The 111,731-nt window shown below is 46.3% G+C and overlaps 4 protein-coding genes across 10 annotated transcripts; 1 reads left to right on the top strand and 3 right to left on the bottom strand.

Moving 5' to 3' along the window:
* Positions 1–909: 909 nt before the first annotated feature.
* IGFBP6 (insulin like growth factor binding protein 6) lies at positions 910–5,070 on the bottom strand. The gene is made up of 4 exons (XM_049883237.1): positions 4,504–5,070; positions 2,221–2,360; positions 1,876–1,995; positions 910–1,268 (listed from the first exon to the last, which is right to left on the bottom strand). The coding sequence occupies exons 1-4, from the start codon at positions 4,823–4,825 to the stop codon at positions 1,146–1,148; spliced, it is 705 nt and encodes a 234-aa protein (XP_049739194.1). The 5' UTR covers positions 4,826–5,070; the 3' UTR covers positions 910–1,145.
* A 12,803-nt stretch (positions 5,071–17,873) lies between these two features.
* Positions 17,874–34,115, top strand: SPRYD3 (SPRY domain containing 3). The gene is made up of 11 exons (XM_049883236.1): positions 17,874–17,977; positions 19,673–19,819; positions 20,840–20,915; positions 21,427–21,551; positions 21,872–22,007; positions 22,840–23,025; positions 30,636–30,785; positions 31,236–31,293; positions 31,985–32,104; positions 32,199–32,371; positions 32,730–34,115. The coding sequence occupies exons 1-11, from the start codon at positions 17,955–17,957 to the stop codon at positions 32,862–32,864; spliced, it is 1,329 nt and encodes a 442-aa protein (XP_049739193.1). The 5' UTR covers positions 17,874–17,954; the 3' UTR covers positions 32,865–34,115.
* A 253-nt stretch (positions 34,116–34,368) lies between these two features.
* Positions 34,369–53,922, bottom strand: TNS2 (tensin 2). 4 transcript variants are annotated; one of them, XM_049883228.1, is made up of 30 exons: positions 51,054–51,119; positions 48,079–48,525; positions 46,341–46,449; positions 45,792–45,829; positions 44,857–44,895; positions 44,508–44,546; positions 44,314–44,363; positions 43,916–44,087; positions 42,945–42,995; positions 42,502–42,624; positions 42,350–42,414; positions 41,859–41,942; positions 41,205–41,317; positions 41,052–41,112; positions 40,700–40,775; positions 40,285–40,414; positions 40,103–40,168; positions 39,912–40,025; positions 38,492–39,703; positions 38,211–38,361; positions 37,494–38,083; positions 37,286–37,375; positions 36,801–36,926; positions 36,533–36,625; positions 36,325–36,402; positions 36,102–36,179; positions 35,512–35,680; positions 35,350–35,418; positions 35,177–35,206; positions 34,370–35,007 (listed from the first exon to the last, which is right to left on the bottom strand). In XM_049883228.1, exons 2-30 carry the CDS (start codon positions 48,151–48,153, stop codon positions 34,869–34,871), a joined length of 4,230 nt encoding a protein of 1,409 aa, XP_049739185.1. In that variant the 5' UTR covers positions 48,154–48,525; positions 51,054–51,119; the 3' UTR covers positions 34,370–34,868. The 4 variants fall into 4 exon arrangements, with proteins under 4 accessions (XP_049739184.1, XP_049739185.1, XP_049739187.1 ...); XM_049883227.1 differs by lacking the exon at positions 51,054–51,119 and having other exon boundaries at positions 34,369–35,007; positions 39,912–39,974; positions 48,079–48,287; XM_049883230.1 differs by lacking the exons at positions 48,079–48,525; positions 51,054–51,119 and adding an exon at positions 53,710–53,922.
* Positions 53,923–55,723: 1,801 nt separating this feature from the next.
* On the bottom strand, positions 55,724–88,969 carry EIF4B (eukaryotic translation initiation factor 4B). Of its 4 annotated transcripts, none has more exons than XM_049883231.1 (15): positions 88,875–88,969; positions 79,348–79,485; positions 76,968–77,176; positions 74,669–74,785; positions 72,980–73,034; positions 71,981–72,115; positions 66,831–66,968; positions 66,553–66,726; positions 63,114–63,342; positions 61,463–61,575; positions 60,048–60,261; positions 59,410–59,465; positions 58,713–58,821; positions 58,360–58,432; positions 55,724–57,778 (listed from the first exon to the last, which is right to left on the bottom strand). In XM_049883231.1, exons 1-15 carry the CDS (start codon positions 88,885–88,887, stop codon positions 57,698–57,700), a joined length of 1,854 nt encoding a protein of 617 aa, XP_049739188.1. In that variant the 5' UTR covers positions 88,888–88,969; the 3' UTR covers positions 55,724–57,697. The 4 variants fall into 4 exon arrangements, with proteins under 4 accessions (XP_049739188.1, XP_049739190.1, XP_049739191.1 ...); XM_049883233.1 differs by having other exon boundaries at positions 58,713–58,818; XM_049883234.1 differs by having other exon boundaries at positions 61,478–61,575.
* Positions 88,970–111,731: the final 22,762 nt, after the last annotated feature.

Here is a 111,731-nt window from a genome sequence, read left to right as displayed (position 1 = left end):
GCACAGCTCTCCTTCCACTTCCGGCCTTTCTGGATGCAGGCTGAAGGTTGGGGAGGAGTCAGGACCATCTTCAGGTATCAGTGCACTTGGCTCCCTTAGCCCTTGAGATAAAGTGTGTGGAAGAACCTTGCCAACTCACAGGCATTAGATATATGTGATTAGTGTTCTGATGGAGTTGCCACCCAGGACACCTGTGGTGCTCCGGCCCCTCCAGGAATTATTGGGTGTCAGGGCCTCTGAATGTTAGTTCTTTCCTACACCTGCTTGGGTTAGCATGTAGGCAGAAAGGAGACAAAACAAACGCTTATTCAGCACCTTGGGAATGCTAAGTATTGTCGTGTATGGAAAAACCAGATTCAAATTCAAATCCTCCCTCTACCATTTACTGGCTGTGTCATTTTGGGAAGCAGTCCAAACTTTCTGAGCCACAGTTTACTCCTCTGAAAAATGGGTGCAAGAATTCCTACCTCAAAAGGTTACTGTGAGCACAGGTAAAAGCACATGGTCCAGGGCCTGGTCCAAGGGAGGAGTTCAATAAATAATTTCTCCCTTTTTAGTAGGAAATAGCAGAAGGGTAAGGGATTTCAGAGTTCCTCTTTGCTGGGTTTGTGCTGGAGATTAACTATTAATCCTTCCCCTCCCTCTGTGTTCAAAGATCAGTGTTAGAGACCAGGTCACAACATTAAGCTCGAGGCCACGACCTCAGGGTCTCCCCTCCCTCCACCTACTGCCCCCCACTCCCTAGTGGATAAGTGAGGTTTGATGGCTTGAAGCCTCTACCAATGGCTGTCTCCTGGGTTCAAGCTCAGCAGTAAGGAATGAAGGTGGTCCACAGGAAAGGAGAGATGCTGTGGGTGGAAGCAGTTGGAATGGGGTTAAAGAGAAGGCCAGAGACTCCAGAAATATGAGAGGTGAACACAGAGACATAGGCCAGAGACTCCCAACACAGCTTTATTAACACCCAAGCCAATACCAACAATCTTTCCACCAGTGACTGTGTGAGGTCCCGGGGTGACAGGGACAATGGGACAGGGCCTAAGGTGGGATGTGGGGCTCAGGGCCCCTGAGTTACTCATCACTCAATAAATAACCCAAGATGACACCTCCATGATTCTGCCCATGGCCCTGCAGCCCTCCACCCTGCCTCAGCCGCTGCTCCCGTTGGGACAGGGGGTGCTTCCGTTGCTGTCCTTTGGCCCCGGCAGGGGTTGGCCCATCCGATCCACACACCAGCAGGGACCTCTGCGCTGGCCCTGGGAGGAGCGGCACTGGGGAGAGAAGCACACAGATCAGATGAGGCCTGAAGCTTCCAGCAGAAGAGGTAAAATGGGACCCCTGAGTTGGGCACAAGCCATGGGCCCTTGGGTCTGAGGAACTTCTGAGAGTTCCCTCAGGACAGTGAAGCCCATTGGATTCTCATCCCTTGGTTCCCCTCTTCTCCACTCGCTAAATTATACCCATTCTTCTAGGCCAGAACAGTAGTTCTTCAAGTGTGGTCCCCAAACCAATAGCCTCAGCATCCTCAGGGAACTTGCTAGAAATGCAGATTCTCAGCTCCACTCCAGACTGATACAATCAGAAACTCTGCAACGGGGTCCAGCAATCTGGCATGAACAAGCTCTCCAGGTGATTCCGATGCATCTCAAACTGGAGAACCAGTGAGTCAGGCCAGTCCTTATGCAGTTTAACTCCTCTACTGCACTGTATAGTTGGTTATTCTTTACAGTTTCTATGGGTCTTAAAGTTGTCAGATCCTTAAGGCAGGGGCAGTGTCTTATTTAGGCAACTTTGTAACCACGTCCCCTCTGCCAGCTCCCCCCCTCCCCGCAGAAGCCTTGCACTGGTGGAGCAAGGGCAGCAGAAGAGTGGCCTCACCTGCCGCTTCCGATAGAAGCCTCGATGGTCACAATTAGGCACATAGAGGGTGTGAGACCCTCGGAAGACCTCAGTCTGGAGTTGCTGCAGCACTGAGTCCAGATGTCTTCGGCACGGGCCCTTAGAAAGGGAGGGCAGGCAGCTTAGACCCACCCCAGCCTAACACCACTGCACAGCCCATTGGCCCCACCGGCCAGGCTACCAGGACAGACAATGGACAGAAAGGACAGACAGCTGTGCTTCTGGGCAATGCACACCAGCATTGCCTCTGCCCAAGGGAACAGTCTCAGATGGGAGTCCCCAGGGCCCCCCACCTCTCCTGCTCCCTGGCCGCCTCCAACGCACCATCTCTGTATCTTGTACACCCCCAGGATTAGGCCGAGACGGAGTGGTAGAAGTCCCCAGATTCCTCTCTTGGTCTCTGCGGTTCACGTCCTGTGAGCGGGTGGCCCCTGCTTGGGGTTTGCTGTCCTTATGATTCTCCCCTACAGCCACATGAGGAATGGGGAAAGAAGAGGCTAGAAATGAGGCCAGATGCTGAGAACAGAGCCAAGTGGAGAAGAGCCTTACCCACCCCTGCCTGCTGAAGTGGGATAAAGAGAGTGCCTTGTGGAGTAGTAGAAAAAGTGAGGGGTTAGCACTTGGCTCCGCTGCTAGCTTATCCTGGCCTCGGTTTCATTTTCTCACAAATGGTGATGTTACGCTTCTTGGAAATATCCAAAGAGTAGTTTTAAGGTGTATAAGGAAGACACATTTTGGAAAGCAAAAATTGAAGAACAAATAACAAAACATTTTGCGAAGCAAAAATTGAAGAACCAATAACAAATATTGGTTATTGGGAGGCCTTGGGTTTCTGGTGAGAAGACCTAGCTGTTCCAACAGGGACCAGCAGGGGGTGCGCCAAGCCAGGGAGATGGGGCAGAAGAGCAACAGATGTGGGAGGGGGTCAGCAGGGACCTAAGTGGAATGTGTGTCCCCGATGTGACCCTGTTATGACTCAGCTCACCCCTCCCAGGCCTGAGATGTGGTTACTTCTGGGGCATTGTAGTGGGGCCTCTCCCTTCAGGTCCCCTGTGGCTCAGCCCACTTCAAGCCCAGTAGTCCCAGGAACATGTGGGATTCAGCCCTTAACCAGGGTGGGCTGAAGGGGTAGGTTGCAAAGATGCAAGGAGTGAGGCGCTTCCAACCTACAGGCTGTTCCTGGCTTTGGAGAAAGTTTCAGACCCGGGGTTGAGGGGGCCTGAGAGAACTCAGGGCTGGGTGTGGGGTAAGGAAGTGAGGGCTTGGAATGGCAGTGAGGGGAGCAGGTACATGCTTGAAATTTGCCTCAGCTGTAAAATTAGATCCTTATGACTCCTGGAGAGATCTTCTCTCCTTCTCTGTGCCCAAACACAAGCTCTGCTCAGGTCCGCAGCCCTCAAATCTAGACAGTTGCTCCCATTTGAAGAGCCATTTCCTCTGCAATCCTGGCACCCCACACTCCTCAGACCTTGCCTCTCATTCTGTCCTTTCAGCACCCAACCATGCCTCCCTTCTCTGTCCCACCCAGACCATGCCTTCTAGGAGGACCCCCAGCAGCCTGTACCCAGGCATTTGGGATTGAAAGAAACTCCAAGCGAATTTCCCGTTCCTTCCATTGAATGGAAACCCTGGTGGCATAGTGGTTAAATGCTACGGCTGCTAACCAAAAGGTCGGCAGTTTCAATCCGACAGGCGCTCCTTGGAGGCTCTATGGGGCAGTTCTACTCTGTTCTATAGGGTCGCTATGAGTCGGAATTGACTCCACGCCAGTGGGTTTTTGGTCCACTGAATAGCCAGGAGCTCAAGTGCCTTTAGGGTGGGTGCAGTTTGCATTCCTACCCTCCCCATCTCCCTGACGCCCCCCATCTTTTGGGTGCTGACTCACTTCTGTCCCACCCACCCAGTGACTCAGCCTTCTATTCTCCTCCCTGGGGTAGGGTGAGATGGATGGGGTGGGTGGAGTAGAGGGTTCTGATCAGGTTAAACTCATAACCCTGAGGGGGCAGATGCCCTCTTTCCCCACCTCTAGTCCCCTCCCCCAGGGTTTCCAGGACCTGCCCTCTGTCTCTAGTCCAGTTTGGAACAACTCTGGGCTTGGGGCATCTTCTGTTCTAGACCAGACCGATGTCCAGGTGCTTTGGACACTCTGGTATTGAGAGGAGAAGACATTTCCCAATTGTGCTGGATTTGGGTTCTGGGGCCCCCTTCATTCCCTTTTCAAGAAGATGGGAACAACATCTGGGTCTTTTCCAAAGTGGGGGTCTAGAGCTGAAGGAGCTGGGCCTGCTGGGGCATCTGGGCTGGTCCTGAAACCCTCCATCCCATCTGCCCTTTACGTAAGGGGCATAAAAGAACCGGAGCGCTTAGACATCTTCCTGCTTTATCCCCAGCTTTCTCGGCTGTACCCCAGCCTCCTAGCTGCTCTCTGCACTTGGCGCCCTTGCCAAGTGCTCTCCTATCCCCAAAGGCTCTCCTATCCCGGGGTCGGGAAGGAGGTGTCAACGCCCAGGACCCAGACGTCTGCAGCGCTATTCGCCTCCATCTCTCTCCGGTACCCGGCCGGAAGAGATGCGGGTCTTACGTGGGCGGGGCAGGACGCGGACTCACCCGAGGGCGCGCGGGCCCGGCGGCAGCGGCCCCGGCCCAACAGCAGCGCCCGCAGAGGTGCTTCTTCTTCCTCGGGCGGCTGGCATTGCAGTCCTGGGGCGCAGTTAGGAGTATAGACCCCGCACTGCTCCCCCTCCCTCCGAAGGCAGCCCCCAGCTTCCGCACACTCTTCCGCTGGCAGCTCCCCATCCTCCTCCATGCAGCCCCCTGGACAGCCCGCCTGCGCCCCCTGCCCGCAGCCTGGGCACCGTGCCAAGGCGCCTCCTGGGCGGGCAGCAAGCAGCAGAGTTAGCAGTAGTGGCAGCAGCCTATGGGGGGTCATGGCCAGGTTTTTTGCCCAGTCCACTCCTCCCAGAGCAGGCGAAGCGCAGCTGCTGCCCGCCGCCGCCCCTCTGCCTTAAGTAGCAGCCGGTCAGGGGCCGGGCCCTTTAAGAGCCAGGTGAAGGGGGAGGGGGAATCAGGGGCATTCGCTAAACTGGGTGGGACTGGAGAGGCCCCCCCTCCACCTGGGTCCTCCCAGCTCTTTTCTCCCCCCTCGCTTCTCAGTTTCTGTTTACTTTCCAAATGGCTCTGATTTTTCTTGCTTTGTTCCTGGGAATCTCTCCCGGAATTTGGGAGCTGGACAGCTGGCTGGAGAGACTGTGGGTGGGGAGGGGTGTAGGAAGGGGAGGCCGGGAGTTGGATGAAGAGGAAAACCTGGAATCCAGTCAGCGTGTTTGTGAAGGAAGGTGAAAGGATTGCAGCACTCCGGTGGGGAGGGCGGAGATGGGGGCTAAAAGTGAATTGAGAAGGGATGGTGTGTGGGAATCATGAGAGGGAGTGGGCCAATAGGAAGGCAGAGAGAAAAGACCGGATGAGGGGTAATGGGGCTGGGGGTCTTGGGAGAAACTACTTCTGATGGGAGAAAGTATACCAAGGAGAGGAGGGGCAAAACTGGGGAAGGGGCAAGAGAAAGGATCCCTGAGAAGGGAGTCTGCGGAAAACGGCATGAGTCTCGGATAAGATAATAGAAGGGGCTGGGGAAGTAAGCGATGAAAGGGGAAGAGGCTGGGGAGGAATACACCTTGGATGAACTGTAGGAAACCCTGGCATTTTGAGTCTGCAAGGATTGGGGAGGGTGACCATGCAACGTGAGAGCTGGCTGAGCACCTGGGAGCTGAGGAAAGGGGGGAGTTGACCAGCTGAAATTATGCGGGAGGCGCAAAAGTTTAGTTAGAGGAGCCCGTACTCGGAGGGCTCTTGGGAATAGTGGCTGAGAACAGACCTCACCGGGCCCTCCATCCAGGTCAGCCCTCCCCTCCATTCCTCTCCTCCACATGTCGTCTCCCATCCTCAATTATCATCTATTGGGTTTTCTGGATTCATCAGTCTGTGCTGCCTTTAAAGCGACCACTTTCCTCCTCCAGCCCCAGGGGCAGGGGCAGGGGCAGGGGCAGGGGCAGGGGCAGGGGACAGCTGGGGGGAGCCTCCTCCAGAAGGAGAGCTGGTCCGGGCGTTTCTGTCTGCTGGCTCGCCTGCCTTGGCGTCACTGGTCTGCCTCCCCCGCTCCAGATGGCCCTTCCCCAGGCAGTGCCCCGCCCATCCCCAGCACTCCTAATGGAGCCTCCTCGGAAGAGGACCATTTTCTTCAGCAACCCACACCCTCCCAGCTCTGGGTTATGCAACGGCCATCTCATTCTTTCCTAAAACAAGGGCTCTGGACAGTGACTAAGTTTAAATTCTGGGCCCCCAAGCAAGAATGTCAGCAAGGGCTCCCTGAACTTTTAGATAAATACAAAATAAAAAGAACCTCACTTCCAGCACCTTCCCTGCCCCCAGGGGGAGTATCCTGGGACCCTAGGACCAGTGTTTGGGAAGCTGTGTCTTCCCATAGCCCTGAAATACTGCTGAAGATTGGACCAGGCAGGAGGAGGCAAGTCGCCGGGGCAGGCTCTCCTGTGCCAAGGCTCTTCGACCTCCTGCCCCAAGCTCTGACTCCATGATGGAGAGTCCAGTTCCCGTCCCCAATCCCTTATCACTGTTTGTTTTGCCCTGAGCATGGTTCTGACTAGGACCTTTCTCAGTGTTTCAGTTTGTTGCTCCAATGAGATGGAAAGGTCTGTGGGAAGTTGAAGTTAAGATGGGGAGGAGATGGGAGAGTTCCCTGCAGGATGCCAGTTTGGCTTTTTTAATTTATTTGTCCTCTTCCTTTGTGGGCTACACTGCAGAGAAAGCTCAGAACTCCGCTTGCCTCAAACACCCACCACTGCTTCCTCTCCCCCTATCAACACATCACCAGAAATCATACAAATTCCCTCTCCTCACTGCTCCCACCTGCCCAGTCCCACCCCTCCCTGCAGTCTAAGCTGGGCTGCACAGCCCAGTACCACCCACCACCCAGCATTGCGCTTCCCTTTTTCCCACCCCCCCCCACCCAGCATAGATGTCCAGAGTTAGGTGTCCATCAGTGCTGAACATCACTCTCCTTACAGACTGAGACTCTTGAACTCTGTTTTTCCTCCCTTTGGGATGCCCTCCGTGTCAGTATCCAGGACAGGGAACTGAAGCACATAGTAAGTACTCAGGACAGAGTGTGGGCCGTGGTCCACATGCCTCTAAGACTGTCTGGCCTCTTCCTGAGAGCAGAATTGGCTGAGAAGCTTCTGCCAGGGCTGAGAACAGGCCTCTGCCAGGACTTCCTCCTCCTCTCGCAAGTTACACTCTGTTCTACCGATCCCTTGTGCTCTGCATCCCTCACCCCCAGCCCACCCCTCCAAATCCGTGGCACCCCAGGTGCTGATTTTCTTTTGAGAGCCAGCAGTGGAGGAGAGGGCCTTAGTTGGCCCATTTGAGCTCTGAGTCTCAGAAGAGACAAGTTGGTAGTGCAGCCCACAAACAGAAAGACCAAGAGTGGAGGATCAATGATCACATCGTAAAGCATTTTAGTCTGCTGTGGACTCTGTGGGAACTGTTGTGATAATCTCAGCTGGTCTCTCCAGCCTTTGGTTTCTGTAATCTGATAATAATAACAGCTTACATTATTGAATACTTTCTATATGTCAAGAACTGGGCTAAATACATTTAATCTTCACTATCAGTTTTGCAAAAGAGCCCTGGTAGAGCAGTGGTTAAGAACTCAGCTGCTAACTGAAAGGTTAGGGGTTTGAACCCACCAGCTGCTCCGCAAAGCTGCTCTACTTTCTTAAAGATTAAATCTTGGACAAGGTCATGCAAGCTCCGTAGACACATCCAAACTCCACTCCCTGAGGGACCAAGTTACTGGGCTGAGGGCTGTGAGGACCATGGTCTTAGGAAACATCTAGCTCAACTGGCACATGGTTTATAAAGAAAATGTTCTACATTCTACTCTGGTGAGTAGTGTATGGGGTCTTAAAAGCCTGTGAGCGGCTATCTAGGATACTCCATTGGTCTCATCAGCCCATTTGGAATAAGGGAGGATGAAGAAAAGCAAAGACACAAGGGAAAGATTAGTCCAAAAGACAAATGGACCACAATTATCACAGCCGCCACCAGACTGAGTCCAGCACAACTAGGTGGTGGCTGGTTAACACCACCAGCTGCTCTGACAGGGATCACAATAGCAGGTCCCAGGCAGAGCTTGGGGAAAATGTAGAACAAAATTCTAAATCACATACACACAAAAAGACCAGACTTGCTGATCTGACAGAGACTGGAGAAACCCTGAGAGTACGGCCCCTGGACCCCCTTATAGCTCAGTAAAGAAGTCATTCCTGAGGTTTACCCTTAAGCCAAAGATTAGACAGGCCAATAAAACAAAATGAGACTAAATGGACACACCAGCCCAGAGGCAAGGACTAGAAGGCAGGAGGGGATAGGAAAGCTGGTAATGGGGAACCCAAGGTCGAGAAGGGGAGAGTGTTAACATGTTGTGGGGTTGGTAACCAATGTCAAAAAAACAATATGTGTATTAATAGTTTAATGAGAAACTAGTTTGCTCTGTAAACCTTCATCTAAAGTACAATAAGTGAAGATTAAAAAAACCAAAACCAAACCCAGTGCCGTCGAGTCGATTCCGACTCATAGTGACCCTATAGGTCAGAGTAGAACTGCCCCATAGAGTTTCCGAGGAGCACCTGGCTGATTTAAACCGCTGACCCTTTGGTTAGCAGCCCTAGCACTTAACCACTACGCCCCCAGGGTTTCCAAATAAAGATTACAGCCTTGGAAACCCAATAGGGAAGTTCTGCTTTGTCCTGTAGGGTCACTATGAGGCAGAATCAACTAGGCGGCAATGGGTTTTTTTTTGGGCTATCAGTTTACAAGGTGGGTGCTATTTTTATTTCCATTTCTATATATCAGAGCACTGAGGCTTCAAAAGAGATCATATAGCTAGTAAGTTGTGGAGCAGGGATGTAAACTCAGGTCTAACTTGAGCCCTCTGTGTCCCTCTCTCCTGCCTCTCTGTCATCTTCTTTACTTCACAGCCTCCTAATCATCTTTGGAAATGTTGTTGGAGGTCTCTGTTTAGAAGCATCTGCTTGAATATCTAGGCAAATCCATCTCCAAAAGGTCTGTATCTGCCTCTTCCTGGGTGTGGGTTGTCACTCTCAAGGGATTTTAAACGTGTTTACTCAGACTTGGAAAAGGGCCATTCCACGTGGAATCTATGGTTAAATTCTGAGCCCGTAATGTATGGTCATGGCCAAAATGGCTATTGGAATACTGGGCTTCAGAAAGACAAATATGGGAAATAAACCAGAACACCTTTCTTAAGGTCCTAGTTGAGCCTGCCATTATGTCAAATTCAACACATCTAAAGCAGTGGCATCACTGGAGGGGTGCTGGGGGTGGGGACTGCACTGGGTGACGCTGTCAGATAGAGTGACACCAAAATGACTATTAAAAATCCCTGTAGTTAGTTACAATACAACAAAAACATTTTTCATAAACCCAGCTTACGTGTATCAATATACCTACAAGACTAAAACTCTATGCTAATTTACTCTTTGAATCTTCTAATGCACTCCAGTCAGAGCTGTCATTATTACCCAATTACAATGAGGCTTCCAACCATGTAGTTTCGTCTTTCGGGAGCTACAAGCACACACTGTTGTTTTCATTGCTGCCTGTGTTTTTATAGTCACTGATTCTGTCAAATTTTCTGGTATTTTAGCTACAATATTGTGGTAATTAGCATCTGTGAACCTATATGAATAACATTTTTGAGAATGAGGTAGTAATTAAAGGCAAAGAAGGAGTGATATACGGGAATTACAATTTATGAGTAACACTAGTACAAAAAACATTTAAAAGGATTCTGTATGGTCTGGTATGGGGAGGAGAACCATGAGGGGTGGTGATACCATGAGTTACCACACTGGGTGACACACACCCCAGTATTGCCACTGATCTAAAACCGTACTCATCATCTTCCCCACAAACCATTCCTCTGCTTCCCTGTTTTGGCCAGTGGTCTCATCAGTTTCCCAGTCATCCTTAACTCTTTCTTCTTTCCTCACAAAATCACCTATTCCTGTTGGTCAATCCCTCTTAAAGGTTTCCCCACCTGGCCTTTCAGTTTTTCATTTCTAAATCTATCCTGATGGTCCCAGTTCTCACTGTTTTTCATCTGGACCATAATGATAGCTTCCTACGTACTGCCTGCCCAGTTTTCAGACACTGCTCCTTACTTAAGGAGCCCTGGCAGTGCAGTGGTTAAGCACTCAGCTGCTAACTGGAAGGTTGACCATTTGAATCCATCAGTCACTCCGAGGGAGAAAGATGTGGCAGTCTGCTCCCGTAAAGATTTACAGCCTTGGAAACCCTATGGGGCAGTTCTACTCTGTCCTATAGGGTTGCTATGAGTCGGAAATGACTCGACAGCAACAGGTTTGGTTTTGATTTTTACTCTGTACTTAGACTATTCTTTCTGAAATGAAAATAAAGCATATATCTCCCCTGCTCAGAAACCTTCAATGACTCCCTGTTATCTTCAGTATCAAGTCCAAATCCTTAGATTTTAACTTGCTAGTTTTATAACCCCTATTATTACCTTATAAAAACTACCCTCCCTTGATCAAATATGCTCTTTGAATTCACAACTCTAAACTTTTACTCATGACCACACACTTAGTCTTCCCCTTCTTCTCCAACCATTTATTCTGTAATATTTATTCAAAATTTTAAGCTGTGGTTGAAACTGAGTGAGACTATTTATCCTGATTCCAAGAAGCTCACAGTCTATGGGGAAAACAGGCAGGCATACAGACAATGACACTATATAAGGATAAGAGGGATAAAGAGCCAAATGAACACAGAGGAAGGAGAACTTAAGTTTGCCTGGAAGAATCAGAGAAGGTTTCACAGAGGTGATACTTTGGTTGATTCTTGGAGGAGTAGGTGTTTGTGAGGGAGCAGAATGATGGAAAGAGTTCCAGGTAGTGTCTAATAATCATGTAATGCTGCTCATCATACATCTTTTCTTAACATTGCATGTTTGTCTTTTCCTAGCAGCTTTTCATATGCTGTGTCTTATCTACTTTTAACTGGTTTATGACCTTGTTTAGGACAGGGGCCATGTCCTCTATGTTCCCTCTGCAAAGTGGGGGTAGCAATACCTGCTTTGCAGGACTTTTATGAGTGTTAGGGATAATTCAGCTGATGTATATGGTAGGCACTCAATGTTTCTCTAATGAATGAATGAAGTGCCTAGCAAAGTTCCTGGCTCACAGTGAGGTGTTAACATCATTCTCATTACCTTCTATCTCAATATTTATCAAATGAATTATCCTATTCTGGTTCAAGGCTGTTGTATTTACAGTAGGAACTCTGTGCTTTGGAAGGCCTCATTGTACTGGAAAAGATCCAGCGAAAGTCAATGTTTCAGTGTGGTGGAAGTACCAGCCTGTGAGAGCTAACCAAACAGATGAAGGTGCTCTAATCTGAACAGCAGGCAGAGACATTCAGATTCAACTCCAGTTCACTGAATGCTTATTTATTTTTCTCACAATGTTCCAATATAATCCCTAACTTACAGAGTAGATAAGTAGATAAGAAGGCATATTCAGAGATGCTAAATAACTTGCCAAAGGCCACAGAGCTAGATGGTGAGATCTGCTGAATTCCAAGTTCCATGCTTTTTTTTTTACTGTAACACAGAAACTTTCATGGAGTAGAAAAATATTAAGGGTTTAAATAAGTTAAATACACACTTGTTTACTAAATTTCCTAGCTGTTCGAACTGGCCGTAATTTCTAGAGCCCAAGAGAGGTTGTTTTAAGGCAAGTAAAAGGAAGTGTTGCTTTATGTTGGGGGCAGGGTAAGGAACAAACACAAGAAATATATTATTATGATAAATAGTACAAAATGTAAAAGGAAAGAAATTACAAAAGAGTTAATGAAATTACAGATAAAAGATCCCTTGCAAGTCATGGAAAGACTAGACTTTCACTTCTTCCTGAGCTATGAAAATACCCTAAGCCTTAAAGCCTGAGCTCTTCCCACAGGCAACCTGGCGCTGGGTTCCTACACTTCTGGACAGGCCAGCTGTGCCCTTCCATAGTCTATCCCTGATACAGCTGTTAAGGACAGCATCCTGGGCTGTGGATAAAACATCAGTTGATACAGTAAGTATTACTTTTTTCTCCATAAGTTATAGCCTGAAAGCCTAGAATTTAATGTCAAACAACCAGAGGAAGTTTAGGGAGATAGCAATGAAATTTAACACATCAAAATCAAATATATTCACAATCAATATACAAAAATCAATTGTATTTCTATACACCAGCCACAAACAATTGGAAATTGAAATTAAAAAATAATGTTTACAATAACATTAAAAAATGCATTTCTGGGGGATAAATCTGACAAAAGATTTGCACACTGAAAACTACAAGATGTTCCTGAGAAATTAAAGAAGACCTTTATAAATGGAGTGATATACCATGTTAATGGATCAGAAAAACTCCGTATTGTTAAAAGATCAATTCCCCCTTAAATTAATCAATAGATTCAGTATAATCCCAGCTAAAATCTCAGCAGGCTTTTTTGTAGAAATTGTCAAATTGATTTTCTCATATGGAAATGCAAAGAACCTGGAATAGCCCAAGCCAAGTGGGAGGACTTACACTACCTGATCTCAAAACTTATTATAAAGTACAGTAATCAAACTACTGTAATCAAAACATAAAGATGGATGAATAGATAAATAGAACAGATTGGAGTCCAGAAATAGACCTACACATATGTTGTCAACTGATTTTTGACAAATGTGCAAAGGAAATTCAGTGAGAAAGGATAATCTTTTCAACAAATGCTGATGGAACAATTGGATATCCATATGTTAAAAAAAAAAAAAAAGGACTTTGACCCATACCTAACACCATATTAAAAAATTAAATCAAAATGAACTATAGATCTCAATAAAGATTTTTTTCATTGCATAATCTCAATCTAATCATGAGCACACATCACATAAACCAAAATTGAGGGACATTATACAAAACAACTGGCCTATATTCTCAAAAAAAAAAAAAACAAAAAACTGTCCCAGATTGAAGATTAAGAAGCTATGGCTAGTAAATGTAATGTGTTATCCTGGATTGAATCCTGGACAAGAAAAAGAACATTAGCAGAACAATTGGCGAAATTTTAATAAGGTCTGTAGACTACTTAACAGTATTGTGCCAATGTTAATCTCCTATTTTCAATAATTGTACTGACTGTGTAAGATGTTAAGATTAGGAGAAACTGGGTGGAGGGCATATAGAACTTGTCTTAGGCTGGGTTGTCTAGAGAAGTAAAACCAGTAAAGAGTATAAATATATAGAGAGGGATTTATACCAAGGAAATGGCTCATGCAATTGTAGAGGCTAGAATGTCCCAAGTCTATGGGTCAGGATAGAGGATTCTCCTGATTCACATAGCTGCAGGGGCTGGCAAACCCAAGATCGGCTGGTCAAACAGCAGGGCTCTTGATCACAGGCTATGAAGATCCAAGAATCCCAAGATCAGCAGGCAAGACAGCAGGTAAGCTGCTAGTTCAAGTCCTAAGAACTGGAGGTCAGATGAGCAAGCAAGAGCCAGCTGTAGGATCCAGAGCAAGCAAAAGCCCACAAGTCTTGCCAGAAAGTCTATTATATATTCAATGCAGGCCACATCCCCAAGGAAATTCCATTTCAACTGATTGGCTACTTATAGCAGATCCCATCATGGAGGTAATCAGATTATATGAAATCTCATCATGGAAGTGATCACATCATCATATGACTGCCAAACTACATCATAACTGCCAAACCACTGAGAATCATGGCCCAGACACATAAGCTTAATGATCACAGAACTCATGTACTATTATTGCAAGTCAAAAATTATTTAAAAATAAAAGCTAAAAAGAAAAAAAAGGAATCACAGACCTAAATGTAAAACCATAAAACTTCTAGAAGAGAACACAGCAGAAAATCTTTGAGATCACAGGTGAGGCAAAGATTTCTTAAATACATTACCAAATAATGATACAATATCAAAAATCAACAAATCAAACATCTTCACGATTAAGAACTTTCTTTGAAAGACACTTAAGAAAATGCAAAGACAAGCCACAGACTGGAAGAAAACATTTGTAAATCACATATCTGATAAAGGACTTGAATCTAGAAAACATAAAGAAGTCTCAAAATTCAATATTAAGAAACAACCCAATTCTAAATGGGCAAACAATTTGGACAGACACTGTCTTGGATTATGTCCCCCCAAAAATGTGTGTATCAACTTGGTTAGGTCATGATTCCCAGTACTCTGTGGTTGTCCTCCATTTTGTGACTGTAATTTTATGTTAAAGAGGATTAGGGTGGGATTGTAACACCACCTTTACCCAGGTCACATCCCTGATCCAATGTAAAGAGAGTTTCCCTGGGGTGTGGCCTGCACCACCTTTTATCTCTCAAGAGATAATAAGGAGAAAGAAGCAAGCAGAGTTTGTGACTTCATACCACCAAGAAAACAGCACCGGGAGCACAGCGCATCCTTTGGACCTGAGGTTCCTGTGCTGAGATGCTCCCAGACCAAGGGAAGACTGATGACAAGGACCTAACTCCAGAGCAGACAGAAAGGGAGAAAAAGCCTTCCTCTGGAGCCTGTGCCCTGAATTCGGACTTCTAGCCTACTGGACTGTGAGAGCATAAACTTGTCTTTGTTAAAGCCATTCACTTGTGGTATTTCTGTTACAGCAGCACTAGATGACTAAGACAGACACTTCACCAAAGAAGATAGATGGATGGCAAACGAGCATGTGAAAAGATGCTCAACATCATTAGTCACCAGGGAAGGACAAATTAAAACCTCAATGAAACACCACTACATGACTATTAAAAATGGCTAAAATTAAAAAGAGTGACCATACCAAGTGTTGGTTAGGATGTAAAACAACTGCAACTTTCATACACTGCTGATGGGAATGCAAAATGATATACCACTTCAGATACACCACTTCAGAGAACAGTGTCTTAGGCTGGATTCTCTAGGGAATCAAAACCAGTGAAGCATATATGTATGTGTATATGTATATATGCATATATACATATACACATATATATATTGGCATCCTGGTGGCACAGTGGTTAAGAGCATGGTTGCCAACCAAAATGTTGGCAGTTTGAATCCACTAGCTGCTCCTTGGAAACCCTATGGGGCAATTCTACTCTGTCCTATAGTGTTGCTAGGAGTCGGAACGGACTCAACGGCACATAACAACAACATAGAGAGAGAGAAAAAGAGATTTTTCTCAAGAAAATGGCTGACATAGTTGCAGAAGCTGGCAAGTCCCAAGTCTGTGGATCAGGTATCAGGCTGGAGGCTTCTGACTCACATAGCTGCAGGGGCTGACAAACCCAAGATCAGCAGTTCAGGTGGCAGGCTGCTGGCTCACAGGCTGTAAATCTCAAGATCAGTAGGCATTACAGCAGGCCACTGGCTCAAGTCCCAAGAACCAGAGATCAGATGATAATAAACTGGTTACAGGATCCAAAGCAAGGAAAAGCTGGCGAGCCTTGCCGGAATGTCCATATATATTGGATGCAGGCCACACCCCTGCGGAAACTCCCCCTACAACTGATTGGCTGATCACATCAGAGCACATCCTAGAGGTGATTACATTATATCACAGAATGGAGGATAACTACATCATTACATAACTCCCAGATGCATCATTACATAACTGCCAAGGTACATCATTACACAACTGCCAAACTGCATTATTACATAATTGCTAAATGAAAATCATGGCCCAGCCAAATTGATACTCGATCTTAACTCTTACAGGCATAAGGCGTAACCAAAGTAGGCGTATATTTACCATGTGACCCAGCCATTTCACTCCTAGGTACGTACCCAAGAGAAAATGAAATATATGTCTATGCAAAGACTTGTACATTAATATTCATAGCCAAAAATTGGAAACAGCCAACTGTCCATTGACAGGTGAATAGATGAACTGTGGTATATTCAAACAGTGGCATACTATTGTTTCAATGAACTATTGAAACAAACAACAACATGGATGAATTTCAAAATAATTATGCAAGTAACAGAAGCCAGAAGACTCCCCCCACCAAAAAACACTAAGTACATACTACTTGAGTCCATTTATATAAGATCATAGAAAATACAAACTGCACTAGAGGGAGAAAGCAAATTAGTGGTTTCCTGAGGGTGGGAGGGTACGAGGAAAATGAGGAAACTTTTGGGAGCGATGGTATATTCACTATCTTGATTGTGGAGACGTTTTCATGGGTGCGTACATAACATTAAATTTTATACCTTAAATATGTACAGTCTATTTTATGTCAATTATATTTCAACAAAGCTGTTTAATCAAATACATGTAGATGCTAAGTACAAATTACAGTTACGGTCCTGAGAATGCCAATGGATCAAGGGTTCACCAGAAGGCCTGCCCTAATACACCTGGAACTTGAGGATGAGGAAATCTCAAGTGGAATCACCAGCTATCAATAACACTTTGGTGTCTCTCTCTGTCTCAGCTGGTAGCCAGCTCACTAGCTTCTGGAAGGACTCAGAAGATCCGTTGTAGAATGGACATAACTCTGGGAGCCACCCTGGTCAGTTCCTCTCCGGCTGCGATTGGGAGGAGCCAGGTTGAGGCTCAGTGTATTTTCATAGCTCAGGAAGAAGAGGTGGAAGAGAGAAACAATAAAGGAATGGAACCAGAAGAAGCTGGAGATGAGTTGAAAAGGGTAACTATTCAGAACTATGTAATCGAAGGGCTGGAAAGGAGTCAAAAGAACACATACTTCAATAATTCTTTATAGATGAGAACACCAAGACCGTGAACTTTCTGTCACACAGAATTGGGGCTCTAATCCAGGTTTCCCTATTTCCTCTACACTCACTTCCATTAGGCCAAGCAGTTCATGTACAGGAGATGATGGCTTCCCTTTCATTCAACGTTTTTACAGTACTAGGTATAGAACAGGCCCCGGAGTCTGAAGGAGTTCATAGCCCAGCAGAGAAACAGGTCTACATACACAGGTGACTTTAGTAATAAAAGACTGTAATAAGTGCTATAAATGAAGTGCATATGACATGGTATGGGACTACAGAGGAAGGGATATTCTTTCTACCCAGAAAAGAGATTCAGTGATCAGGAAAATCAGGGACCTCCTCATTCCAGGAGTCCAAACTCCCCAGAATGGCAATAAATACACTTTAGTAGGTGCTCAATAAATGCTAGCATCCTTCCTCCTGCAGCCTGACTCAGTCTAGCTTTCCTTTAGCCTCACCTAAACCCCTGTTCCTGAACGCGGTACTTCATGCCACTGTGCTTTTGCTTGAGATGTTCCCTCCTCTTGGAATACAATGTCCTTCCCGGAGTGAACTGTTGACCTGTGACATGAAATGGACTTCAGAGAGCTAGGAAGAATATAAAACATATGGTAATATCTAAAGGCACAGGCTGTGGAAACTTAATTCCTCTGAGCCTCAGGCTCCTCATCTTAAAAACGAGATAATAATAAAGTTTATTTCATAAGGTTTCTGAGTGGATTAAAAGGACACTCCTATGGCTTTTAGCATCACGCCTGGCACGGAATGAGCACTTAAGAAACATTCGCAATATTTTTACGTGCGTAGCGACCTTCTCCACCTGCCCCGCCCAGTGCAGGAGCCGCCCCTTGGCCGCCCCCTTGGCCCCAGGGCACCCAGCGCAGCATCCACACTGCCACGTCGCCACCTACTACCCTCTCTACACCCGGCTTTACTAGACCCTACCCGGCGAAGTACCCGGGTTCACCGGGCCGCGCCCCAGACCTGCCTGGGTGCTCCGATTGGTTTCTTCAGATGCTTGTCGTCATAGGCCGCTTACGATTGGCGCGGGTGGGAGGGGGCGGGTCTCGGAAGCTCAGGAAGGGCGGGAACCCGGATGTGTGTGGTGGCGGCGGCCGAAGAGCTAGTGTGCGGAGCTGAGAGGCCTATGGATGAGGAGGACGCGGAGGCCCCGGTAGGCGGGGATCGGGGGGGCGGGGTCCCGGCGGCCTCGGGTCTCCCAGGAGCCCCAAGCAGGAGGAGGGGGTCCTGGGCGGGGGCTCCGGGGGCAGGGGCGGGGTGTTGCGATCTGGTTTCTGGGCTTCCTCCCTCCGGCACTCCCGGCCCCATGCAGGGCCTGGGGAGACTGGGCGTAGTCACATTGACGAATCGGAGCCCCGTGGCCCCCGAGTCTTGTGTGAATGACCAAGCTGTTTCGGGGTGGAGGCAGGGCCCAGTGCGGCCGTCACTCGCTGGTGCCAAGACTGTGGGGTTCTGGGCAACCATATGCTTCTAGGTCTGGGGCGCCAGCGTCTACCAGAGGTCAAGCCCTGGCCGAGCGCCCTGGAGGGGAGTCCTGGGGCTGCCTCACTGGTGCCCGCCCTTCAGGGCTACGTGGTGGGTGTGGGTTGTAGCTGCAACAGAAGGATGGTAACGTCCACACTGGGATTCAGTTCAGCTCACCCGATGCTTACCAAGCACCTTCTGTGTGGATGGCACTGTCAAACCTTGATGGGACCCTCGCTCCAGGAGTTTTGGGATGGGAAGAAAAAAATTACCTCATCTTTCTCTAACTTTTGACTCCCGGAGAAGATTTATTCATTCACTCACGTGTTGGCACTGCTGGTTGTTTAATACCCCATTTAAATACCACTTCTCTCTGTCTTCATTGCCGACATCTTAGTGGATGCCATCCCTCCTCTGAGCTGCCGCAAGGACCTCCTAATTGCTCACCCACTTCTGCTCTTGTTCCCCTTATGGTCAGCTCTCCAAGCACTGGCATGAATGAGCTTTTTAAAAACATGAACAAGATTATATTATGTCATCACTCAAAACCCTCCGAAGGTTTTCCCATCACACTTGGAGTAAAATCCAAACTCCTTATGGATCTGTAGGGCAATGATATGCCCCCAGTCTTCCTCTTAGACCTCTTGTCCCATATTCCCTGTGCACCAGCGACTCTGGACTTCTGTTTTTCTAACATGCCCTCCCACCCCAACATCAGTGCTCTGGCTGTCTCTCTGCCTGGAATACTCTTGCTCAGGCTTGTTACATGCCTGGTTCTTTTTTATCTCAACTCCAGTGTCACCTCTCAAAGAGGCTTTCTGTCTCTACGCTATCCAAAGTAGCTCCCTGTTATTCTCGATCACATCACCTTGGTTTTTTCTCCACTGTTTAAAATTGTCATGTCTGTTTACTGTCTGTCATACTTCCCTCCTCACTCCCTACCCCCTAGAACGGAAGCCCTGAGAGTACAGGATTCCATCCATCTTGTTCGGAGCTGTAGCCTCAGTACCTACACGGATTGCTGTTGAGTCGATTCTGATTCATAGTGACCCTGTAGGACAGAGTAGAGCTGCCCCACAGGGTTTCCAAGGCTGTAGTCTTTACAGAAGCAGACTGCCACATCATTCTCCCGAGGTGTGGCTGGTGAGTTCGAACCCCTGCAGCCAAGCACTTAAGCACTGTGCTGCCAGTACCTAGAGCAGTGCATAGAGTAAGAACTTAGTAAATGTTTGTTGAATGAAAGGATGAGGGTGGGGATTGTTGAGGTGCTCAGTCTGTGGAACTGGCTCCAAGCCCAGTGCTCTCCCCACATTCTGGGTTGAGCAGGCTGAGGTGCTTAGCTCAGAGCCCTGCTTCCTCCTCAATCCGCTTACCCCTCTGGCAGGTTTGTTCTCATGAACAAGATGGATGACCTCAACCTGCACTACCGGTTTCTGAATTGGCGCCGCCGGATCCGGGAGATTCGGGAGGTCCGGGCTTTCCGGTATCAGGAGAGGTTCAAGCACATCCTTGTAGATGGAGACACTTTGAGGTGAGTTTAGGGGAATGTGTCCACGTTTTTCTTTCTGTGCCACATCTGAGAGATGCTAAGGCTCTTTCAGAGGGAGGGGACTGTCTACACTACACTGGGAGAGAGAATGCTGTTGACTCCAGAGGCCTTTCTGAGTGGAGCAGCGTGTTCTGCTTTACCCTGAACTTTCCTCTACCTGGGTCCACCTCTGTCCTGGTTTGGCAAAGGTCTGTCATTGTGCAGTGGAAGCTATCCTGTCAGAATTAGGAGGCTGTTGGGGTCTGAGGTAGGAGTTCCCCCAAGTGCCTTGTTGAGTGGACTCCATGGGTCTGTGAGGTGTTTCAGTCTCCTTTTGCCTATGTCTTGGGTTAGATTTGGTGAAGAGTGGCCATTGTGAAGGCAGTGGGTTTCCTGTTTTGGGATGGACAGTGCTGTGATGCATTCTACCCACTGCCTGCCATGTTTCCCAGCCCTTTCGTTTGTGTTTGTTTCATCTCTCTTTCTGGCTCAAACCTCTCCCCTGATGCTTTCTGAGCCTTAGTTCTCCCACAAAATTGCCACTGAGAGGGGAAGAAAGTAGTGTTACTTAGCCTGGAGACAAGAAAGCTGAGGAGTGGGGAGTGAATAACTGTCTTCCAATCTATGAAGGGCTTTGGTACAGAGGATAGAGACCAGCCGTTCTCCAGCTCCACTGAGGACAGAGCCAGAGGAAAAGGGCCGAAGCTGCAGCGTGAGGGATTGAGGTTAGACAGGGTTGTGAGACCCCTAATAGGTACCTAAGGGAAGCTCTGCGTACTTTTCCCTCTGGAAATGAAGGAGAAACCAGGCTTGCATTGATTTGGTGTGGGCTGGACTCTGGCTGGAGGCAGCGGGAGGGGTGGGGTGACCTCTGAAGCATCTTGTTATGGTGTCTGCTGAACCGAGGCCTTCTGGATTCTCCTCTGTGCTGCTTCTCACAGGGTGGGGCTTGGGGATGCTGAGGCCCTCCCCCTAGGTCCTGGGCTAGGCTGCTAATGAAACTCCTCCCTATTCCTCCTGCAGTTACCATGGAAACTCAGGTGAAGTTGGCTGCTATGTGGCTTCTCGACCCTTGACCAAGGACAGCAATTATTTTGAGGTGATCAAGGCAGTGGGTGGGTAGAGCAGAGAGGGAAATTATTTGGCTCCAGGGAGCTCCTTTACTAGATCCATAACCTTGTCCTTTTAATTTTCCATCAGGGCTGTTCTCTTGGCTGGGAAAAGGGTACAGGAAAGCATGGTCCCTAATCTGAGAGATAGGTGCTCTGCAGTCCTGTCCCCTTGTCTCTTCTGCTCCCCTGCCCCTCACCTGGGTAGATTTTGACCCATATCCCAGACTTTGACCCATATCCTTCCCAACCCCCTAACCCAAGTCCAGCATTTACCCTATCTCCTATCTTTTTCCAGAGCTTGGAAATAATTTTGTAAGTAATTATGGGAAGGTAGGCCCCCACTCTCCCCCGTTCTTCCCCTGAATTTTCTCTGATTCCAGTGTTTATCTCTGAGCCTCAACCCCCTTTGGTCTCTAATTCCCCTGCCTGCCAGAAGCCATTCATTGCTTTTCAATTCCTTCCATCCCTGCTAACTGTGCCCTTCTCTCCTCATTCCAGGTGTCTATAGTGGACAGTGGCGTTCGGGGCACCATTGCTGTGGGGCTGGTCCCTCAGTACTATAGCCTAGATCACCAGCCTGGCTGGTTGCCTGACTCTGTAGCCTACCACGCTGATGATGGCAAGTGAGTTGCATCCTTGTGGAACCTGACCCCTTTCCTATGGATTTGGTAATCTTATTTATGAAGGATGGCTTTTCCCATTCCTTCACCTGTCTCGGACTTTTTTCATAAACTTTTTTGACTAGACTAGGGCAGGGAGGTGGCCTGATGGCTACCCTTAGAAGTTTGCAGACTTAGAAGGGAGAGTGAAGCTGACACCCAGGACCTAGGTAGATACCATCCCAGGGTGATTAGGAGCAGCAAGAAAAGCGTTCAGCTTTCAGTGCCTGAGAGAGGCTAGGAAGCCAGGCTTGGGCCCTGTGTCTGTGCTCCTCTGCCCACAGGCTGTACAATGGCCGAGCCAAGGGCCGTCAATTCGGGTCGAAGTGTAACTCCGGAGACCGGATTGGCTGTGGCATTGAGCCTGTGTCCTTTGATGTGCAGACTGCCCAGATCTTCTTTACCAAAAACGGAAAGCGGGTGAGTGGGGAATACTGGGTGGGATTTAAGAAGCCCGAAGCCCCCCAGGGATTTGTGGGCAGTGATTAGAAAGAGTCTGGTCGCTGGGGCTTACCCAGGGTCCCACAGTTCCCTATCTTCTTCAGTCCATCCTCAGTTTCTCCTGAAGTCCCCTGCCTAGGGGAGCTGGGGCATTCCCCAGATGATAGATGTACAGAGACAAGGATGGGCAGAGGATGAATAAAAATTGTGGAGAACAGAATTGAGTGATTTGGGGGAAGGTTTTGAGTAGACAAAAAGGGAGAGATTATGGCCTGGCTGTGTACACTGGAGGTCCTCTTTGGGCTTTGACTTGAATACTTTTGGGAATATGTCCTTTCTGTGTTTATTTCCCTTGTTTCACTTCTCCTTCCTGCCCTCTTCAGAGGTGAAAAAATGGGACAAGAGCAAACAGAAGAGAGAGACATCAGCTTTTTTCCTTCTCCTGCCCAGCTCCATCTCTCACCCTGGGAAAATTGCTTTCTCAGGCCTTGGGTGAGAGGTCCTCTTCTCTTAGCATCCATTCCTCAGCACTTTTCTGCTCCAGCACACATTTACACGTACCAGAAGTATTTGGCAGGAAGTCAAGAGACTTGAGTTTGCTTTCTAGCTCTCTGGATATCTTGCTTGACCAGGAGTACTTAGCAAACTTTTAAACTTTCCTATACTTCTGCTTTGATATTTTTTAATCTGTCAGTGTGGGTGGTAATTATTTGTTGCATCATCTCAAAGGTACCCTTGTGAGAATTAGGTGAGCTCTGGAAAAAATGAGCCAGGCCACAGCTCCCTCCCTTCCTTCCTCCCTCCACTGCAGGTGGGCTCCACCATCATGCCCATGTCCCCGGATGGGCTGTTTCCAGCAGTGGGCATGCACTCCCTGGGTGAGGAGGTGCGGCTGCACCTCAATGCTGAGCTGGGCCGTGAGGATGACAGTGTCATGATGGTGGACAGTTACGAGGATGAGTGGGGCCGGCTGCATGATGTCAGAGTCTGCGGGACTGTAAGTAAGGGCAGTGGGACAGTAGGGGGCTCGGCTGGGAGGGCAGGGCAGAGTACCTGCGGGCCTCATAAATGTGTCTGATTTGTAAGAATGGAAAGTGGGGTTAGTGTATTTGGTGGGGTTTTGGGAAACGGGAGTTTTGGCAGGATAGCCTGAGGTCTTGACACGAGTCTTAGAAACTAGGTCTGTGCTCTCTTTAGTGCTGGTTCCCCTTTCTTCCTTCCCCTTCATTTGAGAGCGGCAGTTCTCCTTGGCTTTTTGGTTCCTTCAGCACCTGATGCCCTCTACTGCCCTGCACACCATCCTTTGAGGGACTGGGGCCTGATTTGGAGGCAGAAGGCCTGCATCCCCTCTTGGCTTGATCCCAGGTCCCTTGGCCCAGGCTTTTCCTGCACAGTGCTGTGGGGCAGGTGTGGTCACAGTCCCACAAATATGCAGGAAGGTTCTCTGAGATCTTTTGGCGGTAAGCTTCAATTCAGCCTCTTTTACCTTCCCATAGATGATGAGAACCGAGGCAGACAAGGATTCAGTGAGAATCCTTGACCCTCTAAGGCTTGTTTTATACATCTTCTCATCATATCTGCTTTAATCTGTTCCTAGATTCTAAACATTCTTGGGAAACACATGGCCCTTGAAAGAGGGAATTTCTTCATACCTACCCTCAGAGCCTCCTGCTGGGTTGGGAGTGAACGGACACTGAGTCAGGAGTCTGGCGCTGACCTCTAGTAGACTGCTCAGGCCTCCCACTTTGAGTTGTCCCTCTGTCACCCCTTGCTCCCGGCCCCCCAGGTGGATGGCCTTTTTCTCCACCCTCTATCTTTCTCACCCCAACCAAGGCTATTTTCAAGTCAGCCTTTGATAGCAAAACAGAAGCAGTGGGAGGTGGGGGTAGGTTATGAGCAAGAGCAAGGCCCCCCTTCTGGAGTTCAAGGTGAGTCGAACTCAGGGAAAATAGAAAGCGTGCCCTCCTGCTGCTTTGGACACCCTGCACACCGTCCCAGTGCTAAGGACCAAATACTGCAGCAGCTATGAGCCAGGAGGCCTCAGATGCCCACTCCTTGACCCTCATCTCTTTTCTTTCTTTTCTCCTTCTACCATCATTTTGACAACATCTGCAAAGTTGAACTTGGGACTGAGCCAGGGCAATGTTCCAGCTCTCACCCCTGACCTCTCCTCAAGAGTTTTTTCCTGGCATCCTTTCCCTGCCTGGACCTGTCCCCACTTTGCTCCCAGCTCCTCCAAGGCAGTCTTTTCTAATCGATGCACAATCCTGTAGACGTTTATAAATAGCCTTCCTTCCTCCTCACTCTTCCCCCGATACCTTCGGGGCCCTTACTTAAGAACCTTTTCTCAGACATATCTGTGGAGTTTGGCTCTTGTCGCAGGCTCCCACCCCAGCCTGGGATGGCTGGCAGAGTGGGGCACTGCCTTCTGAGCACTTGCTCCTCTGGGCAGACTTGGGCATGAGCCTCTTGAGGGACATGTGCCTCTCTAGTCTTGCCAACCATTCCATCTTTCAAACAAGGATGACTTGGCCAGTTTCTTCCATCCCCTTGGGCCTCCCATCCCCACTTGTCTCCTGGCCTCCTCCTTCCTGTCCCTTCTCACTATCCACTGTATTTCTGACCCATCGATTGTAGTTGTGTCAGCCTGGAAGAGTCTGAAAGAGATCATTTGGGCCATGCCCTTGCCTCTTGTTTCTAAAGACCTCTAGCACAGCTGTTTTTCCTGTTAGCCCATTCCTGCCATTTACATCCCCCTCTGTTAGAGAGCTCTTTCTTGGGACCTGAAGCCCTTGCTTTCATTTCTCCTGCCCTGGGTGATGGGAGTAATTGGTCTGTGCTCTCAGTAGAGTGCCTTTTAGAACCACAGGGTTTGGAAAAGCCTTGGATATCATCTAGACCAAGGTTTCTCAGTTGGGAGACTGTTGGCATTTTAGGTGGAACAGTTCTTTGATGTGCAGGACATTAGTGTTCCTGGCAGCCGGATACAAAATGCTGGTAACCCCCTCCCCTAGTCATTGTGACAGCCCAAAATATGCCCCCACAGTTCCTGACAGCCCCTGGTTTTGCTGTTGATGACAACAGTTTCAGAGAAAAGTGAAGAGACTTGTTCAAGTGTCAAACAGCAAATTAGTATCAAAACTAGGCCCAGAAATTCATTCTTTGATCCCTACCTTGTCTGTCTTCCACTGTCTAATACATGTTATTACCTTCTTCCCAAGCCTGCTGTTCCATAGCCAGTCACCTCCTCTCCCTCTGCGCCTTTTCCTGATGAGATGAATCAGAGTTCCTGGGTTTAAGTCCCCTCTTCCCCTGGGAACCCTTGTCTAGTTTCTTCAGCCAAGGCCCTTCTAGCTGGGTTTACTTGGCTGCCTGGGAATGTCTTTACTTCTAGCCCTTCCTCTCAGTTGTGGGATCAGTTATCCTGTCTTCTCCTTTCTCATTAGTTCTTCCCATAAAGAAGAGGGAATTCGTTTCCTGGTTCTCTTTTTCTCCCTCCAACATTTCATTATGAAAAATTTCAAACATACCTAAAAGTTGAAAAAATGGTACAGCGAAGACCCGTATAGCCACTACCTAGATTCCATAATTGTTAATGTTTAGTTGTATTTGTTTTATCTAAGTATCTGCATATAGACAGACCCAGCTCTTTCTTGAGTAGCATTATTCCCTTGCTTCCTGTGGCCTCAGTTTTCCCTCCTAAAGAGTGCCCCCTCCCCAGAGCACATGAGTGTTGAAGAGTGGCTGCTGCATTTGCTGAGGGCTGGGGGTGTTGCCCCTCTGCCTCATCCCTGCCCCCGGGCCTCACAAAGTGAGGTAATGTGTGGAGGGTGGGGGATTAGACTCATTCTTTGTTTCCTCTCCATAGCTCCTTCTGACAACTCCTTAGCGACGGGGCAACAGCTTTGGTACACAAAGGGGGTGAATGAGGAGGCCCCACCCTCCCAGGGGTCCTCTCCAGACCCAACCCAGGAGGAGACCGTGTTGGGGCCTGAGCTGGCCAGTGGGGAGCATGTTCATGGTTCCTGTTTCAGCTGCTGCTGGGCCCTCGGGGCACTGAGCCCTCCCTTGCTCCTGTCAAGAGGGATTAGGGTCTCTGCTGGCAAGGCGAGGAGGGCAGGTACCAGCAGGGGAGAAGAGGCTGAGAAGGTCCTGCTGGTTTGAGGGAGGGTGTGGGGTGCTGGAGGCTCTCTACACTCTGATCTGCAGCCTAGACTCTGTGGCATCAAGTCCACCTGTCTGGTGGTGAAGAGGAGGGAGCGGAGGGAGGAGGATTTGAGAGCCCCTGAGGAGGTTCTGGAGGCCCAAGGAGAGGGTTTCCTCTACACCAGTGATGTAGAAGAATATCCCTGTTGATTGGGCATTGTTTGAAGAGAAACACTGGGGGAGGACAATTGGTCATTTGGGATAAAGTAACCTGTTGAGTGGTCGTCTGTTCTAGAGACACAGTAACCAGTGCAGGGAGCCTAAGGGGCCATTCTAGTTGGAGGTAAGGGCCAAGATAAAGGATCATTCCCTTCTTTGTAATTGGCAGTACCAGTTGATTCTAGCTCTGGGGCGGTGGTTAACATTTAGGGAGCATTAATATATTGTCAGGGAGTCCTGGAAACGCAGTGGTTAAGCACTCGGCTGCTAACCCAAAGGTCTGCAGTTCAAACCCATTAGCTGCTCTGCTCCCATAAAGATTACAGCCTAGGAAACCCTGTAGGGCAGTTCTCTTGTGTCCTATAGTGTCACTGTGAGTTGGAATTAACTTGATGGCACACAACAACAACAGCAACAATACATCATCGTGTTCCAGTATAACCCCAAATCCTGGTTTAGGGAGAAGCAGAAGTGTGTATCAGTCACCTACGGGGTGCCAGGCTCCATGCTTGACATTCGACAATGTCTTCATTTAGTCTTCACATATGTTTTTGGAGAGGCAGGTCCTCTTATGTCTGTTTTACTGGCGAAGACACAGGCTTATTGTTTTTGTTAGTTGCTGTTGAGTTGGCTTTGACTCATGGTGACCTTATATATAACAGAGGAGACGTTGCCCAGTCTGTGCCATCTTCATATTTGAGTCCATTGCTGTGGCTATTGTGTCAGTTAGAGACAGAAGTAACTTTTCCAAGGTTAGGTAGGGCTAGTAAGTAGCAGGAGCTAGGATTTGAACCCAAGTCTTTTTGAGTCTCTTTCAAACTAAGAGGCATCTGAGGCACAGACTGAGGGGCCAACATCAAGAATCTAGGAATGCAGACTTTAGGGGCTAAACCGCCTACGCCTTCCATCTCCTCTACGTTCCCAGCAGCTGTGGTCTGAGGAGGGAGGAGTGAACTCGAGAAGATCTGTCAGGGAGACTGAACTTTCCTTCCCTCTTCCAGCCCATCTCCTCCACCCCAAAGATGGCCCCTGAGGCCTTGGGAGGACTTTGCCCAGAAGCAGGATAGTGGATCAGATGAATTCCAATCGCTTCCACCCTGTGGAGTGGGGGGTTCCTTTCTCGGAAGGGGGCACATTGTACAGGGACCTAGTCATCGAGGGTGTCAACAGCCTCTGTACTGCTCTGTGGGGCGGAAGAGTGGAGAGTACCACGTTAGTGCATTGCTTCCTCCTGGCCTTTAAGTTTAGGGAAGCATCCCTACCCTGTCCACAGACAAAACTGCAGCAGCTTCCCCCCGCCCCCCACAACACACACACAGCTGAGGCAGTGGGAATGGCTGGGCGGGTTTTTCCCAAGGAATGGGATCTGGATAGGCTGTCTTTTGGCTCTGGAACTGGAGAACACTGTGTTTCCTACTCCGAGGCCAGTTGGATGGAATGGATCAAGGGCAGCTGTGGGGTCCCCCACCCGGTTCTACAATTATGGGAGGAGAGGGTGGGCTGGGGGCTGCGCTGAGTGGGTGGAGTGTAAACTAGTTAATGTGGATCAGACCACACCCCTCCTAGCCTGCTGGGGAGAGATGCAGAGGAGAAACCCAGACTGAGCAAAGAACACACAGAGGACTGGGATGAAGAAAAGAATAGAGTTGAAACAGCATGGACCTTAATTACTGTTTTTAGTTGGAGTTGAGTCAATTCTGACCATGTGTGCAGAGTACAACGGTTATGTAGGGTTTTCTTGGCTGTAAGCTTAATGGAAGCAGATTGCCAGGACTTTCTTTTGTGGTGCCACTGGGGGGGTTCAAACCGCCATCCTTTAGATTAGCAGTTGAGCACAAACCACTTGTGCCACTCAGGAACCTATGAGCTGTAATTGTTTTTGTTGCGTGCCGTCGAGTTGATTCCAACTCATAGTGACCCCATATGACAGTAGGATTGCCCCAGATGGTTTCTTAGGCAGTAATTTTTTTTTTTTTTTGCTGATTATATTTATTTATTTTTAATAATTTTTATTGTGCTTTAAGTGAAAGTTTACAAATCAAGTCATTCTGTCACATATAAGCTTATATACACCTTACTACATACTCCCATTTACTCTCCCCCTAAAAATTTTTTAATGAGTTAGCCCGCTCCCTTCTTCCAGTCTCTCCTTTCGTGACCCTTTTGCCAGTTTCTAACCCTCTCTACCCTCCCGTCTCCCCTCCAGACGGGAGATGCCAATACATTCTCAAGTGCCCACCTGATACAAGTAGCTCATTCTTCATCAGCATCTCTCTCCAGCCCATTGTCCAGCCCCTTCCATGTCTGATGAGTAGTCTTCGGGAATGGTTCCTGTCCTGGGCCAACAGAAGGTTTGGGGAGCATGACCGCCGGGATTCTTCTAGTCTCAGTCAGACCATTAATTAGGCAGTAATTTTTATGGAAGCAGATCGCTAGGTCTTTTCTCTCACAGAGCTGCTGACCTTTCAGTTAGCAGCTGTGTGCTTAACCATTGCACCACCAGGGCTCCTTATGTGCCCTTAATTAAAAAAAAAAAACAAAACCATTGCTGTCGAGTCGATTCTGACTCATAGCGACCCTATATGACAGAGTAGAACTGCCCCATAGGGTTTCCAAGTAGCCGCTGGTGGATTCGAACTGCCAACCCTTTGGTTAGCAGCCAAATGCTTAATGGCTGCGCCACCAGGGCCCCAGGCCTTAATTACCAAAACCGAAAACCAAACCCATTGCTGTCAAGTCGACTCATAGCGACCTTAATTAGTACCCAATAAGTCAGACGACCTGCGATATAATAGAGAAATACTTGGGCTAGGGTACAAATACAAAAGATAGAATATAACCAAAATGTGTAGGAATTGGAGAAAGAAAGCCTGAGTGTGGATTTAAGTGACCTTTCATACATCCCTGGCCCCACTCCTAACCCCCACCCTGCCCCCAGTTCTCTTTGGAGAGGAGGGGAGGATAGACTTGAGGTAGCAGGTCCTTGGGGATCAAGGTTGAGAGGGACACCAAGGCCCCTTATTCCACACTTTGGAAGGGGTGGTGGATGCAGGAACAGCCTGTGCTAGAGACACATACGGCTTCCTCGCTGGTGCAAGCGAGCACAGCTCTTTTCCTGTTGAGGCAGGAATCCTTGGGGGTGAGAGGCCAGCATCCCCGGGCTTGCCAGGGATAAGTGGAGGAGGTCCCCAGGGAGTGTATTTTCTTCAGGGCTGGAGGGGTGGGAGGGTAGGAGAAAGTCTTGAGGGACAGTTTGGCTAATTAAAAGGGGATTAAGGAATCCCAGGTGATGCTGAGGGTGGGGGAGAGGGGATGGGCTTGCGTTATAACCCCACTGCTTCCATGACAACTGATAAATAAATCCTCCCAGATTGGGGGTTGCCGCCCCATCATGCCCAGGCAGGACTGTTGTGGAACTAAAGAGCCCCAAGAACCCATCCATCTATCATCTCCCCTTTCCTCCCACCCCACACCCCTCCTCCAGCCTGAAATAGAAATGAGGAGCAGGGAACAGGAACGCCTGACTTCCTATCTTCATTTTGACCTCTCCCCTCCCTCACATTAAATGAAGTAGAGCCGGTCATTCTGGGTTCCTTGGCTCCCCTCAGCACCTCTCTTCCCAGCTATGAACACCTCTTTTCAAAGCCAGATAGAGCGAGGGTCTTGAGAAATTGTCCCATCCCAGATAGAATTGGCTTCTGAGCTCGTCTCCCCCAAACCAAACATCTGGGGCTAGCACCTAAGCCTAAGCTCTGCATCCTCCCCAGCCCCACGCAGGCTCCTAAGAAAGTCCTCCACTGTCCTCAGCCTAGTCTGCCCTTCTTTTCCCTGTATTGTGGACCCCTGGGGCAGACCTTTCTCAACAGAAAAAGACAGCAGGCTTTTTCAGGGAAAGTGATGACTTAGCCTTGAGATCCCCCCCACCCACCCCCATGTGCTGTTCTTCCCATCTCCCAAAAGCAAGGGGAGGGTCTTTGGTTCTGGTTGGGATTGAGTCCGGAGGAAGGCAGGTGTATCATTTGACACAGCCTTCCTCTTGCCTACCTGTGTCACCTTCACTGCCCCTTCCTTCTTCTCCCCTGCCTGTCTAGAACATCAAGGGCTGCATTGTGCCTCTAGATCCTTTCTCTTTCACTCTGGTTTTTGTCCAACCTGGCAAACTGGTACCCAGACAGCCTTGGGACCAGGTTTTTGGGGTGGGTGTCAGCCTGCCCCCTGTCCCCACCTGACTCTTCCCCACAGCTGCTGGAGTACTTGGGCAAAGGCAAGAGCATCGTTGATGTGGGGCTGGCCCAGGCCCGGCACCCACTGAGCACCCGCAGCCACTACTTCGAGGTGGAGATTGTGGACCCTGGAGAGAAATGCTACATTGCCTTGGGGCTGGCCCGGAAGGTGGGGACTAGTGCTGGGCTTTTTGCCTATGGAACTGCTCATTCTGGGGCTGTTGGGATGTGGCTGGGAAGGTCTGGGGAGCTGGGGGGCCCAGGCTGTAGGGAGAGGATTTCAACCTGAGACAGAGCACAGTTGTACATGTCTGCTGTAAGAGTACAGACCCACGTGACCTAGGACCTGAGAGTGTGTTGTGACTGCACCACACACACTGAGGCCTGGCTGGGGTGGGGGCAGCCTGCACCCCGGCCTTGGAAGCCAGGTGCCTTTCTCACCTTCCCTGCAACCCCACGTACCTGCAGGATATGAGGGGCTGCAGGGGTCCCAGAGGTAGTGTGAACAGCCTTCCTGGGTTGCGGTCTACTCCAGAGGCTGGAGATTCAGATGCCACTCCCCCATGTCCTCTTTTTTGGTATGTGTACCATAGACTTTATTTCTTCTTTCTTGGTGCAGGATTATCCCAAGAACAGACACCCTGGATGGAGCAGAGGGTCTGTGGCTTATCACGCTGGTGAGTAGAGGGCATCTTTCCTTCACAGGCTGCCCTGGGGAAGCTGGGCTGGTGGGGGAGGTGGAAGCATAAGGATATCCATTTTCCTGATCCCCTTATATATGGCCTCTCTCCTGCAGCATCTGGCAGGAGAGACTTTCCCCTGCTGCTGTCTGATTTCCCCTGCCCAGGCTACTGTTGCTTTCTCCTCTTCTGTGTTTTTCCTCCCAGCCCTGAAGGCCAGGGGAGCAGGACAGGGCAGGAGGCTGGGCCCACACATGGACATTCCAGGCTCTGAGTTAGTTCCCCCTGCGCCTTTCCTGCAGATCCTGCAGAGTCTTCATTTTCTGTTTTTGGTTTGCATAGTTTCCTTAGGGCTCTCCTTAGAAAAGAACTGAGCCTCGAGCTCCTGATGCCCTCTTCCGCCCCCCTCCCATGCTCACTGTGTCTCCCCACCTTCTTCTTTCTTCAGGCCAGTTCCCCGAGGGAGTTTCCTCTCAGTCCCTTGAGCTGGCAGACATTATAGCTGTATTTTCTTTCTGGTGTCCTCTGCCCACTCCTGTCTCTCCATCTTTGGTTGGCTTGTCCCCTCACCTCCTCTGGGCCAGAGGGGGAGGTAGGGAGGTGTTCAGCTTCAAGCAGGGGCCACTCTTGGGGTTGTAGGATGTCAGTCCCCCCTTCAAGTGTGTGTCCTCTCCCCTCCCTCCAATAGATGACGGCAAGATCTTCCATGGCAGTGGTGTGGGGGACCCCTTTGGGCCCCGCTGTTACAAAGGGGACATTATGGGCTGTGGAATCATGTTTCCCCGGGACTACATTCTGGACAGTGAGGGTGAGTGGGGTGGGAGTGGCCAGCCAGGGTGGTCAGGGTAGGGGTGCTGGGTTGGGGGAAGTACCACAGGAGCTTAGGTTTCCTGGTCTCCTAGGTGACAGTGATGACAGTTGTGACACAGTGATCCTGTCCCCAACTGCTCGGGCTGTCCGGAATGTCCGGAATGTCATGTACCTGCACCAGGAGGGAGAAGAGGAAGAGGAGGAGGAGGAAGAAGAAGAAGATGGGGAAGAGATAGAGCAGGAGCACCAGGGCAAGAAGGTGGTGGTGAGTAGGGAGAGTTTGGGGTTGGACTGGGGTTCTTGGGCCTGGGTCAGGGCTGGGTGTTAGTGGGAATAGAAATCTGAGCAGGGGTAGGACAGAGAGGGAGGTCTGGCACAGCTTAGGGGGCTGTTCTGCGGTAACCAGAGCTGCTGACGCAGGGAGACTGTTAGGCTGGAAGGAGGCCTTTTTCCAGCCTCAGGATTCCCTCTTGTGGTCACTTCGTGTATCACCCTAAGTCTGTCCTCCCAAGTCCTTGATAGGAGTTGGGAGTGGTTGGCGTTCAGGCCTCTGTAGTTCCAGGATCACCAGAGAAGAGGCCAGAGCCTGCCTGCTCTATTCTTCTCCCCACCTCTACCTCCAGGTTTTCTTTACCCGCAATGGCAAGATCATTGGGAAGAAGGATGCTGTTGTACCTTCCGGCGGCTTCTTCCCAACTATTGGAATGCTGAGCTGTGGAGAGAAAGTCAAAGTAGACCTACACCCCTTGAGTGGCTAGGGGCTTCTCCCCTGGACCTGCCCCTTCTCCCTGTACTCACTCTTTGCAGGACCAGGTGCCCAGTTCCTGACATGCCCAAGGATTTGCTTACCTAGCAGGCCCCAGGGGGTGCATAGACACTCCGACCCCTGCAAGGTCAGGCCCCTGCCAAGCTCTTCTGTGCCCACATCTCTGACCTGGTGCTGCCCCTATATTTGGTCCCTAGGCCTGAGTCCTAGGTGGACAGGAACAGACCCAAGGGGAATGGTATTGATATATTGGTGGGCCAGTGAGCTCCCAGACCCCCATTCCTCACTGGACCCCTGTGAGTGGAGAGGAGTGAGCACCCCATTTTTAGCTGCTATTTGGGCATGAAGCTTTGCAAAGCCCCAGGGTAAAGTAGAGACATCGCTCTCCCCTACTTCCCATAGTATTTCTCCCTGCATTCTTCTCTTTTTTTAAACCTCCCCGACCTCGCCATGTAAACCAGTTGCTGCTGTCTTCCCCCACTGGCTGGGCTAGGGGGGCTCTCTTGGGCCCATCTCTCTCCTTTCACTGGCTGCTGTCCTGAGAAGACTCCTCTGGGATCTCCATTCTCTCCTGAGAGCTGGCTTTCTCCCTGTTACCTGCTCAGGCACTGTACTCCCACAGAGAAGCCTAAGTCTCCTGCCCCCCAACCTCTACACAAGTAGATGGGTTCCCAGTGAATGTTAAAACAGGGGCTGTGGATGTGAGGGGACTGGGACCTTTGGTCCTATCACCCCCTTCCCATACTCTGCTCACCCGTGGCACCCTTGTCCCTAGCTCCCTGGGATGCAGGCTGAGGCCCTGGAGCATGTCTCTCCTGCCGTGGTGAAGGCAAGACGCCAGAGCCTTAGCCAAGTGAGCCCAGAGGGACAGGTTGGTCCCTTTAGTCCCTTACCTGCCACCCCCCGCCCCCTCCCCAGCTTGCTGCTTGTGCCAGTTGCCCGTGTTGCTTCAGTGTTTGATTCTAGCACTTACATGTATCCTCCCCCACCGAGCCCTCATATTTCTTCCTACCCCCTTGACCCCTGGCCCCCACCCCATACAATGACTTCTGTGGGAGGAAGAGGGAGCAGGAGCTGTTGGCCTTGGTTTGCACAGAGTGGGTAGGGCTTTGGGGCAAGTAGGTGAGCTGTTGTCCTGCTGGGGCCACCCCTTGGCCCTCCCTTCAGGCCCTGCACTATGATGTATGAAATGTATGTACAGACCAGAGATGTTTATACAGCCAATAAAGATGGAGTTTCCGTATTTATCAGAACTGCTGTGAGAGGGCACTCCTTTCCAGGACGGAGGGTGAGGGACAGGGCTGGAGGGTAGGGGCAGCCAAGGGTACTTGCTCACAGGGGAGAGATGTAGACAAATGTTAGGCTAGGGATGGGGATCACATATGTACCATGGGCCTGGCTGTGGGCCTGGGCCCTGGGGTGCCCCCAAGAAGCACAGGCATGCTCCCAGGAGACCTGAGTCTTTGACCTTCCCATGAACACCAAGGCATGACTCCAATTCTGACTAAAATTGATAGAAATTCTTTATTATTAGACAAAAATAGACTCTTTTTTCCCCCCTCTTCATGTGATCCCACTCTGGTCTCTCTGCTCAGAGGGGGAGGCCAAGGAGGGAGCGACTTCTCCCTACCCCTCTCCCCTATCCCTGCCATGCTGGGACCTGCAGCTGTGTGGAGCTAGCAGGGTCTGTTTCCCCTCCAAGGCTGATGTTCTTGGCTGTCCTGATCTCCGCCAGCGGTCAACTTCTGATGCTTCCTCACCCTCACACGCACACCTCTGCCATCTGCTCACGTGCAAGGTCATCTCATGGGCCCGTCACTTAGCTTAGCAGGCTGGGGTTGGGAAGGAGAGCAGTGTGCCAGGCTGATGCCCACTCCCCATTCCTAAGGGAGGGGGCTGGCTGTTGGGTCTCCTGGGGACCCAGGAGGAAGTGAGGGCTGTGGGGTGCCAGAAGGGGATGTAGTGTTGATGTGGGCTCTGAGCTTGTGGCCTCCCTTCACTTTCTCTGGCCAAGTAGAACTTTGGTGATGAAGGTGACAATGGCGCCTGCAGGCTGATCTGGGTCAAGCTCTGTGAAGAGGTGACACACATTCTCCCAGGGGCTCCCCGGCTTCTTGGCCACGAAACCAAAGATCCTAGGGGAACAAGGAGTCAGAGTGGGGAGTGGCCTCAGCACTTTCACAAGGGAATGCAGCTGGCTTTGGGTGGGCTGCCTCAGGAAGAGTTTGAAATGCCAGGGTTGGGCAGGATGGGGATGTCTGGATCCCTAAGAGAGAAGAGACTGGATTCATGGAGGAGGCTTACCTGGAGGTGGTCCCATCTGGGTTGGTCCATCTGCAGAAGGAGAAGAACTATGAAGGAGTATACCCTGACTAGCAGCTACTGAAAGGAGGACCTGGGGCTGGGGACTAATCGGTCTGTGGAGCCTGATGGAACCGCGGGGGCTGTGAGAGGAAAGGGCTTGGAGGGAGGTTCACCTCCGGTCCTGAGGGTCAGTGCTGGAGAAGGTGATGCTGTTCACTGGATAATGACGGCGAAAGAAGAGCCTGCAAGCAGGAGGGTGGAGGAGGTCACGCTCAGAAATCAGGGCCCTTAGGGGGCTAAACTTTGGGCTCTATGGGTCTAGCCCACCGACTCACTTCCTTTGGTTGTCTGTCAGCGTAATGCCCTGGGCTGAGACCTTGAAGTGGACAACGGCTGGCGTAGGGCGGGGGCTGCAGCTCAGAGCTGCAGAGCTGGCCCGGGCCACGGCTTGGGGGCCTGTCAGTGACTCCGTCTCCACTGAAGTCAGGTAAAGCACACTGCAGGCTGCAGGGGCAGGAAGTGGGGTGGGGGTGGGGGGAAACAGATTCATATCTCTCTACTTCCCAAACCCACCAGCTTTTGTACTTTCCCCAGCTAGTCCTGCTCAAAGTGCATTAGAATCACACAGGTAACCTGTAAAAAGGGGACTTCATGACTCTACCAGTCTAGAGCAAGAAACACTGGAGGGGGCCTGAATACCTGCATTTCAACAAGCTCTCCATGATTCTCATGTTCTAACACTTTGAGAACTTGACTGAGGATCCCCTTCAACAGCCCGCTGCTCCACATACCGGCTCCCCTGTCTTAATGGCTCAAATACTTCCTTTAGGGCCCACCCACCTCGAGGCCTTTCACTGCCCCATGCCCTGTATCTGCAGTGTCTCCCTTGATACCCAAGGGGAAAGAGGGAGAGAGAGGTCCCTACCAGCGCCCTGACGTAGGAGGTCTGCTGCCGTGCTCATATTGGTGGGCACTGGAGCCTCAGTTGTCTCTTCCAGAGGATCTGGGGGAAGTGAGAGCCAGGGAAGGTCAGAAGGAAGTACCATTCCCTAGAAGCTGAAGCACTCCTTTTGCTATCTCCAGGGAAGGCTGGGAGCCAGGACCCCCTAATTCTGCCTTTGGCTGGAGTACAGATTATAAGCACCCACCTTTACTGGGAATGCGCAGGCAGCAGGGCAGGGAGATGGGGGAGATGGAGTGTTGGGAGACCAGGGCGGACAGGCTACCTGCAGGGGAAGTGAGAAAAGTTCTCAGATGTCCATAGATCCCCTAGTTTTCTCACCCATCATCTTGAGATTCCTTGGCCTCTCCCGAAACCAACCCAATTGTAGCCTTCCCCCAGCCCCTTCTCCTCACCAAAGTGGGGTTCACTGGGACAGCCCTTGATCTTCACCCCTTTAGGCCCAGTCTCAATGAGGAAATGGCGGACCAGCTGTTCCAAGGGGTCCCCTGAGAGGAGGGGAGAGAAGAGTAAGCTTTATTAGATTCCAAGTTCCCTACCTTCTCCCCGACAGGTTTCTTTCCCGAGTGAGGGAGGCCATTTCCTGCCTCTCCCCACCCCATCGTGGAGTGGCATCCGCTCGCCTCCTCCCTGCTGTTCTTCAGGCTTTGGGGTATTCTGTACCTTTCCAAGGCTGTGCACTGGGTGGAGGTGTAGCCACCTTGAGGGCCAGTCCATAAGCCCCTTGGAATGAATGACTGTCCCTGATCAGAAAGGCCCCAGGCTCCTTGTCCTTCAGCAGGGTGATGGCTGCAGATGGAGGGGAGGACAAGTTTTCGCAGTGGCTGAATAAGCCCCATCCCAACTCACATCCACCATGCCCCACTTTTCTGTTAACCAATCTCCTCAGGTCTCTCTTGCCCTGACAGCTGTGGTGATATTGGGAATTTGGGGATGGAACCTTAGAGTTAACAAGGCCTTTGGAGGTATCGAGTCTAACCTCCTCAGGCCCAAAACCCAGAATCACCTGTTAGTGTGAGGCTCAGCCAAGGCTAAACTTGGAGGAGGCAGGCAGGAGAGCCAAGGGCTTCAACTCAAAGGATGAGACTCAAAAGCCAAGACAGAAGCCCTGGAGGGTGGGGAGGGATAGGGGAAGGCTGGGTTCTCACCTTGGTCGCGGGAGAGGTGTGGTTTGTACCAGAACTTGGATGTATCCTGGACAAACTTGACATTGCTTTGGTTCTCTTGTGCAGAGGACTCTAGGACAGGGAGGGACTGAACTCAGGCCCAGAGTACCTCAGTCCCCATGCCTTACCCCTCCCTGGGAGAAAGAGGGTTCTCCCAAAGTGGCCCTACCCCCTCTCAAGTCCTTTATACCTGTGAGGTGGGGGGTGTTATCCGGGAGCAGAGGTGCGAAGGTGACATGGTGACTGGTGCCTCTGGCTGGTGGTGAGGCCCGCTCTGGGCCCCAGGGCCCTGGCTGCTGCCCAGGCCCCAGCAGGTGGCGTTTCTCAGGAAGTGGGGGCTGGGCAGGGCCATTGGTGTCATAGGATGCAGCCAAGGGGAAGGCAGGTGTGGGTGAACTCTGAGGCGGTTCTGGGCTGGCCATAAGCCAGGGCATCTGGGCAGGCACAGGGGTGAGGGGGGACCCATCTGGGCTGTCTGGGGGGCCTCGAGGACCCTGCCAGGGTGCGTGGCGGAGGCCGGGCAGTGTGGTGGGCACCGGGCCCCGTGGACTGGCACTGTCTGTACGGACCCCTGGGCTCCTTTCCTGAGGCCAGTCACTGGGTGAGCTGGGAGGAGAGGTTGGGGAGAAGGGGCCAGGGGCTGGAGGCTCAGGCCCACTTCTTGCTGGCAGGTCAGGAGGCTTTTCAGTGCCTTCCTGGGATGCAGGGGGTAAGGCCTCACCAGGACTCAGTCTCTGAGTGGGCGCCAAAGTGGGGGACCTGGTGTCCTGGCATTGAGTGCTGCAGGGTGAGAGGACACATGGTCAGCAGGACTGTAGAGCCCCTGTTGTGAGCTGGCCACCCACCCCTAGGCCTTCGGTGCCTGATTGGACAAGCAAGTACTTGAGCACTGCCACCCTCTGCATACCTTTCCTTGCCCTGGACTGGGCTGCTGGTGTGCAGCGGCGTGGAGGGAGCAGACAACTCTGAGGGGGCACTGCACTGGGCATCTCGGGGAGACCGAGGTAGCATGCTCTGCCCACTCGGGCTGTCTCTCCAGGAGACTGGCTCAGGGGACTCTGCAGTGGGGACACAGGCTGTGAGCCAGGAGCAGACCCTCAACTTTCCTATGCCCTATGTCCCCTGGACTCCCCACCATCTCCCAGAGCCCTCCCCTGCCCCGAGGCCCCCCCACCCAGAGCCCCTCACCTGCAGATGCCAAAGGGCCAGCTGGGGCCAGGTGTCCGGGCAGGGGATACCTGTCCCCTCCCTCCTCTGCAGGGATCTCGTAGCTCAGCTTCCTGGACTGTGGGTAGGATGGGCTTCCCGGGGAAATGGAGCCAGCCCGTGGGGAGTGGGCACCAGGGGTGGGATACCCTCTGCCCTCATCTGGAGACCCACAGCTGCGAGGCACCCGGCCATATGCTGGGCAGTAACTGGGAACTGCTCCTCCATAGCCATATGCCACCAGCGCAGGGAACCCTGGATGCGCATACCTGCCTTCTGGGCACAGGGTGTAGGAGCAGCTCTCATGCCCCTCTTCGCCTGCCTTGGGAGGCTTCAGGCAGCTGTAGTCGGGCATTGGGGCATGGTGATGCCCACAGGCAGGCACTAGCAGGGGCAGGGGGTGCCCTGGCCGCACTGGGTGCATGAGAGGCTTGCCAGCCTCACTCGCCCACCCCTCTCCAGCTTCCCTCTCCAGCCGCAGCCCATACAGTGCTGTTGTGGGCAATGCCAGCTTCTCCTCACAGGCTGGGCATGGGCATAAGACAGGCAGTCCAGGGTCCTCCAGGATCACCACCTCCCGGTAGCCTGGGGTACGGTAGCCAAAGTCCGAATTGGCTGGTTTGCTCAGCTCAGGCTGGTACGGGTATGGACCCTCAGACAGCGACCGGCAGAGGCGCCTCTTCTCCACAGAGGCCTCGGCATAGCCCTGGGGGGGCCCCTCATAGCCCCCATAGGCCAGTCGCCGCCTCTCCAGGGTTCCCTCCGGCCGGTAGTAGCCCCCATTGGAGGTCCCACAGGGTTCCCGGTACCCCTGGCGGCAGGAGCAGTGGCGGCTGAGGCCAGGCCTGTGGCCTGAAAACATCCCGAGATGGGGGCCTCCGCCCGAGGGGGCCTGCTCCTCGTCGTCTAGGATGGCTGTCTCACGCCCAGCTCCCCGGCCTCCACTAGCCAATCCACAGCCTCCCAAAAGACGATCCAGCTCCTGCCGCTCAGCAGCCGTTGGGGGTGGCCGGCCTGGGGACTCAGCAGCAGGTTCTGTGGTCAGTGTGGATGAATGGCCAGAGTCACTGCTGACAGAGAGCATGGGGGGTGGAGGTGGCTCTGGAGAGGGTGCAGGTGGGGTCTGCCGGGGGGCCCGCTGCACCTGAGCATAGGGGCTGCCATCCAGGGGACCCCGGGTGTGGGTCAGGGAGCCTGAGTGAGGAACAGGGTTGGGGAGGGAGGACAAGCAGGGAAGAGGAAGAAAGAGATGGTTAATGTGAGGAGACGGCTCTGGGGACTCCAGTTAAGAGGGGCTCGGGGGGACTCCTGGGAGGGGGATTTGCCTGGGGAAGAAGGCGTGTGCTCCCTTCCCCTCCATCAAACTGGCACCTCCTCCCACCCTAGGGCCTGCCCCACACACCGTCCACACTGTCCTCGTGGTGCTGGTTGAAGTTCTCGTAAGAGTCCCAACGGACGGCGGGCTCTGCAGTGTTGTAGTCAACAGAGACAGAGGGGTCATTCCGTGGGGTGCTGCCTGTGGAAGGGCCACCCAGGTGATGAGGAGCAAGGGATATACAACTTTCAGCTACTGACCCAAGGCCCTGTTCTTACCTTTGATCTTCTCGGGGCTAGAGGAGAAGACAAACTCCACTGAGGCTTGGAAGGGGAACCTCTCGTCTGTGGAGAGTGGACAGTGAGGAGCCAGGCACCTGGCCTCCCCTATCCTCTCCTGCCTGCCTCCACCTGCCTGCCCCTCGCTGGTCTCCAGCCTCCTCCACTCATCACTGACTCACCAGTCCAGGCCTCATCCAGTTGGTCCTTACTGAAGGTGAGAAGTGGTCCATGGATGGTGCATGTGTGGAACTGGACTCGGAACACAAGGGTTCGGTCAGTGCCCCGGCCACTCTTGTGGTAGCATGTCACCTGGTTGAGGGGAGGGAGGCCAGAAGTCAGGCTCTCATGCTTACTAATGCCTCCTCTGTACCTCTACCCTGGGGACAACCTGACCACAGCTTCTGCCCCACCTCAACCTCAAGGTGACTCCCTATTCCATCTAGGGTACTCCCTTTGCTCTCTCTAATCTGCCTTGAATTGATAACTCACCAGAAGTCTGTGCAGCTGGGAGGACAACCCCCCCTCAACCTCATCCCATTCCCTGGGCCCTCCTTGTTGCTAGGACCACCCCCCCCCCCCGCCCGACACACACACCATGACGTCGCCTTTGAGGAGGAGGGCTGGCTCCAGGCTGATGCAAAGCTGCTGGGGACCAGGGCCTGCGATGCAGCTGTGGGGAGAAAGAAGGCACGGCTGAATCGGAGGCACCTGGGCTCAGGGGTGGGCCTATGCACAGTCAGGATATCTGAGTCAGAGTCTCAAGTGAGAGGCTTTGGCTGAGCCTCAGCTTCCCCATCGGTAAAATGGGTTCCATTTTCAGGTGCAGTGGCTGGAGCTAGAGGCCCAGGTGTCTAGGGAGGCTGGAGAAGCAGGAATCTAGGAAGTGGTGGCACAGGGGAGCTGGCCTGGCCATGAAAGTGTAGGGGCCTGGGAACAGGGCACTCACTAGACTCCAGATGTGTAGACAAGCTGCATAGACTGGTAAATCTTGAGGAAGGGCTGGAAGCCTGGAGGGTAGGGAAGAGAAGGTGCATGAGGGGTGCTGAGTGGAGTAGGGTGGGGTTATCCCTCCCCAGGAGCACATCTCAGGTAGATTCACCTATGCTGGGTTCAAAGGCTGGCAGCATGGGCACAAGCACATAGTGTAGGAAGAGAGGGCTGCTGTTCATTCTGATGGAGCCAGACAGCAGACCACTGAAGTAGCTGATGTATCTGGGGGTTGGGAAGAAGTGTCAACGAGAGAACATAAGCCCTTTTTCCTGAAAGTCCACTTGTATCATTTCAGTTATGCACAACCTCCACTCATCATGGGAAGATCTGCCCTTCTCAGAACTTCCCTTCCATGTTCCAGCTTGCCAGAAAGTTCTTCCTTGCACCTAACTCGAATCCCTCTTGCTGCCTCAAGGTTTTGTACTTGCCGCTCCCTCTGCCTAGAATGCTCTTGCCCCAGATCTCTGCCTGACTGTCTCATGAACCCCACTGTATCACACGGTTTGGCTTTATTTTCTTCATTGTACTTATTGTCCAAAATGATCTTCTCTATTTATTCACAGGTTTATCGCCTTTTACTCCACTAGAACGTAAGCTCCATGAGTGCAGGGAACTTGTTCGTTCTATATTCTTAGCAGTTGGCACAGTGCCTGGCACACAGGAAGTGCTCAGTGAAAGCATGTTGCATGAATGGGAGAATCGTGGCTTTGGTAGTCGTGGAGTGAGCTGCTTCTCCCACCCATCTCAACCCCAGGCTGCTCACCTGCGCTGGGAGGGCTGCAGTTCCGCAGCCACCTTGTCCTCACAGAACTTCCGCATGGTAAGTGTAGCTAGCGCCTGGTCTGCCCTGGGGAAACCAGGGTGGTTGTGGGGGGGTTAGGGGCTGGTCTCCATTCTGGCCTCCCATCCCTAAGCCCCAGAGGAGGAAGGAGAGGTGTGATGCCCCCAAGTCTTAGAAAACGCTCAGAGTGGTGGTAAAGAGAACTAAAAGCCCCACATATAATCACTTTACTAGTTGTTGGACCTCCAGCAATTGTTCCCTGAGCTTTAGTTGCCTCATCTACAAGAAGGGGCAATAAGACCATCTGCTCAGGACTGGGGTAAAATGCAAGTGAGAAAATGGAGATGGAAATGTCAAGTTTACATTCAAGGGCTCAGAACAAAAAGGGGGCTTCTGGGGAGATGGTCTCCTAGGGGCCAGCTGGAGGAAGGACCCTGGAGGAAGGGGCCACTCAGGTGGTAGTGGAGCCTCACCCCGCGGAGATCTTGCTGTAGTGCATGTATGCAGAGACGATGACCCCAAGCTTGCCCTTGCTCCCCTGAGGGACAGAGAGACAGGGTGGAGGGCCTGCTGGGGTACAGGCTGAAGCCACCCCAGCCCTTTGCACCCCGAGGACCCAGCCTACCTTGCAGTACAGTACTACCACATGCTGCGGGTCAGCACTGAGCCATGTCTCCATGGCCTTGCAAATTGAGCACAGCTTGTCCAGGGGCGGGGCGTGCAGCTCTGGCCAGCCGAAGTCCTGGACCTGGGGTAAGAGGATGGATGAGGGTGGGGGCCACGGAAGAAAAGAGATGGGTGGGGATGGAAAAGGGATGGGGTGCAAGAGCCTGATGCTTCTCTTTACCATAGCTGTCCTTGTCAGCCTCAGCACTTCCCTTACCCAAAAAATAAGCTGACACCTGCTGCACCATGAACGTTTTGGGGTGTCTCAAGTAATAGGTTGTATGGGAAAGTGCTTAACAGTGAAGTAAATGCGACTTGCAATTATTAATAATGGTGAGGCTGGGAGGTTTTGGGGGCAGGCGTGGTTGGGCTTAATGGCTAGGCAGGCCATTGCCCTCCTACCTTGGGATTTAGGCGGGTTAGGTCATGTCTTTTCTCTGAAAGGTTGAAGAGCTGCAAATAAAGGGGGGCTTTAGAGGGAAACCTACTGCCGTCGAGTCGATTCCGACTCATAGCCACCCTATAGGACAGAGTAGAGCTGCCCCATAGAGTTTCCAAGGAGCGCCTGGCGGATTCGAACGGCCGACCCTTTAGTTAGCAGCCGTAGCACTTAACCACTACGCCACCAGGGTTTCCCCTAAAACTACAAGGACAAGTAGAAAGATTCCATACCATAATATTGCTCAAAGTTGGAGAGATCTTCAGAAAATTGCTCTTAGATCCCTGGTGGCGTAGTGGTTAAGTGCTACTCCTGATAACCAAGAGGTCGGCTGTTCGAATCCGCCCGGTGCGCCTTGGAAACTATCGGGCAGTTCCACTCTGTCCTATAGGGTCGCTATGAGTCGGAATCGACTCGACTGCACCGGGATTTTGGTTTTAGATGGAAGGGAGCCCTGGTGGAGCAGTGGTTAAGCGCCTGGCTGCTAACTAAAAGGCCAGCAGTTCGAATCCACCAGCCGGTCCTTGGAAACCCTATGGGACAGTTCTACCCTGTGCTATAGGGTCACTATGAGTTGACTCCATGGCAACGGGTTTGGTTTTAGACGAAAGAGACCTCAGGCAGCGAGGCACACTGGCGGGTGGAAGTGGTATCACTGGCTGTGACCCTAAGTAAGAGTGAGCCTCTAAAATGCGGAGATTGCTAAGACCTGATCTAACTCCGGCGGCCCAGCAGCCTGCGTTCCAGGACTCTCTGGTCTACAGCGGCTCTGGCGCCCCGCCCCGGCCCCGGCCCCGGCCCCGGCCCCGCCCCTACCACTCGGGCTCCGCCCCTGGGGGCCTCGCCTCCACAGGTTTGACGTCAGTGAGTAGCCTCACCCATCTGGAAATCTCAGCTCTCTCATTGGTTGATTCTGGTAGGCCCCACCCCTCACCAGGTACTTGTCGCGGTGCTTGGATTGCAGCACGTGGGCTAGCTCGCGCAGGTGGCCCCGGTGTCGCTGCTCGTCTGGCCGCGCCGGGAAGGCGGCGGCCAGGATCCGCTCCGTCACGTAGGTGAGGTCCAAGTCCCAGCGCCGCTCCATAAGCGGGTCCAGACTGAAGCTCCTGGGGAGGGGGCAGAGCCTAGGTAAAGGGACGGAGGGGGTGGGCACCCGAAGGTGGCTAGTGTGATGGAGGGGTGTCAGGCAGACTCCAGGTGAGGCCCGAGAGGTCCTGAGGGTGGGTGGGGCCAGAGGGAGAATTCCGCTTGGGAGGGGGGCCGTCCCGGGGAGCTCTGTTGGGAGGCTGGCGGAAGGGATCCTGTGGCACTACCCCAGGTGTCCCTACTTACCTGGGCAGAGTGCTGCGCTGCCTTGAGTGGTTCAGAGACTTGGTGGATCCCTGGTGGATGAGAAACCCTGCCTGGACATCTCTTCGGGTGCACTCCACTTCAGAATCCCATGCCCTTTTGTCCCCAGAAGAAACCTAGGTCCTTACTCCCAGAGCTATCTGCTTCCGCCCCCGCCCACTCCTACATCACCTTACCAGGTGCTCTATGCGCCTGACTGGGGCCGTGTTCCGCCGCTAGAGGGAGACATGGGAGGAAATGGAGTGGTTAGGGCAAGGCCCTGGGGATAGTAGGGTGGGGCGGGGGGGGGCATGTCAGCATCCCTGTAAGGGCTAAGTTGAGGGGGGGGAGGAGCGTCCTAAGCCCCACCAGACCCCAGAGAACAGGAAGAGGAGAGGACACCTTTTTTCCTCCCTTTCAGGATGCGCAATACCTACTGCAGTCAGTTCAAGGTGACCTCCTGGGGGCCCTCTCCAGGGCCACCAGACCTCTGAACACCTCAGCCAGGTCCCTTGCCTCCCTCACCCCATCCCAGAGCACACTCACCAGCTCTGCCGGAGGCAAGGCCTGACAGGATGAAGTCACCTGGAGGGAGACCTGAGTGAGGGGCTGAGCTCCTGGTGAAATGGGCTCTCTTGGGCTTGAGGATTGTGCCACCCTTCAGCTTCAGCAAGAAGGTGGAGGGGCTGCCAGCAGATGGGCTCCAACTGAGGTTCTTCTTTTTAAGGGAGCCTCCCCTCTGGCCTCTCGGTCCCCCACCCCCAGACCCCCCACTTGTTGCTCTTGGCTCCCAGCCCCCTGCCCACACAGACCCCCATTCATCCAGGGGCAGGGCGGAAGTTATATATAGAGCCATGCATGCAGGCCGTGGCCAGGGAGGGACACTAGCCTCTTTCACCGGGAGGCGCCGCCCCTGGGCATAGCACTCCCTCAAGCCAGTTCCAAGGCCCTGGGACCACTCATACTACAGAAGGACCAGGGAACCTCCTCAGAGAGGGCCTGTCTCGGGTTCCCCATGGGCAGGGGTGCTTTCCACGGCTTGTACCTTCTGCCCAGCCTTTGCAGGGCACAGGACAAGACCCACCCAGGCATCCTTAGGACCCTTCCCCAGAGGGAAGGCACAGCCCATCCGGCTGCCCAGTCTCTGAAATGCTGCTCCCCCACCCCAGCCACCCCACCCTTCCTCCTACTCCTACTCCTCCTCCTCCCCGCCCCCCATCCTTTCACCAGCTGCAGCCTGGGCACAGCACCAAGACAAACGCTGTCTCGCTGTCCACCCGTGCCAGGGGCCAGCCCGCCAGGGGGTGGAATAGGGTGATTCTTAAAGGGCCCATTACAGCATCCCCTCCCATCCAGCAGGGGTTCCCCACTGATGAGAGAGGTGGAGGTGGAGGGTCAATGCCAGTGTGACTGGAGAAGCCCCTTGGGAGGAAGGAAGGGATCTCGTCCCCCTCCCCCATCAGGTAGAACCAGGTACCCACCTTTGCTTCACATTTTCTGTGTGTCGCCACCTTGCAGACTGGAGTGGGATGGGAGAAGAAAGAGGTGTTACTAGGAGCTTGTCGGGGCAGTAGGAGGGCTGGGCCTCCCCCATCTCCCCAGGCCCCAGAACAGCCCCTGAAACTTCAGGACTCCAGCCGTACTGAGCTGGCTGGGTGGGCAGCAGAGGCAGAGTCTGAGGGAAGAGGGTGGCAGTGGGGTACCTGCCAGGCTAGGGAGGGAGGGAGCCAGGAGTAATGTTCTGTAATTAGTTGGGTTGGGGTAAGGAGGAAGAGAGGGAGGAAAGCCCCCCAGTCATAGGTTAGGGTGGGAAGGTGAAGAGTGTTGAGTCTCCTGGCTTGCTGGGGTGTTCGTCATGGGGAGCAAGGGCCATCTGAAAGGGGATACAGCTGTTTCCTGGCTACCTTGTTGCCTGATCCAGAGGCGTCAATTCACCGTACATTTTATGTGGTGTGAATCTGCCCCCTGGAGTTGTGCAGTACAGTGGCACTGGGTAGAGGGTCTCAGAGTCACGGGACAGGGCCCCTCACCTCTGCACGAGACACCTGTCCCATCGATGGTCACCTTACACACTGCACAGACTGGTGGTTTCTTCCGGAAAACCTTCTCCCGGAAGCTATGTGGCTCAGCTTTCCTAGGCTGGGGTGGAGGGACAGACAGAAGTGTTGGTTCCCAGGGGGCTCATCTCCAGGACCAGGCAGGGGCCTTAACACCACACTGGTTTCTTCCTTCCTCCATCCCAATAAAGCCCCAGAGACTCATGGTCTACCTCCCCCATTCCACGGAAGACTCACTTGGCCACAGCTGCTCCAGGGGAGGGATGGAGCCTGTCCTACACAGTGCATGGAATCTGACCCCTTGCATCACCCTAAGCTGGGTCAAGTCCTCCCCAAGGGGTCGGTCACTTAGGCCCCATATGTGGCTTTGGTGTGTGATGCCCTTAGTGGTATGCTCTCTGACTTTCCTCAATGAGGGCTCCCTATTTCTCCACTATATTGCCATCTCCAGATGGCGGCCTGTGTGGAGAATGGGCGGGGAGGGGGTCCAGACATGTCATGTGTAACATGTCACAAAACAGCCAGACTGACCCAGCAGGAGTCAGCTCCCGTTGTCCCCACGCTCCTGGCAGCTGACATGCCCCCCACCACTTCCCTATCAGAACAACATGTTTACTCTCTGTGCGTTGAGGCGGCAAGCAGGCAAGCAGCAATTGTGTAAGTGGGGTAATGCTGGGAGGAGAGGCTGATAGAAGCCTGACATAGGGGAGAAGTGTTTCACTGCTTTGCTGCCAATGGATACAGCCTCTTGAGGAGGTTCAAGTGGGATTCAGGCAGCCAGTGGGGGAGAGGGTAGACCAGCTGTCCTTTTCAGCCCTTCCTCACCCAGAAAGGCAGTGGACAGGAGGCTGGGATGCCCCCCCACCCATTGCCCAGGTCTATCTCAGTCCCATCCTTTTCCATTAATGGGTTCATTCTTCCCATCCTCTGGGGACAATTTACTTCCTCTTTCTTCCACCCATTTTTCTCTTCTGGAGTTCAAGCTCCCACCCCTCTTTCCCTCTGCCCTCTACTCCAGTTGTCTCATGCTGCCCTGAGGTTCTTTTGGGGTAAGGCTGAGAAGTGGAGAAAGGGAGTGAAGGGGTCTCCAGGCCCCCCAGCCCGGGGACCCAGGCAGCATCTTTGGTCTCTTGGCATTCCCTGGAGCAACTGGATTAAACCCAACCTGGAACCCTTCTGGGCTGGACCAATCTTGCTGGACTCAGTAGGAAACATGGGTGCATTTTTGAATTCACAGTATGCAGACAATGTCAGTGGAAAGCAAGCCTCCAGTTTCTAAAGCACCCCTAAGACCTGGCCTCTTTCTTCTCGGCCATCACCCCACCGCATTTCCCCTAAACATTCCAGGTCAGGAAAGGGGCCTGATCTCTTGGCCTTGCATTAGGGCTCCAGGATGGCACCAGGCAAGGTCCTGCAATGAAGTACCTGGGGTGCAAATTTGGTGGGTCAGGACCCCCAGAGTTGGCCCAGGCTAGGGCAGGGAGGTGACAGAGGAGACAAATCGGACATCAGGATCTGCTCTAACCCTGCTGGTCATGCTGTGGCCCCAGGACCCCAAAAGGGCAGAGTAAGGAGGGAGGGAATGCAGGCCAAGCAGAGAGGCCTGAGGAAACTGAAATTGGAAGAGGGTCTGGCCTGAGCCCTGTCCCCCTCCCCCACTGCCCACACCTCCATCCCTGCCCCTCCTCTGCCCAGCTGGGGGCACTCCTACCCTGCTGGCTGCCCGGCTGCTGTCCCTCCTCCCCAGGGCTCTGAGCAGCCTCTCCACGGGGCCGCTGGACTTCATGGTGTCTGGCTGGCCTGGGTGCTGGCCGAGAGGCCTGAACAATGCTGGGGCTTCCTGGAAGCGGCCTGGCTGAGGCAGCTGCTTCCCCTGGGCGGAGGGGAGGCTGTCTGGCTGGTGAGAGGAGAAGCCTGGCCCTGGAAGTGGAGGGGAGTGCAGGCGGGAAGGGGGCAGGTCGCTGCTCCAGGAAGTGGGGGGGGGGGAGGATGTGGGGGAGGCCACGAGATCAGATTCCCAGGATCTACCCTGCTGGGAGTGTCAGCCCAGGATGCTTTGGTCCCCCTGGCTTTGGAGCTACTGGTCTTCGCGTAAGGTGTTGCAGGGATCCACCCTGTCCAGGGATCTGCAGGGATCCCGAGTCCTGAGATCCAGCCCCTGTGGGGTGGGACGGGTGCAGGGTGGGAATTTAGGTCTCAGGGCAGGGCTCAAGGGCCAGTGGGGAACACTGTGTCCCCGCCAGCCTCCCAGCCTGAACTCTCAGGCCCTCTCAGGACTTCCGGTGGGGAGGAGGGGCTGGGAACCACTGTCCCCGCCCGCCCAGGATCTAGAGTGCATCCTGAGGCTTCTTAGGGTCAGGGAAAATGTAGTTGCAGGCCAGCTTCCTGCCTCAGTTTCCCTGGTTGTGAAGTAGGAAAAGGAAGACATGCACCATCCACCCGCCATACACACTGCCAGGCCAAGTTCCAGCCTAAAGACCACTTTGCCCACAGTAATGATCCATTTTCCTGTCACAATCCCAGGCATTTGAGCCCCTTCTCCTGACAGCCCCTAGCTGCTCTGCTTGGGACACCATCCCCCACTCACCTATGGCTCTGTTTCAGGCCTACCTCACAGAACTCTAACCTGTCCTTCGAACCCTGCATCTTAGGCCTTCCACCCCAGGTTCCAGGCCCTCAGTGCTGGGCTCTCTCTCCACCATGCCCCCAAAACCTGAGTACTACCTTCGTGGCTCTCCTAGCTCTGTTCTCTTTCCTTAGCTGCTGTTCCAGGGCCTGAGGATGACAGGCGGCCCCCCTCCCAACACATACTCATCCCCCTCAATGGGCCTCCCGCCTCCCTCCTGGGAACAAGGCCAACTTCCTGTCCTGGGAGTCAGGGCAGGGGGTGGATAAGGCCTTGGGAAGGAGGGAGTAATCTCCAAATACACAAGGGGTTAATGGCCTGGGAGTCAACAGCCCCAAGCCTTGGACAGCAGCCTCTCAAACTGGCAGGAGCTGTCATTTGCAAGAATGTGCAAATATGCCCCCTCCCTCATTTGCATGGTATTTACTGAATGTCCCAGCTCAGGCAACTCCCAACTCCCCCAGCTCTGGCTTCTCCCACTGGGTCCCTTCTGACTAACCTCCCCCTCCCTCATGCCCATCTGGACTGGTCCAATCCTGTGGTCTCTGGAATGAGCCCCTGGCTGGGAGCCCACCCAGGACATTTCCCTGGGTCTGCCTGGGCTGGGCCTAGCCTGAGGCCTTTCCCTCGAAGCTCCAGTTTTCCAGGCCAGGAAGTCTGTCCCCGGGGTACCTTGGCCAGTGGGTGGCATCTGTGTAGCAAGGCATGGACCCCCAGCCTGTAACTGAAGATGGGCACTGGCTCTGCAACCCACTCCCAACCTCCCAGCCCTGGCTGCATGCGTCCCAGGACATTCCAGGCCCCTGGCCAGTGTGGGCAACTGGGCCTGGCTGGGTCCAGCACCCAGCCCTGCTTCAGGGAGGAGGAGCACTGTGGTGGGGGGTGTTCCTCTGCCTAGTTCCCTCCTGACTAGGACCCCTTTAGCATATTTCTTTCTATTCCTACTGCCTCCAGATGGGCTGGACAGTTCCCTCGTGGCAGGCCCCCTCACCTGGGACAGGTCCCCAAATATCCTCTGACCCTCACTGGTCTCAGACACTCCCCACCCAGGCACAGCAAGGTGTCCAAGCAGTGACTGAGGCTCACTAACCCCTGTGTTGGTTGGCCAGGGCCAGGGCCAGGGCCAGGACTGGCATGGCTTTGAGTGCCTCCCCACCCTGTGGAGCATCTGAGGGAAGAAGATGGGGACAGAAAAGTGCTGGTCTCTTAATGTTTGTCTGCGGGGAAAGTAAGGTCACTGGGAGAGGATTGGGAAGGTAGGGCCAGACCCCTAGGACCCTCACTTTCCTCCAGCCTGGAACATTCCAGAGCCTGTCAGCAGCTCCCCCAGCCTGGCCCCCTCTCACTCAGAAGTCTTGGATTTGTTTGGAGAAACCCCCTCCACCCACACACCCCACTTCCTGGAAATAGCTGTGGTTGGATGAGAGGCTGGGAGCCCAGGCCCAGCCGAGGAGGAGGGGTGAGGCCCAGGAGAGGGTGAGGGAAGGCAGGGTATATGGGTGTGCCCAGAGGGAGCTGGAGAATTGAAGGGAGAAGCAGAAGCGGGCACATTAGTGAAGTGGGTCTGGAAAGTCGGACCGGCTCCATTTGTGCCTTTTTGCCCCAGTTTCCCAAAATGTAAAGTAGAAGAGGAAAAGACTCATACACTCTCTCCTAGGCCCCGGCCCGACTGCTGCTTCCAGCTCGAGCCCATGTTCCGGGCCTGTGAGTGTAGAGGCAACATGCGCCAGCGCGCTGGAGAAGCCGCGCCTCGTGAGGAGGGCGCGCGCGCACGAATGGTGGCGGGAGAATGCTGCGCCGGCCCGGGCAGTGTGTGCTCCCGGGACGAGAAGGCTTGACGGCCCGACGGCTCGGACAGAGTGCGACCGCGGGCCGTGTCCTGCACCCTGGTCACCTTCCTGGCCTCTAACTACCCCCGGGTCACCAAGGCCCGCCCGGACCCCCAAACATGGGGAGCCCACCCCACTCCGCGCGCCCCCTGGCGCCCGCCCCCGGCACTGCCCGCTCAGCCGTGACGCAGAGGCCACCGCCCTCCGGCCTAGCGCGGCTCGGCCACTCACCTGCGGGGGGCGCCCGGCGGGGCGGGGGCGCACCGGGGCGGGGCAGCAGCAGGGGTTGCCCCCGGGCCAGCCCATCCCGCCGGGGCCCTTGCCGAGCGGGACCAGCAGGAGGAGGGGAGCGGGCGCGCCGCGCTCGGCCGGCCGGGCTCCCTCCCACCCCGCCGCTCCCCGCGGCCACGGCCGCCCTCTCCCTCGCCCCTTTCCTCCCTCCCTCCTTCGCCCCGGCTCCAATCCCCACGTTCCGCCCGCTCCCCGCCCCCTCGGCCTCTCTCCTTTCTCCGTCTTCTCTCCACCTTCTCCCGCGAACGCAGACTCACAAAGAGACAAGAAGCAAGAGGAACGCAGAGACGGTCAGAGGAAGAGTCAGGGAGAGACTCTGACAGGAAGAGACTAAGAGATCGGGAAAAAGATTTTGAGAAAGGCATGGAGAACACAGGGACAGGAAAATTTCAGAGACAGGGAGAAACCCAGAGATGGCAACAGACAGTCGAGGAGAGGCTGACCTGGAGGGACACAGGCAAAAAGAAACACCCGAGCCAGACAGACGCCGAAGGAAAGGTGGACATTGGCCCCGTAGGGAGTAGAATCAAAAGTGCCGAGAACTGCCCGGTCTCTCGCAGCCTGCCCCCTTCACAGGAGCTTGTTTGGCACTGGGCTTGACCCCAAAGCCCCAGCCGGGACCCACCCGCGGCCTGGCCTGGTGAGGCCAGGCCCATCTGCCCACGGGGCGCCAGAATCAGGTGAAGACACCTGGTGTTACTTGTGTGCCAAGTTGCCTGACACCCTTTCCTGGTCCTCTGCCTCACGGGAGACTTTGATGTCACCTATGCCTGCAAAAGGACTCACACCAGAGGACCCCATATTGTGCTCAACCAGTGCCTCCCCACATGCAGCTCCAGTCATCCCAACCATTGCCCTACTTCGGAGCTGGATGGTCATTCCCACTCCTTAGGAGACATCTGTTCAAGAAAGTCTTGCTTATATTTAACTCAAGTCCCAGGCTTCCCCAATGATGATTAAAGTTCCTTCTATAATCTAACCTCATTCCCTTCTTTTGCAGTTTCTGGATCTAGTATTGAATAGGAGCTTCCTGAAATGGAGCTAAATGGGTGCTGAGGGTGGTTTGAATTGTGCCACCCTGGAGGGGAAGTGGGAGGGGAGGGATGAAAGAGGGGATGTCTTCCTAAAAGCTCTGAGCCTACTGCCATGCCCAGATTCCCTAACGTTCTTTAACAGTGAGCACTTCCTGAAACTTCCTCTCTCCCTCACCCTCCCCACTAGAATTTCCATGATGAAAACTGGTAAGGGGGGGCTCAGGGAGGGGGGAAGGTGGATTCTGGATTCTGAGAATTCAGTGCCCAGGGCTCAATGCCCAGTGCCTGCTCAAAGCAGCCAGTGCCCCCAGCGCTAAGACCCTCTTTCCCTCCCTGTCCCATCTTTCAGCTGGGTCTCTTTCTGTCCTCATCTTGCCTCTGGCAGAGGCTGGGAAATATGGTTCCTATTAGAAGGGGGTGGAGCACCTGAGTCCAAGTTGGCGGCAGGGAGGAGACTGAAGCAGAGCATGGTGACAATGTGGGTCCCTCTGAAACCAGCCTTTGGCGGGGGCTGGTGTGGCTGGGATGGAGCCCTGGTGGTGGAGTGGCTCAGCTGTTAACCAAAAAGTCAGCAGTGTGAATCCACCAGCCACTCCTTGGAAACCCTACGGGACAGTTCTACTTTGTCCTGTAGGGTCGCTATGAGTCAGAATCGACTTGACAGCAGTGTTTTTTTTTGGGTGGGGTGGGGTTGGTATGGCTGGGACTGGGAAGCTTTTATTTTACCACTCTTGGCTGAGTTGGTGTCCAGTAAGCAGTTTCAGAGGTTAGATCAGTGAGAGTCACCAGGGTCTGGAGGAAGGGCTGGGGGCTAGGGGTGGTGATGTGGTGGGGTCTTGGAGGGAAGGGGTAGAGACACAGGGAGGAGGCGAGAGGCAGAGTTAAGACAGAGAAGAGTGGCAGAGATTGGAGGCTACTGGGGAAAGGGCAGGACTGAAGGTCATGCTGTGTATTTTGCCAAGATTTGATTACATAAGCAAGATACAGATGATATGATTTCCTTATGTCTTTGGAGCCTACAGCTGGCTCTTAACATCTTGCCCTTCCCAATGTTCATTAGGGTCTTTGGCTGGAGACTAGGATGCATTTCATGTGGGTATTGAGGGAGAGATTGGGACTCGGAGAAGAGGATTGGATCCCAGAGAGGTGGGTAGAGCTAGGACCTCACACATGCCGGTATTGCTGCCTTGACTGATGGGCCCACAAGAGGAACTTCTGAGGTCCTGAGAAGTTGGGGGAGGGCCACAAGACAGGTAGCTGAACTCCCAACTCAAACTTGAATCCTACTCTCAACATGGAGACTAAGGGTTGGGGGAAGGAGGCTGCAGGAAAGAAGCTGATGAGAAGGTTGGGAGTGAAAAATCTTATAGAAGGTGGCTTGGTGGGAGTGAAATAAAAATGGGTGGTAAATGAAGCCCAGCCAGGCACTCTGATTAGCAGCTCAGAACAGTGGGAACTTCAGAAGGGAGGGGGAGAGGAAAGGGAAAGCCAGGAGAATGTTAATGAGGGTGAAACAATTTTAGGGATACCCTCTGACCCTCCCTCCATGTAGGTTTTCTTACCTTGACTATGCAGAAGGCAGCCCATCTTGGCACCAAAGGCTGAACCCCTTCTTCCATAGTCTGGGGTGATCCCATGCCTGTGACTGCGTGTGCTCAGATCCTTGCAGTGGTAGGGGTGCTACAGAAGAGGGACATTGAGGGTGTGGGGGTGTCCTGGCTGGAAAAGCACTGGGTCAGGGGAACTTCGGTGGAGGATTTAGGCGCTGGAAACCAGGAAGAGCGGGGGAAGGGGATGAACTGACTCCAGAGGCGGATCTCCTGGCCCTGAGGACAGAGGGTGTATTGTCCAACCGGGAGGTTGCTGCAGCTGGGCGGGGAGCAGCACAGCCCGACCCTTCCAAACTCCTTTTTGAGGAGTGGGGTGGGTGATGAAAGGCAAGTTCCCCCTTCTTCACTTGTGGCCCTAGGGGCTACAGTGGTTGCTGAGAAACAAGGATATGTGACAAATACAGCTTCCCAGGAGCAGCAGTGCAGCTCTTCCATTTCCTGAGAAACCAGATGCTGTGAGCCTGAGTAGCACTTGAGGCGACGCCCTCAGCACTCACCCAGACCCTCATTGCCTTGTAACGCAGAACACAGTTGTTAGCGTTGGATTGTTTAGGGGACTGGAATACACAGGGAACTCGCCCAGCCTACAGCTGAGATGCTGCACCCATATACCCTTCACCCACCTTCCTGTTTGCTCATGATTTACAGTAAACTGAGAGTGCAAGCTGGCCAGTCCTGGGATCCATTTCTGCTGCTGGGCTTCTAAGAGGACCCACACACCCTGATATAACTGAGGATGTGGGGCACAGCAAAGCCTATAGCTTTTCCTGGAACTTAGGAGTCCCTGGGTAGCACAAATGGTTACCTGAAAGGCTTGTGGTTTACACCCACCCAGAGGCACCTCGGAAGGCCTGATGGTCTGCTTCAGAAGGATCACAGCCATCAAAACCATGGAGCAAAGCTCTACCCTGAACCATACGGGCTGCCATGAATTGACTCAACGGCAACTGGTGGTCCTAGTTCTGGAGTGCCTCGTTCCGTACCTTTTCTGTGCACAACCCACATAAGCCTCTTTAAGTCAGCCTTTCTGCTTTTGTCTGCCTTTTCATCATTATTTACCCAGACCTCACTATTTCACAGGAGGGGAGGGACTTAAACTGGAGGCTTGGAGAATGAAGGTGACCAAGGCCACTTCCTGTGCCGCAGCTGGGCAAACAAGCACTGTTTTATAGGCACCACAGGCAGCCTGAGCAGGGGCACCTTTTCCTCCCTACCTACACCCACACTGAATGGCTTCTGTATCATCACAGCACACTGAGCCTTATCCCTCAACTTGCTGACTTTGGAGAACCAAGATCAGCGCATGAAGAGCAGCTGCTCCAGCTGGCCCTGTGAGGCAGTTTAACTGTGTGCCCCTTCTTCACATCCCTTGGCTCCAAGTCCCCCAAATTGACTGAAGCTTCCTGGGTCTTCTATGCTCCACCCCTCGTGACCTTAAGGACTCTCTGCCACTGTCCTAACTCCTTTTCTACTTTGCAACAATGACCAGTCTGTTCTTCTGTTTGGAAAATTCCTGCTAGGTCTGAGGGATGATCTCAAGCGGCCTCAGTTGTGGTAGCCCAGGCCAGCCTGTCACCCAGAACTTCATCCCACCAGAGCGGGGTAACCCAGCAAAGTAACACCTCTGGACTGAAGTAAGGGCAAGCGTTTGCAGAGGAACTGACCCATGCATGTGAAGATTTACCCTCGGGACATCTCATGCCTGAAAGGTATACTACAGGCAAGCTCAGCTGATACAGTAAAGGTTAACCTGGAGGGGAGCTGGTGTGAGAGTTGTCTTAGGGCTTCAGTAAGCATCAAAATAGATTTCTCTTGTAAATCTACCCTCTGGTTTTGCACAAAACAGATCTAGTGCTGAAGGAGAACTTTAGAGATGGTGGGGATGGAGCAGGCTGGGGTGTCAATGTGAGTTCAGTAAAAAGCAGTGGGAGTGGGGAGCATATGTCAAAGAATTTCTGCATTAAAATGAACTTTAAAGATCAGATTTATTTGGAGAAAACAAAAAAACCCACAACCCAAAGGATGGGGATTTTACATCTCCCAGGTATTAAGTCTACAGATTACAAATCATTTTCATAGAAGATATTTTTGTACAAATTTTACATGTATTCAGGAGCTGGACATAAATCAATCAGTTTCTGCTTTAACAGGAGGGCAGAGCAAGGGAACGGGAAAGAACAGCTCTTTTGGACACAACTATTTGGAAGGAGAGTAGGCATGAAGAGGGTAAACCCTACTTCTCATTATCTACAGCAAATGGTTTTAAAAATAAAAAATTTCAACCTTGTGTCTCTCTCTCTAAAAGCCCATTTCCTAGTTTCTGACCAATCCATGCTCATTACTTAAAGTTAATTTACTTGGTAGAGCTTTCCTGCCCACTGGGTAGATGATTCATTATGCTTAGTGCCACGGCGAACCAACCAACACCCCTGCGTGGCCAACCTAGGGCCCGATGGCAGAAGGGCTTGCAAACAAGAGACCAAGGTGTCATTTCTCTGCAGGTACCACTGGAAGGACACCATCTACCAAGGTGACCCGTACAAAGGCGCATATAAAAGCAGGCAAGTTAAGCTACTGTGTTGTAAGAGAAACCAGGACCTTGTTACAGTTCTGTCATTTATTCTCTCAAGTGAAGCTAAACACGCAGGCATACATGCACACGCACACACACACACACGTCTAGGCCACATTATAAAACACTCGTGTGGGATTATCAGTGGAGAGAAGGAAATGTGTTAAAAAAAAAAAAAATCAAGGTTGTTAAGGCTCTCAATTTAACTGTCCCTATTTATCTACTCTCATTCACCACCAAAGACCATTAATTCTGAGTTTTCTGATCTGTAAAAGGGGTCAAAGTAACAGGAGCAGGCCCGGCTGATGAGAAGGAGTGAGAGAATAAAGACATCAAGGAGCCCATTCGCTTGAGAAAAACAGTGATTCCTCACCTGACAGCTTCCAGAGGCTGAGATACAAAATGCCTAAAATCAGGTATGTGACTTACATAGAAGCTGATTTTCTGGGATGTAACAATAAAGAACAGTGTAAGGAACACTAAGATAATGACAAGTCTAGACCTTTATAAGCTTCAAGGCTGACAGAACGTGGATATACTTGAAGTTTCAGAAAAGAGTGTTTAGAAAGGGCAAAACCAGGACACATATGACCCAGGAATTCCCACAACACCTAAGTGCTTCCTACTCCAGGAAAAAAAACCATTCATGTATTTATCGGAGGTCATACCATTTCCCTATTACCTGGTGCAAAAGAAATACTTGCCAAAGCTTCTTGATTTTCCCATATTTTTGGTCACCAAGCAGTCCTATTCTTTCACAAAGGCCTGTAGACTCACTCCCTACTACCCCCCTGGGGGGTAAAAATGGAAGAATTCCCCCTAGGCTGGCCCCAGGGACTAGCAGCCTCCCAGAGACTAAAACAACCTCAGAGACTATTTAACCTACCTTCCAAGGATGGACAATTTATTGAGATAATGTTTCAGAATTCATATATGCCACAATAGAATAATAAGAATTAAAAGGTAGAACTCTCGCGCTCTCCCTTATACCTGCCCTACCACGGCACTGGGTTTGGGTACTGCCCAGCCAGCTTCCAGACACTGAATCACTGTCATTACCACTTCTGCTAAATGGAGGCCTCTAGACACTAATCACACAGACAACTGCATGGTGTCATAAAATGCACAGCTTTTCCTCTGGAAGCTGCGTCTTTTTCTCTCTGGCGACATTGGTGATTCTCCAGTTAGTTCAATACTTTAAAGGCTGCAGCAGCATGCAAAAGAATTTCATTAAAAAAAAAAAAAAAAGTTAAGAAAGGTCTCCAGGAGATGGTGAGTTTTATTTTGTCGTGTCTGGACAGAGGTTTGATTTGCTCTTGAATGTTCCAGGGTGGAGAGAGACTAGGAGAAAGCACAGGACATAGAGGTCTATTCGGCGTAATCTTCTCCCTCGTTTTCATCTTCACCATCAACTGAGAGAGCAGCATACTTGCTTGCAGAACTGAATTTCTGTAACAGATTAGAGTGAAAATAACAAAGGCCTTGAACTCCCACATCAAAACTCAAGAAAAAGAACACAGATACTTTGGCAAAAGGAGAATGAATGCCCAGATTACAGCCACTTGCTCATTGGCATAACTGTAGTCACACAGCATCTTTTACCTTCATTCCGTGAAGGAGCGAGTGCAGTCAAAGGTACAAAAGGGGAAAACCAATTTATCTACCATCAGTCGCCACCCAAGACCATTCATTCTAGAGTTTTCTGACCTATAAAAGGGGTCAAAGAAACAGCAACAGGCATGGCTGTTTGGAAGGAGTCAGAGTAAAGACATCAAGGAGCCCATCTGCTCTAGAAGAACAGCAATTCCTCATTTGACAGCTCCCAGTGGCCGAGATACGAAATGCCTAAAATCAGGTATGTGGCTTCATGTACTATTTCAAACAAACACCAAAGTCTCATTTCCAACCACTCTACTTGTAGTCCCAAATGTTAAGGAGTCCAATGGCAAAAGTGAAAATATCAAGATCCTTTAAAAGTGGCATTTCAGAATAAGTGTGACCTGAGAGAAATTGAAGCCTTTAACACGTACAGAGGCTGGATTTTCTTCAGGTTTCTTTGGCTCAGGTGCAGATCTAGAGTCTTGATCCTTTTTGCCATCTTTCCTGCAGAGATTAAGCACAAAACCCCATCTTTAGGAGAGGACCCCCCTGACCCCGCAACTCTGAGGCACTGAACAGATACCTCCAATCACCAGTCCTTGCTATCTGGACATTTTACTATTTCTAGATTCTCAGAATTGTACCTATCTTTATTGGCTGACTTTAGTTTGTCCACAGTGAGAGATCTGGCAGTTAATTAGAGAACCAAGAACTTCTTAATTACAAAGACACTTGTATCTAGCACGGGATGAAAGATTCACGAATGACAAGAAAGAGAACATACCTATCAGACTCCTTCCAGTGGTCTCTGTTCCCTCCATCTCCTGGACCACGGCTGGAGTTCCCACTTTGGCCTTTTGGGACACTTAACCCATCTACTTTATTTTCATCTGCTTGAGAGAGAAAACATAAATTGAGGGCAGGTAGAAGACATACTCTCCCTTCTCCTAGGTTTCCCTTAAGCTGAAGAAATGTGTGTCCCTATGTAGTGAAGGAAATTCAGCCTCACCCAAACCCAGACTTCCTTCCTAAGGCTTTCTTCCCATGTCCTCTGTGTCACACGCACAAACAACCAAACAGGACCTCACTAAAAAGTTCCACTGCACTGTTATACCATCGTGAAAAGCAAGCTGGAAATAAGAACTACGATGCTCTGCAGTGACCTTGGACTTGCTAGAGGTGACATTTCTAATCTGGACTAAGCATGTTAATTTCCTTCCCTTTTGTTTGTTTCTTTTTTTTTTTTTTCTTTCCCTTTTAAAGAAATGCTCTAGCAGGAAAGGGCAGGGCTCCCTGCTTTCTCCAAAGAGACCACTCCCGCCCTCTACTGGCAGGGAAAGGTAGACAACCAAAGAACCTTTAACACAAAAACAGGTTCAAAATACACTGAAATTCAAAATTTCTTAACTCCTCTGTAGCCATTTTATTCAGGCGACATCACATTCTAGGTGAAATACTCATTTCCCTCTGTATTGTCTCACCTTTCCTTGATGGTCCTTCTTCAGATGGTTGAGCTGCAGCTACTTTCCCCCCAACACTAGAAGGAAAACACATGTAATCCTACACATCAGTTCTCTCACAGAAGGAAGAGATAAGGAACAACCACTCTCCAAGTGCAGTAAGCTTTACAGAGACCCCAGAATACATATACTTTTTTTGAACACTAAAACTTTAGACAATAAAAGCAGTAATTTGAACACTCAGTAAATGTTGTCACATGCAAGGCTGGTATTATTCTTCTCTATTTTACAAATGAGAATTCCTAAAACTCAGACATATGAAGTGACTCAAGGCCATACTGCCAGGTATGAGGCAGTGGGGGAAACGGAATTTGCTTTAGTTTATAGCAGTTGCAGATTTCTGTCGTATAAATACTCCTACCATGGCTGATTTCAAGCTACTAAGTGATGTTAACCATCTATCAAAACTCCCAAAAACTGAACAATGGCTTTCATGAGCCGGTTCCAGCACTTGACTGACTCTGAACTAAAGGAACAAAGATAGCATAACTTATAATTAAATGGTACATAAGGTCAACATCCCATAGGGCATTTTCTATCTGATACCACAACATGTAAGATTCTGGCTAATCATCTGCTACGTTTCCAGGCTGACTCACCTTGTAGGGGATTGCTGCTCTGTGTCTGAGCTCTGAGATCGAGCAGGAGGATTAGAGCTTCGCTTCACCCAAGCATTCTCCTTTGGTGGAGGGGCTGGCATTACCTTTAGAGGTTGATCAGGTTTGGGAGGCTTAGAAGTTGGAGAGTGACAATCTTCCTCCTTACTGAATATTTCATTTTCCAGAGACTTTTCACTCTCTCTCCTTCGTGCATCTGAAGTCAGAGTGGGAGGGTCAAGTTATCAGGGGAAAAAAAAAAAGTTTATTTTACAAGCCATCTTCATAGGATCTCAACAGAGAAGAAAATGGTCCGCACATGCAAGTTTACCTTTTTCCACTGTTATTCTTAAACAGACTCTAATTTGGCTCCTAATAGAATTAACCCCAAGCCAGTGGTTTTCAAATGTCATTTTTGAGAAAAAATGTTTTACTGATACACAGAAAAATAATGACTGTGATACACCTCAAAGGTTCTACCTTTCTTGGGTGTAAGGGAGTATCTTTTATTTCAGAATGTTAGCCTTTCTACATTTTCAGTATTAAAATGCTCTGACTTGGAGACTGAATGGCATGCGTATGTGTGTATGTGCAGGAGACCTATCATGAAACCCCAAACTCTAGGAACCACTGCTCAATTTCAATTCAGAGAAACACAACACCACACACACATGTGAAATATACTAAACAAGGTGTGATTACTTACAATCACATTTATACTTTTATGAAAAAGAATATACACATGTATTTTTTTTTTTAGAGGACACCAAATGTCTTAAAACTAGGAGCTTGTTTTGTCAGATTCTTTCTACATTTAAAGAGCAAGCTCTACAAAAGCAGGTATTACATCCTGCTACGAAGAGGCTACCCTAGTATGAATAATTTCTAGAAAACTCCTGTAACACTTGGATCAATTTCCAAATTACTTCAGCCTTGAGCCATGTTTTGATATGCTCAAGTACATACCAATTTAGAGGTGAGAGGAGAGACCTTAAAAACACTGGATCATGATAAGGGAAGAAGTATTATAACTGACCAGTTTAGGTTTCCGAAACACCGAAAATGCCTGTGACCAATCAGTAAAGTAAGTGAGGAAGAATCAAGACTAGAATATCATAGGTTGAGACTCCAGGTCTATACTGCTCTGGATAAACAAAACACTAAGATGTCAAGACATAAAATGAAGAGGCAAATCTGATAGTCAAGCACACTCTTTAGTGGCAGATTATTTATTAAACAGATCATCTAAGTCTCTTCTGGTGCCCATTTCTCAGAGCAGGCGATGGGAAACTCAGTCCATGTTAACCCAAATAAAGAGTTCGTGGAGCTGACGGAATTTAATACCCCAAGCCTCTACATAATTTGCTCCACATATCCCCCAGATAGCTTATGGAAAATGTCAATAATATGATACCCACCCTGGTCTGACTTACTTCTGCCAGATGTGGCTGAGGTCCCAGTCTGCGATGACTCACTTCCTGTCCTTGACCGTTCCCGCTCCTGAGTTTCTTCACTACGCCAGCTTGGGTGTCTGTGACAAAGAGATTAACGAAACATATCTCTGGTTCAACGAATGCCACCTTGGACGCATGCTGACCTTTTAAGAACCATTACTTATCAATATTTTATCATACTTGCTTTATCTATGGGTATGTGTGTATAAAACCAAACCCAATGCCGTTGAGTTGATTCTGACTCATAGTGACCCTGTATGTGTGTGCACTTATGTCTGAACAGATCTAATCAAGTTTCAAGCACTGCATTTAGTTTTAGGCTCTCTATAAGAACGGTAATTTTATGACTACTATAACCTTTCTCTCGGGAAAACCCCCAGATGATTCTGATTATACCCCTTAGTCCAATACTTCTACAATACTGCCCTCCCTTATTGGTAATACAATTTGGCAAGTCATTCAAAACTAGGCCCGGTTTTTCAGAACATTAATTTATTATAGGTGACTGCTCTATCCTATTAGATACACCTTTTATAATAAACTTTTGTAATGTCTTCTTTATTCTGAAATAACACTCAGATAATCTATCAACAAATACACAATTAAAATAAACAACAACAACAACAAACAAATAGTTGCCACTGAGTTGATTCGAACTCATGGAGACCCCATGTATGTCAGAGTAGAACTTGCTCCACAAGATTTTCAAACCCTTATTTTTTGGAACTCTTTGGGTGGACTCAAACCTCTAATCTTTTGGTTAGCAGCCAAGTCCATCAACTGTTTGCACCACCTAGAGCCTCCACCCACACTTAATATAAAATAAGTGAAGACACTTTATTCTACCCCTAGTAACTTGAAAGGTAAATACAATTTTTATCAACCTCTTCTTAATAACAAAAACCCTGTGGTGGATGTAAAGTCCCTGGGTGACACAAGTGGTCTGTGATTCGCTGCTAGCCTAAATGCTGGTGGTTCAAACCCACCCAGCTGCATCACAGAAAAAAGGCCTAACGATCTGCTTCGGTAAAGATCACAGCCAGGAAAGCCCCATGGAGCAGTTCTGCTAACACCTGGGCTCGCCATAAGTCAGAATCAACAGCAGTGGAGCTGGTTGTGGTTTTTACAGTTGAAGCAGTGGATGGCAAACTTTTTCTTAAAAAGCCAGAAACTAAGTATTTCAGGCTTGTAGACTGGACAACCTCTGTCCCAACTACTCAACCCTGTTGTTGTAAGGCAAAAGCAGCCACAGATATACATACGTCAATGGGCAAGGCTGTGATCCAATACAAAACATTATTTACAAACACAGGCAACAGGCCATATCTGCCGACTCCTGTATTAAAGTGGCAGCAACTTGCATTTGTAGCAGGCTTATTTATTTTTTTCTAGTCTGGTAGGACGTCTGGAAATCACGAGGCGTGGAACAACTCTTCCTCGTGTGACACTGTCTCACATACAGCAGATGGCCTAGCATTCCATTCCCGGCCCACTAAATGCCTGTCATCTGCACCCAACAAGACCAACACAAATTTCCCAAATGCTGACAGTGTCCTGCTCCCATTAAGAATGACTGAACCGACCGACGAGAAACCGTAATTGAAAATAACTTTACCTCTCTCGAGGCCGTCGTTCTAGTTTTGGCTCATCCAGCTGACGCTGTAATTTCTCCTGTTCCTTCTGTAGCCGCTCTTCTACTTCTCGTTCTCTAGCAGCTGTGTCAACAGGCTTTGCCCCTCCAAAGATGGATGCCGCTCGACTGGACTGGGAGGTGCTAGCAGAGGAATCATCTTCCTTAGGAGCGCTCCGAGGCTTTAGATTCAGTTTGGGTCTTTGGGGGGGACCTAAGTTAAATGAAACTCTAAGTAATAGTTTTTCAAATCATCAAAAGCTGATGCCTGAAAGCCAGATTCCCAGATACAGCACTGTGAGGTGCTATCCAGGCTTCAGGTTAGTGGCCTAGCCAATTCAGCATAAAAGGTAAGATGAGAGATCATTAGGAAACGGGCAACTTAAATAACCAAGTCTAATGGAATCCGCCAGGCGCTCCTTGGAAACTCTATGGGGCACTTCTACTCTGTCCTACAGGGTCGCTATGAATCGGAATCGACTCGACAGCAGTGGGGTTTTTTTTGGAATAGAATCTAACCTTTCCTCTACCATATCTGTGATGAAATATCAGCCCATAGCAAAGATTTAAAAAATGGTAAAAATGTAAATGGTAAAATAACATTTACCATGGTTACTATTACTTAAGTAGAAATTTTCTACCATGATCAAACTACTGGGCGAAAGCACCTTGTTCAAAAATCTGGTCTAGAAGATGGGTGCCTTCAGCAGTTTAAGACGATAGTATCAACGATAGGAAAGTTCTTACATTCTTTTTAACATACATTTGATGGGTGATTCACAGGGCAAAGCATGCAATGCTGAACATATGAATTTAAATTCTAAGGTAGTCTGACTTCTTCCTTAGTTCAAGTTGTCAGAATACTTCAAGAATACTTAAATACTTAAGTGTTTCAAGGAAATCATGTTTCTTAAAATCACTGTTTATCCTAAATATTTCAGACACCCAAAAGCAGCTGAAGCCTCCTGAGTATTCCTCCCCAATCATACATGCCTCACTGAGCTGTCTTCTCATAACCAGACTGAATTTGATGTTATCATTCCCATGAATGTCTTCATACTTTCACTACTTACCTATGTGCTTCCAAGAAAAAAGGGCATACTATTTATGCAGACCCCAAATTCTGGTAAAAAGACCAGACTTAATGGTCTGAGACTAGAAGGACCCCGGTGGTCATGGTCCCCAGACCTTCTGTTAGCCCAAGACAGGAGCCATTCCCAAAACCAACTCTTCAGACAAGGACTGGACTGGACTGGACAATGGGATAGAAGATGATACTGGCGAAGAATGAGCTTCCTGGATCAAGTAGACACTTCAGACTATGTTGGCATCTCCTGTCTGGAGGGGAGATGAGATGGCAGAGGGGGTCAGAAGCTGGCTGAATGGACACAAAGAGAGAGAGTGGAGGGAAAGTGCGTGCTTTCTGTCTCATTACGGGGAGAGCAATTAGGAGTATATAGCGAAGTGTATGTGAATTTCTGTATGAGAGCCTGACTACATTTGTAAACTTTCACTTAAAGCACAATAAAAATTAAAAAAAAAAGAAAAAGAGTATACTCTTCAAGTTTTCAATTTTCTGTAAGGGTTTTAAGTTGGCAGTTTATACAGCTTCTGAGACACCTTTGAAAGCTGTGTAACTTTGGGAAGTGGCCATTACCTTCACTTTTACATGACAACTCACTTAAGGTCATACAGCTAATATTTAATGGACCAGGGAATGAAATCCTATTAATCAAAGCAACTCAAATGCTCCTTCCACTATGGTACACAATGTTGCTTTCTTTTTCCTTTGAGAACTTGATAAACAATTTATTTAACACCTATATGGCTAGATTCTATTCCAGGAATAACTGTTATGTAGTTTAGTTCCTGCCTACAAAGGAGCCCAACTTAGTGGGAGAGTCAGTGTAAAAAGGAATAATATAGTGTGCTAAATTCTACAAAACAGATTTATACATATGAAAGATACAAGAGTGGGATTATGTTTGGGAGAGCCCGTGCAGGCTTCAAAATGGTGACACCTGAGCACAGTCTTCAGCAAAGAACATGCACCTAAGAGGAAGAGGGGTAGGGGACAACGCTAAAGAGGTAAATGGCAGGCAAAACGGTGACGGTGCTTGTACGTCAAACAGACACAGACAAAGGGATATCTTTCAGGCCACAGGGAGACTAAGGTTTTTAAAAGGAAAAGAATACTTTAATTAGATCTTGTTTCTCAAGACAACTGGGCTCAATCTGGAGAATGGAGTGAGGTAGGGAAATCTCTTAGGAAGCAACTGCCAGTAATGTGGTGCAGCAATGAGACCTGAACAAAGGTAGCAGCGCAACTCTGGAGAAGAGGGAGCAGATTTTAGAGGGAGTGAGGGGGTAAGATCAACAGGAAAAAATAGGTGTGCAGTTAATGGGGGGAGGTAAGGAATGGTGAAAGAGGAAAAGGTCAGGAGTCAGTGAGGCCCACATCTGAGCTTCCACTTTTCTCACTTGTAAAACAGAAATGCTAATTATACATATACCACAGAACTTCTTAGGACTGAATAATCCTTGTATGAGCACCTGGCTCATTACTGAAAATTAAATGATGATGATGTACATAAAACACTTAGCACAAAGGTCAGGACTAATATAGGGATGTTAAAAGGCCATGTCTACGGTCTAAGAATAAGTTATGGTTAGAAGAACTCTGGGCTACATACCTTACTTTTTTGATGACATCGTTAAAGTCAGAACACAAGTGGTGATCATTTATTAATAATTTTTGATAAGTCAGATTTGTAACAGTATATGTTTTATATAAACAGTATAGCATTAGCAGCCTAATTTTAGAATGCATATACTGCCATCTTATCACTAATTATGGAACATCAATTACTGTGGTGTAATGGTACTGAAATCAGCCAAAAAAAAAAAACCACCCCCTAGAACAACCCAAACCCGTTGCCACTGAGTTGCTTCTGACTCATAGTGACCCTATAGGACAGAGCAAAACTGCCCTACAGGGTTTACAAGGAGCTGCTGGCGGATTGGAACTGCTGATTATTACTGGCTACAAGACTGTGTGTTTAATCAGAGTCTCATTTTCTTCACTTGAAAAATGAGGCTAACACCACCACCGATTTTAAATGTTAAATGAGATCACCCAATTTAAGAATGTTTGCCAAATGTTTTTTCGCTTTTCTACTTAGTTTATTCAATACAATTTTAAATGAAAAACCTATATGTTGAGGCATGTAAGACGGAAAGAACTGGACTTTGCTTTATTCCCATGATGACATCCTTATTCAATGCTCTTTCCACTATACTCTGCTGCCTCCTTTATAATGTATGAAACAGATTTGTGCCTACTTGTGGGATCTGAAACATAACGAGCATTCCAATCTGTCTTCTCAGTGGTCTGCTCCATAAGTAAGCAAAAGAAAATGATTACCTCTATCATCACGCCTATAATCATCCCGAGAGTAATCATCTCTGGAGCCCCACGACCGATCGTCCCTTCTGTCGTATCGGTCTTCATAGCGGTCCCCACCTCCTCTGTAGTCATCATCCCTTCGGTACCCACTACCAAACGCTCTTCTGCCACTGCCTATCCTGGAGTCATAGCCTGTAAATAGGTTCCAAATTACATTCATCACCCTGGAACAAAGAAATGGCAAAAAAGGAGTTCTTGAAAGAAAGCCATTTAACCTAACTGTGCTTTATAATTACCTCTATCATAGTCTCTGCTGCCCCGGTCATCATATCGATCCCGGCCCCCATAGCGATCCATATCCCGGCGTGGGCCGTCACGATAGCCATCACGATAGCCGTCACGATACCGGTCTGAATCGTAACGATCACGGTACTCTAGAGAAAACAAAAATGACAGGTAATAATATCCCCTTTGTTTCTTTGGTGTCATCATCAGAAAGAAACATGACAGCCCATTAGGTCAATTTGATGTCATGAATTTGTATTCACTGCTATGCCTCAGTTTTCATTAAAATAAATCACATTATATCCAAAGTGAAAGAATGTATATCAAATCAAGCTCTTCTTGAATTTATCTGATCTCTTTGAAAAATTTCCCCCGTAATTCAATAAATGTTGCTGGACTAACAATTCAGAAGGGAGGAAAAAGTGTAATCTGTATATAATCCCATGATGAATTTCCAGAAGGATCGAAGGTTTAAATATAAAAATGTAAGCACAGAATACTAGAATAAAGTATAGTCGGAATTTTGTATGCTTGATAACAAAGAACCAAAGACCACTTTAAAAAGTTCAGCACAGGAAAATACTCATAGCACAAATCTGGGAAAAAAGTATGTGAAATATATTGTCTAATTACTTAAGTAACAGAAACAAAAATAGGACATTGTTTTCCTATTCCTAAAAGGGCAAAGATTAATACAAATCTTTGTACCCCAGTGTTGGCAAAATTTAGGGGAATATGTCAATTACTGTACTGTCAATGAGAGCTTAAAACAGTACAGCCACTCTGAAAGTTGTTTTAGAAATATGCAGTTATTGTTGTGTGCCGTTTAGTTGATTTCGACTCATAGCGACCCCATGTAACAAAGCACATCTTCCCCTATACAGCTTTCAAAGCTTTAATTTTATGGGAACAGACTGCCATGTCTTTCTCCCATGGAGCTGCTGAGTGGGCTCTAACCACCAAACTTTCAATTAGCAGCCAAGTGCTTAACTGCTGAGCTACCAGTGATCCCTAGAAATATGCATTAAAAAGCTTAATAAAAAAAATTCAGATCAGGCACACCTTCCCTCTGGGCCAGTAATTCAATTTCTAGGAATTTATCCCAAGGAAATAACTGGACGCTGAACAAAGAATAGGTGTATAAAAATGTTCATTGCAATGCTGTTTATAATAGTAAAACTGTGGAGCACCTAACAAGGTATAGTTTAAATTATGAGGCAACCATGCAGAGCAGCCATTAAAAATTGAGAGGTATATTTAATGTGTTCATGACACATTATTTGAAACGTTATATTCTGTATTTTACGCCAGAGATGTATATTAGTATCCAAAACCAGTGAAACCAAACCCATTGCCATCAAGTTGATTTTGACTTACGGCAACCCTATAGGACAGAGTAGAACAGCCTGGAGTTGGCTGGTGGATTCGAACTGCCGACCTTTTGGTCAGTACCCAAGCTTTTAACCACTGCGCTACCAGGGCTCTATATCAGTATCAGATGCCCCAAATACCAGAAATTTGTTTAAAAGAGTGTAGTAGCTCAGATGGTAAAATGGGCAGTAGAAGCCAGTTATAGAAAGCAGAGCTGTTATTTAGCTCCAACTGACGGCACCCAGATCTTCCAATTTTCCAAGAGAAGCTGGAAATGCAGATTTTCATATGAAAAATCTGTTTGTAATACAGGACAACTAAATTAAAAACAAAACCAACTAACAAAAAAACCCCAACCTTAAAAACATTTTCAGGGCTAATAATTTGTGTGTGCAAGCCACACACGGATCTTATTTTTGTGACTACTTCCTTTTAAACAATGATTTATTTCATTTTGGAAACGACATTTTGTCAATGTCACCAGATGTAACATTTCCTAATATTTTAATTTTCATAAATTAAAGGACATGCTGTTAGTAAAATAATTATATACAGAAGAAAATCTAACATAGGTTACAAAAAACAAAACAAAAAACAGCCATGCATTTCCTTTGACAATATTTTAAATTTCTGGAGCAGAAAATGAACTCTGTACTTGATTATTTACATAATATTAAAATTCTAACAGGCTTGCAATCACAGAGAAAACACAGACGCACGGTGAAGAAGCACCTTAGTATGCTGTTACTGGACAGTTAGCCAGGGCACAAATATTTGCTGAGGTTTTACAGTAATATTTAGAGCCTCCCAAAGGGGTTTTTTTTTTTGGCCTAACACTTAGGATAGGAGTCTCTGACATCATGTCCATAGAATCCTTCTGATAAAGAATGACCGACCTCTTGGTATACAGTAAAAGAACCTGCGAAAGCCAGAACCTGTGTAAGGCAGAAACCTGTCAGAAAGGGACAACTAAAACAGTTTCCACTAGACAGTGATAGGAAAGTGGAGACTGTACCCTGTGAAAGGCAGAAAACTAGCAAGACCCAGAAAAACAAGGCAGTCCAGGTGAGTTCCAGCTTTCACAGGTTTCACTGTAGTCTGGGGTCTCCAACTCATGTTGGGCTATGAGAAATTTGACTTTGAGGCCATCACCTAAGGCCTTATACCTGGCAGCTTTGGGTAATGACAGCACCTTCACTCTTTCTTGCTATCCATCCTGCAAGATGCTACTCCTGCCTGCTCTAAACTCAACATTTCAAGTGAGAATGTGGTCACGCATCTTGACTATAAAAAGGGCCCTTGTTCTGATCGTCTGCTTTTTCTTTCAAGAGTTATTTCTACCAGTTAACGAAAGAACACCTCTTGTATAGGTACTGAAGCGAAGTACTCTAGATAGTTCTCAGAGCTTTGTTGGGTCCCAAAGATTTAAGTCAGATATAAACTTACGGATTTATGCTTCCTTCTGATTGATCTCTGCCCCGTTCTTTCTTCCCCCACATCTTACTAAAGAGGACTGTCAACACTACTCTCAACCAGGAACTGTATCTCGTACTGCTTCCTCAATTATTTGGTACAGAACTCGCTAGGTGTCTTACAAAATTAAAATGTTTGTGAATTTACGTTGTTCTTTCCATTTCTTTTTACTTAATATTCCAAACATATGGAAAAGTACAGAAGTTATTATAACAAATTTATGAAATCATCTCTCAGGTTTAGTGGATATCAATACTTGCCATATTTACCTCAGTTTTGTTATTTAAAAGTAATGCTATATATATACAGCTAAAGGACCCCTACTACCCCCATCAGCAAAAATGACGGAGGGGGGTATATTACCAAGCATACTTTCCAATTTTTAGAACTTATATATTAATTAACAGCATATAATAATACTGACATATGTGCTCCCCCCCCAACATAACAGGCTTTTAATTTTATTCCTATTTGTTACATGTATGTTATGCCAAAACCTACTGCGTTTTTTGGACAAATCACTTCTCTCCCTTTTCTTCACCATATAGGTCTCTCTTTTTTTTTTTTTTAATTACTTTTAGTGTTGAGCCTTTTTTGATGTATTTTAGCGAAGTTGCATAATTTTCTACATAAATGTTTTACAAACCTTTTCCTGGATTTAGGTGGTGTATGTAAAAGTTGTAACTCACCCCTAACTCCCCCCCATGACACTTGCTAGTCCCCTTCTCTGTCCAAACTACCATACATTTTATTCATTTATACATTGTCTCTCTCTCCCTCCTACAAAGTATGCCCAATTAAGGTAGGACTTTTGATCTGTTTTGTTCACTGCTGTATACTTAGACTAGAACAGTATCTGGCACATGGTTGACATTTAGTACTTTTTAAGTGAATGAATCTTCTGTTACTTTAAAACATCTTAAAAATTATATTTTAACAATGAAAACAAGAAAAAAGGGCGGAACCTACAGATGCTGATACTCATCAGACATAAAAATTATCTCATGGGATCAATTCTTTTAGTCTGGAGGCTTAGGGCCATGGTCTTGTGGTACAATCCAATCAACTGACAGGTTTTAAAAAGTTTATATTCTACCTTCCAGTATGATAAGTACTATCTGGGGTCTTAAAAGCTTAGGAGCAGTCATCTAAGATACAACTATTGATCTTTATTTGTCTGGAACAAAAGAGAAATAAGGAAAAGAATCAGAGAAGGGCTGGACTACAGGACTGTCTACGTGAACCACTGCTTCCTACACTTTGAGACCAGAAGAACTAGATGGTGCCTCATCAGGAACACAATGGATGAATCCTGATAAAAAGGGAAAAACACGTGGAACAGAACTTCAAATTCTTAATGAATCCAGACTTAGTGGACCTACTGAGATTGGACAAGTCCCTGAGACTATGGCCCTGAGTTACTCTTCAAGCCTTGAATTCAAATTATCCCCTCGAGTCACCTTTAAACTAAACTACAGTTTAGCCCCAAAATAAAGACTGTCATCCTCGAGTACTGAGTTTCTTTAAAAAAGAAAAAAATCAGTAAGACCAAAGGGCCAGCGGCTATTTTAAAGAATAGACGAGAAGACTGGGGGGCAGGGAGATTAAGGAGAAGGAAGTGAAACAACTAGAACACAAATAACAAGAATGGTGATACAATGTGAAAAATGTAACCAATGCCATTAATTATTATGTCTAGAAACTGAGGAATGGGACTAGGTTTTGCTGTGTATACTTTCGACAAAAATAAAATTAAGAATAAAATTAAAAAAAGTTACATTTTAATTGTTTGCTGCTAGTACACAGTATCCCAACCAATTTTTGTATACTGCTCTTGCCCTGGCAATTTTTGCTCAATGCTTATTAGGTTCAAACAGTTTGCTTCATAGTATCTGCTGGATTTCTTTATAAACAACTGTCTCAACCTGCCCACCCCCAATTATGTCTGATAATTACACATTTTTTTTTATTATGCTGGCTAGGAGGAGCTTAAGTACAATGTTGAATAGCAGATGTCCTTGTCTTATTCCTGATTTTAAAGGGAATGTTTCTAATGTTTCACTGTATATACCAACCATCAAGTTAAGAAATGTACCATCTATTCTTTGGTAAGGTTTTTACTTTTTAAATTATGAATTTACTAGTTCTTTTCTGTGTCTGTATCAATTATTTTGGATATTACCAAATTATCAATATGTTTTCTGTATCTATTGCTTTTACCTCTTCTATCTGCTAATGTGATCATTTACATCAACACATTTGTACTATTGCTAAACCCCCAAGCATGAAAGAAATGAACTTTATAAAATGAACTTACTGTCTCCAAAGCTATCATCACCTCTTCTAGGGGGGTAGTCATCAAAGCTGTCTGTGGTTGGACGGGCCCTCCAGTCTGTATCTGTTTTGTCAGAATCCCGATTTCTATCTCGGCCAAAAGAACGATCATCCCTGTCTATATATTAAAACAACAAAAAAACGTAAATTAGCTCACAAAATTTTTGCCAAATATCTCTCAAAAAACAAAACAAAACAGAACAAAAACCCATTGCTGTCAAGTCAATTTCAACTCACAGTGACCTTACAGGACAGAGTAGAACTGCCCCATAGGGTTTCCAAATGTACAAATCTTTATGGAAGCAGACTGGCCCATCTTTCTCCCACAGAGTGGCTGGGGGGTTTGAACGGCCGACCTCTCCATTAACAGCTGAGTGCCTGACCACTGCACCACCAGGGTTCCTTAATACCTCTCACAGGTGTAAAAAAACTCCCTTACTGTACTGTATTTCTTTTATATCACGGCCTCATCACGAAGTTGCCCAGCCCCCAACTCAACTGAATGATTCTCTTCCTCACATTTACTGCTACTGGTTTGGACCTTTTCTATCCCATGTTCTGTGTAGGCCAGGAGCCCGACACATCCATGAATTATGTCTTTCATGTGCCCAGCGTACTGCTCCGTACCTAACACATTTATAACATTAACACCCGGATCAGGGCTTCTCCATCTTGTCATTTGGCCTGGACAATTCTTTGTTGGGGGGAGCTATTCTGTGCACTGTAAGATGTTTAGCAGCATGCCCAGATTCTACCTATTAGATCCAGTAGCATGTCCCTCTGTCGTGACAACCAAAAATGTCTCCAAACATTGCCAACAGTTTCCTATAGGGCAAACCTCTCCCTCGTTGAGAACCACTACTCTAGATTCAAGTAGGCCCACCATTGTCTACCTCTATTAAAAATTTCTGGGAAAGAACACCTCTGCTTTGTCATCCTAGGACCATGACAAAAACAGGAAAATTTCTACCAGCTTTCTTACCTTTATCCTGTGCTTGATCAGCAACATCCACTCGAATTCTCCTGTTACCTAGAGACTGAGAGCATAGGACCATATTAACCAACCTTTTGCCCCATTATGCACAAATCCCATGATTGACCTTGAACGTCTGGGCATAGCAGAAGCACTGGGGGAAGGAAGATAAAGGAAAAACACTGTAATCTAGCTAACACTCCCACCTGTTAGCTAAAGAATCCTTTATAAAGGCTTGAAAATGGAAATAATCCCTTAGTAATTCCTAAGGATTAAGGTTTAAATTGGTTTTAAATGAATTTAAGGTTAACCATCTTAACATTTATAGAGCCATTACTATGCACTAGCGAAGTTGCATAAAGCATGGTCTCTTGTCCAAAATCTCAGGTTCTTTCACTCGACATTATTACCTTCGGATAAATCAGTTCCTCCACGGATACCCTCTGATTTCCCTTTCCCACATCATTATTTACATACTTTGAACCTCATTATTCTACTACTCATTTTTCCTCATTTCGTAGTAGAGTCTCCAGTTGAAGAAGGGTAACAATGAGCTTAAGTTACGAACATCTAGAATTATATTAAATCTAGACCATGGCAATATTTTAAGTAATAGTCAATCCAACAAATTTCAAATAATAACAATTGTGTGGTATTCCTTTTCTTATCCGGACTAAGGAAAGTCAAGTTAAAGATGAGCTATGTGAATAAAATATAAAAATGATCTGAGAACTTGAACAACCCTACAGCCTTGCATGTATTTAACTATTCACACAATTTTTCATACCCATTTGACATTTACTTCAATTATTGTGATGGTACTTAATTATGAGACAGCAAAAATATTTATAAGGACTACTGACTTCAATCTTCATGTTAAAAGGCAGATTTCAACTACAGAATTATGGCACAGGAAACTGTCTCCTCAACAAAGAAGGGTTCCCGGAGTTAGAGGAGGAAAAAAAGCCTTTTCCTTTCCAACATAATTAGTTTGATTTCTAAAGTGACCAGAGGTAAAAAAGCAGTTACTGGATTAGGAACTTCCATTACTAACAGATAACTAAATGCTTCCACTTGTTGCTTGGGCCAATCTAAGAATCGCTAGATGACACCAATCACTTAACCATTACAATTCAATTAGTTCTCATTTGCCTCATGTATTAACAGCTAAATCTCCTCTCCCTCTTGAACCTCTCTTGTCTCTGGATTGAAAAACAGTTAAGGGTAGTGCTGAAAAGCAGAAGACTGCATGTCTACATTGTCATTCTCCTGTGAAACACTTCTAGGGGCATATATTAAAAATGATACTCCAATGAGAAATATAAAAAAATATTTCTCCAAAAATGAGACAGTGCCTTTTAATACTAAACTGATTAATAAAAGCCATGAGAGCCAAAGCAAGGCTGTGAATAAACGAACATGAAGCTTTTATTAAAGACTTGGCATGGTGAGTTTCTTCTACAATTTTTCACCTAAACACCTCCATGAATTATCGGGGCATGCTGAAACTGCTGAAGTGAGGTGTAATTTGCTAGGGATTGAATGTTTAGTGATACATTATTAAATAATCCAGGCTTTTTGGGGTAGATATTACAAAAATCTTTAAAAGGAAGTTATTGACCCAACCTAAATATCAGTCTGATTAGTAAACACTAGAAATCTCACTAGCGCCCACCTCCCTCCCTTTACTTTCTGTACCTCTTCATTGAGGCTCAAGGCGCTGAGCAGGGAATCCAGGTCCTCAAACTCAGCGTAACCAAAACCTTTTAATCTCTCTGGGTTGCTGGGTTCACGTGGTAAGCGCACTGCACTGATCTGAAAGAGTAAAGAAACAGAAAATGTTTCCGTTTGATAGTCTTTTTCATTTGTCTTTTTTTTTTTTTTTGCTGTATATACAATAAATTTCCCTCAATACATAAGAACCTGGTTGTTTTCAAGGGGAAAACTGACAAAAGGATAGAAGAGAGACTTTAGTACACGCCGTTATACCTTTTGAATATCAAACCATATTAATTTAACCCTTGAAAAAAAATTGAACATGAATTCAGTGTACTCCTTGTATCCTCTGACTCTGCCTGAGTCCAACTTTCTAGCTTTTTGTGTCCTCTCCCCCCAACTAAGAGCAATTGCCCATTCCAGAATTAGTTTAGTTACTTCTTCATCATGCATCTATGTTTTTAGTTGGTTTCAGTATATATTTCCAATTCTCATCTCTCAGAAATTAGAACCATTTTTTGCCAAAGTTTTCTGGGCAGTTTATTTTCCGGAGAACTTACGTATCTGATGAACTTTATATACTAACAATGTTACTGTTGTTGGGCGCCTGTTTAGACTCATAGCGACTCCATGTGATGGAGCACAACCACCCCATAGGGTTTTCTAGGCTGTAATCTTTATGGGAGCAGATCACCAGGGCTTTCTTCTGTGATGCCACTGGGAGGATTTGAACCACCAACCTTTTGTTAGCAGCCACGTGCTTAACCCTTGGGCCACCAGGGCTCCTACATTAACAATAGCCAGGCTTTATCAAACACTGGCCTGTAACCCCTCCCCCTACCCTCTGCTAAATTCTAAGATGGAAAACCATTGAATCCTTACCCTTTTTGAAGTACAGGAAGAAATTCATACTAACCTGGTTTTAATTTGAGGCTAACTTGTGTTTTCTAATTGCAACTTGCAGGAGTCTTTCCTTAGCCTTAAGTTTCATATAACATTTCCTGGTACTAATCTTTATTATTTACAATATGGTATACACTTTCCATTTCCAATTTCAGATGTTTTTCAAATACTTTTCACTATATTTATATTCTTTCCATCTTTCTGACACTCTCCATGTTTCTTTTCCTTTATTTTACGTCTTCATTTCTTCAGCATTTTGCATATATTCAAGTTCATCTTATGCATTATTGATTTGATACTTTACTCTGGCTCCTGAGATATAGATTTTGGTATAGACTCTTTCAAATTCTAGTTTAACTCAACTCACGACTCAAGTAGGAAAAGGAGCAAAATATGAAACGGGGAGCTGGCTACAGAAACCAATTCTGTGAATAGCCTCAACAGGCCAGAGGGTAGTCACTATTTTATTAAAAAAGCCACAAGAGTGAAATAAAAAACAGGCCAGCCTTTTAGTTATATGATTATATAGAGAAGATTTGTAGGTAACAGCCAAAAAACTGAATCAGAAAAGCCAACTACAGAAATCGGTGGCCCATTATAGAGAACAAGATCTAGGGAATCAAAAAGCACAGCAAGAGTAAAGGAGGAAACAGATTCAGAGGGGAAAGGTACTTTCAAACGTCTTCTCGTTGGTCAAGACTCTGGAGAAAACCCCAACAGAACTGGACATAGGCTTGCTTGTTACTCATACTTTTATTTTGATTTTCTAAGTACTTTTTAATGAAATCTGGGCAAAGGGACTTCTGAGCATTTCTATACTCGCTTTTTTAATCTCTCTGAAATCTCGTACACTACTGTCTCCACATATCCTGCCTTCAGCTTTTTAAAGCAAGCCTATGAACACTGCCAATACCGTTATATGTGGCACTAAGCTCACAAAACCTTTAGTAACCATCTCAGCAAATTCTTCTGTAATACTAACTACACATCTGCTCAATATATTCATAGAAAGAATCAAGAAGTAATTTAGATATAAGCTTGAATGTCAGTAACAGAATGGCTAAGTTCAGATAAATTTTCTTTCCATGTTTTGACATAATCGGGTATCTTCACCTTTAAATTTCTTAATGAGAAAGGGCGTAGGCTTCTCAGATCCTCTCTGTATCAATAAGGCATTATTAATTCTGCTGATAAGACTGATTGATTGGTGCAGGATCACAACATTCCCAAAGGCCCTAAACACCACCTCATCAACTGCATACACATTTCTTTTCTTTCAAACCTAGTCACAACCCCAGGATCTTTTTCAACATAGCAATTCAGTGGCAGTCACTATCAATATGCTACCCCTCACATCTAGTTAACTGCAAAAACTTACATTTAATCCTCTAAAGAATTCCTTAATGGAGTCTTCTGTCACATCGTAGGGCAGATTCCCTAGAAAAGCAGTGTAGGGTGGTGATTTGGGAAGACGGCTCCGGTCGATATTGGGTTCCCGAGCAGCCCGTGGAGCAGTGGGCAGGATAGAACGGTCAATTGGAGGTGCCCTATACACGTCATCGTCGTTACTGTGCCAAGTGGTTGAAACTAGGACAGAGAAGTAGATAGAAGATATTAGAAGAAACCTCCTTTACCAGCATCACAGAACAAGAGGATCAATGCTAAATGCCAAGTATTAAACAAGCTTTATCAGAAAATGGAATAAGGGTACTTTACAAAGAGAAAATACTTCTTAAATGATGGTAGAAATCAGAATAACAATTTGAAAAGACAAAAGTATTTCAAGGTCTTTAGAGGCTCAGGCTTTTGTAAACAGAATTATTATACTTCTCACTCCTTATGCAACAACAACAAAAAAATGAGGGTAATAACCACTACAACTTATGGAACACTATATGCCAGGTACTTTCTATCGTATCTTTTGAACATCTTCTGAGGTTGTTCTCCACTCTACAGTAAAGAAAAACTGCGATTTCAGAAAGGCTTACTCACTAGCCCAAAGTCACACAGATGGTAAAGCAGTAGGGCTAAGATTCAACCTGTAATTCAAATATATTTAACCACTACTGACAATTCTCATTTTCCTACCTTTAGGCTGGAGAAAATTAAAAAAATTTTTTGTCATCCTCCCTCTTAAAAAAAATTCAAATAAATCCTTTTCTACAGCCCTGCTCATCAATTTCAATTTCACTACTTTATGGAAAGTAAGATCTATATCCACTCCTCACTTATCCACAGTTAGGTTCCAAAGACCAGGTCGTTATGCAAAAATGGAGGATTTCCCTCCATTTTCAGACCATCCATTTGTCCATTTCTTTGGAAGATATGCTCACAGGAATAATAACAGCTAAGATTTACTGATGTGCTCATTAGAGCTTCCATGGGGGTGGGGTGGAGTGGGGTGGAGGGAGGAGATGCCTGCAGGGCTCCACTCCTACACCTGGCAAGCTCTGTACTCCCAGTCCATGATCCCCAAAGCCTGCTCTGCCCTCCAGGTCTGGCCACGCACCCGTTCCCACTAAGACAGAGGCTTCAAGCTCAGTTCAGCTCACTTTGGGATGCCATTAAACTCACACGCATTTCTTACAATGCCTCTTTCTTTCCTCCCTTCCCAACCCACAGCAATTTTGAGCTGCAGGGCCTCGGGCTGCACAGGAGGTAAGAATCCACAGGTGCCCTGGCTCGGTGCTGCCTGTGTTAGACGGGCACAGAGGGAACAGCTAGACATACCGCCGCCACTGGCAGGTGGGAGCAGGGCACTGAGGCACAGCATCCTGGAGACCCTCCTGAGACCCTCCTCCAGGGAGAGGCTCTGCAGCCATTGCCACCATGCTCGCCACCTCGTTAATGCACAAAATAGTTGTATAGCAGATTTCTTACTATTGTTGCAAATGCAAAATGTTGGATAATGATAGGTGCTAAGTGAGGAGTTGGTGTGTAAGAAATATTTATTTTCATTATGAAAATAGGTCACAAAAGAATTGTTCCAGTATGTAGTAGAAGCTTTTAGTAAAACACGATGCCAATCAGGTTTATGTCATACAGGATAATTATAAAGAGCAGTTCCTGCCTATCTCTGGCTACTCCCTGAAGGCACAGGGCTTGTCCAAATAACACCCCAATGACCCTTCTTACATTTCCCCACCTTAATTAGTACACCCATTCTTTTCCTCAGACCATGTTCATTACTCAGAGACACTGTGACGTCACATACTTCCTAGAATTACTCCTTGGCTCTGAGTACACACCACTTACAGGTTACACTGCAAGGTAGCTTTAAAAAAAAAAATGAGGATATAACGGAATTTTAGACCTGGAAGGAATTTTAAAAAAGATAATCTAGTCCTTACTTTTCAAACGAAGGAAATGAGGCCTAAAAGAATAGTAGCTTAAAAAAAGGAACATCTTATTAATGCAAGTGCCAGAATCAGCGCTAAACTCTTCCGAATCCCCACTTCAGGCTCTACCGCATTCCTGTAACATAAACCTAAGAGTTGAGCTCTATGAGTAAGTTCCTCTTAAATTATAAACTTCTGAATACCTCTAGGACAAGCTATGCCTATAGTTCTATAAAAAACTGAAATCTTTGGCAAGTCCAATGATTGACATTTTAACTATCTAGAACTCAGTTTAACAACAAATGTGAATCTTGTAAGAAAAGAAACTTATTTTTAGTGATTCATAAGTTATTATGGAATAAGTTTTATCTAGAAGATAAAGAAAATTCCAAGCATGATGGAAAACAAAACAAAAATTACCATCTCCTTCCAGGTCATCTGTTTCATCAGCCCAGCTGACTGGTTTGGGGACATAGGTGCTTCCTCCACCAGTCCCCCCATCCTCAGCCAGGAAATCTGTTAGGGAGATAGTCTTCCCCTTCTTATTCTTCTTTTTTGCTGTTTTAAAAAAGCAAGAGAAAGATTATTCACCAATACTCAGGAATTCACAGAACTGTACAATGAAAACTGTTAAATACATTTTTAAGGGGAAAAACATAATGGCTATAAGGGATTGGATTATCCCACACCGATATGAAGAAATACTATGCAGATATCAATAAGGAGAAGGCACGATATAATGGCAAGGAAGAACCCAATAGTTAATGAAAAAATTTAAAAAAGTTGCATAATACATACCACATGAGCCCGTTTTGGTTAAACATACATTATACATTTATGCATGGAAAAGGGTCTAGAAGGATGTTCAATAGTCCCCTTTTGGACAGTAAAAGTGGGGAGAGCAATCTTATACTCCTACTATATCCACTCGTATAGCTTCTGAGATGTTTGATTTAGCAACTACTTTTTTTTAACGTGTAAAATTTTTTTTTATTATGATTTTTCAAAATTGTGACTTAGATGAAAGTTTACAGAGCCTATTAGTTTCTCAGTTAATATACTGGTTGCCAACCCCGTGATGTGTCAACACTATCTGCTTCTCTACTCCAGGTTCCGTTTCCACTTGTCCAGTTTACCTGTCCCTCCCTTCCTGCCTTTGCTGCTGGGCTGATGTGCCCATTCATCTCGTATACATGACTGAACTATGAAGCACATCCCTCACGTGGTATCACTGGCCCTATAGGCCTGTCTAATCTTTGGCCAAAAGGTGAACCTCAGGAGTGACTTCAGTACTGAGTTAAAAGGGTATTCAGAGGCCATACTCTTGGGGTCTCTACAGTCTGTCAGACCAGCAAGCCTGGTCTTTTTTTTGTGTGTGTGTGAGTTTGAATTTTGTTCTATATTTTTCTCCCATTCTGTCCGGGATCCTCTATTCTGATCCCTGTTAGAGTAGTCGGCGGTAGTAGCTGGGCACCATCTAGTTGCTCTGGGCTCAGTCTGGTGGAGGTTATAGTCCATCAGTCCTTTGGACTAACCTTTCCCATGTGTCTTTGGTCTTCTTCATTCTTCTTTGCTTCCACTGGGATGGGGCCATTAAATATATCTTAGATGGCCACTTGAAGGCTTTTAAGACCCAACTTGCTGTTTACCAGTTGGATGTAGAACATTTTCTTTATAAAAAAAAAAAAAAAAGCCCGCTACCGTCGAGTCAATTCCGACTCATAGCAACCCTACTTGGACAGAGTAGAACTGCCCCATAGAGTTTCCAAGGAGCGCCTGGTGGATTCAAACTGCTGACCTTTTGGTTACCAGCCCTAGCACTTAACCACTACGCTACCCGCGTTTCCGATCTTCTTTATAGACTATGTTATACCAGTTGAGCTACACATCCCGAGACCATGGTCCCCAGCCCTAGACAGGTTATTGTATTTGTTGCTTCTGGGACGCAAAGGTAAATAAAACAAAACCCCTATCCTTAATAACATATATTCTGTATAACACATTTAAGGATTGCTTGATATGATACTTGTAAAGTAACCACGTGAAATAGGAATCATTACTATCAGTTTACAGAAAAGGAAACTAAGCCTCAGAGAGGTTAAATGACTAGCCTAAAATTACAGAGACATTAGATGGCAGAGCTACAATTAAAACCCAAGTTTTTTCAACAAAGTCCAGGGCTGGTCCTCAGTCTCTAAGAAGCTTAGTATTAGTTCTGTGACAGGCTGGAAACCCTGGTGGCATAGCAGTTAAGAGCTATGGGTGCCAACCAAAAGGTCGGCAGTTTGAATCCACCAGGCGCTTCTTGGAAACTCTATGGGGCAGTTCTACTCTGTCCTATAGGGTCGCTATGAGTCGTAATCAACTCGGAAGCAGCGAGTTTGGTTTGGGTTTGGATGACAGGCTATCCTAACCATGTGACCTTGAAAGAGTTGTCTTGGGAGAAATGCCTGGTGATCTACCTTGGAAAAATGAGTCACTGAAAATCCCATGGCACAGTTTACTCTCATATACATATGGTTGCCATGAGTTGGAGTCAATGACAATTTTAAAAAAAAAATACTCATATACCTAGAAAAAAGACTGTCTCCCTCCCTATCTTAATACCACACACAAAGATGAGACATGATACTAAAAGGGAAATACAAGAAGAAAACCTTAACAATCAACACATTTAAATGTTTTTCTTGGTAATTTTTAGGACTCTCCAAATGGCTCTGTCTATTCAGTCCTCAGAACTTTCTCTGAGATGACACCAATGAGAAGCTAATTCAGAAGAGAAGTGACCAAGTTCTAAAACTGGCCCCTGACAGGAGCCACTACATGATTTAATAACAAGCAAGCAGCTTTGTTGTAACAAAAATCAGCTTCATGGCTTTTAAAATCATGAATTCCTCCTCTATGTTCCAATTCTCATCTAATTTTCAATCCAATAGGACTAAGAGTCTGTAACTTGATGCACCATTTGACAAACTAAAGGTTGTTTTCTAACTTGGTATCATCCTCCTCTTTTAAAATTCAGCCTTCAGAAGATAAAAGTGACCTGTTTGCTATGAATGTTACATACACCCTCTTTGGGACAAAATAATCTGAAGTTCTATGATCTCAGTGTGCAAAGCAAATGACTTTGTTGCAATAATACAGAGAAAAGATGGCCTCGAACGTGAAGTTTCCATGTTTCTTTCAAGTGACTTAAGATTAATTCTGGTCCAGAAGTATCATTTATGATCAACCAGGTCATACTGAATTTGTTCTCCCACTTTGAAAGAAAACAACTATGCAGAAGTTGGGCCCTATAGCAATGATATTGCCCCTAGCTCATATGCAAAAGTCTAGGGGTAATTTTAACAAGCTAAATAATGCAAATTTGAACAAAAAGCATATCTCTGAGGTAGGAAGCTTATAAAAATATAACCCCACCAGGGTTTCCAGGAAGCTTATAGCATACTGCTGATTTTAGTTTCTTTCATATCCTCTCATTCAAAAATAGAGCATCTGGGCCTAGCCAGTACTGGGGGTAAGGTAAAACACATAATATTTACCCTCGTGGGGCAATCTAGTATCACCAGCTAATATCCAATTATTAACCTACCCTGTCACTGGGAGACTAAAAAGAGAACTGCTGGTCAGCCCATACAATGAGATCAAGTTCAACATAAGAACAATATGGATTGAGTAAGGTACCTCTTACCTCCTCATTGTAATCTATTACCAAAACAGCAGAAGCTGGAGTTAACCTGCACTTTGGTCTGATGTTGGCTTAAATCAACTTCCTAGATGTGGGTTTCTCACAACTTTTACCCCTTGACTCTTTTGAAATTAATATAATACTATTTGAGATTGTCTTTTAAAATTATAATTTCCCCTTTCCCTCTGATTCTGTTATCCCCGCAACCCCTCAACCTCTGGTTAAGAAATCATTGTTGGGTGAGGGGTGGTCTTCACTTAAAAACAAGCTAAAATTAACTTACACTTCTTCAAATTTAGCAGTAGCACTGACTCAGTCACAATATAAGCAGCAGACTGAAAAGAAACTATAATCCTTAAAAAACCAAAATAAACCCAGAGTGGGTGCCAATGTTTTTCCCCCAGTCCACTTTACTCCAATAGCTGAGAAATAACGATTCTCGTGCCCTTTGCACCTTCAATACCTAGGCCCAATGCAAAGTTTAGGATTTCAACAGTGTTCCCCTCTGCTTTGTAAGTAAACAGGTGTTTAATGCTCCAAGTGTTTCAATTCCTTGCCACAATGATTGAACTGGTCCAAATCTTAATTTCCTTAAAATCCTATGTAAATTGGTTAAAAAGCTAACAAACTAAAAACCTCACAAAATAAATAAAAGGTGTCCCGATTATTTAAGGCCAAATTCACGTGGACTACACACACACACACACACACATCCCAGAAATTAACTAATTTGCCTGCTACCTCAATTACAATTGTGATTAGTTGCCGTTTTGACTCCTACTAATGGTGACCGTATGTGTGCACAGTAGAACTGGTTTTCAAGGAATATCGAATGCTTATACACTAGGTGGAGCCCTGGTGGCACAGTGGTTAAGAGCTCAGCTGCTAACCAAGAAGATCGGCAGTTTGAATCCACCAGCTGCTCCCTGGAAATCCTATAGGGCATTTCAACTCTGTCCTATAGGGTTGCTGTGAGTCAGAACTGACGTGACTGACAATCAGTGGGAAATCCTGGTAGCACAGTGGTTAAGAGCTATGGCTGCTAACCAAAAGGTCTGCGGTTCAAATCCAAAAGGCTCTCCCTGGAAATCATAAGCGGCAGTTGTACTGTCCTATATGGTCGCTATGTGTCAGAATCAACTTGATGGCAGTGGGTTGGCAGTAGGTTAAGTCCTTAAACAATAGACATTTATGGCCTTTTTAATAAACAGGGTTTGTTATGATAGATATAAAAGCTGCATCTCTGGCCTCTAACCCCCCCCTTGTGACAAATGCCTTCAGACATTGTCTGAAACATGTCTTCAGACATTGCCAAATGTCCCCTGGAGGAGAGGGGACAAAATTGCCCCCAGCTGAGAACCACTGTTCTAAGTGACATTTTCACTTCAATAAATAAAAGGACAAGCAAAAGGAAATGCATGTATCAAATGCACTAACAGAAAACTGACAACAATAAACATAGTAAACACTTGAATCTTCAGGATTGTTAGGCTATACCGCATATACAGGGTCGCTATGAGTTGGAATCGATGCAACAGCAACAGGTTTTGGTTTATAGCATATATAGACATGCTTCCTCAATTTTCCTCCTCAGGATGTTTTCCTATTACTCTATTATCTTAGCTGTAAAAACACTAACTGACAGACCTTGGGTGATAAAATCTATAGACTGGCTGCTAGTTCTTTTATTTCCACCAAACAGGACATGCTAAAGCGCTGGAAGCAATAAAGCCTATTTGTCAGAAAATGCAGCCTTACCTGCATTTTTCCTAAGCTAGAAGGGAGAGTCTCCTAGCTCTTAACATTCTGATGAGGTTTGTTAAAAAATAACTTTCTTATTTTTAAATCTAGCCAGGCTAAGTACCACTATTTCATGAGGTTATCAACCTTTCTGAATGTCTTAGTACCTATAGGTTGAGTCACGAAATCTGTAGAGAAATGTCCATAGCAGTAGTATTCATAATGGCCACAACAAGGGGGGGGGGGGAGCCCAAATATCTACCAGCTGATGAACAGATGAACAAAATGTGGTGTATTCATACAATGGAATATTATTTGACCATAAAAAGGTATACTGATACATCTTACAATATGATTACCCTTGAAAATATTATGCTAAACCAAACCAAACAAAAAACCCATTGCTGTCGTGTCAATTCCGACTCTGCGACCCCCATAGGACAGAGTACAACTGTACCACAGGGTTTCCAAGGAACACCTGGTGGATTCGCCATAGCTTTTATCCAAGCCAGTCACAAATGTCCAGAACAGATAAATCCTTAGAGACAGAAAGGAGATTAGTGGTTGAGAGAGGCCGGGGGGTGGGGGAGCGGGGATGGGTGATGGGATGGGAAGTGACTGCTGATATGTATGAGGCATCTATTTGGGGTGATGAAAATATTCTGATATTAGATAGTGGTGATAGTTAGACATTGTGGGGAACATACAAAAACCCACTAAACTGCACACTTTAAGAGAGTAAATTTTATGGTATGTGAATTCTATTTCAATAAAGCTGTTGTTAAAAAGTGAAACCTAAAAAAAAAATAGACCTGACAAATTCTCCACAATTAAAAACGAATCAATGCTCAACATGTTTTCTGAAACAATATTGTAAAAATGTGATCAATCCACCCAAATACTGATTATACTGCTGCTTAGAGCACAGCCATGAAGATGTTTCATACAATATCATGACTTCACACCTTTACTGCACTGTACAGTTCAGTATGGCAGACAATAAAGACTTGGTCAAGATTTATAAGCTCTAGCATCTCAATCCCTGTGTTCAGTTACGTGACCTCTTGTCTGTGCCCAAATTTTTCCTCTTGACAATCAGAAGAAAATGTCATATTGCTTTTTCCTCACCCTTCCAGAGACACTCAATTTGACTGCTTACATAATGAAACAAAATAAATGCTTAAATGCACAGCCTGTTAACTACTATGCAACAGCAAAGGACTGTAGCACTATCAACCACAAAATCTAATAAACTCACCTTGGTGTGTGTATTCACAAATGTATATACACACTCAATTACAAATAAGCACTTGAGTTTTTTAATACTCACAAGTTAATTCTTTCCCTCCACCATCAAGAAAAGAGAATAGTTAAATTCTAGGATATTTTAAGACTAATAATAAGTAGTAGGGCATTTTATCTCAAGATACACAGAAACACTTTTCAATGGTATTATTCAGAAACACACTGTTTTACTTCAACTGACTCCACTCTCTGTTCGGAGCCCTGGTGGCGCAGTGGTTAAGAGCTGGAATGCTAACCAAAAGGTCAGCAGTTTGAATCCACCAGCCACTCCTTGGAAACCCTAAGCGACATTTCTACTCTCTATGAGTCAGATTTTTTTTTTTACTCTCTGTATTTGTCTTTGAATTTCCGTAAGGCGTTTTTAGTTTTGGCCTTCTGAATCTAGGTATCCTAGCCTCAGAATAACAAATATATGGTAGAGAATGGGATTTGAAAACAGGTAATAATGCAAACATAATCCAATGGCAATCTCTGAAACTATTTCTCTTTGGATAATCACAGGATAATGCACATATGAAGGATATCATAGGTTAATCAAAGGGAAAATAACTATGAGGGTCAGCACCATATGAAAACAATGGATACCATCCTCTCCCCATAAAAAAAAAAATCAAACAAAATGCCATATTCAATAGCATTTAAGTGTTATGCAAAATGAAAGGGTTGCACATAGGTATGCACACACTTTTGCCAACTTTAGTTTCAAAAAGTGCTAACATGTATCAAACACGTTTGATTCTCTATACCTAAAGTGAGCAGATAAACTATGTTCATTTTATAGATGAGGAAACTGGGACCCAAGAGGTAAATGGTCTGTAACAAATTTACAAAAGTTAAAACAAAATGAAAACCTCAGTTTCAGGGGAGTATTCTTAAGAAGCCAAACAAGGAATCAAGTGGCCTGTCTCAATGTATCAAGTTTCCTAAAAATCCAAGATACCTCCATTTAATAGTAAGCCCTGAAATACTTCCAGTTCTTGAAGTCAACGACGGGTCACACTGGAAATGTGTATTGCTGCGAAGAATTTTCAGTCTCAAAAGAGGCTGATGAAGTTGTATCATGTATTTCCACAGAGGAAATACAAGATCTACTTCCAGCAAAACACTGGTCACCATCAGGAAACACTGAAAATACACTGAGAATTTTACAGCCTCTTTAGTACAGCCAGATCTGGTATTACTGGTTACCCAACAGTCAATTACAGTGTAAAAGATTAAAGGGGAAAAGAAATCTGATAAACCTAAAACTCCCCGAGGACAGACTGTCAGATGTATCCCTGAGCACAGATTCCAGCATAGTGCCCCTTGCACAGACTAAACAAGCTAAATAAGTATCCACTGAATTAAGGAAGTGTTTCCAAGGGGGTAAACTAAACATGGAAAACAGGAGAAGGGGACATCACTGAGCATACCCCTTTAACCAGCCTGGATTTCACTGAACTCATGTGTAAAATGAAGGACACAGATTATATAATTGCTAACAGGTCTTCTACCTGTAATAATTTCACAAAAGTTATGGATAAGGAGAATACTGGCTTTTCACTAAATTATGAGACAGTTAACTGTCAAGATGGCAAACCCAGGCCAAATCGGTATTTGACACAATGATAAGCTTAAAATAAATTTAGGACTGTACCAGTTCAGAGAGAAAAAAAAAAGTACAATTTTTTAAACTTCAGATGAAGCTTTTGGACAGCACACCAAAAAAGGAAGTCAACCTTGGTACTCCCAAGTAGGTGATGGTAATGAGTCAACAGTCTTAGATTTCAGCCTTGCTCTGCCACCTGCAAGCAGTGTGACCTTGAACAAATCATTTCATTGTCCTCGGCTGAGGCATACCACCATCTATCTCACAGAGGACCAAACGAGACAACACACACAGAATTGCTTGGTCAATTGGCAAGTCTACACCAATGAACAGCAATGAAAGATATCATGTTCAACTGCACCTCAACTACCTCGACATTTTCTAAAGATAAGCATAACCCTTAGCCTCGTTTATAAATAATAAAGAAGGTAAAATTCCTGGTGAGAAGTGAGTGTCCAGAGATAGCAGGGGCTCAGTGAATGTTTTGTGGAATGCAGGGTGATGCCAGGGTGAAAAAATTATATTCGTCAAACTAAAATCAATGCTACAAGATGTTGCACAGCTTACTGCTGCACTTCCAAGTCTATCAGAAAGATCTGCATGACAGTGATAACGCCCCCTCAAAAAACAACTCAACTCATTTTAATTGTATCCCTAGTAGTTCTACATCTATAAAAAAAAAAAAAAACTGAACTCTACCACCGGAACTATCAAAAACTCAACGCGAATAGAAGCTTCATAAGAGCAGGGACCTAATCTCGTTCACCACTATCTCCAGTGCCTACCACGGTGCCTTGCACAACGTTTTCGCTCAGTAAAAATTTGACAAGAAAAAAGGCACAGAAGAAAATCTAAGTCCTTAGCCCTGGTTCCGCTCCAACACGTGGGTACACCAGAGTTCCCTACCCCCACCTAACTTTAGTAGCTTCAACCTCCAACCTGACACATGTACCTTTAAGAGTACAAAGCTGGGCCACACTCTTAGAGGAAAAGAGCAGAAAGTGGAAGGACATAAAAAGGGGCAACAGAGGCGCGTAAAGCCTTCCCATTTAGGCACTCGCGCATGCTTTTGAGGAGCGCCTGTCTCCACTACCCTCGTCCCTCCCACCGCGCACGCGCACCACTGCCTCACCCCCGCCCCTCCACTGACACGCGCTCGCGTTCTAACTGCCCCCCCTTTATCCCCCTGCCCCCGCTCCAGTCCGCAACGGCCTCGCGCCTTGGAGACCTAGTCTAGTGTGCGCCGGTCCGCGCGCCAACCGCTCCTTCCTTCCTCCACGTCTTCAAGCGGGCACAGTGTATCACGTCCATGAAAACATCTCGCGCCTCTCGCAGATCCTTCTGCGCCTCCTCGCTCCAACTCAAGCCAGAGCCCACCTTTACCCCCGACTCGAGCCTCGCGCAGACCGGGTGAAAAGGCTGTGAGGGGGAGGGGAAGGGCACCTTCCCCTCCCCCCTAAACATCCCGAGACAATAATGTAAGATGGCCAAGCCACCAGCCTGCCGCAGCCCCCAAATCCTAAGGGAAGCAGTGCCGCCCACCTCCCGATTCCAGGTAGTCAGTGGATCAGGTTGGTAGAGTGGTTTAGGAGCCCGGTCTTTCGCCGCGCTCGGCCGCTCACTCACCTGAGGCCGCCATGTTGGGAGAGGGAGAGAGAACGCAAAGGACCCGGATGAGGCAATCACGTGATTATAGCGGGCGCGTCGGCCTAGGAGACGCGAAACTGGGAGGGGGCGGGGAGGTAAGGAGGGAGACCGGAGGCGGGGCGGCGCTGCTCCAGGTTCGTAAAGCAGCGCGAGGAGGTGGGGCTGCGTCCGACGGGAAGACCTGCGCGACATGAGGCCGGAGGGGTGGGGCTTGGGCTGTCGCGAAATTCCTTACGCTTTACGTAGGACTACGCGCGGACGAGAGGCGGGTTCTCATGGTCCGCAGACTTCCTGCGGGTGCGTTAGGCGGAACAGGCGTGTTCGTATTTGCTGGCTGCACTAATAGGGATAGAATCAAGGCGGGCTAGAACCTAGAATGGGTGTGCCGTAATTGATTTTCTGGGACGGATACTTTTTGTAAAAGCGAAACAAGTTCACAATCCTGCCTAAAAATGCTGTAAATAAACGTGCTTAAAAGAAATTAGGTTAATAAATACTGAACATTATTTGCCATGGATTTTTACCTTGTTTAATCCTCACAATTTTCTGATTAGGTTTAGTCAAACCCGGTTTTCTATGATTTCATAGCCGAGTGCTACCCATGTTTTCGCTAGCTAATGCTCCATTTTGTCATATATTAATATTTCAGTCCATGACAATTTTTGTTGAGCACCTACTCTGTGCCAGGCATTGTTAAAGACATTTGCAGGTACAAGAGAGAACAAAACTGACCAGATCCCTACCCTCAAGTAGGTTATATTCCAGAGAGGGAAAGACAGACAATAAGCAAATTAATAAATAAAGTATTAGAAATGATAAGGACTCTGGAGGTAATTAAAATAAGTGATGTAATAAAAATGACTGAGTGGGTGCAACTCTAGAATGTGGCTAGATAAGACCTCCTGAGAAGCGACATTTAAGCAGAGATCTGAATCACAAGCAGCTTAGCCCTGCGAACGTATTCAGGGAGAGTTTTAGGGGAAGGAGAGGATGTGCAGTTACATCAAAGGCCAGGGTAGGAACACCTTGCCAATTTGATGAATTTAAAGGCTAGTAGCATCCCAACGATCATGGAGATGGACGTGCAACTATTTGTTTTGATATCTGTAAGGTTATGAGTCAGAGCCAACTCGAAGGCAGCTAACAAAAACAGTAAGAGAGTGGTACGAGATGAAGTTTGAGAGATAGGCAGGAGTTGGGTCAAGTGCGGCTTTGTAAACCAGGAGGTGGTTGGGAAAGCATGGAATGATTTTTTTTTTTTTTAATTAAGGTAAAACACATGTAACATAAAGTTTGCCATTTTAACCATTTTTAAGTACAATTCAGTGGCATTAATTATATTCATAATGCTGTGCAACCATCACTGCTATTTCCAAAGCTTTTTCATCATCCCAAACAGAAACTCTGTATCCATTAAGCAATAACTCCTCCTTCACCCCTCAGCTTCCCCAGTCCCTGGCAACTACTAATCTACTTTCTGTCTCTATGCATTTGTCGATTCTAGTTATTTTATATTTGTCCTTTTGTGCCTGGCTTATTTCACTTAGCATAATATCTTCAAGATTCATCCATGTCGTAGCATATATCAGAACTTCATTTCTTCATAACTGAATAATATTCCTTTTTGTTTGTTTTGTTTATCAAGCACGGAATGATTTTAAGCAGGAGAAAGCCACGACTTGAAATAATTTTTTAAAAAAGATTATTTAGTACCTTCATATGGGTAGCGGTTATATGAATGTATAACTGTAAAAATGCATCAGATTGTACACTTAAGATTTTTGGACCTTAGTGTATGGAAGTCATACTTTAATTAAAAAAAGAAAAAAGAGAATACTGAGGTTGCTGAATGGAGAGTAGATTAGACAGATGGAATAATGAAAGAGAAAGACCCTAGAAGTATTGTGGGTCTTAGGCATTACGCCTAATGAATAAGTTGGCCCTTAGTGGATAAATTGCTGTGAGAGAAGATGGTGGTTTAGATGTGAATGTGGAGATGGAAAAGGATGGATGCAGATATATTTCGGAAGTAGACTTGATGATTGATTAGATGTGAGAGTCAAGGGAGAGGGAGCTATCAAAGTTAACTTCCAAGTTTTTGGCATGAACTCTGTCTTAGTTATCTGGTGCTGCTCTAACAGAAATACCACAAGTGGGAGGCTTTAACAAAGAGAAATTTATTCTCTCACAGTCTGTGAAGCTAGAAGTCCAAATTCAGGGTGCCAGCTCCAGGGAAAGGCTTTCTCTTTCTATCGGCTCTGGGCGAAGGTCCTTGTCATCAATCTTCCCTTGGTCTAGGAGCTTCTCAGTGCAGGGACCCCAGGTCTGAAGGATGCTGTCCCCTCCTGGTTCTTCATTATTGGTGGCCTGAGGTCCTCCACTCTCTCTGCTCAATTCTCTCTTTTATATTTCAAAAGAAGTTGACACAAGACATAACCTAATCTTGTAGATTGAGTCCTGTCTCCTTAACATAACTGCCGCTAATCCTGCCTCATTAACATCATAGAGATAAGGTTTACAACACATAGGAAAATGACATCAGGTGACAAAATTATGGTCAATCACACTATTCTGGGAATCATAGCCTAGCTAAGTTGACACACATTTTGGGGGGAAATAATTCAATCCATAACAACCTGGGTGATGCTGTTTACTCACATGGTGAAGCCTATCATGGAGCAGGTTTAGAGGGGGTATGTGGGCTCTATTTTGGCCATGTGAAGTTTGAAATAGGTGGCACAAATGGTTAAGTGCTTGGCTACTAACCTAAAGGTTGGCAGTTCAAATCCACCCAGGAGTGCCTCACAAGAAAGGCCTGGTGATCTACTTCCAAAACATCACAGCCATTGAAAACCCTATGGAGCACAATTCTACTCTGACATACATGGGGTTGTGACAAGTTGGAACTGTATGGACAGCAACTAGTTTGCTCAAACTTTAATGTGCTTATAAATCACCTGAGGAATGTGTTAAAAGTCACATTCCAATTCAGCAGGGCTGAGGTGATGAGGCCTGAGATTCTATATTTCTAACAAGCTTCCAGGTGATGCAGATGGTGCCAGTCTGAGGACCACAGTTTGAATAGCAGAGTACTGGACAACCGTAGGGGCCCTGGTGGCACAGTGGTTAAAAGCTCGGCTGCTAACCAAAAGATTGGCAGTTTGAATCCACCAGTTGCTCCTTGGAAACCCTATGGGGCAGTTCTGCTCTATCCTATAAGGTCGCTATGAGTCGGAATCGACTCGACGGCAAAGGGTTTTGGTTTGGGGACAACCATGTGGTGATGTCAAGTAGGTGATCTGGAGTTCCTGAAAGAGACCAAGTCTGGAAATAGGAATTCGGGAGCCATCTTAGTTACCTGGAGCCCTGGTGATGCACTGGTTAAGAGCTCAGCTGCTAACCAAAAGGTCGGCAGTTCGAATCTACCAGCTGCTCCTTGGAAACCCAATGGGGCGGTTCTGCTCTGTCCTGTAGAGTCACTATGAGTCGGAATTGGCTCAGCGGCAAAGGGTTCGATTTTGGTTTGATCTCAGTTACCTAGTCCTGCTATAACAGAAATACCATAGTCGGTGACTTTAACAAACAGAAATTTTATTCTCTCACAGTTTAGGAGGCTAGAAGTCTGAATTCAGAGCATCATGGGGGAAGGTCCTTGTCTCTTTTCAACTTCTGTTTCTTGGCTCCGTGGTGATCTTTATGTGGCAGGGCATCTATCTTCCCCCATCTCTGCTTGCTTCTCTGTGCCTAATCTGTTCTTTTTATATCTCAAAGGTGATTGGCTTAAAACACACCCTAAACTGATATGCCCTCTTAACACAGCAAAGAAAACACAGCCCCTTATAATCACAGATATAAAAAAGAAACCAAACCCGTTGCTCTCTAGTCCTCCAACTCATAGGGACACTATAGGACAGAGTAGAACTGCCCTATATGATGTCCAAGACTATAATCTTTACAGATGCAGACTGCCACATTTTCCTCCCGTGGACGGGCTGGTGGATTCAAACCGCCGACCTTTTGGTTAGCAGCCGAGCGCTTAACCACTGTTCAACCAGGGCTCCTCAGCCACAGCTATAGGGGTTAGGATTTACAACACATATTTTGGGAGGACACATAATAGGAGTCATCAGCATATAAATGGCATGATATTTCAAGCAATCTATATAACCTATACAAAATAATTTGAGAAGCTGGACTGTGTGAAGAACGCAGCATTAGGGCTGGTGGAAGAGTCATTCACAACCTGCAGTGTGCAGATGACACAACCTTGCTTTATGAAAATGAAGAGCACTTGAAATACTTACTGATGAAGATCAAAGACCACAGCCTTCAGTATGGATTACACCTTAACATAAAAACAAAAACCCTCACAACTGGACCAATAAGCAACATCATGATAAATGGAGAAAAGATTGAAGTTGTCAAGAATTTCATTTTACTTGGATCCACAATCAACAACAACAAGCAGCAGTCAAGAAATCAAATGACTATTGCAGTGGGAAATCTGCTGCAAAAGACCTCTCTAAAGTATTGAAAAGCAAAGATGTCACAGTGAGGACTCAGGTGCACCTGACCTAAGCCATGGTATTTTTCATCACTTCATACGCATGCAAAAGCTGGAAAATGAATAAGGAAGACCAAAAAAGAATTGATGCCTTTGAATTATAGTGTTGGTGAAGAACATTGGATACACCATGGACTGCCAGAAGAACAAACAAATCTGTCTTGGGAATGTAGCCAGAGTACTCCTTGGAAGCAAAGATAGTGAGACTTCGTCTCACATACTTTGGACATGTTATCAGGAGGGACCAGTCCCTGGAGAAGGACATCATGGTTGGTAAAGTAGAGGGTCAGCAAAAAAGAGGAAGATCCTCAGTGAAATGGGTTGACACAGTGGCTGCACAGTGGGCTCAAACGTAGCAATGATTGCGAAGATGGTACAGGACCAGACAGTGTTTCATTTTGTTGTACATAGGTCACTATGAATCGGAACTGACTCGATGGCACTTAACAACAACAGGTTACAATTTAGGAACAGGATCAACTTGGATGTAATAGGAACAACTAAGAATACAGATCTTTGATTAGGACAGCTTCTTTTGGGCTTCTGCTGCTGGGCCCTCACCCTCAGCCTTGGTCCCATGCTCTCGGCCTGCGCCCCTGCCCTGCTCAGGCAATCGTTACAAAGCTCTTTAGTTCTACTGATAAGTTCCTGGAGGCACCACACTCTGCCAGGAAGCCTCCTGCCCCCGGGCTCTCAGCTCTCTTGCTCCATGGATCAGTGAGCCCCTTTAGCTCCACTGAGAAGTGCCCAGGGGCACCCCACTTCACCAGCAAGTCTCCTACCCAAAGGTGCTCAGCTCTCACCCTGGGGATCGGCATACCTAGCCTTCTGGTCCCGTGCTGCTGCCGTCTTGTGCCATCTTCGGTGTTACAGCTCTCTCTGTCTCCCAGGTCTAGGAGGTTCTTAGCACAGGGAACCTCGGTCCAAGAAAATATGCCATGCTTCAGGCTCCTGATGGTAGTGAGATCCCCTTCCAACTTCTGTGATTGGCTCCCTTTAAGCCTAGCTGCAAAACTGACCAATCCCCTATAAAGATTTCGTGCACCTCAAGTCCCACCCACATTCTTACCCCTGCAAGATTACAGCCCTGAAAACCCTATGAGGCAGTTCTACTCTGTTCTATAAGGTCACTACGAGTAGGAATTGACTCAACAGCAACAGGTTTACAAGACCATGACTAGAAGGGCCATATAATAGGAATTCACTGCACTGCAGCCGATGAGGGTGTGGGAGACCTTCAGTGAGATGGATTGGCACAAAAGGCACAATCATGGGCTCAGTCATGCTGGTGATTGTGAGGATGATGCAGGACTGAGCAATGTTCTATATATGTAAGGTCACCATGATTGGAGTCGACTCGATGGCAGCTAACAATGAACAATGTTGGTAAAAGTACATATTTGTGTTCTTTTTGCATATTTTTATGATCGACTTTCAAGTTTTTAATCATACTAATAAGAGTAACTGGAATAAAACCCTAACTCATAACATTGCATTTATAGGAAAGAGAGTTTGCCCTCTAACAGTTTATAATCATCATTCAGGAGCCAGTTAGGTTAAAAATTAGATGCTTGAATACATAGAGTGTATAATGCACCTGTTAGTATTTGCAAGATTTTTTGTACAGGAAATCAACTTCAAATACAAGATTGTCATGATCATAGAATACCAACTGCTAAGCAGAGGATATAAGAAAGAAATTGAACCGCATCCATGAAGGGAAAATTATTGGCCTTAGTCCTAAAAAATGGAATCTTCTTTTAAAGATCCCTCTTGTATTTCTCAGAATCTTTAAAATACAATTAAAAAGTGAGTGCCTGCTAAATTTGGGGCTTGCATTGCTGGTAGTTTCATCTCTCAGAAGATACCATCTCTCTATCAGAGGGGAGGACCATTTGGAAATGTGGAAGGCAGTGCATGATAATTACAATAACTAAGGATTGCTACTGACGTTTAATTGGTAGGGCCAAGGATGCTAAACTTCCTGTAATGAAAGGAAAAGTCCTACACGAGGCCGACTTGTCCTTCCCAAAATGCCAGTAGTACCTACCTGAGAAACACTGATAGAGGAAACAATGCAGTGGAACTGCTACTTAAGAATTAATTCTTTACCAAAAAGCAGGGGTGGATCCAGGTTTTGTGGAGCCTGAAGCTTAGACAATGTTGGGGCACTCTAAGGAAAAGAATGTGAAATTGCAAATATACAATCAAGTATAGGTATTAAAAGGGGTCCATGCTAGTGAGGCTCTCTGAGGCTTAAACTTTATTAACTTCATGGGAATACTACCTTTGTTAGCAAGGAAAAGTTGACTAATTGTCAGAATGTTGGAGTGATATGAATCTTGAAAGAAGATAACCATATATCTTTGATACTTAGTAGCAAATGATATGGACTGAGCATAGTCATGGTTGTCATTCAGAAACATTAAAAGCTAGATTTCCAAGAGCCTAATGGAAAGACAAGTGTAACATCACCATGAGAGAGCAATGAGCAGAGGTTGACCCATGGGGGTTGGAAGATTCTAAAAAATGAAATCCTGAGAGTGAAAATTACAAATAGTCTCCGGAAAGCAGCGGTGTAGGAGACACCTAAAGAAATTGCAGGAACCCCTATAGGCGCTTGAATTTTTATTATTGTGCTTTAGATGAAGGTTTACAGAACAAACTAGCTTCTCATTGAACAGTTAGTACACATATTGTTTTGTGACAGTGGTTACCAACCCCATGACTTGTCAACACTCTCCCTTCTCAACCTTGGGTTCCTTATTACCAGCTTTCCGGTTCCCCTCATGCCTTCTTGTCCTTGCCCCTGCATTGGTGCGCCCCTGTAGTCTTTGTTTTGTTTTATAAGCCTGTCTAATCTTTGGCTGAAGGATGAACCTCAGGAGTGACTTCATTTCTGAGCTAAAAGGGTGTCTGGGGGCCATGCTCTTGGGGTTTCTCCAGTCTCTGTCAGACCAGTGAGTCTGGTCTTTTTTTTTGTGAGTTAGAGTTTTGTTCTACATTTTTCTCCAGCTCTGTCTGGGACCCTCTATTGTGATCCCTGCCAGAGCAGTCAATGGTGGTAACCAGGCACCATCTTGTTGTACTGGACTCAGCCTGGTGGAGGCTGTGGTAATTAGTCCATTAGTCCTAATCTTTCGCTTGTGTCTTTAGTTTTCTTCATTCTCCCTTGCTCATGAGGGTGAGACCAGTGGAGTATCTTAGATGGCCATTCCCAAGCTTTTAATACCCCAGATGCTACTCACCATAGTAGAATGTAGAACATTTTCTTTATAAACTTCGTTAAGCCAATTGAGCTAGATGTTCTGAGACCATGGTTCCCACAGTCCTCAGCCCAGCAATTTGGTCCCTCAGGGAGTTTGGATTTGTCTATAGAGCTTTTTTTTTTTTTAGAGCTTACGTGACCTTGTCTTGTACAGGTTGTGCTGGCTTCCCCAGTACTGTGTACTGCCTTACCCTTCACCAAAGTTACCACTTGTCTATTATATAGTGTTTTTCCATCCCCGCCCTTCCCCTCCCTCGTAACCATCAAAGATTTTTTCTTTTTATGTGTAAACCTTTTTTTTTTAGTGAACTTTAGATGCTTTACAGAACAAACTAGTTTCTCATCAAATAGTTAGTACACACATTGTTGTATGACATTGGTTAACAACCCCATGACATGTCAGCACTCTCCCTTCTCAACCCTGGGTTCCCTGTTACCAGCTTTCCTGTTCTCTCCTACTTTCCAGTCCCTGCCCCAGGGCTGGTACACCCCTTTAATCTTGTTTTGTTCCATGGGACTGTTCAATCTTTAGCTGAAGGGTGAACATCATGAGTGGCCTCATTACTGAGCTGAAAGGGTGTCCAAGGGCCATACTCTCAGGGTTTCTCCAGTCTCTGTCAGGGCAGCAAGTCTGGTCTTTCTTTTCGAGTTAGGGTTTTGTTCTATATTTTTCTCCAGCTCTGTCCAGGACCCTCTATTGTGATCCGTGTCAGAGCAGTCAGTGGTGGTAGCCGGGCACCATCTTGTTGTACTGGGCTCAGTCTGGTGGAGGCCATGGTAAATGTGGTCTATTAGTCCTTTGGACTCATCTTTCCCTTGTGTCTTTAGTTTTCTTTATTCTTCCTTGCTCCCTAAGGGATGAGACCAATGGAGTGTACTAGATGGCCGCTCACAGGCTTTTAAGACCCCACACTTTACTCACCAAAGTAGAATGTAGAACATTTTCTCCATAAACCCTGTTATGCCAATTGAGCTAGATGTTCCCTGAGACCATGGTCCCCACAGCCCTCAGCCCAGCAGTTCGGTCCCTCAGGGAGTTTGGTTGTGTCTATGGCTCTCCCATGGCCCTGCCTTGTACAGGTTGTGCTGGCTTCCCCAGTATTGTGTACTGTCTTACCCTTCACCAAAGTTACCGCTTATCTATTGTTTCTTAAGTGTTTTTCCATCCTCACCCCTTTCCACCCTCACAGCCATCAAAGATTGTTTCTTTTTGTATTTAAACCTTTTCATGAGTTTTTACAGTAGTGGTCTCATGCAATATTTGTCCTTTTGTGATTGACTTATTTCACTCAGCATAATGCCCTCCAGATTCATCCATGTTATGAGATGCTTTGCGCATTCATCGTTGTTCTTTATTGTGTGTATGTATCATGGTTTGTTTATCCATTCATCTGTTAATGGGCATCTAGGTTGTTTCCATCTTTTTGTTATTGTGAACAATGCTGCAGTGAACACGGGTATGCATATGTCTGTGTGACGGCTCTTATTTCTCTAGGGTATATTCCTAGGAGTGGGATTGCTGGATCATATTCTATTTCTAGCTTTCTAAGGAAGCACCATATTGTTTTCCAAAATGGTTGTACCATTTTGCATTCCCATCAGCAGTGCAAAAGAGTTCCAGTCTCCCTACAGCCTCTCCAACATTTGCTATTTTCTGTTTTTTTTTATTCGTGCCAGTAATACTGGGGTGAGATGTGTCTTTGTGCTTTCGATTTGCGTTTCTCTAATGGCTAGTGATCACAAGCATTTCCTCCTGTGTCTGTTAGCTACTTGAAGTCTTCTTTGGTGAAGTGTTTGTTCATTTCCTTTGCCCATTTGTTAATTGGATTGTCTTTTTGTTGTAGAGGTGTTGAATTTTCCCGTGGATTTTAGAGATTAGACCTTTGTCGGATTTGTAATAGCCAAAGATTCTTTCCCAGTCTGTAGGTTCTTTTTACTCTTTTGGTGAAGTCTTTTGTTGAGCTTGAGTGTTTAATTTTTAGAAGATCCCAGTTATCTAGCTTATCTTCTGGAGTTTGTGTGTTGTTAGTTATGGTTTTATCCTGTTAATGCCATGTATTAGGGCCTCTAGTGTTGACCTTATTTTTTCTCCTATGACCTTTATAGTTTTTGGTTTTATATTTAGGTCTTCGATCCATTTTGAATTCGTTTTTGTGTATGGTGTGAGGTGTGGGTCCTGTTTCATTTTTTTGTGGATGGACATCCAGTTTGGCCAGCACCATTGCTTAAAAAGACTGACTCTTCCCCATTTGATGGACTTTGGGCCCAGGAACATGAATTTTTAAAGAACAGTTACAAAATATGGAAACAACTTTATAAAATGAATGATAAATACAAGACTGGAAGAAACAAATAGGCATAGTGTTGAAGGCCTAAAGTGTCAAGTGAACAGAAGCTTGTAAAATATGCTAAAGTTTACAAACATGGTTGTACTAGTTATATTAAGATTAAGAGGAACATGGAGAAGAAATGGTTGGAGAAGAAGGTACGATTTGAAAAGTCATGGAAAATAGCCTAACCTCTCAATTTTTGTATTCGCTCGTGAAGAGTGATCTTCAAATCATGAATATCAGAACAATTATGGTTAAGATTTTAGGCTAGCCAAAGGTATAATAGCCATCATCTAAGTGGTTTGAGTGACTTTCAGTTTCTAGCCAAGCTCAAGAACACTTGGAGAGGAGCTCTCAGAATCATTGCTGGTGGTCTTTAAGAAAATACAAATCATCAGCCAACGGGCAAAGACTATGAACAGACATGTGCCTTACTGTTTTCAGAAAGAAGCCAAAAAGAGAAAAATGTTTATTCTAGACTTGATATTGATTTCCTGCAGTCTTCTGGTTCCAGCCATAAAAATGGGATGATATCTGAGAATTAAGAAAGTATTAACCATTGGGGGCAGTAGATTTTACAAAGTTCCGAAAATAGATAAGGAGCTGTCTAATCAGGGTCAGGGTTGACTTGAATAACCCAGAATGTTGTTTAATGGATTGATGTCAGTCTAAAGGGATGAGAGGAGGGATCTCTAATAACTCACTGCAGAGGTCAGACTTGGTTCTGGGTTGCCTCAACTTTTTTGTAGAATTGGCAACAGGGACAGGTGATTCACTTGAGAATATTTCACAGTGTTAGTGTGTTTCAGGCAATGGTGCATGTGTGCCTACTTAAGATCAGAAAAATATCTGGGGGTAAAAAATATCTCAAGGTCAAATCATGTGCTCCCTTGTTGCCTTATCAGCCAAACAAGATAGGGATGAATGGAATTAGGAGGAGACCTTCAGTTACTGAGCGCCCGATATGCTCTGGGGCTGTACCAAATGGTTCACTAACTAGCCCATTTTGTCCTCAGAGCAGCCCTACAAGGTTGGTATTACTTATTTACCTCTGTTTTTAGGTAGTGACCCTGAGACTCAGAAACAATGAGTACTTTGTCCAAGTACAAGCAGCCAGCGAGTGGCAGAGCTGGAGACCCAGGGCTGTCTATCAGGTCCACATTCTTTCCAGTCTCCCAGAGACTTCTTAAAAATTAGATAACTGTTAAAATCACAAAATAAATCTATGACAACTATTTTGTAACTTTGTTCTGAAGAAATCCTGAGGAAATAAACTGTTACCTATTGCTGCATAACAAATTATCCTAAAACTTAGAGGCATAAAACAACCAACATTTCTTATCTCAGTTTTTGTGGGCCAGAAATTGGTTACTAAAGATGACTTGCCAAGTCTTGACATTTACAGTGTCTCTCATATAATTTCCTTTTCTCCATTTCCCCATTATTTTCTTGTCATTCTTCGCCTTGACCACAGCATTAGCCTCCTAAAGAGTCTCCCTGTCTACAGTCTTTCCATGCTTCCAGTTTAGGTAATATGTGGCTGCCAGATTTATTTTCATAAAGCATAGTTCTGAACACATTCTGCTGCTGACAAACCTTCCATGACTCTACATGCCCTAGGCAGACACCCGTTTAGAAAGGTTAATCCAGGTGCTGTGTGCTGGGTGGACTGGATGGTGATACACTGGAGTGGGACAAATCCAGATGTAGTCTATATGGGGAAAAAAGAGCAGAGGCGGTGACGGTTGAGAAGGGAGGGATGGGTGAGATTTGGCAACAACTACTACTACGCTAAGGAGCTGTGGTGGTACAATGGTTAAGCTCTTGGCTGCTAATGGAAAGGTTGGTGGGTTCCAACCCACTAGTGGCTCCGTGGGAGAAAAGATCAGGGGATCTGCTCTTGTAAGAATTATAGCCTAGGAAACCCTATGGAACAACTCTACCCTGTCGTATAGATTCTCTGTGAGTCGGAATCGACTCTATGGCACACAACAACGGCAACTACTACTCTCCCTCTTGCTCATCAAATTCTAGCCACAGCAGTCTCCTTATTGGACCTCAGACATGCTAGGCATTCCTCTGCCTTGGGGTCTTTGCCTTTGCAACACTCTTCCTAGGTATTTGTGAGGCTCACTCCCTCGTTTCCTTCATCTCTTGGCCAACAACTATAAAATACAGGGGCACCCTTCCTGCATTGTGACACTCTCCATCCCTTTTTCCTTGCTTTAATTTTCCCCAGGGCACTTGTCACCATCTGATCTAGTATGTATTTCCTTGTTTATTGTCTGTCCACACCCAATAGAGTATAAGCTCCGTGTGGGTACGGACATTTTTGGTTCATCATTGTATTCCCAGTGCCTAGAACAGGGCACATAGTGGGGATTCAGTGAATAATTGGATTGGTTTTCAATAGGGAAATTAATATGATGCCAAATGTTTGAGACTAACTTGGAAGATCATAGTACCATTAACAGAAATAGGAAGGTTGGGACAGAAAGATGAGTTTGTTCAATTTTAGACATGTTGAATTTGAGATGTCTAATAGGTAAATAGAAAATCCAAGACTAGTCCATGGGGCAGTGGAAGGAAGAATCCAAATCTTCAAAAAATAAAAAAAAAAGGAGGGAAAAGAAGATTTTAACCAGAGGAGCAGGACTGAGTGAGTGTCAGGTCCAAAGGGTAATATAAGGCCATAACGGGGAAAGTAAATCACTAGGTCAGAAACTAATTAAAAGACATGACTAGGTCAAATATGAAATATATCAGGAAAAGGAGATCAGGGTCAAGGTCAGGAGAAAGAACTAGTAGGTTCCTAGCAGTCTACGTTTATGCGATGCTGGCTGTATGGGGCCAGGTAGGACCGATGGCTTCAAGAGCAGGCAGGAGCCGCCAGGACCAGCACTCCAGAATTTGGACTAAAGCTAGAAACCCAGACTTGGAGGCATCTCCTGAGCTTCCTGGGAGCTGGGTTACAAAGATGTGGTCTTTACCCCCATCCGAGTAGCAGTGACAACAGAATCTTTGGGAATCAATAAGCCACTAAGGAAAAAATATAGAACACAGGTTGCAACTGGAGGCCCATGTGCTGAGTTGGCCCCAGGTGTGTTTTACTTAGGTTCCTGGGTGGCAGAAATGGTTTGCAGTACTAACCTAAAAGTTGTTGGTTCGAACCCACCCAGTGACTATGGAACAAAGGCCTGGCAATCTTCTTCCATAAAGATTACAGCCAAGAAAACCCAATGGGGCAGCGCTTTAGTCTATAACACATGTGAGTTGCCCTGAGTCAGAATCGCCTCAACAGCAGTGGGTTTGGGTTTTGTTGTTGTTGTTTTGGTGTTTTATTTAAGCTATACGGGGTTTAATTTTTTTCTTTCTAACTGTCCACTTTTAAATGTTGGGATATTTCACATAAAAATCCATATTTTTGGCTTATTTTGAGAAAGATCTCACAATGTTGGGCCCACATTTCACTTGATAACGAGAGCCTGGGGCTGAGTTGTTACTGCTTCCTTCAAGGAGAGTGTGTAGGGTTGGCTGGGCTATAACAACATATCAGGAGCTTAACACACCAAGATTTATTTCTTATTCAAGCAAAGTCCAGTGTCCGTCAGGTAACTCGTCAGCGCACCTCTTCCTTGCAATGACTCAGGGATCCAGGCTGCTTATATGTTAAAAAAAAAATCTAGTTGCCGTAGTCAATACAGTTTCGACTCACGACAACCCTATGTGTTACAGAGTAGAACTATGCTGCATATGGTTTTCAGTCAAGGCTGTGACTTGTCTGAAGTGGGTCTCTAGGCCTGTCTTCCAAGGCACCTCTGGGTGGGTTTGAACTGCCAAGCTTCGGATCAACAGTCAAGAGCTTAACCATTTGTGCTACTCCTGCCCATATCTTATGGCTGTACTATTTCAACTTGAGCTGCCCATGATCATACCAGATGGGAAGACAGAGCTGGAGGGCTGCTAAAAGGTCTTTAACATACTTCAGACCTGAAGTGACAATGTTACTTCCACTTACAGCCCATTTGTCAGAACTAGTCACGTGGCCCTGCCTGGCTGCAAGGGGGCTGAGAAATGTGGGGGAGCACATGGATACTGGGTGAGCAGTAAATGTCTCTGCCACAGGAAGCATGTGTTTTGCACTTTGCCACAGCACCTACCAGCCTGCTTTAACCGTTCATCTTACCTGCCTGGCTCCAGGAACCACTTGCATTTGTAGCTTTTGGGGCAGAAAGAGAAGAGAGTTGAGGAGAGAAACTTGTGGAAGGCTACCAGGGAGTAGTTACCACAACAGAACTCTCCACTGGACAGGTGTCTCCCTGCTTTTCCCTCTCCTCTTTAGGGTAGCAGCTGTAAGTGATAGAACTCACAGCTGGGAGGTGACCTGACTATCTTTCCCACTCTCCTGGTCACACCACTGAGGAGATGCCTGCTTCTCCAGAGATGAAGATTCAGAACGTTCTTGTATTGTGACCATTTGCATATTTAAATCCGTCAGAGTTGAGAAGACTCTTCTATATTCTGTCTACGTTGTATTTCCTCTAATTGGCCTTGCTCTGCAGAATTGACTAGAAATGGAGCTGTGAGGAGAACCTGGGCAGTTAGGCTCTGGACCTCCTGGATTCTACTTTCAAATGTTATTTGGGAAGACTCAATTTATGTGGTTTTCCTTAAAAGTACTCATTATGTAATCTTATTTGTCCCCTCTTCATTTTTTTAAAATCTGTTCCTCTTTTTCTGTCTTTTTTTGGGCTATTTAAATATTTTTATTAGACTCCCACATTAATATATCTACTGGATTTTAGCTGTACCTCTTTGCATTATTATATTTTTAGGTGTTGCTCTGTGGATTAGAATACACTTCCTTAACTTTTCACAATATACTTAGACTTAACATTGTACCTCTTCATATAGAACATACAAACCTTGAAATTATCATAGGTGCATTTACCAGCCACTCCCTACCATCCTTTAGGCTATAGTTGTAATGTATACACTACGTCTAAATACAAGCCTCACAAGACAATGTTGTAATATTTTAACAGTTGTTTATGTATTTTTAAAAAATTAAGGAGAAATATTACTCTTACATTTACCCAGCCATTTACTATTTCTTTCTTTCTTTGTTTTCCTTTATTATGCTTTAGGTGAAAGTTTACAGAGCAGATTAGTTTCTTGATGAACAATAATACATATTGTTTTGTGACATTGGTTGCCAACCCCATGATATGTCAACACTCTCCCCTTCTCAACCTCAGCTTCCCCATTTCCATTCATCCAGCTTTCCTGTCCCTTCCTGCCTTCTCATCTTTGCTTTTTTGGGCTGGAGTGCCCATTTAGTCTCATATGCATGGTTGAACTACATGTATTATTGTTTGTTTTACAGGCCCGTCTAATCTTTGGCTGAAGGGTGAACATCAGGGGTGACTTCAGTACTGAGTTAAGAGGGTGCCCATGGGCCATACTCTTGGGGTTTCTCCAGTCTCTGTCAGAGCAGTAAATCCGGTCTTTATATATATATATATATAATTTATTTTTTATTTATTGTGCTTTAAGGGAAAGTTTACAAATCAAGTCAGTCTCTCGTACAAAAACTTACATACACCTTGCTATGTACTCCTAGCTGCTCTCCCCCTAATGAGACAGCACACTCCTCCTCTCCACTCTGTATTCCCCATGTCCATTCAACCAGCTCCTGTCCCCCTCTGTCTTCTCATCTCACCTCCAGACAGGAGCGGCCCACATAGTCTCATGTGTCTTCTTGAGCCAAGAAGCTCACTTTCCATCAGTATCATTTTCTGTCTTATGGTCTAGCCCAATCCCTGTCTGAGGAGTTGGCATCGGGAATGGTTCCAGTTTTGGGCTAACAGAAGGTCTGGGGACCGTGACCTCTGGCGTCTCTCTAGTCTCAGTCAGACTGTTAAGTCTGGTCTTTTTATGAGAATTTGAGGTCTGCATCCCACTGTTCTCCTGCTCCATCAGGGATTCTCTGTAAGTCTAGTCTTTTTTTGTTAGTTTGAATTTTGTTCTACATTTTTCTCCCACTCTGTCCAGCACCCTCTATTATGATCCCTGCCAGAGCAGTCGGTGGTGGTAGCTGGTGGTCCATTAGTCCTTTGGACTGATCTTTTTTTTTGCGTTTTCTTCGTTCTTCATTCTCTATTTCTTCAAATGGGGTGAGACCAGCAGACGTATCGTAATGGCTGCTTACAAGCTTTTAAGACCCCAGATACTACTCACCAAAGTAGGATGTAGAACATTTTCATTATAAACTATGTTATGCCAATTGAACTAGATGTTTCCTGAGACCATGGACCCAGCCCTCAAGCCCAGTAATTTGGCCTCTCAAGGAGTTTGGATGTGTCTGTGAAGCTTCTGGAGCCCTGGTGGCACAGTGGTTAAGAGCTCAGCTGCTAACCAAAAGCTCATGGCAGTAATGTCAGGATGAGATGGTATCTCCTTGTAGTTTTGATATGCATTTCTCTAATGGCTAGTGATCGTAAGCATTTCTTCATGTGTCTGTTATGTGCCAGAATGTCTTCTTTGGTGAAGTGTCTGTTCATATCCTTTGCCCATTTTTTAGTTGGCTTGTTTGTCTTTTTGTTGTAGAGGTGTTGGATTTTCCTATAGATTTTAGAGATCAGATCTTCGTTAGATATATCGTAGCCAATTTTTTTTTCCCAGTTTGTAGGTTCTCTTTTAACTCTTTTGGTGAAGTCTTTTGATGAGCATAAGCATTTAATTTTTAGAGGATCCCAGTTATCTAGCTTATCTTCCGGTGTTTGTGTATTGTTGTATTGTTAGTTATGGTTTGTATCCTATTTATGCCATATATTAGGGCTCCTAGTGTTTTTTTTTTTTTAGTGTTGCCCCTATTTTTTCTTCCATGATCTTTATAATTTTTGGTTTTATATTTAGGTCTTTGATCCATTTTGAATTAGTTTTAGTGTATGATGTGAGGTATGGGTCCTGTTTCATTTTTTTTACAGGTAGACATCCAGTTTTGCCAGCACCATTTTTTAAAAAAGATGTCTTTTCCCCATTTAATGGACTTTGGGCCTTTGGCAAAGATCAGGTGACAGTAGATGGATGAATTTACATCTGGGTTCTTGATTCTGCTCCATTGGTCAATGTGTGCCTCGTCATACCAGTACCAGGCTGTTTTGACTACCATAGCTGTATAGTAAGTTTTGAGGTCAGGTAGTGTGAGGTCTCCTACTTTATTCTTCTTTGGTAATGCTTTGGTTATCCGGGGCCTCTTTCCTTTTCATATAAAGTTACTGATTAGTTTTTCCATCTCATTAAAGAATGCTGTTGGTATTTGAATTGGGATTGCATTGTATTTATAGACTGCTTTGGGTAGAATTGACATTTCTACGATGTTGAATCTTCCTATATATGAGCATGGTATGTTTTGCCACTTATATAGGTCTCTTTTGATTTCTTGCAATAGTGTTTTGTAGTTTACTTTGCTATTTATTATTTCTGATGCTCTCTATTTCTTCCTCAAGATCTGAGTTTCCCTTCAGCTTGAAGAATTTTCCCTAGCTTTTACTGTAATGTAGGTCAACTGTGGATGAATTCTGTTTTCTTTTATGTGAAAATGTTTGTTTTGCCTTCATTTTTTAACAGCTTGATTGAGATACAATTCACATACCACACAATTCACCTAGTTAAAATGTACAATTCAGTGGTTTTAATATGTTCAGAGCTGTGCAACCATCACCATAATGAATTTTAGAATGTTTTTATCACTCCAAGAAAAAAACCTATACCCTTTAGAAGTCCTGTTTCATACTTCCCATCACTCTAGCCCTAGGAAGCCACTAGTGTACTTTCTGTTGCTATTGATTTGCCTATTCTGGACATTTCGTATGAATGGTGTCAGGTAATATGTGGTCTTTTCACTTTCACTTAGCATAATGTTTTCAAGGTTCATTCATATAGCATATATCAGTACTCATTCCTTTTTATTGCAAAATAATATTTTATTGTATGAATACATTTTGTTCCTTCACCAAATGCCCAGTTGGTGGACATTTAGATTGTTTCCATTTTTGGCCACCATGAACATTTGTGTACAAGTTTTTCTGTGGACAGATGTTTTCATTTCTCTTCAGTATATACCTAGAAGTGATTTTGCCTTCATTTTTGAAGGATATTTTCACTGGGTATAGAATTTTAAGTAGGCCTTTTTTTTTTCTTCTGGCACTTCAAAAATGTTGCTTCTCTGTCTTCTGGCCTCCATAGTTTATGATAAGAAGTCCACAGCCATTTGAATTATCGTTCTCCTGTATGCGATGTGTCACTTTTCTCCGAATGCTTTCAGGATTTTCTTATTATCATCGACTATGATATACCACGGTGTGGTTTTCTTCGTGTTTAGGATGTTCGGGGTTTGCTAAGCTTCTCGAATCTTAACCAAATACAGGATTTTTTTTTTTTTTAATGTAGGAAATTTGGAGGACATTATTTCTTCAAATATTATTCTATCCCATTCTTTCTCTTTTCTCTCCTTTTAAGACTTCAATAATAACTGTTAGACCTTTTGATATTGTCCCATGGGTCCCAGGCTCTGTTCACTTTTTTTTCCCCTTTCTTCTTCATATCTGATAATTTCTATTGATCTACCTTCAAGTACACAGACTCTTTCCTCTATCATCTCCATTCTGCTATTAAAGCCATCTCAAAAAAATTTTTTTAGATTTCAGATACTGTATTATTCGCTTGTAAAATTTCCATTTGCTTCTCTTTTTATATTTTCTATTTCTCCACTGAGATCGTCTGCTTTCATTCATTGCAAGTATAGTTTACTTCACCTCAGTGAGCGTACTTATAATAGCTGAACTAAACCCCTTGTCTGATAATTTCAACATCTGGGTTATTTTTCATTCCAAGGATAACATCTATTGATTGTCTTGTCCCTTGAGAATAGGTCACATTTTCAAAATGTGATAAAAGTGATTTTAAAGCTTAGGTTGTGAGGAGAAAGCAGAAAACAATGATAATTTGATTATTTTAGCTACCCAAGCTAAACAAAATAGATGAACTGGTATGTGAACCATATTTTGTTATATTACGAGTTATCTTAGTCCTGGTTATCTCAGGGGTGTCTTTGCCAGCTTTACTAGGAGGGGTATCATAATACCCACAATTAATATCACACATTTATAAAATACTGAAAAAGATTTTTGAAATTATTTAGCTTGATGCCCTCATTTTACAGATTATAATTCTAAGATCCAGAGAGAGAAAAGGAAATGCTTTAACTAAAATTTATTAATCAATGTAGATGAGATTTTCATTTTTTAAAAAACTAGCAGGTATAATTATTTGCAAGTAAAAAAGAAAAAAAAGTTTTTAAAAACATAATTTTCAAATGAAAATTTGGAGAATTTCAGTCAAGTTACTGTAAGACCCTCGAATTCTAAGTTAAGCAAATTAGATTAGAAATTCAGGCTTCAGGAACCAAATACAAGCTTAGAATTATTTGCTTGTTTTCTTTGTTTTTAACTTAGTTTTCAAATATTTCTCAGTTTTGAATAAGTAGGTTAAAGGAGAAAATATTTTTTGCTTTATTCCTGTAAACCCTACTTTTAAAAAATTTTATTGTGTTTTAGGTGAAAGTTTACAGCGCAAATTAGTTTTTCATTCAATAATTTTATACACAAATTGTTTTGTGACGTTAGTTGCAATCCCCACAATGTGTCAGCACTCTTCCTCTTTCTCTTTCCACCCTGGGCTCTCAGTGTCCATTCATCCAGTTTTCCTGTCTCTTCCTGCCTTCTCATCTTGCTTTTGGGCAAGTGTTGCCTATTTGGTCTCATGTACTTGATTGAACTAAGAAGCACATTCATCATGTGTGTTATTGTTTCGTAGCCCTGTCTAATCTTTGGTTGAAAGGTGGACTTCAGGAGTGGCTTCAGTTCTGAGATTATGTCTGGGGGCCATAGTCTCAGGGGTTTCTCCAGTTACTGTCAGGCCAGTGAGATTGCTGGATTGTACGGTATTTCTATTTCTAGGTTTTTAAGGAGGTGCCTATCATTTTCCATAGTGGTTGTACCATTTTACATTTCTACCAGCAGTGCATAAGTTCCAATCTCCCCGCAACCTCTCTAACGTTTGTTATTTTCTGTTGGGTTTTTTTTTTCATTAGTGTCAGTAATGTTGGGGTGAGGTGGTATCTCATTGTAGTTTTGATTTGCATTTCTCTAATGGCTAATGATCATGAACATTTCCTCATGTATCTCTTAGCTTCCTGAATGTCTTTGGTGAAATGTCTGTTCATATCCTTTGCCCATTTTAGAAATTGGATTATTTGTTTTTTTGTTGTTGAGGCATTGAAATAGTCTATAGATTTTACAGGTTAGACCCTTGTTGGATATGTTGTGGCCAGAATTTTTTCCCAGTCTGTAGGTTCTCTTTTTACTCTTTTGGTGAAGTCTTTTGATGAGCATAAGTGTTTGATTTTTAGGAGCTCAGAGTTTATCTTCTGGCGTTCGCGTATTGTTAGTTACAGCTTGTATTGTATTTATACCATTTATTAGGGCTCCTAGTGTTGTTCCTATTTTTTCTTCTATAATCTTTATCATTTAAAATTTTATATTTAGGTCTTTGATCCATTTTGGGTTACTTTTTGTATACGGTTTGAGGTATGGGTCCTCTTTCATTTTTTTACAGATGAGCATCCAGTTTTGCCAGCACCATCTGTTAAAAAGACAATGCTGTGGTCAAAGTGAAGAATGACAAGAGAAATAATGGAAAAATCATTACAGAGCCTGGTCAAGTTATACTCTTTCCCACCTTGATCTTGCCTTGCCTGGGATGGTCTCTTCCTCCTCCTCATTTTCTTTCTTTATCTAAACCCTGCTCATCTTTCAAGGCCTAACTGAGGCCGCTCCTCCTCCAGGAAAACTTCCTGGTTGACTCTAGCTTCCATTAACCTGTTTTGGACACCAGGATTAATAGCCTTTGCTGCACAGGTTAGAGCATATTGAAGTTCTTAAATCCCTTGCTGCTGTTTTATGTGTTTTCCCAACTAAGTTCTAAGTCCTTTGAATAATAACAACAACAACAGTATAATGGCTTATATTTACTAAGCACTTATAATGAACTGGGTACTGTGATAATATAACTATAGATATTGTATTAATTTATCCACTTAACAACCCTATGAGGAGGTACTGTTATTATTGCCATTTTGAACATGAGAAAACTACATTAAAGCACACTTTTCAGAAAGCTAAAATAATGACTCCCACACAAATGTAAAGTGAATACGCATCAAAGATTTTACTTAACTTGTTAATCAAGGAGGAAACCACCAATTTGTTAAATGAATTTGAAGAAGAATCTAAAGAACAGACATTTAAAAGGAAATCAGGAATAATGAAGTGAATTTGCTAATGGGTGCAAAATTGGTTAGTATCTCATAGATACTAAAATGTAATCTTTAGAGCTATCTTTCCTACTGGGCAGAAACCAATTTTCTCTTTACTGGGCAAAATTCATTTATATTTCCTTTTTTTTTTTTTTTAACTATTAAGTAACATCCTTTATTTTATTTCTATTGTGCTTTAGGTGAAAGTTTACAGATCAAGTTAATTTCTCATACAAAAATTTATACACATATTGTTTTGTGACATTAGCTATAATCGCCACAATGTGACAGCACACTCCCCTTTTCCACCATGGGTTCCCTGTGTCCATTTGACCACTTTCTGTCCCTTCCTGCCTTCTCGTCCTACTTTTGGACTGGAGCTGCCCATTTGGCATCTGATATCTGATTGAACTAAGAAGCACATTCCTCACGTGTATTATTTTTGTTTTATAGCTCTGTCTAATGTTTGTGTGAAGAATGAGGTTCGGGAATGATTTCACTTCTAGGTTAACAATGCATCAGGGGGCCATAGTTTTGGGGGTTCCTCCAGTCTCTGTCAGACCATTAAGGCTGGTCTTTCTATGTGAATTTGGGTTCTGTCCTACATTTTTCTCCTGCTCTGTCCGGGACACTCTGTTGTGTTCCCTGTCAGGTCATTTATATTTCTATGACAAAAATAATTTCTATTACTATTAGTTTTTTCCAACCCATAGAACTATAAAAGAGCCTAGTAAAAACAGCCAAAGACACAGACTCCTACAGAATCGGATAACTGTGAAGGGTTCCTAGACAAAGCCTGGCATTCCATTGAAAAGACACCCAATAATCTTTTACTTATTTCAAAGTCTTTTACAATTTTTCTGGCATAGTTTGGATCTTTTATACTTCGGCATCCAGCACAATAGCTAGGGCATATTAGGTGTTTAAGAAGTACTTGCTAGTTCGTCAGTGGGAGCCCTGGTGGCACAGTGGTTAAGAACTCAGCTGCTGACCAGAAGGTCAGCAGTTCGAATCTACCAGCTGCTCCTTGGAAACCCTGTGGGGCAGTTCTACTCTGTCCTTTAGGGTTACTGTGAGTTGGAACCAACTTGATGGCAATGGTAGATTAAAAAACACAATCACATTTTTTTGCAGCACCTTCATCAAGAGGTAGGGTCTATTTTCCTACTCCTTGAATCTGGAGTGGCCTTGTGACTTGTTTTGGCTAACAAAGTTTACTAGAAGTGACGAATTTTGGCTTCTAGAGCCTAGATCTCAAGAGGTCTTGCAGATTCTACTTTTGCTCTTAGAACCT

This window comes from Elephas maximus, chromosome 4 (assembly GCF_024166365.1).
Source record: "Elephas maximus indicus isolate mEleMax1 chromosome 4, mEleMax1 primary haplotype, whole genome shotgun sequence".
NCBI classification, from domain to species: Eukaryota; Metazoa; Chordata; class Mammalia; order Proboscidea; family Elephantidae; genus Elephas; species Elephas maximus.
Note: the sequence above shows the minus strand (reverse complement) of the source record. Positions and strands in the feature narration are given on the sequence as shown.

What these genes read in the sequence shown, in the direction of transcription:
- TNS2 (XM_049883230.1), bottom strand. Translation starts at nt 53,784, where the DNA reads ATGGGATCACCCCAGACTATGGAAGAAGGGGTTCAGCCTTTGGTGCCA. An exon ending in TACAGCAAGATCTCCGCGGG is followed by an intron (nt 41,943 to 42,349) that starts GTGAGGCTCCAC and finishes TGGTTTCCCCAG; the next exon opens with GGCAGACCAGGCGCTAGCTA. An exon ending in ACTGGATGAGGCCTGGACTG is followed by an intron (nt 40,169 to 40,284) that starts GTGAGTCAGTGA and finishes CACTCTCCACAG; the next exon opens with ACGAGAGGTTCCCCTTCCAA.
- EIF4B (XM_049883231.1), bottom strand. An exon ending in CCTTGAGCCTCAATGAAGAG is followed by an intron (nt 73,035 to 74,668) that starts GTACAGAAAGTA and finishes CTATGCTCTCAG; the next exon opens with TCTCTAGGTAACAGGAGAAT. An exon ending in CTGAAGAAAATCCAGCCTCT is followed by an intron (nt 57,779 to 58,359) that starts GTACGTGTTAAA and finishes AATCTGTTACAG; the next exon opens with AAATTCAGTTCTGCAAGCAA.
- SPRYD3 (XM_049883236.1), top strand. Translation starts at nt 17,955, where the DNA reads ATGAGGAGGACGCGGAGGCCCCG. An exon ending in GTAGATGGAGACACTTTGAG is followed by an intron (nt 19,820 to 20,839) that starts GTGAGTTTAGGG and finishes TTCCTCCTGCAG; the next exon opens with TTACCATGGAAACTCAGGTG. An exon ending in TACCACGCTGATGATGGCAA is followed by an intron (nt 21,552 to 21,871) that starts GTGAGTTGCATC and finishes CTCTGCCCACAG; the next exon opens with GCTGTACAATGGCCGAGCCA.
- IGFBP6 (XM_049883237.1), bottom strand. Translation starts at nt 4,825, where the DNA reads ATGACCCCCCATAGGCTGCTGCCACTACTGCTAACTCTGCTGCTTGCT. An exon ending in CCGGGCCCGCGCGCCCTCGG is followed by an intron (nt 2,361 to 4,503) that starts GTGAGTCCGCGT and finishes ATGTGGCTGTAG; the next exon opens with GGGAGAATCATAAGGACAGC. An exon ending in GTGTACAAGATACAGAGATG is followed by an intron (nt 1,996 to 2,220) that starts GTGCGTTGGAGG and finishes TCCCTTTCTAAG; the next exon opens with GGCCCGTGCCGAAGACATCT.